General features: G+C 49.7%; 1 protein-coding gene across 3 annotated transcripts; it reads right to left on the reverse strand.

The window, feature by feature from the left end:
• Positions 1 to 18,806: 18,806 nt before the first annotated feature.
• Positions 18,807 to 111,090, reverse strand: Actn1 (actinin alpha 1). 3 transcript variants are annotated; one of them, XM_005322824.5, is made up of 22 exons: positions 110,686 to 111,090; positions 62,122 to 62,236; positions 57,183 to 57,302; positions 50,103 to 50,189; positions 48,294 to 48,381; positions 47,512 to 47,590; positions 44,287 to 44,368; positions 41,506 to 41,591; positions 34,584 to 34,676; positions 33,416 to 33,646; positions 32,185 to 32,332; positions 29,168 to 29,318; positions 28,503 to 28,611; positions 27,948 to 28,088; positions 26,765 to 26,947; positions 26,461 to 26,595; positions 25,166 to 25,345; positions 23,974 to 24,120; positions 22,967 to 23,047; positions 22,437 to 22,502; positions 21,057 to 21,215; positions 18,807 to 19,713 (listed from the first exon to the last, which is right to left on the reverse strand). In XM_005322824.5, the coding sequence occupies exons 1-22, from the start codon at positions 110,788 to 110,790 to the stop codon at positions 19,555 to 19,557; spliced, it is 2,745 nt and encodes a 914-aa protein (XP_005322881.1). In that variant the 5' UTR covers positions 110,791 to 111,090; the 3' UTR covers positions 18,807 to 19,554. The 3 variants fall into 3 exon arrangements, with proteins under 3 accessions (XP_005322881.1, XP_005322883.1, XP_005322882.1); XM_005322826.5 differs by lacking the exon at positions 22,967 to 23,047; XM_005322825.5 differs by lacking the exon at positions 22,437 to 22,502 and having other exon boundaries at positions 110,686 to 111,089.
• Between the last annotated feature and the right edge of the window lie 8,382 nt (positions 111,091 to 119,472).

The raw sequence follows: 119,472 nt of genomic DNA on the forward strand, positions 1-119,472 counted from the left end.
GTTCACATTTGAAAGGTATTTTAATAGAATAAGTGAGAATTCCCCAAACTGGGGCCCAAGACGTTTTCTTAGAAATCTCCTTTAATCTGTCTTTTGTCGTAGGCCTCTTAGCCACAAACCTAAGATAGACATCACTTTTTCTTCCCTTAAAGCCTGTTTGCCGGAGGATCATCCAATTTGTGGTTTTCTCCAAATGAAAAGGGTTTTTAAATATATGACCATAAAACTAAACTTGCTTCATGCAAAAAAAAAAAAAATAGGCAGATACAAAATACTATAAAGAAGAAATGTGAGGGAACTTGCAAACAAAGGAACATGCTTGAGGAGTGGAGGAGAGAAAGGCCTTGGGTCCTGGGGGATGTTCTAGTCCTGAGGGGGAGAGGAGTGAGGCATGGAGGCAAGCAGAGGCTCGCCCTCTGGCAAGTCCTCAGTGCTGCTGGGATGGATGCAGTGCTGCTGGCAGGAGCAGTTGAAGTAGCCACTGACCCCCCCCCACCAGCCCCTGCCCTCCAGGGCCAGATGGCCCCAGAATCCATCCCAGTTTCCCAGGGCTGAGGCTCCAAGTGAAGCCTACATGACCTGGCAACTGCCAGAGACCACCCACCCCATGTAACGCAGAAGTTTAAAGTCCCCACCACCACCACCGGCCAGCAGTGGGTGTCCCTGCCCAGCCTGCTGTCCCTCTCACACCCACCTCACAGAAACCCTGCCAGACAGCTTCTCAGCTCCTGAGGCACATCCAGAAGCCAAACTCTTCTCCGAACAGCTGAGAGGGCTCAGTCCCTACTCCACAGCAGGCGGGAGTGGTCACCTGTACCTGTTTACCTCTCAAATCCCTTAAGGTCCTGGCAGAGGCCCTAAAGGCCTCCCAAGGTCTTGAGCCTAGGAAGCAACTAGGCCTATGGCCACTGCCCTGGGGGTTTGCCATCTTCTTTTGGTGCCCACACTCAGCTGGAAGGCGGGCCAGGAGCTCACCCATGCATGCAGAGGCTGGAGGGCACACATGGGAAACGGCTGGCCTCCTCCCTGCCAGCCTTCCCCAGGGTCTTCACACAGCTATGGTTCCTAGGGCTCTGGGAGAACCCTAGACTTACCTTCACAGGGTCTTGTCCTGAATTGACAGCACTCTGTGGGCTGTCCTGGAAAACAGCTTCAGGGCGACAGGCCTCAGCCCTTCATCTCCCCTGCAGGACCTTTCTCCAGGAATTAGCTGCTCTAAATACCAGGATTGATGCTACCCTCGAGACACCTGAGCAGCTACTCCCTAGGTCTACCAATCCTCCTCACTCAAGCCTGTTGACAACAGGTGGCCGTTTCAGCTCAACCAACACCGTTGTGCTCCTCTGTGACCCTTACCAGAAAGCACAAAGTTCCCCAGTGACACTTAATCCCCATGAGCGAAACCCACTGCTGACACATAATGGAATGATGAATAGAAGCAGGTAGAGGACCCTGAGTTAGAAGAAATGAGAGATTAGTTCCCTAAGAGATATCAGATCCTGGTGTCCACATCAACAAATTGGGAATACCCACCTCAAAGAGCCACCAAGGAGTGCTGGGGATGTAATGCAATGGTAGAGAGCTTGCCTAGCATGCATCAGGTCTTAGGTTCAATCTTCAGTACGGTAAAGGAAAAAAAAAAGTCACCAAGGAAGAATGTGTATGTAAAAATACCTATCAAAATGCTTACATATAGCATAGGTTAAATCAGAATATATACTCCTCAAAAGTTCTTGCTAACATCCAAAATTTCTCTTTTAGTAATGGTGAGATTTTAATCTAATGCTTTTCAAAATATGGCCTATAAACCTCTTTAGGTGGCTACTGCATTCCAACCAGAATGTCTAAGGGACAAATTCCCATTTGTCCTTTCCCCCTCTTACACTCACTCAAAAATCTCTAAAAATAGAGCCCTGGATTCTCCATCTTTTAACAAACTCCCCAAGTAATTCTTGGGCACAGCAAGGTTTGAGTATTGGTGATAAAGTGGATTAGTATTGCTTCTGTAAATTAGAAAGACTGGGTTCACATTCCAGTTCTGGAGATCTCATTAACTTGAGATTTCAAAGCCTTGGCTTTCTGTCTTTTAAAAATTGAGATAATAATAGTATGTGTAATGACTAAATACAGGTAAATTGCTTAAGACTTAGGCCAACACAAAGTAAGGGCTCAACAAACACTAGCATTTTTAGCTAGGGACAGGTGTATGCTTGTAATCCCAGTAACTCAAAGAGAGGGTAAGGCAGGAGAATCACAAATTCAAGCCCAGACTCAGCAACTTAATGAGACACTGTCTCAAAAAATAACAAGGGGCTGAGGATGTAGCTCAGTGGTAAAGTACCCTAAATTCAATTTCCAGCACGGAGGGGGAAACAAAGTTAGACACTGTTTTTCTGCAGCGAAATGTGCCTATTTGCTTTCTACTTACTATCCCTCTGTTGCACAGATCCTGGGAATAGCCAGCCCAGCCAGGCCCGTCCAAAAGCAGGTCAAGGAAGCAAGGTTTGGTATGAAATACTGTAATGTCATAATTGGCCACTGGAGGGCAGCATCCACCTCTCTTCCTCTTTCATACTGGGGATTGAACCCAGGGGTGCTTCACCACTGAGCTACATCCCTCAGTCCTTTTTATTTTGAGAAAGCGTCTTGCTGCTTTGCTGAGGGTCTCTCTGAGTCGCTGAGACTGACCTCGAACTTACGATCATCCTGCCTCAGGCTCCTGAGTCCCTGGGATTACAGACACGTGCCTGGGTCTCATTTTCGAGAATAATTTTCCATAAAGAAGCACTTAGGACCTCTTGTTGTGGGAACGGGGAAGAAGCCTTCCTGGGGGCTTGTTAGACACCGAGTTAGTTGCTTTACCCCAGTCCTTCATTTACTTGCAACCTGCATGGCAGCCACTTATGAAAAGATGTATCCTGAACTATAACATATAATATTATAGGTTATTTTTAAAAATACAGCCTATAGCTGGACATTGTGGTGTACACCTACTATCCCAGAGACTACAGAGGCTGAGGCAGGAGGATCGCAAATTCAAAGCCAGCCTCAGAAATTTAGAGAAATCCTAAGCAACTTAGGGAGACCCTGTCTCAAAATAAAAAATAGCGCCCGGCACAGTGACAGACACCTTTAATCCCAGAGGCTTGAGAGGCTGAGACAGGAGAATCATGAGTTCAAAGCCAGCCTCAGCAAAAGCGACGTGCTTTATTATTTTATTTAGACCCTGTGTCTAAATAAAATACAAAATAGGGCTGGGGATATGGCTCAGTGGTCGAGTGCCCTTGAGTTCAATCTCCAGTACAATACATACATAGACACACATACATAAAAGATCTGGGGATGTGGATCAGTGGTTAAGCCCCCCTAGGTTCAAAAAAAGCCCCCCAGTATCAAAAATTAAAAAAATAAAAAATACAGCCTATAAAACGTAATCTACATAGAAAGATTTTGCTTGGGAATCCAGTTTCCTCATTGCCTTGAATCATAAAATTAAAAAATTTGTTCCCAAATGTGGGGTTTCTCACAGGTGCTCAATGACAGTTTTCCAACCCCTCTAGTGCCACATTCCTGCATACCAGGACCCCTCCTCCTCCATATTTTCCCACCCCCCAACCACGGGGCTGCACACGGACATAGATGCCGCGGCATCTCCTCCTTCATGCACAGCAGCGATGTGATCCAGTACTAGGGGATTGCAAATAGGGCTCCCATCTCAAGGTCAGACAGAGGCTGCCGGGGGGGGGGTCATTCCTCCCAAGCAGGTGCTGAGAGTGATCATTTGAGGTCTTTCTTTGGGTTACCCCCAAAACATCCCCTACATGAGGTCTGTGTGGGAGAGGGAGAGGATGGATATGGAAAGAGCTATTAAGAGGGACAGACAGCCAATCAGGGAGCACTGGGAGCTCAGCCATCACAGAGAGCAGCTGCACCGAATCCCCAACACGTGCCTCGGCCACTCATACACCCACCCTGAGGTAGCCTGCCCCAGCTCAGAGGGCAGAGTGGCCTCCTGTCATTCTGGGAAAGGCCCCAGGCACAGAGATGCAGGTACTGGCAGGTGGAAGTTTGCTGGAGCAAACTGAAGGGGGACAGGGTATGGGGTGGGGTGGTGACAGAGGCTGCCTTCACCTCCGACTCAGGGACTGACTGCCCATCCTAGGACTCTGATTTCCCTTTCCTTCAGCAACAGCCCCGGGCCTGGTATTTTAAGCTTTTTGCTGCTGTGACTAAAAAAAAAAAAAAACAAAAAAACCTGACAAGAACAATTTAAGAAGAGGAAAAATTTGTTAAGGGGCTCACATTTTCAGAGGTCTCAGTTCATAGACGGCAGGCTCCATTCCTCAGGGCTTGAGGTGAGGCAGAACATCATGGCAGAAAAGTGTGGCAGAGGGAAGCAGCTCACATGATGATCAGGTAGCACAGAGAGACTCCACTCACCAGGTACAAAATGTATACCCCAAAGTCATGACCCCAATGACCCACCTCCTCCAGCCACTCCCTACCCACCTTCAGTTACCACTCAGCTAATCCCATCAGGGGATTAGTTCGCTGATTGGCTAAGGCTTTCACAACCCAATCATTTCTCCTCTAAACCTTGTTGCACTGTCTCACACATGAGAGTTTGGGGGACACCTCACATCCAACCATCACACCTGAGGTGGGAATCCATTTCGTCCCACTTCTTGTCTGTAGTGCTTATTGACTAGCATCAGCATCTGGAGAAGCAGCCCAGTCCTGTGAATTTGGAGAAAACAGGGTCCATTTCTGTTGCTGGTTGAGCCCTGATACATCACACTGATTCCAGGTGCCCTGGGGCTGAGGGAGCTGCATCCTCTACTCTAGGAGGAACACAAGACCCAAGCCAGGCCTAGTTGACAGCAAATTCCCTTTTCCTATCTGGGGCCACCATATTGCATCCCACCAGCAGATGCCACTCTTTTTCAAGTGTCTTAGCTAGATTTGGAATGGCAGGGTGGGAAAACTGAGGCTGCTGGAAGCTCCTTTGCCAGCTCAGGGGGAGAGATGTTTGGGAATACAGTCAAGCCAGAGAAGCCAGTTCCTGCGGGCATCACTTGAGCCCCTGCCTCAGCCCATCTGGGAAGCCAGTAAATGATCCTGCTGGCTTTACCAGCTTGGGTTGTGTTTTGTGTCTCTTGCACCTAGAAGGGTCCTAACCAATACCCAGACTAATAGTTACTGAGCATTGCCCACCAATGACACTTGGTTGGGTACATTCATGAGTTGTTATTTAATCAAGTTAATTTTATAGGAAGCCAAAATATCTCTAATCCACCCCCGGCCCCCGCACCTCCTGCCACCCACCTTGAATTCAGACTCTGCCATTCTGTAGACCACTGAGCTATCAGTTGGAAGACCTGGGTTCCGCCCTGCCTCAGTCTGCCCCTATGAACTAGGGCAAATAGCTAGCACTCTCAGGCCTTGGTTCTCTCCCTACCGAATGGAAAGGTTGGACTCAGTGCCTTCAGAGGTCTTGCAACACTAACCTTCCATGGACAGTCTTCTCCTTCACGGCCTATAAATATGGGCCTGTTAGTGAAATCTCCAACCTTTCCTTCTCCCACCTTTCCCACTGCCATTACCTTTGCAACAGCAGGGGTCCCTCCCTTTCTTCTTTAAATGCTGTTTCATTGTGGGGTCCAATTTAAGACTAAAATCTTGCCCTGAATAGAGCTGGGTGGTACTCCTTCTCCCCTCCTCTACCTCACCCCCACAAAAAAAGATACTGGAAGTTACAAGGGGAGACCTCAACGAATTCTAATCCTCAGAGTAAGTCTCAAATGATACTCAATCCCTGATTCCACCAAATAAATTGGGGTCATTGATCGTCTGCTCACACCCATCTCCTAAAGTAGGATGCATCCTCTTCTATTGGTTATTGGTTAGGACTTTGGGTTAGTGTTCCAAATCTAACTTGAATTAGGGAAGGGAAATGTCCCCACGGGCTTGGGCTGATATACAGGGTGCAAAGCATGTAGGCACTGAGAGCTTCTGCATTTCTAAGCTACTGGCCCAGCCCAATTAACCCACTTCACTGCTTCCAAATTGTTACTCATTCAGATTAGACTCTTCTTGGTCCCTTTTCCATGTGATCTCCCTCATCTTCCCAAGTTGGAGTTGGGATTGGGAAGGGGAGGGTTGTTTTTGTTTGGGGACTAGCTTTGGAGTAGAGGCAATGCAAACACTGGGCACTGTGGGATGGGCCTCTGCCACGGCGAGTCAGGAGCTCAGAGCTGCAGGAAGGGCTGAGATATGCAGGAGAGAAAGCAGGATCCCCCTTTTCAAGAGCTTTCCAGGTCCTGTGGCTCATCCCTAGAAGCCGGCTGTCTCCTAGCTCCTGAGCTCAGACACCCTGAAGCCTGTCGTCATTTCCCCTGTGTCTTTGAACTGGCTCGTTGACCATGTTACTGACAAAAGGTCCACTGTGTTTGCTCAGGTCTTTGCTTTTCCGACAGTGTCCCTCGCCGCCTCCAGGCTTTGGAGAGCCTCAGTGATCAGAAGCCACCTTCTCGGCGGCGGTTCAGGCGATGTTCTCAGTGGTCTGCAAACCTTGGGTCCTGCTGCTGCCCAGTTACTCTCTGTTCTGTCCCCATTCATGGAGCCAAGGGAGGGACAGCCTGTGACTCTGGAGGAGACCTCCATGGGAGGTCACCTCCTCCATTCAAAGATTAAGCCCTCAGCCTTTAGCCCCTCAGCCCAATGCCACCAACCAGTTTAGCCAACTCACCTACAACTGACACACCTCTGCTGGGCCCGGCCACTCTGGCCCTTCCAGGACTTCAGAGCTTTGTAGCCTGTCTCCCTCCTCTGGGGGTAGGGCCTGTGGCCCAGCTGCTAAGGCAACAAGGGCCAACATCCCACACTTAGGCTTTTGAAGCTCCAGCAGTTCCTCTCCCAAGTCCCACACCTAGAATATGGTCGTTCTTGCTAAGGGGTGGTCAGGATTCCCAGAGGATGAACCACAGAGCACTTCAGTTCCCCGTGGTGGTGTTGTAGGGACAAACGAGACAAGGCACTGAAGATAGCAGGAAACAGATTTATTTGGCTGCAGCCAGCTTCAGAGGGTATAGCCTTTGCTGTAATCAATCAATCCCCTGAACCCCGAGTTCAGGGACTTTCAGAGTTTTATACCCAGTGTGTAAGGGGAGGGGCTCAGAAGTTCACAGTCTGCAGAAGTTCACATAAAAGCAGCTTTTTCCTCTCACTGTTCTGGGCAAGTTAACTCTTCAAGAACAACACCTGAGAAGGGGAAAGCTTCTTCTCCCCTTTCTTTCCTCCCTCTGCCAGCTGTTACTATGGGCCCATTTGTAACTTATCGTAAAAATGTAGACATCCCTGTGAAGCCCCGCTCAAGGCCAGAGGCCTTGTTTGCACATTTCTTCAAAGTACTGTACTGGATATGTTTGTGAAAAACTAGTAAGGGGGTGTCCAGCACCTGGAGTGCTGGTACCTTCTCTGCCAGTGGCCAAGTAAACAGGGTGACATGAAAATAGGAAGTTTATCTACAATGGACTCTTTTGCTGACAGTCCTAAAATAAGCCATTGTGAAGAGGGCTTTTCTGTGGAGAAAGGGGGTACCACTTCAGTGGATGCAGCGAATTGCCACAAATGTAGTGGCTTAAAACAACATGAATTTATCATCTTCTAGTCCCGGAGATTAGAAACCCAATGCGGATCTGCAGGGCTATGTTCTTTCTGGGGGCAAATCCCCTGCCTTGGCTTCCTAGCTTGTAATGGCTGCCTGAATTTTATAGCTTATGGCTTCTCATCATCCCAACCTCTGCTTCCACTGTCCCGTCTCCTCTGACCCTGATGCTCCTGCACCCTCTCATAAGGCCACATCCAAATAACGTAGAATAAGCTCCCCTTCTCAAGATACTTATTCACATCTGCAAAGTCCCCTCTGACAACAACACAAGTTCCAGGGATTAGGACATAGATACTGAGTGGGAGCACATAGAATTGAAGGAGGGAGATTCTTAACAGTATTTCTCTATAATCAGGTTTTTTCCTTTAAGAATATCTAAAATAGCCAGGTGCAGTTCTGCCACACGACCAGCACTCGAGCTTCATAAAAGAGGTTCAAAGCATAGAAATTAGCTAGTGAGTTTTAAAATTAAAATTACCTTTAATGCCCAGCTCCAGAGATGGCTTCTCCTAGCTCCCGCCTCCAGCCACCTAATGCGGTGATGAGGTTTACACAAGAGGCCAGCAAGAGAGGGAGAGCACGCCAGGGAGTGGGCTTTTATTGGGAAACAAAAAATTCAAGGGAAAATCTCATCCAATGAAAGTGGAGGGGGGCAGCATTCCAAGGTCGGGGTCAGTGACTGGTCTTCGGGTCAGTGGCCAGGCACCCCTCCACACAGACAAGCCCTCGCACCTGGGACAGGGTGGGGAAGCCTCTGACAGTTGTCTAAGCGCCTCTCACCCAGCCAGGGAGGTAACTCAGATCACGTGCGAGAATGGCTTCCCACATGCAGTGGCACGCGCCTGTAATCCCAGCCACTTAGGAGGCTGAGGCAGGAGGATTGCAAGTTTAAAGCCAGCCTCAGCAACTTAGTGAGGGCTAAGCAACTTGGTGAAGCTCCTCAGCAACTCGGCAAGACCTTATCTCTAAATAAAACAGGGCTGGAGATGTGGCTCAGTGGGAAGGCACCCCTGGATTCAATCCCTGGAACCAAAAAATAACAAATAAGAATATCTACAATAGCATAGCTAATTAAAAAAAAAAACTGTAGTAACAGTACTCACTGCTACTTATTGGAAGCCTGCTATGCACCAGGACCAGAAATAAAGAAGCATTATCAGTCCTAGTTGAGAAAGTCATTTGCCTAAGGTGACCCAGCTGGTAAGTGGCAGAGAGACTTGAGCCCATTTGTTTCGCTTGCCAGGCAGTGGTATTACAAGAAGTTGCATTTCTTCCCTCAGGGACACAGGGCAGAGCCTAGTCTAGGCTGCGTGGGAGAGCTTTGGAGCCTTAGATTCAGAGATACCCTCACCACTCACATTACCTGTGGACACACCAAAGAGCCTGGCACAGGCGAAGAACTGGCCAAGTCCCCCGTCTTTCCTCACCACCTCAGGAAGTCTAATCTGTGCTCAGTCTTAGTATTTGTGATGCTTTGGATATGAAATGTCCCCAAAAGCCCATGTGTTGCCAGCTTGGTTGCCAGCCTGTGGTACTGCTGGGAGGTGGTGGAGCCTTCAGGGAGTAGGACTTGGTGGAAGGAAGTTAGGTCACTGGGGGCGTGCTCTTGAAGGGGGTATTGGCATGGGGCCCTTACCTTCCTCTGCCTCCTGGTGGCCATAAGGTAAACAGACCTTCACCATGCACCCTCTACCTTATATGCTGCCCCCTACAGACCTAAAGGCAATATACCATGTAACTACTTACTGAAACCTCTGAAATCATGAGCCAAAGTGGATCTTTCCTCCTTACAAATTATCCCAGGTATTCCATCACACTATGGAAAGCTGACTAATACCTGTAATCATGTGCCCAAGGCCAGAACAGCTCTGAGCTGATTAGCAACTGAGGGCATGAGACGGGCTGGGGACTCACTACATTCAGATCTAGCTAAGGGGCTGGCAGTCCAGAGAGGAACTGTTTTTCATAGATTGCCCTTCATGAGGCTGTCAACAAAGTCCTAGAAAGGTATAGTGAGAGGCAAATTAAAATACAAAATAAAGGAATGGTCCACACAGACAGGGAGAGAGGCAGGGAATCCATCTCACCGACATAGGAACAATTAATTTTCATCTTGGCCAGAGTAGCAAATTCCATCTGCCCGATCATTTAAAGTGAGCTGGAACAGGGACCTTAAAAAAATGTGCACATGTGATATACAAAAGATGTCCAGGGGCAAGTAATATAGGTCACACAAAAGGCATGGGCTCAGGGACCCGTTTCAGAGAAGAGAGTCAATTGGGTGGAATCACCTGGAAGTGTACACACCTCAACGGTAAAATGTTGCAGGGGACAGATGAGAAAAGACACCAAATAGGAGAAAGAAGCAGGTTTATTTGGCTATAGCCAGGTTCAGAGGACAAAGCTTTCCCTATAATCAATCAATCCCCCTGAACCCTGAATTCAGGCAATTTCAGAACTTAATACCCAGCACTTAAGGGGAGGGGCTCAGAAGTTCACAGTCTGCAGAAGTTCACATAAAAGCAGCTTTTTCTTTCACTGTTCTGGGCAAGTTAACTCTTCAAGGACAACCCCTTTCTTTCCTCCCCCTGCCCGCTGTTATCATGAAGCCCAATTAGTAACCTCTTCTCTTTGAAATGTAAACATCTCTGTGAAGCTCCAGAGGCCAAGTTAAAAGTATCTGTTTTTCTTATCATACTCTGTATTTTCAAGCACACTTCTACAAACTATTATATGTGTTGTTATTTTAGGTAGTTCATAAATGTTTGTGAAAAACTAATAAAGGGGTGTTCAGCACCTGGAGTGCTGATCTCTTCCAGGCCAAGTAAGACAGAACAACAGGATATAAGAAGTTTAACTACATTGAATTCTTTTCTAGAGATTCTTGTGCTGATAGTCCTAAGATCAATTGTGGTAAAGATTTCTGGAGAGGCTTAATTAAGACTTTCTGTGGAGTAGGGGAGTGCCACTATGCTACCATCTCCACATGATGAGACCACCATTCTGAATCTTTGATCCCCAAAGCCAGCCAACTAGTAAGGGATTTTAAATCTATTAAAAAATAAATAAGTGGATAAAAATAAATCAAATTCTTAGCACTACTATTTCAGCCATGTTCAGCAGTTCTGGGCCTATCATGACAACCTATGGATTAATCTAGGATGCTTCAACACTCAACAGAATCTGGTGTATATTAACTTTGTGGTTTTATTAGTCTGCAGTGTGTAACTGAAAGAAGACATGTGATTTTAATTTTGGAGGTGTAAGGGAATTGATAGTCAGTAAACACCATTAGCTTGCTCAAAGGGACTTGATTTATGACATTGATAACATTTTCAATTTCATTGTGCTGAGCAAGACTTCACTGCTTGGATTTGAAAATGCCTAAGTGGAGAGTGTGACATCCTGGAGAGAGAATTATTAAAACATGTAAATATGGCTTAAAATGTTTAAGGAATTTAATGAAGTTTGCTAATGGGGTTGTTTGGGGGAATTTTTTTTTTGTATCAGGGATTGAACCCAGGGGTGCTTAACCACCCAGCCATCACCCCCAGACCTTTTTTATTTTTTGAGACAGGGTATTATGGTTTGAATGTGAAGTGTCCCCCAAAAGCTTACATGAGACATTGCAAGAAGGTTCAGAGAATAATTGAGTTATAAGCCTTAACCCAATTGTTGTGGTGTAAACTAATCAATAAAATCAGTAAGAATCTAAGTTACAGGTTATAGATTAGTGAAAAATATAGATTATAGATATAAGATTTTGATAAGTGAGATAAGACAATTATAAAGCAAGAAGCGGCATAGACTAGTCTTCTATAAAAAAAAAAAAAAACAAAACTGTTGCATGACCCATTTCTGAGAAACAGAAATGAAAGCTGTCTTCTTTTAAAAAATTGTTTTTCTGTACTTTGTACCCTGCAGAATGTACCCAACTCAGGAGATGGTGGTGGTCATGGTGAGCTACATTCTGGGTTTGAGTACAGTCATGGGTCTACATGACTTTAAAATAGATTATTGTCCCTGCTCAGCTGAAACTCAGGATAAGGTTGTCTAACACTTGTTTGGACCTGAGATGCAAAAAAAAAAAAAAAAACCTGCTTTTTTTTTTAGCTTCTGTAACTTGCTTGCTTGCCTGACACTGAGAAAAGCCCTGGAGTTGTGATTTTTGGTCCTTAAATTCCCAAGACACAGGCCAGGAAATTGCTGTTCTCCCACAGAGCATCAGTCTCTACAGGTGGGGAGACATCCCTGGCCAGGTAAATAAAGCTCTCTTGTTTGAATTCAGACTTACAGTATTTTCTGAGGCGGCTCCCCATAACATCTTGGAGGCCCCAGCAAGATGAAAGAGATATTTTTCTTCTCATAGGTAGGAGAATGCTCAGAAACACCCAGGAGACCTGGTGGGCCGGAGACAACCTGGGGAAAGCCCCAGGTCCTCTCCTCATTGGCTCCTGCCAAACCTGCAAACTGCCTATTTGAGAGCACTTGCAATTTGCACCTGTGACTTAGTTCTCCCGGGAAAGAAGGAAAACTTAAAACTCGGTTTGTGTGAAGCCACAGTCTGGGGACATCAGTGAAGGCTGGACGCAGCACCTACCTCCCAGTCCAGGGAAGCATTAGGTGTCACTCAGTGGCCCATCTGGGGCTAAAGACCCCGGGGGTTGGAAACCCCATCTAAATCTCTGGTCAGTTAGGTTTGTTCATGGCGCCTTGTCTGTTGTGTGTCTCATTGTTGGTCTCAGTCTCACTATGAGCAAAATCAGTCCACTTCATGTTCATTTTGTACACCCCTTAAATGTCTTAAAGAGTTTTCAGAGAAAACAACTAATTATAAAGCATCATGTAATGTTTTCTCTCTCAGAAAACTTTGTGAATTAGCCTGGCCAGCCTTTAAGTCAGATGGCCCACTATCGAATTCAGTCATCTCCGGGCGGCCTGGCCATCCAGATCAGTTGCCTTATACACAGGTTTGAATTGAAATCCTCCTAAAAGAGCCAAGATGGTTAAGATTTTGCCTTACAGGAACAGCTAAGAAAAACAAAACTGAAACTGTATGGCTAACAAAACCTTCCTCCCTGAAGAAACAGGTCCTGCAAGAGAGCTCTGAGGACCAGGATCTTCCTCCTCTGGATCCCTCTGTCCCTCAGGCACGGAGTTCCACCTCGATGCCTAAGCCTTCCCATCCTATACCCAGTTCTTTCTCTCTTACTCTGGTCCCCACACTTCCCCTCCATCAGGCTCCCCCTACCACATCGGGAGAAAACAGAAAGCCCTTTCATAATACATGTTCCTTTTTCTACTAGTGATTTCTCTGTTAAAATCAGAAGAAAAGTCCCAAAACTTCTCTCTGTGTTGATGGCCAACCCTCTGATGATCCAACTCATGTGGAACTCATTTGCCCTTCAGTCCATCCCAGTTGGACAGGTAAGGAGGTGACTGACCAGTGCCACCAGGATCCACTGAGAGAGGTCAAAGCAGCCGCTAGAAAACCCACCAAACTGGCAGAGGTAAGCGAGACAATTCAAGGCCCAGATGAGCCCCTGGCGGCTTTCCTGGAGCGCCTTCCCTAGCCTCATCCTGTGTACGCACCGATGGACCCAGAGGCTCCAGAAAACAGAAGGGCTCTTAATATTACTTTTGTGACTCAATAGGCCCCAGATATTAGGAGAAAGTTAGAGACAGAAGGATCTGAGGGAAAGATGCTGTCAAAATTGGAAAAATAGCCCAAAGGGTCTACAATAGTAGAGGACCCCCCCAAAGTAAAACAAGTTAAAAGGTTGACAAGAGTCATGGTGACAGCTGTGTCAGAGTCTCGAGGTGCCTCAGGCCTCAAGCTCTTGGACAACAACCCCCAAGAGCTCCACTCCCTAAACAACAGCAGCCCCCAGGAATGGAAACGGATGGGCCAATTTCTAATGAGAACTGACTTAAGGGACAATAACTCACTAGTTCCTTGTAATGCCAAAATGCCCCTATCCCCTATTGGGCAGAAACTTGCTACAAAAATTGCAAGCTACCATTTCTTTCCAGGAAGGCAAAGCCAACCTGTCATTTAAAGGGCCAGAAGCTATTATACACTTATCATTTGGGGAAAAATACCTGCTCTTAACAAGACACCCATACCTCACCTTTCATTTTCCTCACAAGATTAAAAAAAAAAAAAATCCCGGGGGTTTGGGCAGAAACCAATTCTCCTGGATTAGCAGTGCACCAGCCACCCATTACAGTGCAGATCACAAGCACTGCCACCCCTGTGCAGATCCAACAGTATCCTATCAGACTAGAAGCTAAAAAGGCTCCTGATTCCCTGTCAAGAAGCCTGGAACACTCCATTGCTGCTTGTCCAGAAACCTGAGACAAAGGACTACCGACAGGTATAAGACTTAAGAAAAATCAACAAGAGAGTGGAAATTATTCATTCCACGGTACCAAATTCCTACACTCTTCATTGCCTCCTTCTCACCAAGTCTACACTGTCCTGGACCTCAGAGATGCCTTCTTCAGCTTGCCACTGGCCAAGGTAAGCCAACAAATTTTTATTTCTAAATGGTCAGACCCAGAAAGGAGATTTTTCAGGACAATTGACTAAGACACAGTTGCCACAGGGATTTTAAAACTCTCCAACTCTATTTGATGAGGCCCTAAGCAGGGACCTCACAGCTTACAGGCAGCAACACCCTGAGACTGTACTTATACAATGTGTAAATGATCTCCCGATAGCAACCAAAACTAGGACTAAATGTGAACAGCCAAGCAGAGATTTGTTAAAAACCTTAAAAATCTTGGGGTACCAGGTGTCAGCTAAAAAGACCCAAATGTGCACCTCATCAGCCACTTACTTGGGCTATAACCTTAAAGAAGGAAAAAGGACTCTGTCACAGGACAAAATTAAAGCAATCATGCAGATTCCTCACCCCAAGACTAAGCATCAGATGCATAAATTCCTAAGGGCCATTGTATTGCTGCCTTTGGATCCTTGGTTTTTTTGAACTAGCCCAAACCCTGTATGTTAGTATAGGAGGAAAAGGACTCTTTGACTTAGACTGAGAAAGAACAAAAGACATTTAGTCTCTGCATCTGCATTGGCCCTCCCAGATGTTCTAAAGTCATCCCAACTGTTTGTACATGAAGTCAGGGGAATAGCAAAAGGGATGCTTACTCAGACTTTGAGGCCATGAAAAACGATGAGTGGCATATCTATCCAATTAGACTTCGGGAGAATGGCCAAACTGCCTCCAAGCCAGCAATCCTGGTTAAGGAAGCAGAAAAGCTTATACTGGGATAAGATTTACAGGTGATAGCCCCACATGCTGTGGTAACCTTGCTTTGGAGCCCTCCAGAGCGCTGGCTCTCCAAACTCACATCACCTAATACAGGCCCTTTTTCTAAACCAGCCCAGAATAAAGTTCCTAAAAACCTCAGCTTTAAACCCAGCCACCCTTTTTCCTGATGAAGATCCTTCCGAGTCACTGCACAACTGCCAGGAAATCTTGGAGTTGCTCCAAAATGTCCAGCTAGACCTGACGGACACACCTTGGCCAGAATCAGATGAGACACTCTACACTGATGGCAGCAACTACATCCAAAATGGAATCAGGTGTGCAGGGGCGGCTATAATTACTTTAAATAAAATTATCTGGGCTCAAGTTCTGGGACATGGAAATTCTGCACAAAAGGCAGAACTAATGGCATGTACCCAGGCTCTCAGACCCGACAAAGGAAAGACTGTTAATATCTGTACTGACAGTAGGTATGCCTTTGCTACTGTTCATGTACATGGAGATCTCTATAAAGAGAGAGGATTATTAACTTCAAGAGGAAAAGATATCAAACATGCTGAAGGAGATATTAGCTTTGTTAAAAAGCCCTCTGGTTACCAGAGAAAGTGGCTACCATACATTACAGAGGCCACCAAAACACAGAGACACCAGAGGCAAACGGAACTCCTTTGCTGACAAAATAGCTAAAGAGAAGGCTTTAAAACCAGTGGGGACTTACAGATCTTGCCTGCTTTGCCTAACCCATGTTGCCCACTTCCCCCATATATATAGAACAAAAGAAAGTCCTAGGAAAAACCTTAAAAATGACTGAGGACCAAAACAGATGCAAGATTCTATCAGACAAAAGAATCCTGATGCCGGAAACATTGGAAAAAACTGTTAATTAAGCAATTACATCAAGGAACCCATATGGGTAATACTAAAATGGCTAAATTGTTACAAAAAGATTTTTACATTCCTAAGATAACTCAGTTAACAAGACAAGTTTCTTCCAGGTGCCAGACTTATGCTCAAAAAAAAAAAAAAAATCCCAATCCAAAGGTAAGCCAATTTACAGGAACCAGACTGCAGGTGGTTGGTGTGGGGGGGGATAGACTTCACTGAAATAAAACCTGGACAATATGGTTATAAGTATTTACTGGCACTCCTGGGACACATATTCCAGATAAACTGAGATATTTCCTACCGAGACAGAGACAGCAACTATTACAGTTATGAAACTTATTCAGGAGATAGTTCTCTGATTTGGCCTCCCAATAGCCATGGGGTCCAATAACAGCCCAGCTTTCATAGCTCAGATAACTCAAAATTGATCCAAGGCCGTTGAGATTCAATGGGACCTACATTGTCTATATAGGCCCCAGAGTTCAGGACAAGTAAAAAGGATAAATAAAACTGTAAAAGACACCCTTACTAATTGCACTGGTGTGGTCTGGATGAGCCTCCTTCTTCCCTTTGCTCTAAGACCACCCTTGCTGGTCCTATACTGATGGCAGCTGCTATATCCAAAATGGAATCAGGTATATGGGGGTGGCTGTAGTTACTTTAAATAAAATTATCTGGGCTCAAGTTCTGGGATATGGAACTTCTGCACAAAAGGCAGAACTAGTGGCACTTACCCAGGCTAAAAGATAAAAAACTAAAATAAGTAACTACACACTTCTTAAGTCCTTATAGGCTCTCCAGCAAGCCTCTCATCAGATTCAGGCTTTAACAAAAAGCCTGACAGCCAGTTGCAGGAGAGACCTTCACTCACCCACTCCAGCAGAGCCATCATCCCTTTACCTTAGAACCTTGCTGGCACAGACCCTTTCCAGTCATCCTAACACCCTACTGCTGTAAAAGTCACCAGAAAACAACACTGGATTCATCACTCCCAAATCAAGAAGACAGCTCCAACAGAAGATCCACCCGAGGACCACCGACAATGAACAGTACTCTTGATTTTTACCTTCTGTTCTGTTTCACTTTCAGACATGCACTCTGCACACAGCTCTACTCAGAAACTCTTTTGAGGCCAGAAAATGACAGGGAGCCTGCTTCTAAAAGACAGTCGCTGATCGAATGACTACCAAGCTGCTAGTCCTTAGAAAATATAATTACGACATGGTAAATTTAGATAAAACTAAACTTAAATAAACCAATGATTTGATTTAGTCTCATAAAGCCAGTGGGGAATGTTGTGGTGTAAACTGATCAATAAAATCAGTAAGGACGTTAAAGGTTAAAAATTAGTAAAAAAAAAAAATGTATATAGATTATAGACATAAAATTTTGCTAAGGCAACTATAAAGCAAGAGCCGTCATAGACAGGCCTAAGACTCCATTTTGCTGCCTTCTATTAAAAAAAAAAAACTGTTGAATGACCCATTTCTGAGAAACAAAAACAAAAGCTGTTTTCTTTTAAAAAAAACCTGTTTTTCTGTACTTTGTACCCCACAGAATGTACCCAACTCAGGAGATGGTGGTGGTCATGGTGAGCTTCATTCTGGGTTTGAGTATAGTCATGGGTCTACATGACTTTATTAAAATAGATTATCGCCCCTGCTCATCTGAAATCAGGATAAGGTTGTCTAACACTTGTTCGGACCCAAGACACGGTTAAGCTAACTGCTATTTTTAGCTTCCTTGCATGACACTGAGAAAAGCAACTGAGTTGTAGTTTTTGTCCTTAAATTCCCAAGACACAGGCCAGGAAATTGCTGTTCTCCCATAGAACATCAGTCTCTCCTGTTAGGAGACAATCCCTGGCCAGGTAAATTAAAGCTCTCTTTTGTTTGAGTTCAGACTTAAAAACATTTTCTGAGGAGGCTCCCCATAACAACCAGTGAATTAATCCCCTGATAGGGATTAATTGAATGGTAATTGAAGTGGTAGGGTATGGTTGGAGGAGTTGGGAATTGGGGTGATGGCTTTGGGGTACATATTTGTTTTAGGGAAAGTGGAGACCTCTTTCTGGTTCCTGATTATCATGTAAGCTGTTTCCCTCTGTCACACTCTTCCACCATGATATTCTGCCTCACCCCAAGCCCCAAGGATTGGAGCTGGCCTTCCATGGACTAAGACCTCTGAAACCATGAGTCCCTCAAACTTTTCCTCCCCTAAAATTGTCGGATCCTTTAGTCACAGGAGCAAAATAGCTGACTAAAATACAGCGTTTCAATAAACTGCTGAGGGCCTCACTAAATTGCTGAGGCTGGCTTTGAATTTGCAATCCTCCTGCCTTAGCCTCCCAAGTTGCTGGGATTACAGGTGTGTGCTACCACACCCAGCCAGGAGATGAGTAAGAAGAAAACAGGAAAAGCTGGAGCAAACCATCTAGGAGTCTTATTAAAAATGCAGATTTTGATCCACCATGACCAGATTTTGATCCAGTATGGCCTGAGATTTTGCATTTCCAACAAGCTCCCAGGTAGGTGATACCAGACAGCTGCTGTCCGTGGGTCTTGGTGTGCTGAGGACTTAACTCTGGGTCTCACATAAGCTAAGCAAGTACTCTAACACTGTGCTATACACCCTAGCCCTTTGTGGGACAATTTGAATAGGAAGGGGTAATTCTGAGGTGACTCAAGCTGTACCCTGTAGGAAAAAACAAAAGGGAGTCAGGGATGTCACATAGCTATATGATGCTATAGAGAACAAAGGAAGATGGGGCTTATCATCTGGGAGTGCCCCACACATTCTTGATCTTGTTTTTAACTTCTGTGAGGAAACCACCTTTTCCTTTTCCAAATGAAGAAACTGAAGTGTTTCAAAAACACATCAGAGGTGGGTACAGGTGTGTACAGGTGCCCCTCACCATCTCTAATCACCCCTATATTTCCAGAAAACAGCAAGCAAGGAGCAAAGAGACATCATGGGAGCGTTGTTTTAATATGGTCTGTGCCAAGCAATATCAAAGTTGTCCATAATCTCCAAGTTTGTCTATTTTTGATAGCAATATTAAATTCTTTTTAAAAAAGTATGCACTGATAAAGAGGCTAGCCACACCTCTGAGGAGATTTAAAAATCAGAAGCCACATAAATTATCTTCCTTAAAAAACAGCCATTTCAAAAGATTTTCTTTAATATCATAAAATATTTTCATGGACAAGTGAGCTAGCAAACACACATGCACCAATGTGTCTTTGACAAGAGTACCCCCTCCCCCCACCCCCCACCAAGAGGACATGAGATTGGAGAAATGAATACAGCAGATGAAACAGATAGAAGAAGAAAAAAAAATCAGTAAAAGAATGGAATAAAACTTTGTGCTTGGTTATTTTCCTATGTCACAACAAAACAAAAACATTTTGGTGCAAATAGTTAATTTTTCCTCTTTTCCATTTAAGTCTGGTGGAGAAAAAAAATACTTTTTCTATAATAAAATATGTAATTTTTTGGTTTTTTTTTTTAAACTTTTTAAACATAACTTTTTTTTTTCTTTTTTGCAGAAAATAATTTTGTAAACTGTCACTTCGCGGGCAGGGAGGTTCGAGGCCGTGTGGTCCCAGCTTGCTCCGTTGGAGGCTGAGAGCTGAAACCAAACTCGGGCAGGAGATGGGGGCAGCGAAGGTGCAGGGCGGGGTGCGCACGGCGTAGGGGCCGAGGGGCTGGGGCGGGTTAGAGGTCACTCTCGCCATACAGTGCCGTGGAGAAGGACATGTAGTCCAGAGCACCGGGCACGGAGTCTGGGCCGTTGTAGGGGGCCATTCTTGCGATGCAGTACTCGGCCTGGTCGGGCGGCAGCTCTCGGCGCAGTTCGTCACCTGTGATGTAGTTCTGCAGAGAGAGCGTGGTCAGGTGCCGCAAAGCCAGTTGGCCGTAAAGCAGTATGGTGCGGCACAGCACAGCAGGGCCGCAAAACCCTGTGGCTGTAAACTTTCCTGTGACCTTACGTAACCTAGACCATCCCCATTTACGCTCCCTCCTAGTTCTTTTGGATCTATACATAAAAATCCAAACATATATCCACACATACACACTGTGTATATGTATATATACCTAATATATTTTAAAAATCATTTCATATTTTCCACTTCTATATCTACTTTAGCCTCTTTCCAAACTAATTCCACATTTAATTCCACTAATAATCTTCTCATGTATCACACTACTAGTCTGCAATAATCCCATGATGGAGCAATGTCAACAGGTACTCTGCTTGAACAGAGAGATTCCTGAGGGATCCCACTCCCACTTAATTGGGCTCTCTGGAAAATCTCAACCAGAGAGTTTAATTTTAAGGAGACCTCCAGTAGATTAAGATGAGCATCCAGTTTGGGCATCCCTGCCAGACAGCATTTAAAACCTATCTGGCTGTCTTAACCATCTTCAAAAGTATGACCCTTATCCCATTCTAGCCAGCTATCAGTGTGGGTCTTTGCCTTCACCCTGCCTCTCTTGTGTGCCTGTGATAGGTCTGCTCAGAAGCTGTCTTTTCTAGAACATTAGAGGAATCTGTGGTTCTGACAGATCCCTTCAGTTCTCTGGTCTAAAGATGGCTGTGGGTCTCAGTGACATCTGGGTTCACCAATGATCATTTCAGATGGCTAAGACCTGGACTGGGCCTCTGGCCTCTGCATACAGACAGCCCCTCAGTGCCCCTCCCACTTTTCCAGTGCTAAGTGGGGCTTGACAGGGGACTCAGATTTGGAAACCTGAAGCAGGCCACTGCTCAAGAGCAGAAAAATGAGAGGCATGCTTCCTTCTTTCACCCCATCCCCTTATCTTGCTTCCCACCTATATTCCATACCTGTGCCCAGCAGGGCATAAGGATGAAATCCCAGGGATTCTCAGATGGAGTTCCATTGTTCAACCACATACCCCAACCCATTCTACTGCCTTCCACCACCTTCCACCCTCCATCATCTCATTACAATGTGGAGGAATCCCTCACTGATATGTAGTGCTCCTGGCAGGGGACCCTTTAAATTAATGCCTTGTCCTAACACCTTTGCTGAGCCCCAGGCATTGCAAAAAGGGGTAGAGGTACAAGTAACCAGAGGCATAATGGGGTCCTGGAGAAAGGGGCAATGAGGTCCTCACATCCCACCCCATTCCTCCAGATCAGATCCAAGCAGTGCCTGCCACCCAGCATGGTGCCCACACCATAGTAGACTCACCTTGTCTCCGGCCAGGATCTTGAAGGAAGCCATGACCTGGTCTGCTGTATCCGTGTCAGCCGTCTCTCGGGACATGAAGTCAATGAAGGCCTGGAATGTCACTACCCCCAGGCGGTTGGGGTCCACGATGCTCATGATGCGGGCAAATTCTGCCTCTCCCTGGAGGAAACAGCCAACCCAAGCCTGTCAGCCCATGGCCTGCTGAGAATATATCAGATGGACCTCAAACCCCTGGGGATCAGAGTAGCCTATGGCTGGAAGAGGAGGGTATGGCAGTTCCGTGACCATAACCTGGGTCACACTAAGGGTATGACAGGGTCTCAACACTCAACAGTGGAGACCCAGCTCTGGGCTTCCCACCCGCTACAGGTGTCTGGGTTCCCCCTGGAGAAAATAATGCTGGTATTCATTATAATGACAATACCATTAACAAAGGCTAATTCTACAGAGCATATACTATATGCCAGGCACTATTCTAAATGCTTTTAGATATTTTAGTTCATTTAAGCCTCTCTAGAACCATATAGAATCTTATTAAGTCCATTGTACAGATGAGAAATCTGAGGTCCAGACAGACTAAGTGGCTTTCCCAAGGTCACGTAGCCAGTGAGTAGGGAGCTAGTATTTGAACTCAGACAGGCGCTGTCTCTCTACCACTCTGTATTTTCTAAGTGCCAGCCTTATGTTAGGTTCCCTCATTTCATCTTTACAACAGACCTATGGGGTTCCCTTTACTTCATCTGAGGCCACAAGCTAGTAATGGAGGAGCAGGAATTTACTTCCAAGTTCATGGTTTCTACCCCAGCCCTCACCATTGCTGGGAAGTCCACGGGCTCTGCACTTTGCGCCATGGCCAGAAGTTACCTGATTGCCCAGTGAAACACCCTGCCCTGCTTAGAAACCTAGACAAGGGAGGACATGCTAAGAAGGTTACAGAGAGACCTGGGACTATGGCAGAGCGGTGGCAGGCCTCAATGGAGCCATCATCAGGGCAGGGGAAGAAATCGAAAGCTCCAGGCCCTCATGTGAGATGATCCAGGGCCAACCCAAACCCTGAATGTCCAAACCACAATCTTTCCTGCCTGCCTTGGGGTCAGCCCAGTTCTCCATAGGAGTGAAAAAGCTGGTCTCCGCAGTAAGTACCAGAGACAAGCCAGTCTAGAGACAGCAGTGAGAAGGCCCGGGCCTCCCAGCCCATACAGCTTCCATGGCTGGGCCCTGCTTTCAAGGACTGGGGATTTGAGGTTCCTCTGAGAAGGGCAGCCTTAGGCTCAGGCCTTAGGCCTGCATTGCTAGGACTTGGCTTCTCCAGCCAGCTAGCTGCCTCCTCCTGCCAGGGAAGGCCCAGGCCTGGCAGACAGAGGGTGGGGTTTACGTTACCATGTTGTAACCCATGGAGATAAGGCAGGCGCGGAAATCATCCGTGTCCATCATGCCTGTCTTCTTCTGTGGGGCAGTGGCACCAAGATACAGGAGGCAGAGACAGGTGGAAGAAGGAAGGGCCAGCCAAGGGCCAGGAAGACAGGGTACAGACAGCCAGAAAAGAGGGTGAGGTTTATGGTTTGCGGGTCAGGAAGGAACAGAGAGGAGGAACATGTCCAGGAAAAATGTCCACAGAAAAGAGAAAAGCAGAGAGGGATGCAAAATCCATCCACAGAATGAAGAGCGGCAAGGAGAGATGAATGTGGGCCCCAGCAGGTTCCCACAGACGACAACCAAGGGCAGAGGGCAGAGCGGTGGAAGGAGAAGCCCGACACAGGACAGGCATGGATGGCAGGAGAGGACAAGGCCCATGGCCCACAGGAAGGGGTCAGGGAGAACCAGACAGAGAGAGAAGAGAAAAAGGAGAAACGCGTTATTTCTCGCCCCGGAGGCCACCCCTGAGCGTGCTCCATGCAGGAGGCGAGTACCTGGGGGTCGTTGCCAATGTCATAGCCCAAGCTGATGAGGCAGGCTTTGAACTCCTCAGGACCCAGCGTGCCGGAGTGATCCTAGGGCCGTGGTGCGCCAGGCAGCCAGCCATGCGGTGCCAGGGAGGTGAAGGCCGTGAGGGTGGGGGTGGGCCATGCCCCAGTGGAGGGTGGTGTGTGGGGAGACACAGGGACAAAGGCATGCGATGGAGAGGGTGGAGGTGGAGAGGCAGGGGAGAGGGAAGATAAAAGTGCACATAGTTAGACACACGGATGACGTTCCAGAGGGGCCCAGTCTTTGGCACACACAGCCCTGCTCTGTGAAGCAGGGCAGGAGGGGCACAGGAGTGAGAAGCTCCCCGAGGAGTGTCCCAAGCCACCCAGGTCTCCCCCAGGCTCCTCCCACCCAGGTGCCTGGAGGGCAGGAAGCAGGCAGGGTGGTGGACAGCAACTGACCCCATGCTTCCCCCACCATTGTGGCTGCCCCAAGCCCTAGGGCACTGGGAAGGGGCAGCCCATTGAACACTTGGCCTGTCCTGGGGCTGAGATGAAAACCCAGGACAGAGGACTCCAATATCCCCAGTAAAGGGTCCCAAAGGCAGCAGGTTGGGGTAGGAAGGAGTCTCTTCTCTGTCCCCTAGGCAGAGGTGAGGGTCGGTTCCCACAGCCAGGGGCAGCAGGCCTTCATTTGAGACTCTGGTAACCTCGCTGTGAGGGTTGATTCCTCATGGTAGGAGAGCGAGGGCCAGGGGTCAAGGATCTTCTCCCCACCTTCAACAAGGGCACTCTCTCCAGGAAAGCAGGGAGGCTTAGGGGACGTCACAACAGACTTGCTAAGGCAGGCTCCGTGAGGCAGGGCCAGGCTGGCGGAGCTTCCTCCTCTCCCTGCTCCTCACCCGCCCGGGAACCAGGCCCTGCATAGTGCCCCACACCCTGGGCAGCGCCCTCCAGGGCCCTAGGTCAGGGGCTGGGGGCAGCTCTAAATGAGTGAGGAGTGGGACTCTCACCCGGTCAAAGTGGTTGAAAGAGGCCCGGAACTCATTCATCTGCTCCTGGCTGATGCCCTTGGCATCCCGTGTCAGGATCTGGTTTTCCACCTCGTTGATGGTCCTGGCGATGGTGGTGAGCAGCTGCTCCCAGCCCACGCGGATGTGCTGCAGTGGGCAAGAGGCTTGTCAGCAAAAGGGGCCCCAGGGCCTCCTGCATCTCAGTGGAGATCCCCCAGGCCTGGGCTGCCCCTCCCTATTCCTCCTCTCCACTCTTGAAAACAGTCAAAGCAATCAAACTGGGCCTTCTGTCTGTAGTCACAGTATCACCAGAGGGAGAAGAACTGAGACAAGGACAACCTATCAGGACACAAGACTCTAGAGAATGAAGGGGGCATGGTGCTGGCCTCTGTCTGGGACAGCAAGAAGACCAGGCTTGGCAGTGGGGGTCGGTTGGGGAAGGAGAACAGACTTGTCATGGGAAAGATTAAACTGGGTGATTCCCTGAACCCAACCCCACCACATACACAAACCCCGTGCACATGCTCCTACACACTTCACAGTCAACACAAGTGCCGTTATGTGCCACAGAAGGACCTTCTGGTCAGCAACAGGCCAAATACACAAAGGCGGTCCCAGTGGTCACCTAGTGATGGTGTGGTCGTCTTAGTTTGTGTAAGCATCCTCTATGATGTGCACATAGGAGGAAATTGCCCTAACAACATGCTTCTCAGAATGTCAGTCATTTGAAGCTGGTGCCCAGGCCAGTGCCTGGAGCCCACCGGTATCAGATTCGCTGGGTGTGCTTATTAAAAATTTAGATGCCCTTGGGGCTGGGGCTCAGTGGTAAAAGGCCTTGCTTAACATGCCTGAGGCACTGGGTTCGATTCCTGGAACCACATAAAAATAAACAAAGGTATTGTGTCCATCTACAACTAAAAACAAACAAAAAAAAAATAGATGCATGCCCAAGCTCCATCCCAGAATGAGAAAGCAAATTCTGGAGATAAAGCCAAGAAATACACACTCCCCAAAAGTTCCCTGGATATCCAGAAGGCACTGCAGATTGAAGATGGGGAGCTTCAAGGGCAAAGAGACGTGAGCACTTATCCTGCTAGTATGACCAGACTCCTTGGGAGGGGGTTAACTCCTCCTCAGCCCACCCCAGCCCAGGTGGAGGACAGAAGGGGACCTGCAGCTCTGCCCCACTCACCTCCATGGTGTAGTTGGTGTGCTTATTGTCAAAGATGAGAGCCTCCTGGATCAGCTGGTGGTCACCTTCCAGCTGGTCAATCTTTGGCTTGTAGTTGACAATGCTCTTCTCATATTGTCGCAGGTGGCTGAGCTGGTCCTCCAGGGTCCCATGCATTTCAATGGAGATCCTCCCAATCTCCTGCTCATCCAGAAGGAGGTACCTTGTCAGCCTGCCCCATCCTTCACTCATGGGTTGGGGACTGATCTCTAAAGGTCATATAGGTTAACTACCAGGAAGATTTTCAGTTCCCATCTCAGGCCTAGGGAGGCCAGCACTGGTAACCACTACAATTTAGTGTGATGTTCCTTGGTATGGAAAGAGCATCGTAAAGTTGTGAAATAAGCATTATCATCGGATGAAATCTCAGGTACCTGTCAGCCTCAGGACAGGGCTGCACAGTCAGTTGCTGACCTAAACATTCACTCCTTTGCTTTCTTTTCAAATCCTCTTCCCAAGCCTCATTATTAACCACTGACCATCTCAGGGATCCTCTCAGTGTCCCCTGAGCCAGGTCCTCCCCAGTGGCCACCGCTCCTGTTTTGCCTCCTAGGCTGCCTGCCCAGCCCTCCTGAGCCCCCATCACCACCTCAAAGGATGAGACCTAATGTTCACATCTACATTTGCCTGTCTTCACTCACATCAGCCAACCTCGCTGTGAAAGCACTCTCGGACCATTCAGTTCAGTCTTGCCAATATCCCCTGAGCATTTACTAAGCACCATGTGCTGGAGGAGGGGAAGATGCACACACAAACATGAACTTCAAATGTTCTCTGCCCTCAAGGAGCTCAGAGACCACGCTCTAGCCAAGTGGTGCACTTTCCCCACTAACGAGCCCACATAATTCCCCTCCTCCCCCGCCGCCAAATCTACACTTGATTAGGGACAGCTCAGCTTGCTTTCTGGGCAGATCACCCTCTTTGACTGAGCCCGTTGCCAGGGGAGCAGCAATGGAGGAAGGGGTGGCCCAGCCAAGAGGAAAGCCATAGGGCTGAAGCTGACCCAGCTGTTCAGGAGCTGGTGGTCCTTTGGGACTGCCATACGCAGCTCTGTAGTGTGCGCTTACTCCCAGATCAGACACTGGGATCGAGCCCATCCACCTTTCCTGCACAGGACTCCACACTCCCCTGCAGGGCAGCAGAACAACTGTGGACTCAGTCTTCAGTTCTCCGTGGGTCCTGCCCAAGAGGAAGCAGGCCGCCTGCCTGGCAGGGATGGTGCGGGGAAGCCCCCAGCTTCTTACAACAGGACCCACCTCCATCTTGGTCTGGATCCAGGGCCCGATGACATTTGCCTGGGCCCCAAACTGCTTGCGTAGCCTCTCGTTGTGCTGCTGGCGGGCATGTTCCTCAGTCAGAGCTTGGTCCCTCCGCGGCACAAGCTGCCGCACCTGGGGTGGAGACAACCGCAGAATGTCAGGGGTGGGTCAGAACAAGGACAGCAGTCAAGGTGTGACCTGTTCCAGAAATTCACTCACTATGCGGACAAATAATGAATGTTCACTATGAAACAATAAAAATGAATCAAGGAAAAATCAGTCACTAGGCCCTTCAACTCACGTGGTCCCATTTGCCATTGATCTCCTGAGGCGTGATGGTTGTGTAGGGGTTGGTGCCTGCCATGTTGACATGGTAGGTCTGGACGATCTTAGACACCTCGTTGTGGATGCCCAGGATGGCCAGACGCTCCTTATCAGCATCAGGGAGGGTGGCCTTGAACTGCTCGTGGGCTGTAGTCAGTCCCTAGACAGACACGAGGACACAGGATCGGTACGGACATTCAGAGGGGCTGTGTGTCCCTTGGACTAGATGAGTGAAGGGAGCTCTAGAAGTCCCAGGACAGAGGCAGGTAGAAGGGCCATGGGAGACCTGGAGGCATCTCAGCCACTTTGGTGGCTGAGAACCAGGAAGGCAGGATGGCCATAGGAAGGGGAAGGCAGAGCTTCCATCAAAGCCATGGCTGCACCTAAGGGACTGGTGAGGCTGTCCAACCTCTCTGGGGCATTCAACACCCTTCAAATCAAGAACAATGGGGACCCCTGAGCTCTGCGCTCCAGGTGACTTCCCCCAACAATTGCTCCCTCAGCTCTCTGCAAACCCTTTTGAATCTAATACTTTGCAGTTATATAGCAGATAGAGGAAGATGTTAATTATGCAATGAGCTCCAAGATAAATATTATAGTACAAATCAAGGCTCCAGATAAATAATATATAACAGAAGCTTTTTTTTTTTTGGGTGGTACCAGGGATTTATCCCAGGTATCTCCAAGCTCCATCCCCAGCCCTGTTTTTTATTTCATTTTGAGACAGGATCTCACTAAATTACCAAGGCTGGCCTTAAACTTACAATCCTCCTGCTTTAGCCTCACAAGTTGCTACAATTACAGGCATCTACCAGAAGATACTTTTTGTGTACAAAAATGAAGGGTAGGGGGTGTTGAGAAAAATATGTAAATAAATATACTTGTTTGTGTATGCAGAGATATTTTGCTTACCTCTGGGGAGGGGAAATGGGGGGTTAGGGGACAGGAGCAGATGGGAGACCTTATCATACACCCTTTTACTTTGGGATGTTATAGCATATACACATATTATCTGGTCAAAATAAATGAAATGCAAAGTTTCAGATCTATGGAATCCTGGGATGCTCTTCCTCATCAACCCTACAGGGGGGAGTGGGACCTACAGAGCATGGGCCAGGAGCAGCTGGGGGAGAGGTCTCTGGAGAGGGGATGTGGCCTACCTGGATCTCCTCAATGGTGTGCACGATGAAGGTGTCCTGCAGGTCCTCCATGGCGCCCTCCATCCAGTTGTTGAAGGGAGCGGCCCGCTTGGCGTACTCCAGGTACAGCTGGTCAATGGTCTCCAGTAGCTTCTCCGTCCGCTGGGAGTGCCGAATGGGGTGGGGCGGGGTGTTTAGCAGAGGGATGCCCAGAGAGCCCCCACCCCCACTGAGAGAGCCCTAAGGGGTCCCAGTCTAGAAGCAAGGGACTGAGCCAGGCAAAAGGAACAGGCTGTCCCTAGGTGGATGGGCCACCTCTTGCTGGAATCACCTGGCCTGGCCCCCAGAGAATCCGACCCGCAAAACAGGAAAGTTCTCAAATGGCTGAGGTTGGGTCGTTCAGTGAACTCAACTGGGAGGATGAGACAGAGTTGGGGTCAGAGAGGAAGCATTTCCACAGTCAGCCCAGGGTGGAGAAGTCTGGGGAAACCAGAGCCGTTTAAAGCAAAGGGAACCAAGGAGGAGGAAGGGGCACACCCAGAGCCGCAGGCCACGCTCTACCTCTAGGGTCCTCACCTCTAGAGCTTCCCTTCGCTTCTGAGTTAGAGCTCCCAGATTGTCCCACTGGTCACAGATCTTTTGGCAGCGAGCATTGACACTGGGTGAGTCGTAATAGTCGAGCTCACTGGGGAGAAGAGACGAGGAAGTCAGGTGAGGTGGGTTAATTTGGGGGCCTACTCTTCCTCCTCCTGCAGGTGGGAGTACCAGTGGTGCTGGAGAGCCAGGGGTGCCCCCTTCTGCAGACTTTCCAGTACCCCTCTCACTTCCTTGGCCTCAGAAGACTACAGGCAGGAGATCAAAGGCCAGTCCCCCTCTCCAGTGGCCCCGCCCCAACCAAAGCAAGAGGTGATAACTTCCTTGACCTCAGTGCCCGATGGCAGGGAGCCACCAAGGACCAAGAAGACAGCTCAGCACTCAGAACCAAGGTTGGGTCACCCTCTGGTCCCATATTAGTGACAGATGAGGACCAAAGGCCTATCACAGGAAGGGAATAGTCCAGGGATCCTTCCCCACCTGGAGGCATTCCTTGCCTTCTGTTTGGACTCCCTCCACACCTGGGCACCATCTGTACTCCTCCCTCACATCCCCCATCCACCTGGCACTCCCACAGCAGCTGAGAAAGCTGAGCCTCAACCCTGTTTCTGGGCACCAAAGGATGGGGGTAACTGGGGCAGCCCTACTTGAGCTCCTGTGCGATGGCCGCTATCTGCTCCACGCGGTCCTGGTGGGCAGCCAGATCGCTCTCGAAGGCCTCGTGCTTTTTGAGCAGGGCCTTGATCTCAGACAGGGTGGCCGTCTCATAATCCTTCTGCCGCAGCATGGCCTCTTTGCCTGAGTTGAGAGAAAGGGGTGCCCGGTTGAGCAAGACATGGTGAGCAGGGTAGGGGGCATCTTCTTGGTCCCAGGCATTCCTCCCTCAGGCCCAAGCAACTCCACTGGAGGTGTGCACCACACAGCGATCCGCGGTGTGAGAAAGCAGAGGTGCCGCCAGAACCACCACGGGAAACAGCTAGGAACATCAACCCTCCGCAGTCTCTTAGAAGTCTGCTTACAACAGCACCCGTGGGACCTTATGAGCAGTAAGGGGTGGAATACTGTCAGGGGTGGAAAGAAAGTGGATCAGCCAGGCCACTGAAATTTCACCATTCCCAATGCTTTTTTTTTTTTTTTTTTTTTTTGGCACTGGAGAGTAGACCCAGGGGCCCCTTTTTTTTGTATTTTATTTAGAAACAGAGTCTCACCGAGTTGCTTAGGGCCTCGCTAAGTTGCTAAGGCTGACTTTGAACTCACAATCCTCCTGCCTCAGCCTCCTGAGCCGCTGGGATTATAGGTATGTGCCACCATACCCAGCCCAATGTTCCTTCCATGAATGCAAGCTTGTTTGATTTCGAAGCTCTCTGGATGCCTATATATCAGAATGATTTAGGAGCCTACTTATTTACTCCTATCCAGTTTTTCCTTATATGGACATTATTTTAAGACACTGGGCGTAAATTGTTTTCTGCTTTTCAAATATTTAGCAGCACATGATCAGAATTTCTCCTGTGGCTCCACAATCTTCCCATGTCCTGTCCCTCAGTGTCCAGGTGGGATTGGTTCCAGGATCCCTTGCAAACACCAAAACTGGTAGATGCTCAAGTTCTTTATATAAGATGGTGTAGTATTTGCATATAACCTACGCACATCATCCTGTACACTTTAATTTTTAAATATTTATTTTTGTTGGGTTTGGGTGGTATTGAGGATTGAGCCCAGGGCCTGGTGCTTGCTCTAGACAAGGCTCTATCACAGAACTACACCCCCAGCCCTTTTTATTTTATTTCAAGACAGGGTTTCCCTAAATTGCCCAGGCTGGCCTCCAGCTTGTGATCCTCCTGCCTCAGCCTCCCAAGGAGCTGGGATTGCAGATGCACAGCTTCTCCTGTATATTTAAAATGATCTCTAGATTGCTTGTAATAACTAGTACAATGCAAATGCTTTGCAAATGGTCATTATGCTGTATCATTTAGGGTGCAGTACAGATGAAATTCATTTTTGTTTTCAACACCCCACCCACCCAGTTGATTAACCATTCATGGCCCTGCTGTGGGCATGAGGGCGAGATGCACTGTGGTAGATGTCTCACCACAAAAGCCTCCAGGCCTGATTTCCTGAGGTTCAGGGTTGATTCCTTAGTCTCAAGAAATGCAACTCCCAGGTTAGACTGCAATTAATTAAGTCATTGGGTGTGAATGCAGATAGCTAAACTGCTTTCCCTAGAGGTTATGCTGGCTCGCCAATGGGGCCACCCTTGCCTGTGTCATGCTGTGAGCTGTTTCTTGACCCAGGAGAGGACACTAGCAGCAAGTGGGTAAATCAGTGCCTTCTCCACCATCCCCTTCTACTCAGAACTTGCCCACGCGCTTCCCACAGGGTGGTACACCCACACCCCTTAGCTGAGTCTAGCTCACTCCTAGCCCCTGTATCAAGCCAGGCTACTCCCAAATGGCCACAGGGAGTGGCTCTCCTTATTCATTTTTAGTCTGAGAAGCACAAAAAAGGGCTGAAAGGGGGAGTCTTAGGGCTTTGAGCTCTGCCAGTCCACAGGTCTGCCTCAGGGGTATCAGCTGATAAGACCTGCAGGGCAGGAGAGGCAGCCATCCCTCCCTCCAGCCCTGGCAGGAGTTCTAAGGAAAGACCCCCCCAAGTATGACTGCCACTCATGAGTAGACTCCAGACGTGGTTCCAAGTACCTCAAGGTCAAAGAAAGGGGGTCACACATGTTCTAAGGCAAAGGCCAGGAAAGAGAAAGAGGGGAGGACACAGAAGAAAAAAATGTCAAGAGCTGCTCTTTACTGAATGCACTCTACCCGTTGGGCCCGGAACCAGGTGGAAAATGTAAGCCTCACGAACACCCTAGGAAGAGATTTCACCAGGTTGACTAGTGTCACCCTCCCCACTCATGTCACTCCAGAATCCTAGAATTTGGAAATAGGGATTGTGCAGATATAAGCAAGATAACATGAGGTTAAACTGATTTAAGGTCTTTACTAGGAAAAGGAGCAATTCAGTCTCAGAGACACAGAGAAGCCCCGTGAGGATGCAAGCAGGGACCAGAGGACACAGAGATAAGACAAGGGATGCCAGGGACGGCTGGCCTCCACCAGAAGCTGGGAAGCAGCACAGAACATTCTCTCCCTTTGGAGCCTCCACAAGGAACCAACCCTGCTGACACTTCAGCTTAGGACTCCTGGCCTCCTGAACTGTGAGGATGAATTTCTGTTGCTTTAAGCCACCGAGCGTGTGGTGATGTAATGAAGGAAGCCAACACAGGAGGGCACACCATCCCCTATATTTTATAGATTTGGGAACAGACTCAAGGTTAAGGCACCAATTCTAACTTATGCTGCTTCCAAGGGGCAGAGTCAGGGTTCAAACCCACTCAGTGACTCAGGGGAGGAAAAACAATGACAGTGACAAGAACAATTAAAACTAGCAGTTAGATAGCACTGTACTATGTCAGGAACCCCTCTCAGTACTGTCTATGCCCCAATCAGGTTGGAACTGTTATTTTACAGATGAGGAAACCAAGGCAACCAAAAGGCTAATGAACTCGCCCAGTGCCAGAGCACCAGTACAAGACAGGACTAGCAAGAGAAGGAAGGGCTGGTGGCTGGGTGAGAAAGTTGCAAAGCCAGAACATCTGGGGAGCCCTCACCATCCGTCCAAGCCTCGTGGATGGAGGCCTTCTGCCGGAACTTCTCCGCCAGGTGGTCCAGCCGCTCCAGCCTCCGGATCTCATTCAGCAGCCACTCCTCATAGCCCTTCTCTGCCTGCTCCAGGCAGCCCCAGGCATTGTTGATGTCCTGCAGGGATGGGAGGCACAGGGTCAGGACCTGGCCTGGGACCCAGCCCTCTGGGACTCCTATAGCTGTTCCATGTCTTCCAGGAGGAACCTCTTCCCAATCTCTGCCCCACACCCACCCAGCCAGCCATCCAGACCACGTCCACATAAGCCACCCAGCCACAGGGCTTCTGAGCATGAAGTCCTGTAGGATGAGAGCTCAAGGCCCTCCCTGCCCAGGTCTGGCTTCCCACAGGGCTATGGTCAATCTCAGAGGTATTCAAGGCCAGTCAGGGAACCAGAACAACGATGAATGGGGCAAGTAGGCACTGGGGCCACCCCACCGCCACCACCACATTCCTGGACTCAGGCCTCTGGGGCTCTGAGCAGTAGCCTGGGTGACCCAGCCCAAGGTTCTGAGAGGGACAGCTGCTGCGCACAAGCACACACACCCCTTCAGACAGGGCCACCTCTACTGTCAGTGCAAGGACACCCAGGTGAGCGCACTTGGGGCTGAACCTGGCCTATGCCCCATCCTCTCTACCATGCCCAACCAGGGCCAGGTTGCATCTGTCCCACCCAGGGCAATTTTTCGACTTTGCAAGAGCACCTAAGTTAAGGCCAACAGCTGCTCTGGCCACCTAAAAGCTACTGAATCAGACTTGGAACCCAAAAGAAGGCTATAGTTCTCCATATTGCACATAATACCAAAAAGTTGTGGTGTTTTGTTTTATATTAAGGATTGAATCCAGGGGTACTTCACCACTGAGTTATATCCCCAGTCCTTTTTATTTTTTATTTTAAAACAGGATCTCATTAAGTTGCTGAGGCAGGTCTTGAATTTTCAATCCCCTTGCCTCAGCCTCCCAAGCTGTTGGGATCATAGGCGTGTACCTCTATGCTCTCGGCTCCTTTATTTTATATTATATATATATATATATTGCTTTAAGATTTACCTAAAAATCATATTTATATATAAAGACTAAACAATTGTTTCTAATTTTTTAAAAAACATTTATAATGGATAATGGTAGAAAACAACCCACCCCACCCACGGTGTTGTACTGGTCCTAACAGAAGTGGCTGGGGGCTCCCGGCTGCTCACCGAGACCATCCTGCCCTCGGAGGGCATGAAAGCAGGCCGGTTGCTGAGGCGCAGCTTGGTCTGCAGCGTGTTGAAGTTGATCTCCAGCTGGCACTTCTCCTGCACCTTGGGCGGCTTGTGCAGGCGCCGGTAGTCGCGGAAGTCCTCCAGCTTCTGCTGCATGGCATGCATGGTGTTCTCGGGCACCCGGTTCTCCAGCCAGGGGATGGTGCGGCGGATCCACTCCAGCAGCTGGAAGGAGAGCGTGGAGGCCCTGGGACTGAGGATGCTGGGAGGGGCTGAGGATGCTGGGAGCAGGAGTGCTTCCTCCCTTCACAGGGCAAAGGGTCTCTCTCACAGCACAGTCCTTCCCTACTACCATCCTTGGGCATTCCCAGGCAAAGAGGCCGGGGTCCAGGGTGTTCCCTTTAAGAACCAGAGACTGCATGAAGCCTGCCTACTGGGACCTGTCAATTTGTGGCCAGCTTCATTCACCCTACCCGCCCTGCAGGGGAAGAACCATGAAACCATAGGCTGCTGGCCGAGAGTCAGAGTCCTGAGTTCTAGTTCTAGGTCCTACTAACTGAGTGGGCCTCAGTTTCTTTGTCTATGCCACAGACAGAGGATCTAAAGGCTGCTCCCTGAGGTCCTTGCCACCAGATTTTCTGGGATTTAGAATGTGGGTCTCTGACCCCAAAGAGCTTCTAGGGTAGAGAGCTGCCCAGGGAACAATCTGCTTGCTTTTCTTGACTCAAGGTAATGGTGATGGAGAAGTCGAAGGAGAGTAGAAATGATGGCAAGAACATGCAACACCTGCAGGGTGCCAGGCACATCCCACGAATTAACTCATCTGAATAATCACAGGAATTTTATGTTTTAAGTATGTGACCTCCTCTTGACATGGAGGAGGCAACCAATGCCTAGTGTGGGACTGGCCACGGCAACCTGGCTGGAACAGTGGGTCAGAGATTTACGCCCTGGCTCCTCTCTACTTTCTGAGGGAGCCAGAGCAGAGCCCAAGCTGTCCCTTGCTAACTGCGTCAGGATCATGGATGACACCCAGCCTAGGACTATGTCTCCATGATAGATTTGGAGGTATAGGTTCTGGGGGCTCCTTTTCCTTCAGGATGATGAGGTGCAGGAAGGACCCTGCTGGGGCCAAGTCAGGAGAAACCCAGAGGGTACCCACATCGCTGGCCAGCTTCTCGTAGTCTTCCATTAGCTGCTCGTTCTCCTGGTTGACGGCCAGTACCTTGCAGATGCGATTGGCAGCTGTCTCCGCCTGGCAACAAGACAGAGAGTCATGAGCAGCCAGCCCCAGCAGCAGGGGCACCTGGACACACCTGTGCTGACCATGCTCCTCCTCCTGAAGCTCCCTGTGGATGTAAGGGGGCCTCCAAGGACCTGAAGTCCTATCCCTCCTCCCTCTTCCTCACCACCCTCTTTGCCAGCCCCCATGGCCAGGTCTCGTGGGTCATGGGAGCCTGGATAATGGTCTCAGTGGCTGACCCAGGCTCCTGGAGAAGGACCTGAGTCTGGGACCCAACATGCATGTTGGGAAGAAACCAATCCAACGACAGTTACACTCAAAAAGCACTCAGGTCAGGTGGAGAGGTGAAGAAATGCACATCCATCCTGGAATTGCAAGTGGAGGCCTTGGATGCAAAGGTTCAGGGCCTCAGTCTGGATGTGCAAGGATCTTAGAGATGTGGGAATTCAAATCTGGGAGTCTGGGGAGAAGATGCCAGCTGAAAAATAGGAAGAGCTCTAAGAATCCCTGCTAAGGATCCCTGCAGAACCTCCCAAGAACCTAGGCCCATCAGGAAACCAAGGGGCATAATCAGGGCAGGACAAGGGATCAACCCAGCACGGTCACTGCTGGGAAAGCTAAGTGCTGGGCACACAAACACCAGACAGGCCTCAACCCTGAGAGGAAAGAAAGGGGACAGAATGGTAACCAGACATAGGCCTGGAGTCCCCTCAGAGACCCATCTTCCGCAGCCTAACTCCAGCAAGGTCCCCACGTTCCTCGATCCACTTCACTTAGGTGGTTTGGGGATAGAGTTGTGTCCTTGTACACTCTGCCTCTACACCGAAGGACAGTGAACTCCATGCCCTCTGGGGGCCACAGGGCAGAAGACAGCCAGAGTCGGAGAAGATAATGCCTGGGGGGAGAAAGATGCATCCTGAGAATATAGAGAAAGGTGACCTGCAGCCAATAAAGGATGCCTGATTTACAGGGAAGGAAGACAAAACCTCACAGCCGGTTGATGAATGCAACAAAAAGGGTTTCAACTGCAGCAAGACCACCTGAGGCCAGGCAGAGGGAAGAACCTGAGAATGAGGACTCTTAGAACTGGCAGGAATGATGGAGAAGACGCAGAAGCTTTTTCTGTGAAGAACTTTTCAAATAGGATGCAGGCCCCGCAACTCACGGGCCTTGTGAGTGACTGTGCTGGGATATACATTGGGGTGGGACAGAATGAGATCATCACCTCAAGGTGCAAAATCGAGAGACTGTATGCTACAGGGCGAGGTGTGATAGTGGGCTGGGACTTCACCAAGAAAATGTGGGGATGGCTTGAGGGTGACCTAGGAGTCCTTTGGACAGAGACTTCAAGGTCTTCAGAAACTGGGGCAAGGGGTCATCCTGAGGCCCTCATCTCCTGTCCCCCATCCTGGAGCTTCCATGGCCATCTCTCAGTGGAACTCCAGATTGGCGTCATTCCTCTTGAGAACCACTGAGTAATAACGGGGAATCCCAAAAGGCCCTGAGGAGGGAAATTCCCCCCCTGGAGCCTGTGCATAAGATGCGGTAGCAGAAAGACAGCAGGGTCATGGAAACCAAGCCCATGAGGCTGGCTGGGGCGGGCACACTACCCGAGGTCACTGAGGGCACCTCCACTGAGGGCAAGGACCAGGAAGAGCAGAGGCGTTTGACTTCAGGCTGAAATTTACGTAAGGAGGTGGGGTGGCCGCAGACCCTGCCACTAATGCCCTCATGAGCAGAAAAGGATCGGGTAGCCACCCATCACAGCTGAGCAGCGGCTGCAGCTGTGATTTCTGACAGGAGAAGCCCACCTGCACCTCGCTACCCTCCTGGTGGATGCTGAATCCTGGGCTCTGTCGCCCTAAACTGTGACGTGGCCCTATACTGTGACGTCATCAAACTGATGCAATGGGTGGGGTCTGAGTTGGTGGGATTTTAGTTGTGTCCATGGGCCTCAAGAGCCTCACCATCCCCCAGGGTCACTTGGGGCTTCTTTGGATGAAGTCTGGGGGAGATTCCCTTGTGGGCTTCTAGGGGACTTTTCACAAAGATCCAACTTCTTTCCCAAGCCTGTGTCCTGGCCTGTCTCTCCCAGGGGGGCCTCAGCAGAAGAGGATGACTGAGAACAGGACCAACACAATCACAGTCCTGCCTTTGGGGATCACAGGGACATTGCACATGAAACCAAAGGTCACTTTCTTTTTTTTTTTTTTGTGGTTCTTGGGATTGAACCCAGGGCCTTTTGCATGCAAGCAAACATTCTACCAACTGAGCTATATCTCCAGCCCCAAAGGACACTTTCTTTACAGAGGGTCTATGGGCAAACATCTCTGGGTTGCCTCAGAGGTCAGCACTGTTACCTCCCGGAAGCAGGAACCTGAAACTTGATTTTGTTTTTAAATATTTTTAGTTGTAGATGGATATCAAAACTTTTATTTATTTGTTTATCCCTATCTATCTATCTATCTATCTATCTATCTATCTATCTATCTATCTATCTCTCTCTCTATCTATCTATTGTGTGTGGTGCTGAGCATTGAACCTGATGCTTCACCCATGTGAGGCAAGCGCTCTACCACTGAGCCACAACCCCAGTCCCACACTTGATGTTTAGAGAAATACAAGAAACCTTGCTGCTTCCCTCACCCTCACTGCCGACTTCCTGACTTCCTCAGGGCCCAAAGGGGCGTGCCGGGGGCATGTGCTAAACTTGCTGTCAAGTGGCTCCCTTAGGAGGACAAGCTCAGTTACCACCAAGCCCCTCCCAGGAGGTAAGAAGAGGTCAGCCAGGAAGCACCCGCTCAGCGACATCCAGACCATAGGGATCTCAGAGAGACTGCCCAAGGGAGAGGTGGTCCCAGGAAGGAAAGACACTCCCTGGGGGAATTGCAGAAACGGAAGCAGCTTCAAAAGAAGTCCAGGCAAGTCCCCACTTCAGGTTGGTTCCTGCCAAAGGAGAGGGGATGCTCTGGAACCCCAAAGCAAAGAACCAGAATGCCCGGGCCTTTCTGATGAGGACAGATTGGTATGAGATCACATGACGTAAGCACAGACAACCAGGGGGCAGAGAAGACACAAAAATAGGCAAGGTGTTTTCCAGGTGTCAGGGAAAAGACACCAGAAGTTGTGTTTCCTGTTCCGCAGTTTGTACGTTCATGTCTTTCAGCGACCTACTTTCCATCTCTACTATCATCCAGCTTAACACACAGCAGGACACTCCATTTGGTATCCGAGGTAAGTTTTAAAAGGACTGTGGGCTGTTAGCACTGGAGAACTTCATAACCCAAGCCAGTGGTTCCCTTCATAGTCAGCACCAAATTATCTGGTGCAGGTAGAGGCCAGAGAGGAAATGTCCTCAACGTGACATAAAATATCCAAAGAGGAACTGGCCCGAGGGTGGCGGAGCCCCTCTCTCCAGCTGCACCTTGGCTCCCCCAGGGGTCCCCGCTCTATAGCAGCCAGACAAGGCAAACTCACTCTCCTTTCTAGGGCTTCTGTCCCTGCACAAGTTGCAGCCACCTTTCTCCACCCGTGTTTGCCCCTTCCCAGTGGGAACCCCAATTCCACCCTGGGAGCCCCAAGGTCAAGTGCTGCTGCTCAGGAAAAGCCCACAGTCAACCTCCCCTGCTCGGATCTGCAGCAGAACGAGAGCACTGCTCAGGCCTGATGGTTCCCATGTCCAGGGCTTTCCCAGACAGACCATGAACTCCAAGGGCAGGAATGGGGTTCCTCCCTGAGAAAGTCCACAGCAGTGGAGCATGTGCCTGATGGACCCATGGATCCCTCCATCCCGAAAAGCATCCAGAAACACCTGCATCAGCCTAAGCTCCTGCCGACTAGGGCTGATTCTCAGAAACAAGTTCCCAAAAGACCATGAACTTCAGAGGAAAAACTATATAAACCAAACCTTGAGATGCTCTCCAGCCATTCTAAATCCCCAGAGTGGAGGAGAGCAAGAGAGAGTTAGCACCAACACAAGCCTGCCTGACAGAAGTTGGTCTCCATTTAACGAGGAAAGTCAATCAACACACTTACATGTATGGGCACATGTGCTGGGTACGTGTGTGTGCAAACGCACACGTGCATTCCCCTGCTGCCTTTCTAGTTCCACTATCCACAGTTTGTCCAGAGAAAGGCAGGAGAGGAAGGAGGGCCCTGGGTGGGCATGGGTTTTGGAAGAGTTCTGGTCAGTGCCAGCCCCCAAGACAGTCAGTCAAGGCCAAGGCCACGTGAGGCAGAGCCTCCTCCTCCTCCTCCTCCATTATCCCCTTCCCACAGGAGAGGTGAGAACCCCTGCCCGCTGCCTGCTTAGCTCTAAGTAGGTGCTTCAGAAGTGGCTGGGGACACCCAAGACACCAGAGGAGCACCACCCCTAGTTTGTGACCTTGTCCTCAGATGGAAACAAAAGCAGCATGAAATGATTGCAACAGAGGTGGGTAAATGGGACGAGGGCACAGGGGAGGTATAGAGGATTGCAGAGGGAAAGCAGGCCGCCACCCTCCCCTATGCCACACACTCCTATATCACACCCCGTGGCTCCCGCCCCACGGCACACACATGCACACTCCCTCCCCCACACACAACCACATGCCCCTTCCGAGCAGCAGCAGCCAGGACACAGACTTCAGAGACAGGTAAGGCCAGTGTCAACAGGCATGAAGCCCAGGACAGAACCCTCAAAGAAGGGGAGGAGGTGGAGGAGGAGACAGAAGGAGAGAAAGGCCCTGCAGAGTCAGCCCGGGGGGTACGGGCCAGGCATTCTCTCTGTGGTCACCAGGTTGGGAGCCTGGCCTCAGCAAGCAGAGATGCTGCTCAGATCCTGGCTAGGAGGTGGGGTGGGGGGCGCAGGGTCAGTGGAGGTCAAGGAGACAGAGGTGTGCAGGACAGAAAGAAAGCAAGTAGGATCAGGCCAGAGGGGGCTGAACAGGCAGTCCTGCCTTCAGTAGATGGTGAGGTTAGCCTTGGGCGCCCAGCTAGGTAAGGAACGGGCTGCTGGTGGTCCATCTGGTTACTTTGTGGAATTTTTTAAAGGTGCCTCCTCCCCAAAGCACTATTATTTGAAAAAGGTCACACTGATTTTTTAGAAGATGTTTTTACTGCCATCTGCAGGATAATTTTTAGTCACGAATATTCAAATCGGGCTGGGATTGTGGCTCAGTGGCAGCACCACATGAAAATAAATACACAAAATAAAGATACTGAGCCCATCTACAACTAAAAAAAAAAATATTCAAACCCCCCTTGTCTGTGGCACAGGCCGGCTACTCTTCTGTAGTACGCAACCTCCACAACCATCCAGGGCAGGCCTGGTTAGGAGGTATCAGGCAGGGCTCTGGCCTATTCACCAGGGAGAAGGCAGGAAGACTTCTCCCTGCCCTGGCTGCTGGCTGAATTTGAGAAGATGACCTTGCTTAAGCAAGAAGGAGGGAGGGAGAGACAGAGGTAAAGGGGTCTTGGGTATTTAGGGGACTAGCTGGAAACCATAGCTAAGCGCTTCCACTGCGTGGGACGTGGACTGTGCTGGGTCTGGTCAAGGAGCTAGGGTGATAGTCCTTCCCGTCTGGGGGATCCACTGCCTCGGTGCACGGGGCGATGTGGGGGCCGTGCAGAGGCAGGGTTCCTCTGACATTGTCAAGTGTCCTGGCCGGGGTTCAGGGAGCACCCGTCCTCCTGCAGGGAGGAGGAGCTTCTCTCGCCTCCTTTGCCCCAGGCCTGCTGCCGGAGTGTCCAGAGAGGACGGAGGGAGGGTGGGCGAGGCCGAGGGGGAGCTCACCTTCTGCGCACCTGGGAAGGTGTGGCAGTGACATGAGACACTAGGTCACATGGCCTTCCCATCCAGCCTTAGCGTGCCTACACATCTGCACAGAGAAGGAGAAGAGATTGAGAGGAGAAAGCAGCAGCAGCAGCACAAACCCAAACAGCCATGTCGGACAGAGAGAGCACGAGACAGGAGCCAAGAGGCGGAGAGAGAGACGGGAGGTGGGAGGGAGAGGGGCAGGAGGTGGATGAGCAGGTGGAGATCAGCGAGGGGTCGGGCAGAGGGCGGGAAAGGGCCTCCTGTCCTGCATTTCACGACAAGCCACTCAGGGGCCACGCAGAGCACCTGGCAGGCCCACAGACCCAAGCCAGAAGGGTTCTGTGGTCAGGGCAACTCCGCTTCTTCTGGGGTCCGGCCTTCAGGGGAGGCCTGGGGGAGGGACATCTGTTATCCAACCTCAGCAATGGAACATTCCTCGCATCCTGATGCCCCGCCTAGTGCGGAACCTGTACAACTGAGCTGTCACCTGAGGCCTCCTGGAGCAAACCTGGCCCAGGACATTTGAAGGGGCTCACGGCCACCCACCTCCTCTCTCCCTTCCTTCTCCCAAGGGTCGCAATCCTGTCTGGGAACACAGAGTGCAAAGTGGAGGTACTGGGGACAAAACTGCGTCCTCAAGGGGAGTCCTGGCACTGACAAGAACACAGCTGGACCTGGAGGGCGGCAGCCCACTCCACCCCCACTCCCCACACTCAGGACCACTCGGGAGGCTGACATCACACATGCAGCCTCTCCTGCCTCCACCAGGTGGCTGGTCCCAGAAGGCCCAGAAGCTCTTGAGTTTCTCAGTAACAGGAGAAGAAGAGAGAGGGAGAGGGGAAGGGAGAGGGCAAGAGGTGCAGGGTGGGAGAGGAGCCAAGCCAAAGAGAACACGCCATCTAAGAGCCAGGACTAACTCTACCCACGAGACGAGGCCATCCATCCAGGCATGGACGGGGCAGGCAGGTGGGAGAGGCAGGAGGGCAGGGCTCAGGGTCCGGCATGAGGTGTGCTGGGCATGGAAGGAGCAGGGGCCCCAGGTACCTTCTGGGCTCCAGAGAAGGCATGGTAGAAGCTGGACACGTAAGTCATGATGGCTTTCTCATCAGGCCGAGCAGTTCCAACGATGTCTGTCAAGAAAAATTGGGAGTTAAAGCCAGCAGGTGACAGTTATCCCATTCCTTGGCAAATACCCAAAGGACTTAAAATCAGAATACTATAGTGATGTAGCCACATCAAATGTTTATAGCAGCTCAGTTCACAAGCTAAACTATGGAATCAACTTAGGTGCTCTTCAACAGATGAATGGATAAAGAATGTGGTATATATGCACAATGAAATATCACTCAGCCATAAAGAAGAATGAAATCATGGCATTTGCTGGTAAATGGATGGAACTGGAGAATATCATGCTAAGCGAGATAAGGCAATCCCAAAGAACCAAAGGCCAAATGTTCTATCTAATATGTGGATGCTGACTCACAATAAGGGTGGGGTAGGGGAAATAGAAATTCACCAGATTAGACAAAGGGGAATGAAGGGAAGAGAGGGGAGATGGGAGTAGGAAAGAGAGTAGAATGAATCAGACATAACTTTCCTGTGTTCATGTATGAATACACAACCAGGGTAACTCCACATCACGCACAACCACAAGAATGGGAAGGAGTCATCCCGGCTCCAAAGACTAACTTCTCCATCCCCCAAGAAGAGTTGCCCAATAGTGAGCCCTGCTGGCTCACATGATCCTTATCCACCAATCAGACTAGGCCTGCTGGCTCACATGATCCTTATCCACCAATCAGACTAGGCCTGCTGGCTCACACGATCCTTATCCACCAATCAGACTAGCCCTGCTGGCTCACATGATCCTTACCCACCAATCAGAAAGCACCCCATGCCAACTGTCAAACCCTTCAACCATTAAACTGTCATAACTGTCAAACCACCCCTGGCTCTATAAATATGCAGAGCTGATCCTCAATAAACAGGCATTTTCTCAGATGGTAAGCCTTGTTCGTTCTTTCAGGGAAGTTATACTCCATGTGTGTAATATGTCAAAATACATTCTACAGCCATATATAACTAAAAAGAACAAGCAAATAAATGAATAAATGAATGAATGAATGAATAAATAAAATAAAAAAGCCAGTGGATGAGCACACAGCACCCCTCCCAATAAGACGCAGAAAGAATCCTGTAGGATTCTCACCAAAATGCCCAGCCAGAACCTAGCCGGCCTCCCGCTGATGGGAATGGAAGAGGCAGGGAAAAAAGAAAAGCCGTAACCCCAGGAAGCAATAGACAAACTGGGAAAACAGAACATTCCATAGGACAGCAGGCCCCCACCTCCAGAAGTTCAATGGGAGGAATGACAGAGTGAGCAGAGAAGAGACACCCCAAGTGCAAAGCCAAATGCCACCCCTGACCCTTGTGTGCCTCCCAATTAGAACAAAACAACTCTTGGCTCTTGGTTTCCAGTACAGGGATTGACCCAAGGTTCTGTGGGTGCTAGGCAAGGGCTCCACCACTGAGCTACATCCTTAACCCTTCAAAGACATCTTTTAAACAACTAGGGAAATTTGATTATGAACTAGATAATAGATATGTCAAGAAATTATTGTCAATTTGCTAAATACAAATATTATTTTATGGTTACCTTAGAAAATGTTAATATTTTCCAGGTATGTATTCTGAGGTAGTGGTGAAGTTATGCAATAGCTGAGATCTGACTCAATATATGTCAATAAAGAAAACAGAAATAAAAAGAGAAAAATAAAGTGACAAAATCTTAATAATCTATATCTGGATGATGGATATACAGAAGTTCATTATACTATTCTCTTTGTTTTTGTAGACATTTGAGATTTTTCCTAATGACATTTTTTAAAAATGTCTTTAGTTGTTGATGGACCTTTATTTTATTCATTTATTTATATGTGGTGCTGAGAATCAAACCTAGTGCCTCACACATGCTAGGCAAGTGCTCTACCACTGAGTCACAACTCCAGTCCCCTTAATCAAATTTTTTACTTTTTTTCTTTGGTACTGGGGATTGAACTCAGGGGCACTTGACCACTGAGCCACATCCCCAGCCCTATTTTATATTTTATTTAGAGACAGAGTCTCACTGAATTGCTTAGCACCTCACTTTTGCTGAGGCTGGCTTTGAACTCATGATCCTCTTATCTCAGCCTCCTGAGCTGCTGGGATTACAGGTGTGAGCCATTGTGCCCGGCACCATTTTTTTAATTTAAAATGTCACTGGTGGTTGGGGGCAGGGAACAGAGGGAAAGGGGACAACTTTCACATCCCTTTTCCAACCTCTTGACATGAAGAGGCGTCTGAGCATATGGGCCCAGGGAAGGCCCAGAGGAAAGTGGCCATTGTGTCCAGGGCAGAAACAAAGACAAGAAGACTTAGATGGATCCCAGCCATGAGCCTCCCGGGCCCCCATGATTCCCCTCACCTGACAACTTCTGTCCCCCCACCACCCATCAGAGCTGCTGGGCATGGTATGAGGCACAAAGCTGGGTGCAGTGGCCAGGGAGCACCGAGTTTCCAGCCTCAGGACCACATTAGTGATCAGGATGTTCAGGTGTTAAACCCTGGACCTGTCTCCACCCAGGTGGCCGGCCTAGCACTTCTCCCTCTGGGCCTCAGGAAGCCATGGAAACCCTTATACGTGGGCAACTCCTGGGATCCTCAAACGAGGTCCCAGATGGCCAGGCCTTCTCCCTTCCTGCTGCAGGCTGCTGGGGCCCCTCTTAGCCCCTGGGGAGCAGCTGGAAAGGACCAGAGGTCCCAAAGGGGAAAGAACACTGTTACCTTCAGCATCAAGCATCTTGGGGATGTCCAGATACTTCTCTGCCACATCGAAGGCCGTGTTCAGGTTTGTGAGTGGATCATCCTAGAGGGAGAAGAGGAGGAAACAGTGATAAGGGAAGCCATGACAAGTCACAGGCCACCCCTAGGAGGCCACCAAAACTAGGGGGCAGAGGGGCCTTCCCACAGCCCCTCCCAGGCTCCAACCTCAGGGCACAGCCGTGGGTGGACAAGGCTGGCCTCATCACCAGGGTCACTAGCTGGAGGTTCAAAATAGTCTCTTTCCTCCTTAAGCTTCATTTTCTTTTCCAGGGAAGTGAGAATACCTGCCTGTAGCCTGAGTCAGGATAGGAAAGAATTGCTAAGAAGTACATGCTGGGAGCAGGGTATCGGCTGTCCTGGCTTCTGGTTTCAGCCACCAGCCAGAGGGACTCATGGGTAAGTGACAAGGACTCAGTTTTTCCATCTGTCACTCAAGAGTTGGGCTAGGAGATCTTAACTGTGGCTAGTTAGGGGGACAACAGGGGCCCTTTCCTGTTTTTATTTCATGAAATCTTGGGGTTTCTTCAGATAGCCACAGTTTCTAAACTACTCCTACCTCTGCTAACTTTTCCAGGAAACTGAGCAGGATGAGGAGAAACTGGGATCCTTGTGCATTGGAATGTAACGTCATCATGGTGGGAATAGAATGAGATGTAGCCACTTTGTGGCGAGACCATATGATCCAGCAATTCCAACTTCTGTGTGTACAACCCCAAAGAATTGAAAGCAGGGTCCCGGTGAGATATGCGCACACTCACATTCTCAGAAGCATTATTCACAAGAACCCAAAGGTGGAAGCCAAGTATCCATCAACAGAGGAATGGGTAAGTGGACCATGGTTCATACACACATGGAATATTACTCAGCCTTAAAAGGGCGCGCAGTTGGGGGGGGGGGATTCTGATACGTGTTCCAACACAATGAACCTTGAGGACATTATGCTAAGAAAAACACTATAGGATGCTACTTTTTTGAAGTACCTAGAGGGTTGAATTCATGGAGACCAGGGGCTGGCGAGAGTGAGGGGGCACAGTATTTCAGTTTTGCAACATAACAAGTTTTAGATGTGCAATGTTTGCACAACAATGTGAGTGTATACAAGGGCACTGAACTGCACACTTAAAAATATATTTTTTTTAATGTTATGTATTTATTTTACCACAACTTTGTTTTATTTTGGAGGGCTCTTTCTTTCTTTCTTTCTTTCTTTTTTTTGGTCCTGGTGATTGAACTCAGGGGCATTCAAGCACTGAGCCATATCCCCTGGTCTATTTTTATTTTTTATTGAGAGACAGGGTCTCACTTAGCTGCTTAGGGCTTCACTAAATTGCTGAGGCTGGCTTTGAACTCAGGATCCTCCTGCCTCAGCCTCCTGAGCTGCTGGGATCACAGCGTGTGCCACCACACCTGGCTAGTTGTTTCTTTGTTTTTTGTTTTTTTTTTTTTTGTGTGTGTGTGTGTGTTTTAAAGAACTTTAATGTATGTGGTGAAAAAAACCAAACCTTTCATGAGGAGAGTCCCCACTCCCCTGCTATTCCCTGAGACTGATCTAAGAGGGCCGGTTCTGCCAGCCTAGGGCTGTTTCCCTGTTTTACTCAGATGAGAATCACAAGCAACAAAGAGATGAAGACATTGCTCAAAATAGAGCAAGTAGAGTCCTTCTAGGAAAGTCTCTGACAGCAGCCAGGATGATAAAAACACAGCCAAACGGCGAAGGTCATTTCCACCTGGGCCTGGCACATCGGCTGCCAGCACACAGGCTTAGGTGCGCCCCAGCTGCCCCATGTGGGACCGCCAAAGGGCCTTCCCACAGCCAGGGCCAGAAAAAAAGAGCTTCCCAGCTGGAGCCCCTGGACTCTGTCCCCAGTGCCCAAGGGCCAGGGGGTTCTGGCCATTTGTGTGTTCCAAAAGGCCTTCACTGTTCCCTGGGCCTGGCTCTGTGCTGGGACTTGGGCTGGACTTCAGTGATGAGCTAAAGAGAAGGGGAGGCCAAAAAGGGCAGAATGTGCCAGGGCAAGTCAACAGACCCAGAGAGGGACAGAGGGTGGGAAGAGCACCATCGGGTACCAGTTGATGACCCCTGGACTCTCGACTCCCAACGAGCCAAGACGGATGGGACCTCTGGGACAGGGATGGGACTTCAGAGGCACGGACAGCACAGACCCCTCTCTATACGACAGCAGGCAACGGCTGTGTGTTCACTTGACTGCTGACACCCACACCCCCCACAGGGACACAGGCACACACACGCCCATCACCAAAGTGCAGCAGTGCAACAGGAAGCAGGCGTGTATGACACCTTCAAAAGAAAATGTCGCTGACTGTAGGGTTTCCCACCTTGGACCTGTTTGATTTGGGCACAGAGTTTCCAGGCAGGCCAGGGGGTTCTCAAATGGACTTTCTTTCCCTTTCAAAGCAGCTGATCTAGTGAGCTAGGATCCACCTTCTCCCCAAAAGGTTAGCTGGGGAAAGGCTGTTGTACAGCCGTGCACAAGGCCACCTACAGGGCCAGGCCAATGGCCTTCTGCAGAGAGGCCTTTCCTAGGGCTGAGGCCCTGCAGACAAATGGAAAATAGGAATCTCCTCCTTTCCTCCCTCACAGAAGCCCTCTAGTGGCTTGCTCACCTACACCCCCAGAACAGGGGACCTGCCACCACCACCAGTTGCCAGGGCAACATCAAGCCCTGCTTGGCCACTGGTTAGCCACAGTCCTTTCCTGGGGCTCAGGCAAGGTGGGGTCTTTATTGAACACCGTGCCTTCTAGGTATCAAGATGAATGTGAGAAACATAAGGCTATCATTCCTAAGCCCCCTCACCAAGAGATTCCAGCACAGGTGACATTCCAATTCCAATTCCATTCTAGACCACCAACCAGAAGCTTAAGGAGAGCTCCCGAGGTAGCCTTTCCTGAGGTAGCCTTTCCCAAGATGCTCATGACAGGTCTCACCAAGGTCACAACCAGTACCCTTTAACCACTATGCTGGTTCTTGGGCAGCAAGATTCAGGGAGGGTGGTTTGCTGCTCGCCTCTAGATGGGGCTCTGTCTGGCTAGCCTTCAGGGCCAACATCCCTCAGCCGGCACTCTCAGAGTGGAGTCCCTGTCTTGCCCTCCCTAAGCCTTGTCCCCAGCTGCTGGAGGCCTGGGGATCAGGGGTTGGTGGCACGAAGTCAGGCGAGTGTATATACCTTCCGCAGCTTCCCGTAGTCAATCAGCTCAGGCCGGTGTCGGTGGATCAAGGCACAAAAGCCAAGGCCATCCTTCCAGCTGCCGGGAGAGAAAAGGGGGACAAGCTGGTGAGAAGGTGTCTGCAGAGCGTGGCCAAACGGGCCACCAAGCCCTACCCCGGGACAGAGCACCAAGAGGAGGAGCCTCCTGTATTCAAGAAGAATATGTAACTCTTCAAAGCAAAACAAAGCAGGCCAGAGAGACCCCTTCGTGCCATAATCCCAGGCAACTTGAGGTCAGGCCTTGGTGGGGGGTTGGCAAGTTGAGATAAACCAGTCACACACATCCCTCCCCCCAGTGGAGGTCCATGGCCCTAGTCTGCTGACCTGAAGCCCCAGATTGGGAATTCCTGGACATTTTTCTTGGGAATATTCCTAGTAACACATATCAACCAAAGGCCTTGTCCAAGGCCCTGCAGGGAGGGGGAAGGGATTCAAGGGGACAGCAAAAGAAAAGCTACTTCCTCCTCAAGGGCCTCAGCTGTTCTAGAGCTGAGACTGAGTGATCAAGGGGGCCTATAAGGTCTTTCTTTTCTTTTTATTTTTTTTTAAATATTTTTTGTAATTGTAGATGGACATCATGCCTGTATTTTATTTATTCATTTTTATGTGATGCTGTGGAGTGAACCTAGGGCCTCACATGTGCTAGGCAAGCTCTCTGCCACTGTGCAACAGCCCCAGCCCTATGAGGTCTTGATGGAAGCAGCCCAATTTCTGCAGGAGCCCCTGCCCCTGGCACCCACCTGATGTGGAAATTTTGGATGTTGACATTTTTGTAAGGGGCCGTCTTCCTCTGACACCACAGGAGCAGCCCTTCCTTGGCTGAGGTCTCTGTAGGGAAAGGGACGAGCAGAGGAATCAATGGGCTGATCTAGGGGAAGGAGGGGCGCTGGCTTCCAGGAGGCCCCACTGCAACCTCTAGATTCTAACCCTGCTGCTACCAAGGAGGAAAGACTCCTGGCCATCATTTCTCTCTCCTTGACAAATCTGAGAAGTTATTTGAGAAATAGAAGAGCGATGTAGGAAGCAAGCTAGCCACGAGACATTCAGAGGCATTTCCCCCACTCCCATTATTCAAAGTGGTAGGGATACAAGAAAAGTCAGCAGCCTGTCAGGCAATCACTTTGGAAGCCACTGGATTAGTCCGGGAAATCTAAAGGACCAGGAACCTCCAGACACAATCATGTAGCCTGAAGAGCCAGAAGAAAGCCTGAGGATTCTTACTCAGGTTTCTTTTTTCTATCTAAAAAAAAAAAAACAAGGTTTCTTTGTATTTACTGCATGGATTGCAGTGTTGCCCTCTGCTGTTGTGTGCATAAAAAAGTCACCTAGCTGTAAGTTAAGGCAGGCATCTGAGGAGACGTGGGGACCTCCCAACACCTGAGAGGCTGCACACTGCCCTCTTGTGTTCACACCTGTGAATTGCAGGTTATGTTATCCAATGAAATGGGTCATAGTTGACCTCATTTACTTCAGACTCACAAAATGGACTTCAAAATGATGGTAAAGCATACCTAGAAAAACTATAATTCAGGCAAAAACAAGAACAAAATTTTGGCAAGGTGAATGTTTTTTGGTTCAAGCTTTTTTGTTGACTATATAACAAGATTAAAATAATGATTCAATGGGAAATAATAAAAAGTCCACTCAAAAGAATAAAAAGCATGAAGAAGGCTATCGGTAAAATGGATTTACAGCCACTACCATTAACAAGTGATTCAATTCACCGACTCTAGCCCTTAACATTGTATACAAACAGAACTTAGACCCTCATACTGCTAGTGTGGAACCGAGATTCGCATAACAATGCAACTCAATCCACATCATTTTCATTAAGAAATTCCTTTGAATAAAAATGTTTTTTTTAAGATTTCTATGCCATTAATATGAACTAAAAATATTTTAGAAATATTATCTCCATATCACTTTTAAAAATTTGTTATCATGTGCATGGCAATGCATAAATGTTGCAAAATAAACACATGCGTATCAGACATAAAGTTCAAAAAGTGCTGGAATGTGGAGTCAAAAGTTTAGATAGAGATCTCTGCCCCAGACCAGGACAGGCCCTGAATTTCTGAAAAGTGGCCACCAGAGGGTGCTGTGGGAGCAAAGTGGAGAACCAAGTTCTCATCTTTTCCCACCCAAGGGCCAGGCAGGGCTTCCAATACACTATCCTATAGCAGACTTGGGATCTTCACAGTGGGGCGTTTCCATGGGGCCAACAGGCCTATAGCTTGCTTATTCCTTTGATGTACTTGCTTCCTGCTATAAACTTTCCTCGTAGACAGCTTTTGCTGTATCCCATAAGTTTTGGCCCAACATGCCTATAGGAATCAGCATCTCAAATAGTTCATACTTTTCATCATAGACTAAGAGAGAGAACAGATATGGGTAAGCAGAAATGGGTAAGAAGCTGTAATCCAGTGTCACTGCAGTCGTGGTGTTGGTGGGTAGGGGTGGGGTGAGGGAGTTCTCCTGGCTGATCCCAGGGAGGAAGACACACACAGGCCGGGGAGAGACACAAGTTTGGCAACGAGGCAGAAACCCACCTTCCACAGAGATGTCCTGGATGGCAAAGCGGAGGATGATGGTCCAGATCATGCCCAGGGTCATTTTCACATTCCCATCCACGATTTCTAGAGAAAGAGCAACAGGACACGTTAGGATAGGTTGCAGCAGGAAAAAATTAACATTCCCTGAGCTCCTGGGTCACTCCATGTGATACTAAGAACCAAAGCCACAGAGCCCTACTTCTCGAGGAAAAAGAAGACGACACTTTTATTTATTGATTCAGTGCTGAGGATGGAACCCAGAGTCTCTCACATGCTAAACACATGCTGTACTTCTGAGCTACACCCCAGTCCCTAATAGGAGGTTTGGTTTGGTTTGGGTGCATTATAATTATATATAATAGTGGGATTCACTGCGACATATTTGTACATGCACATAACGTAATTTGGTCAATTTCACTCCCCTTCTCCCACCCCTTAGTTCCCCTGCCTCTACTCTTCTAGTCTTAATGGGAGGTTTTGTTTTGTTTTTCTTTAAAGTTAGCACAATCAACCACAACAGGTGCCAGGAGAGAAGTCTATTTGAGGCACAAGGAAGGTGCAGGTGATTCTACTTGGAGACAGTGGATGCAGCATCAGAAAAGGCCACAGGGAAGCGGGGGTGCCCTTAGCCCTTGCACTGTGCCTCTGGCCCGATAAAGAGGGTTTGAGTTTCTATGCTGTCACAGATGTCCCAGCAGCCCTGTGAGCTGGGGGTCTCTGGGCAATCACAGCTCTTAAAATACCATCCGCACACGGAAAGCCACTAAGAGCAACAGAAAGTCACAGATTTGACATGGTTTTGCCAATCACCATCTGAATGATCTAATGACTCAAAAATCAAATTTATAATGCCATTAGTTAGATTATTACATTTTTATTTATAAATCCCGCAACAGCTTTAAGATCTCAACTCAGAGAGATAAGCCACTGTATTTACTCTAAGTAACGATTTTTAGATTCTTAAATGCCATAAATTCTATTAATGTTCTTTCTTTCCCCCCCTCTTCATGCCCAAAGGCAGGGCATTCAAGCATAAAGAAGCCCTGTCTTCAGGAGCCTAATGTGGAGCTCATTATGGTCTTGGTAGCTGAACAGGTGCAATAACCTGGCCCATGTTGAGGTACACTTAGTTAAATTTTAGGAAAGACAACAGGCCCACAAAAGGAGCCATTTTCAGGGAGTCCAGATTCCCTCTGCCCATGTCCACTAGGGTTTGTATTCCATAAACTCCTTACTTACAGTGTGGATTCCCACCAAGAAAGCTCCACTAAGAACTCCGCCCTTCCTCAAAGGCAAGGTCAACGCCACACACTGGTCCATGACCACCAAGACACAGAGCTCAGAGCAGTGGCTGGCCACAGTGGATTCCAAGGGGTGGGCAACCCTGAGGGTCTTCCTCGGGGTGCTGGGCCCACCTGAGACAGGGGATGGGATGTGACTCTTCCTGCTATTAGAGTCCCAGATGCCAGGTTCAAAGCCTTGGGTTAGAGAGAGCAGCAAAAATATGACACCGTTCACGAACAAGTAGCACAGACAGTGAGTGTTTGACAGGACACACTAAGGGGAGTCCAAGTCACCCAGCTTTGATGTTTTAAAACATGGACTTTCTGCTGGGCATGGTGTGCAAGCCTGTAATTCTAATTACTTGGGAGGCCGAGGCAGGAGGATTGCAAGCTAGACCCCAGCCGGGCAACTTAGCAAGGTCCTGTCTCAAATTTAGAAATAAAAAGGACTGGGCAGTTCAGTGGTAGAGCACCCCTGGGTTCAATTCCTAGTCCTAGAGAAAAAAAAAAAAAATCACACTTTCCAATGGTTTAACATCTCTAACATTTAAAGAGTTTAAACTGATTTTTTTAAAAAGCCTCAACTCTCAATCGATAAAACAGGTAAAAGACATTAAACAGACACATCACAAAACATAAACTACAAATAACCAATTCATAAGACTTTCGAATCTCACTTGGACTCAAACAAATAAAACACATATTCCCGGCTATTAAATTAACAAAGTTAAAAAACAAACTTCAAAAACAGGCACAGGCCTTGGTACAAACAAGGTTATCACATTACAGCTACATGGGTAAATTGGCTTAAAAAAAAAAAAAAAGACTTGCTGGGAAATAATTTGGCCACAAGAAGCAAGCATCTTAGAATTGTTCAGCTTTTGGGCAGTGAAATTCTATCTCCAGGAATCTATCCCTGGCCCATGACCTGCAAGGCAGAGTGAGGCTTCGGTCTAAATAGCTTGTTGTTTGGTTACTTATCACAGCCCCAAAGGGGAAACCGTGTGAATGCGCAGAGTACAATAGTAAATCCCCAGAGCCCAGCGCTCTGCTCCAAGGCGCCCCTCACTGGGCAGAGGCGCCCCTCCCTTCGGGTCTGGCGGCTGAGCCTTTTGCCCTCCCCTCCCCCTCCCTGGATGTCCGGTGGTTTGTCCTCAGGTCAGCTCACTGACACCTTCCTGGACCACCCACTTTACTCCCTGCTTCATTTTTCCCCACCTGACAGTCACATGTCTGAATGTTCTCTCCCCTTCTAGAATGCGAGTTCCACAGGGTCAGGAGTCTTTCCTGGTTTTGTATCCATCACTACCTGGAGCCCAGTACAGCGCCAGGCACTGAGAAAGCCCTCCATCTGTTGATGATTGGATAGATGGATGGACACCAAGCGGGCACCAACCACAGTGGGCAGGTGGGCCGAGGTGATACATTCTTGTCATCGGCCCCCTGAGAACAAAACACTTAGTCTCTTCCAGGGCAGGGCCCAGGTGTGGGAAGACGCCAGGCTGTGCTCAAACAGATGGTTAAAGCAGCCATTTAAACATCACATTCATGAGTTTTTAATGACTTGGAAAAAATCTTTATAATAAAACTTTCGGACACCAATTCATCAAATATGAGGGGCTTTTGTTTGTTTGTTAAGCTTAGAAAAAGTGGTAACCCTGCAGCTGGGCCTTTCCAGGGGTGGAGGCTGCAGTGCTGGCTCCCCGCCCCTACTCTCCACCCCTTTGTCCTGCCGCCCCTTTGTCCCCCTGCCCCTTTGTCCCCCTGCTAGAAGGCCAAATACCTTGGCCTCCCGCTGGCCTTGAGCTCAGGGCCTGCAGCTTTGTCTTCCCCACAGCACTCCCAGCACCCAGGGGGCCAGTGGCTTCTTTTGGGGTCCTAATTACTCCTCTCCTCTTCTTCAGAGCCCCCCCAACGGACCTTGGTTTACTGAATTTTCTTTCATACCAAAGAAGTTGTTTCACCAGAAAACAGAGGTTCAAGGGATAAACAGAGTGAGGTAAGTTGAATTAAAGAGCCCTCTCCAGCCCAGTTCCACCGGCTCCTGTCCCATGTCCCAGCAGAGCAGAACTTTCCGGAAAGCTCCCCTTCCCACCCCTCAGCAAGGGAGATCCTTTTCCCAGGCCTCTGTGCATGGGCAGCAGAGGTGACCCATCTCACAGGCACTTTATGTCAGGAAGCTGCACCCAGAGAGTTCCGAAGCCACACCTGGGCACTGTAGGAAAGCCACATGAGAGATTCCCCGAGCCCTGTGGGAGAAGCAGCGGCCAGCCCCGTGTGAGTGTCGCTCCTGGTCTAGGGTACGTTCCCAAGCTGCTCATAGGCTCCATTTCTCTGTCTCCCCACAAAAGGGAGGCAATCGCCTATCCACCTTCAGAAAGCAGAGTGAATCATGCTGCAGAAATCCCATGTTACAGAGTCTAGAACCCCAGGGCCACCACTTTTCAGACCAAGACCTTTGTTATTTGCACCCACAGCCCCCTCCATTCTGACAGATGCTAAATCATCAAGACTATCTCCAGACTCTTCAGCACCCAAACCATCATCAAGTTTTCTCTGCCCAAAGATCTTAAAATATCCTTCTCTGGTTCCTTTCCCTGGTTAAATTCCAACCATTCACCTAGGCCACGACTCAAACTCATGAAGTCCAAACACTCTAGAATCAAGAATGGTGGAAGAAGCCAGGCGTGGTGGGGCCCATGCCTGTAATCCCAGCGGCTCAGGAGGCTGAGGCAGGAGGATTGAAAGTTCAAAGCCAGCCTCAGCAAAAAGCCAGGCACTAAGCAACTCAGTGAGACCCTGTCTCTAAATAAAATACAAACTAGGACTGGGGATGTGGCTCAGTGGTTGAGTGCCCCTGAATTCAATCACTGGTCACCCCTCTCAAAAAAAAAAAAAAAAAAAGAATGGTAGAAGAATTCTTAACCATCTATTCTAACTTCTGTCTGACATACGGAAGTGTTCTGCCTCTGGCCTCCATTTGGACACCTTCAGGCACAGGGACCCAATGAGGAGCACTCATTCCATTCCCCAAGGCTAAGCACATTGTCCAGAGTCTACCTGTCCATAGGGTCTCCCTTCAGGGCCTGGTTCTGCCCTGTAGAGTGGACCAGAGGGTCTAGCTCTTACACCAAATGACTGGGCCTGCTCCTAGCTCTGGATGCTCCTCCATTAGGAGGAGTGACAGCATCCCCCGCGCTAGCCCCAGGAGAGCTCATTCCCGGCCACTCCATCCACTTCATACTCTCTACAGCAGCAAACCTCATTTCATTAAAAAACAAACCCACTGGGCGGCTAAGCTAGCTTCCTGCCTTGGCAGAGCAGCCTTCCCACAGGGTCCTTGGGCTCAGCTTGAAATGAGGAGATGATTCAAACCAGGAGGCCTCAGCTGGACACACTGGCTCCCCAGGGCAGTGAGGAGATAAAGAGCATCTCACGTTAGGCCTGTGCCAAGGGAATTGGAACACCAGGGCCAGCCAGGGGAGGGACTTTACAGGACAGGTGGCGAGATCAGAGTCCACACCAGGGCACATCTCAGCTCCTGGTCACTCTGCTGGGACCTGACCTGCCCCTTCATTACTGAGGTAGACCAGAAGTTCAGGTTGGGTCCTGGAGCCCACCCACCTGGTTGAGCACTTTGGGTCTGAGCCTGGGCCCCGTTGACTATACTCTTCCTCTCTGGCAATTTTTCTGAGCCTCAGTTTCCTCATCTGTAAAATGTGGCTGGTCCTTCCCATCCTACAAACTGGCCTGATGGGAGAAGGAAATGGCCCATGGAAGGCGTCTGCCCAGCCAGGGGTATTAGAAAGTACGTATCTCTTCCACTGCCCCCTTCCATCCTCTCCTCTCGGAGTCTTTTATTTTAAAAAAAAAAAGAAGAAAAAATATTTTTTCTTATTCTAGTGGATTGCCAATTTTTCCTCTCTAAAAATCAGTATTTTTGGCTTCTTTTGAAAAGCTAGAGGAGCCTGACGCGCTAGACCTGGATTCCCAACCCCGCGATGACTGGTTAGATCTATGTGGCGTCTGCCCTGCTCTCTCAAGTTCACCACAGTCCCCACCTACCCCTTCCACTCACCCCGGCTCACCTCACAGTCCCCCGCCTCCCTTCTTTGGGGGGCAGCACTGGCACCAGGCCACCGAGTGCGGCTGCAGGGCTTTCTGTGCATGGTTAGCTAAACCAGTTTCTGCCAAGTTTTTTATTCCCCCAACAAATTCCTTTGTTCTTATTAAATGGCCAAGAATATTTTCCCGATCACAAAAGAGAGCACTCGGCTATATGCAGGTGCTTTGAATATTTCCTGAGCCCTCCACCACCATCTGAGGGGATGCTCAGGGTCCACTAGACACGGCCCTAGCTGAGTTCTGACTAGGTCAGAGGTTGGCAAACATTTTCTGCAAAGAGCTTGATAGGAAATAGTTTTTGCTTTGCTGGCCATATGGTCTTGGTAGCAAACTACCCATTGTGGCCTGAGAGCAGCCACAGATGACACGCATACAGTGGGTGTGGCTCTGTTCCAATATTTACAAAAACCCGTGTCAGCCAGACTCAGCCCCATGCACTAGAGTTTGCTGATCCATCTTGAAGTTTCTCAATTTGGGATTTCAGCATAAAAGCCCTCATTCCAAAAGAAAGGGTACTCTGAGCATCATCCAGAAGAGATCTGCTCCTGTGGGCTTACCAGGAGCAAGACCCCCACTCTGTCCAAGGACTGGTCCCTCTGGGGCCCTTCTCTGGTGTCAGGCAGACCTGGATTTGCACTCTGGCTTAGCAACCTACATAATGCAATGTAACCTCTGCGTGCACACTTTCTCACTGTCAAAAGAGAATAATAACTAGAGCTACCTCAGAGGGTCACCGTGAGGACTAAGTGGGATCACTGGTTAAAGACCTCAGCCCAGCACTTTCCACCCTGTGAATGCTTGATTCTCAGCTACAGCTGTATCATGAATGGATGAATGAATGAGGCGGTGCTGTATGCATCTTTAGATCTCTGCCTCACACAGCAGGCGCCCAATAAATACTTGCTGAGTCCAAGGGGCACATTAATGAAGGGCCCTGGTTAGCATATTCTAACTGCCTCAACCTACCCCAATCCTGCAGAGCCACTGCAAGGCACCCCAGGACTCATGCTACCTCCTTTTAATTGTTAATAACATGCTCAGAGTTGTTTAAAAAGCTTGGGGGATTCAGATTTTTTAAAGTGATGGCAAAAGAGCCAAGAAGCTACACTGCAAGAAAATGCTATTAAAAATGTGTTTTTGGGGGGCTGAGGCTGTAGCTCAGTGGTTAAAGTGCTTGCCTCATATGTGTGAGGCACTAGGTTCAATCTCAGCACCCCATAAAAATAAATAAAAATACTGTGTGTTCATCTACAACTAAATAAACATTTTTAAAAAATGTGTTTTGGGGGATCAGGCCGTCTCCCCAAGGGCTATGGAGCCTCGTGGCTCCCACCAGCCACATATAGCAGGCAGCAAAGTGTGGTGAGGCCAAAGTAGAGGGAGGCAGCTTTCCACCTTGCCAGACTCCACAGTGCAAGGACTTGGCAGAGGGGCCGCAGGAACAGTTGCAAAGAAAAGGGGGTGTGAATCCTTGGTGTGGGGCAGGGCTGAGCCTGAAAGAAAAGTGCTGCCCTTACATGAAGAATTCCAGGCTGGCCAGATGGAGGGGCTAGAGGACCTGCTTCCAAAGGCCAAGTGATTCTTGGGAGTCAGGGCGGAAAACACCAATGAAACTGGGGTGCACAGGACATCAGGCTCCCCCGAAGAGCTGACGCCAGGCCTTACTCACCCTCGGCACCAATGGACACCAGTTTGACCCCTTTGCTTGCTATGAAATCGAGGGCCTTGTTGACATTGGAGATCTTGTGGACCCGCATCTTGCCTCTCTCCGGCTTGGCCAAGCGTTCGCCTGATTGAATCAAGAGGAAAGAAAAGGGAGGTGAGATGAAATTATCCAGGACCGGGGGCTACCCTCGTAACCCCTCACCTGAAGTGCGTGTGTGTGAGGTGGCGTCCCTGTGCGGGCATGCCTCTGAGCAGCTGGGAAGGCCACCTGGCAGGCGGGGAGAGGGAGAGGCCACCTGCCTCTGCTCTCCTCCGCTACTCAGATGGAAACCACTTGCATTCACTCAACATCTATTTATTAAGCCTCCAATATAATCAGGCAGCTGGATGCAGTGCTGGGGATATGGGGAGGGGGCAAGCCAAACAGTTTCTGGCCTTTATAAAATTATAGTCCAGAAGGACTCTCAGGCCTTAAAGAAAGAGACACACAGAGACACACTATGGACAAATACCAAGAAGGGTGGGTGCTCTTCCCAAGAGGAGGAATTGAGGAATGGTCAGGGGAGGCCTGAGTCTCTGTGGCCAGGCCAACGCTGCAGGGAATGGTGTTAAAGGGAAAAGGAACAGCACGAGCAGAGGCCCTGAACTCTGAGGCTATGGCTAGGTCACTCTAGAGCATTTAGAAGTCCCTGGTGGCGAAATGGAGCTATCTACAGCATAGCATCCCCTCCCCATTTGAGAACACTGCTTCCCTGTGAGCACTCAGGGCTCAGCTGCCAATCAAACCTCCACCCTACTTCCCCTCCTCTGCTCCAGCTTCCTCCAGCCTCCACTCAGAGGAGTTTCTTCCGCTCAGGATTCCAGGTCAGAGGGTACAGCAGAGTGAGTAAAAAACCCATTCTGCAGACATCCCGTTAAGAACACTTCAATCCCAGGACAGACAGCAACCAGGAACCTCCCGAAAGGATCTGGAAAATGTGTAAGCACATGGCCCTACCTAGGAGCCAAAGACCCCAAGGGGCTTAGATCACTATCCTAGAGCCTGGCCCCCAGCACAGCATGGCAGCCCTGGCTGAGGGCACAGGGACTACAGCTGGGACACTGGGCCAGGCCCACCCTGTCGGTGGTCACCTGCCAGCTTCTAGAAGAGACAGACTTCCTGCTGAGATGTGACTGGGCTGTCCGCTCCTAGGAAAGCACAGCTGTGGACCCCTCCTGAGGCCCTGGCCACTGCCCAGCAGGGTGTCTTGGCACTGCCTGCCCTTGGGAGGCTCCCTCCCTGGACGGCTGCTCCTGCTAATGCCCAGCCCTGGGGTCCTGCCACGCCTGAGCTCCCAGCCACTCCCCAGCTGTGCACACTTGCTGCACCCAGACCTCCACGAGGACAGAGGACGAGGCCAGGGTTAAACACTGGAGGGTGGGAAGAGCTTCCTGGGCTCACATCAGCAGTTCTCAAACTTCAGTCAGCACAAAATCCCCCAGAGAAGTTGCTATGTAGATCTCCAGTGCCCCCAACCCCACCACCTCCAAGTGGCTGGTTTAGGAGGCCTGGGTTGGGATCCGGGCATGTGGATTTTAACAAGCAGCCCTCATGACTCTGGCGTGCACAGTCCAGGGACCGCACCTTGAGAGGCTCTGCAGGCAGACGCCCCGGCCTTCTCCTCATCCCAGCAGTCAGCCCACCTCCAAAGACACAGGAGGAGAGCACCATGTCACTGGTCAGGCCTCCCCCAGCCCTAAGAGACAGGTCCACAAGCTTCGCAGAAGGGCCTGGCTCCCTGTGGGCACAGCCTGACCTGTTTGGCAGGACAATCGAGGTCATGCACACGAGCCTGTCTCTGGGCATCCATCCGGTCATCCTAATATTTCCAGATGTCACCTGCCTGCCACAGTTCTAAGCACCTGGGACACAGAAATGAAATAGTGCTTACCCCCAAGGAGACAGCGTGGAGTGGGAAAGAAAACAAGTGAGCCCCAACAGAGGAAAAGGTGGGATGTTACTGGCACTGGAAAGGGGTGGGGGAGTCTGCCTCTGTGGGTAGCATGTCTGGGAAGCCCCCTGGTGGACATCCCCAAGCCAAGCCAATCGGTGAGGAATGAAGATGAGTAATGGCTGGTTGACGAGTTAGTTTTCAGCTGGGGAATGTTGGAGAGATAGGAAAGGACATTCTAAAAAGCAGAACAAAATGGTATAGTGTTTCCTCAAAAATTAAACAGAATCACCACATGATCCAGCCATTCGACTTCTCGGTGTACAACCAAGAGTTAAATGTAGGGGCTTGGAAAAAAAAATGTATTTGCATACTCATGTTCACAGCAGCATTATTCACAACAGCCAGAAGGTGGAAACGACCCAGGGATCTATGGGCAGATAGCTGGATAAGCAAAATGCACTAATATACCCAATGGAATATTATTCAGACGTCAACAGGACAGGACTTCTGACTCGTCCTACATGAATAAACCTTAAAGATATTATGCTCAGTGAAACCAGCCAGTCACAAAAGGACAAATACTGTGTGATTCCACTTGTACAAGATACCTAGAGTAGTGAAGTTCATAGGGACAGAGAGTAAAAGGCATTGCCACAGGCTAGGGGGAGGGGAGCTTGGGGAGCTTGGGGACAGAGTTTCAGTTCAGGTAATGAAAAGGCTGGAGATGGACAGTGATGCCATGCCGGGCAGTGTGACTACACGTCAGGTCACCAAACAGTACACTTAAAAATAGCGAAGTGGATGCCGGGCTCAGTGGTGCACCCCTGTAATCCCAGCGGCTCGGGAGGCTGAGACAGGAGGATCGTGAGATCAAAGCCAGCCTCAGCAACAGCGAGACGCTAAGCAAATCCGTGAGACCCTGTCTCTAAAATACAAAATAAGGCTGGGGATGTGGCTCAGTGGCCAAGTGCCCCTGGGTTGAATCCTGGGTACCCCAAAAAACAAATCGGCCAAGTAGTGAATCTTATGTATAATTTAACACATACACGCAAACCCAAAAGCACCACATAAAGGTTTTTACCTGAAAAGAAAGTATACAAAAGAACTTAAAATAAAAGAAGAAAGAAAGAAAGGGTCATCAGAGCCTGTGCAAAGGCTCAGCAGCAGGGGGTGCATGTGTCTGGGAGACAGTCGTCTCCCACTGCAGCAGCGGCCTGAGGCCTGCTACCTTTTTGGGAATGGTTGGTTGAAAAGAAAATAGGTGCCAGCTCACCAGGAGCCCTGCGAGCTGCCCCAAGGAATGTGGACTTGGGCTCAAAGCTCTGGGGAGGCACCAGGGCTTTGAACAGGGAACAGCATGACCGTATTTGGCCTGTCAGAGGATCCCTGAGCTGCGGCTGTGGCTTAAGGGATGGAGAGTGGGGAGGTGGGCAGGGTCTGAGCCCGTCAGTGACCATCTGGGTGGGAGCGGAGTCGGGCCCCACAGACAGAGTCAGGTTAAAAGTAGAATTCTGAAGAAGGAAACAGATGACCAGAACGTGAATGTAAGTCGGAAGGAAAAGCGGAGCAGAGCTGTCTATGATTCCCAGATCAGGCTAAGGAAGACAAGATGGAGACCACAGGAGGGAAGGAGGTTTGCTAGCACCAAGAGTGTTCAGGACAGTCTGGGCATGCCAAGGACACTATAATTTGGATACGTTTTGTCCCCCAAGGGCTCAATTGTTGGGTGCTTGGTCCCCAGCGTGGTCACATTAAGAAGTGGTGAGACCAGCCGGGTGCAGTGGTATCCGCCTGTAATCCCAGCAGGTCAGGAGGCTGAGGCAGGAGGATCATGAGTTCAAAGCCAGCCTCGGCAACATAGAGGCACTAAGCAACTCAGTGAGACCTGTCTCCAAATAAAATTCAAGATAGGACTGGGGAAGTGGCTCAGTGGTCGAGTGCCCAAGTTCAATCCCCGGTACCCTCTCACCACCCCCCCAAACACACACACACAAAAAAAGAACTTTCAGAGGTGGGTTCTAGTGGGAGATCATTGGGGTTGTGCCTTCTGGAGGAATTAGGGTAGTTCTTGTGGGGCTCTAATTAGTTTTCACAAGAAAGTGGTTAGAAGATAGAAGCTTAGTCCCACCACACTTTCTGGTATCTGTCTTGCCAAGTGATTTCTCCCTCCATGATGCTGTCTCCCATGATGGGATGTAGCCGCAGAAGCCCTCACCAGAGGCTGAATTGATAAGGTCACCTGACCTTGGATTTTCAGCCTTCAAAACTATGGGCTAAACAAATATCTTTTCTTTATAAAGTACCCCGACTCAGGCATTTTGCTATAGCAATGGAAAATGAACTAATATACTCAAATAGGTTGAATATTTAAGACAGGGCTCAAAGAGAAAGGAGAATTCATGGGTAAGACTAGATCTAGGACTCATTAGCATGAAGGATGGGATGGCTGAAGAAAGCAGTTAAGATTGCTCAGTGTATAAACCAAGGCCAGATGCTCAGGGACCACTGACTTCAAAGATGGTGGAGGATAAGCATTTGCAGAAAAGCTGATGTACCCTCAAGTAGAGCAGCGCTTTCCGGACAATGTGGGAATTGCATAATCGCCTGTATTATCTGGGGTAGTTAGGTAATACAGGAGCCAAGGTTTGGGGATGATCTCCAATGGTTATATTCTTAGCCATTGAATTCTGGCAATTTGGGGAAGGAATCTCAGAGACCAGCCTTCAAAACACTTACTTTTAAAGCACGCCCAGGTTCAGAGCCCTGCCTCAAAAACAAACAAAAACCTACTTTTGTAATTGAGGATACTGAAACAGACTGGGTGTTCAAGATACCCAGATGGTCAGCAGCAAAACCCAAACAAGACCTAGTTTCCTCACCGGATTTCATACACTCATCCCCATCGTGGTTCAAGAGACCTGAAGCCTGCTATGGCCATGGACAGAGCAGAAGCAGGGGACAGGACAGAACCCAGGGGACGCCCCTCATCCCGGGCTGGGGCCACCTCACCTGAGATAACCTCTAGCAGCAGCATGAGCTTCAGGCCGTCTCGGAAGTCCTCCTCGATGTTCTCGATCTGCGTGCCCGCCTTCCGCAGGTGGGAGTTGCACCATGCTGTGAATGTCTGGGCAAGAGAGAAAGAGCAAGGGGTCAGCCTCCTCCACAAGCCACATGGTCCAAGAGGTGGCTCTGGGAAGGGCTTTGACAGCTCCCCAGGACCGGCTGCCTCGGGCTCTCCCTCCAGCTGTTCTGTGTAAGAGGAGGCTGATGTAGCCGCCCTCAGTGGACAAGCCACCTAACAGGGTCAGGAGGGTGGACGGCTGGCAGGAGAGGCCACAGACCCTCTCCGCACGGTTGTCTCAGGTCTCCCTTCAGCCAAGGAGTGAGCTCCTCCAGGACAGCAGCTGGGGTGCCCTCCTTGGAGCCCAGCGCCCTGTGGGGCACCCGTGGGGCAGATACAGCGGCATCCTCCTACAATGCTCTGCCACCCACCTCTCTTCCAGACCCACTGTCCCCACCCACACTGAGAAGCACCACAGTTCCATATCTGCAATTTCCCTCTTGGGTAAATTAGTTTCAATCTTCACATTTTGAAGGCAGAGTAACTCAGAGGTCAGACCACACCCCGTTGCTGCCTTCCGTCCATCAGGTTGTTAAGTCCTTTCCCACTGGGGAGCGAAGGGCAAGGATTCCTACGTTTTGCTGGGGACAGAGCTCAGCAGCATGGTGACAGAGTTTGGGTGGAGTTACCTTGAGCTACAAAAGTGCAAAGGATTCCAGAAATGGAAACTAAGGAGGTCAAGTACAAAACCCATCACTTTGTGGCTCCTTCTCTATTGAGCAGATCACAGAGAGGACGCCCACCAAGCTGTCCTGGGCTGACAGCACCCCTCGGGGGCTCGCACAAGGAGCAGGGTGACTCAAAAAGGAGCAGCGGATGTGTGCACTTGATGTCACACGTCCATATAAAACCTGGGCCAGTCTCTCTCTGCAGCTGGCACCGTCTGTGGAAATCAGAGAAGAGCTCCCGTGCTCTTTTTGTTTTTTCAACCCTAGATGTCCCCTGCACCCAACGTCATGGTCTCAAGAGCTGATGTCCGCTCCTCCCCTGGCAGCTCTCAGCCCACCTGGCCTGCAGCGTCCCAAGGGCGAGCAGTATATTATCTATTGTAAAAGTTTCAGCCATGCTAGAGCCACCCCTGCTCTAGGGAAGGTCATCAGACATATGTCCTTCTGCCCTGAGAAACTACAAAGTGAAATGGCAGCAGGCGCAGCACCACGCGCAGCAGCACACCATTACTTAGAGGGGAAAGAGCCAGCTGCCTAGCTTTACCAGCAGAGCCTCTGTGCAGGGAGAAGAGGGGCAGAGACGGGAGAGGTGGGGAGGGACTACATTATGACGTCACCCAGCTCTGGGTCTCATTTTTAAATCCTGACTCATGAGCAACTTACCGAAACGGTATACCTTCCTCTCCCTACAAACACACCTGCACTCGTAGACCCCGGCACTCCCGTGACAGAACGGGGCGCATATCCCCCCACACTTTGGTTAGACAGGCAGTGATGGGGAGGGAGGCAGGGCACAGAGTGACTCCGCGGTGTGGAACGTCCTCTGTGTCTTGCTTGGCTAACTCACATTCATCTTTCCAAAACAGGGTGGAGACATCACTTTCTCCAGGAGGCCCACCTGGAGGGGGGGCACAGCTGGCAACACCAAGCACTGCCAGATGGGGTCAGCCCCATGCCCCAGACTGGAAACTGCTGCGAGTCAGGACTCAATGTTCACCTCCATAGCGGGGAGTCCCCAGGCCAGAGTCAGGGTTAGAGCAGTGAACGGCACAGCAAAAGGCCCTGCTCTCGTGCAATGGGTTAGCCTGGACATGGAGGACAGCTCAGAGGACAGGGGCTGCCTCGGGGTAGCAAGGACAGGGTACCCTTCCTCTAGTTTGGGCTTGACAAATTGGCAAGGCCTTAGCTTTTTTTTTTTTTTTTTTTAATTGGGAATTGAACTCAGGGGCACTCAATCACTGAGCCACCTCCCCAGCCCTTTTTGTATTTTATTTAGAAACAGGGTCTCCCTGAGTTGCTGAGGCTGGCTTTGAACTCGAGATCCTCCTGACTCAGCCTCCTGAGCTGCTAGGATTACAGGTGTGCGCCACCGTGCCTGGCAGACCTTTTTTGATGATATAAAACAGGGAAGATGGGGCTGGGGATATGGCTTAGTGGTAAAGTGCTCGCCTAGCATGGGCGAGGCCCTGGGTTCAATCCTCAGCACCACATAAAAATTAATTAATTAATTAATTAAAGATATTGAATCCAACTACAGCTAAAAAAAATTTAAAAAAAAAACAGGAAAGAATTTTTTACATCTTTAGAATAAATATGATTTATTTTGGTTTTGCCAATCTTCTCCCTGCCATCATCTGTCATATGTCACTGTTCCACAGGAATGTCACCTTATAGGATCACATTAGGTGGGATCTTATGGGGGGACTCTTTTCACTGGTCTTGTATTTCCCAGCACCTTGCTTTCATCAGCCTCAGCTAAAGGCCAGCTGCCACCTTGAAGGAGACCCCAGCAGCTTTGTTGAAGGGCAGGGCTGGTTTGAGGTCCAGGGCAGCTGGCTGGGGTCCTGGTGGGAGCTGCCCTGTGCGCCCAGCTGGGGGCTGTGTTTTCTAACAGGTCTTGAGGAGGCTTATGGGGGGCGGGGAGGGACGGGGAGGCCCTGCTGTCTTTTGTAAGAAGTCTCGGCTGGTGAAAGAGGAAAAGTCCTGTTGAAAGCTGGGGCTCCATTTCCTGGGGAGGCGGAAGCTGCAGGAGACCAAACACACCTGTGTTTGCTCTGGTCTCTGGAGAAAGTCCTGGTGCTGAGACTCAGGAACTAAGCTTCATTAAAACCCCCAGGCGGTGCCCTAAGCCCCTGGCCCCACAGCTCACAGCCTGGAAACATCCTCCGCAGGCCCCTCCCAAACTTTAAAGTGCCCCCACAAGCAGCACATCACCAAGTTCTGGAGCAGGGAGGAAACGGGGGCAGTAATTCTGTAGTTAAGAGCATGCGCTTTGGGCGGTACCAAAAGGTTCAAGTCTCTCAGGGCCACTACTTACTAGTTGGGACCTTCAGATTAACCTCCCTAAAAACCAGCTCCCCCAGCAGTAAAATGGAGAGAGTCACAGCACTTCATAAAAATCAAGAGGTTTAACTGAAAACTAATTACTAAGTACCTGCCACTTAGTAAGTGCCCAATAAACAGTAAGAAAGGAAAGACAAGCTCCTCAGAACCACGCCTGTGGCTGGGCTGAGGAGCGCTCACTCCAAAGGGCCTGCTGGGCATAGTGGCTCGCCCGTGGCCCACGCCTGTCATCCCAGCAACTTGGGAGACTCAAGCTGGATCAAGACCTCAAGGAGGATCACCCCAAACACTAACACCATGCCTCTGTACTCTGTCACCCTTAGCTACCTGGTGGAGCCCCTGTGCTCTGAGTTCCCGGATGCCCTGAGATCTCAGGAAAAGTGCTTGGAGCCCAGGACGAGGCTGGGACATGCTCACAGAGCCACAGCAAGGACTAGCTCCTTCTGGGCAGCCCCCCCTCTGCACTCAGCCCCGCATCTCCCCATTTCTGCTCAGCCTCTGAGGCCCAGCAGAGGGCTGGTGGGGCAGAACCAGACCCTGCTCCACCTCTCACTGACAGGAAGCACCCACCTGTGCCTAAAGACACAAAGGTGGCTGGAGGAAGGGGTAAGTACACTTGTCCAGCACTGCAGTTCAGGGCTCCAGCCCAGGCCCCGGTCAGCCATGGGCAGAGGAAGCACCTTTGTCCACCTTCTCCACAGGCCTCAGTCCTGCTTTTATAGACCCCCACATCATTCCAACCACCATGTCAACATATTGTTAATGCACCCGCTCCACCTCCGGCCTGCGAGCACCAGGATGTGCCACTGTTAGCCACTCAGGCCTCTGAGAGCCTCTGTCCTCATATCTGTAAAATGGGAAATCAAGAACAGGTGTGCAGTGTGTTACCTGTCACTACCAAGAGGGCTTGGGGACAGTGCTGGGGAAGGACTCAAGCAGCCCCAGGGGCTGAGCTGAGGAAGGTCCCTTGTAATTGTGATCTGACAGGAGCCCAGGCAGCCCTCGAAAATGTTATTTGGAGATTTACCTGAAGAGTTCACTCAGACACCTCTGCATCTAAACCTCGGTGCTTTTGGAATCTGGGTTAAGAAAATTCCTTGTTGTGGAGAAGGACTGTCTTCTGCATCACAGGAATCCTGGCAACGTCCCTGCACCCCACTTACTAGACGCCAGTAACACCCCATCCAAACCTATGATATCCAAAAATCACACACACACCTGATGACAACCTGGTCTAGGGCCGTGGATCATCGTAATTAAAACAGCAGCTGTGGGGACTGGGGACTTTCTGTGGTCCAGGGCCTCTGTACTTTACGCCCTTTAATTCATTGAATCTTCACTTAGACACAGTGAGGCAATAATTCCTGTTCTCCCCATTGTACAGATGAGGAAAATAAGGAACAAAGGGATATCGTAAATGAGCAAAAGAAGCCACGTGGAAGAACAGTAGAATGAGTGAGTCCTCGCCTCCATGTACTCTCAGGCATTTTTCTTAAAACTCTGGTGCTCTCCGGCTATCCTTCAGGGTGCTGTTTGTTTTGTTCTGTTTTGTTTTACCCACAGGACAACATGGCCGCGGAGGAGTACTTGCAAATGTACAAGAGTATGTTTGAGCTGCTAAACGGCAACTGGAACAAAGCCTCAGTGCCAGAGCAGGAGGTAGTAGGGATCGGGAACAGCCCCTCCTTGCCGCCACATGTGGAGGACACCTCCAGGGAAGAGGAGCTAGGTATCAGGACTTTTAAATTTTTCCCTGCTGCTACAATTTGAAAGATTAAACATTCCACAGACCACCAAAAATAAATAATTCAGAATTAGCCTGCTGACATAAGACTCATTGGACCACTTGGTAGTGCATGCCTGTAATCCCAGTGACTCCGGAGGCCAAAGCAGGAGGACAGCAAGTTCAAGGCCAGCCTCAGCAATTTAGCCAGGCCCTGTCTCGAAATAAAAAATAAAAAGGGCTGGGGATGTGGCTCAGTGGTTAAGCACCTCTGGATTCAATCCCTGATACCAAAAACAAAAAGACTGATTGGATCTCTGGTTCCACTGTGGGAAAACATGGAGTCTTCCTTAGTTTCCTAACAAGTAAATTACACACACAATAACACATGATGTGCTAAAACAAGCACCTAGTGGACACATCTGTGCCTACCACAGATGACTCTCCTAAAAGACCACTGGCAACATTAGCCATCTGGGAACATGCTAGCAAGAGCTGAGGGACTTCCTGTGAGGAGTAGAGAGCACTCCTTTCACTTGGGTTTGACCAATAACCAATCACTTTCACAATCAGATGTGTCTCACGCATACCACCATGCCTCGTGCACTGAAACAAGAGTATATGTCATCTATTATTTTTGCAAACTAAGTTTCTGCTAATACCCATTGTTAAGGTGAGTATGACGGCAATGTCCAAAATATGTCACTGTGAGCAGCCTGATTTGGTGCAATCCAGAAGAAAGCCATTTGCCAAAGCAAACTAAAATGGTAAAAGCCTTGACCCACATTCTGGGACTCCATCCTGGGTAAATAATGCTAAATAAAGAAAAGGTTATAAGCATGAAAACATTTTTGTTGGGCTTATTTGAGAGGCAAAAAAATTAGAAATAGCTCCAAATGATATTAAGGTATTAGTTAAGTAAATTATGGTTTGTTCACTTGATGGAACAGACATGGCCAAATGATGGGTCTGAAGCTCCATCATCAAGGGGAAGGATTGCTTATATATAATTAGCGAAATAAACCAGGATACCAAGGGGCACATGCTGCAGGTTTAAAACTCTGAGCGATCTCACAAACATGACAAAAATGACTAAAAACCAAACACAAACAGTGCTGTGCTCCAGTCCCTGAACTGGCCAGGATCCTTTGCCTCTTTCCTTGCCTGGTCGCCTGCAAATGTGCCTGGTCTGCCTGGCCTTTGTCCCTGGCTTCTTGTTGCTAGAGCTCTCTTGTATGTTTACCTTCCCACAATCCAGACTGTGTGCTCCTGGCGGATCTCCCCAGAGAGGCCAGAGAGCTGACAAAGGTGTGGAGTCAACAGGATAATCCACCTGCAGCCAAATGAGACTGGCTCAGCTGTGATAGGACAGCAGGGTCACCTCACTGGCCTGGTGGCCACAGTGTCACGTGCTGACCACACCTATCCTGGGCCATCCCCCCTCTCCTGGAATCAAAGATACCAGCCCTGGTTCACTCCAGGGGAGTTATTGTTCAAAGAACAGGGGTCAGGAAACCCAGGCCCTGCCCTGGCTCAGCTGGACATGTGACTGTAGATAAATTCACCCTGTCCAGCTCCAAAACCCTAATGAGTCCTTATACTTTCACAGAGCTCAGCGACTTTTCCCATCATTATACACCTAAGAGATACATCCACGACAATCTTTTTTTTTTTGGTACTGGGAATCGAACCCAGGGCACTTAATTAACCCCTGAACCACATCCCTGGCCCCTTTTTATATTTTATTTAGAAACGGGGTCTTGCTGAGGCTGAATTACTGGTGTGTGCCATCATATTTTGCAAAAATAATAACGACGTATACTCTTGTTCAGGGGCTGGAATTACTGATGTGTGCCACCACGCCCAACCAGGACAATCTTTTATGCCTGTGCAGGGCTTATACCAATCAATAGGTGCTACTCCATGTCAAAGGATGCCAATAACTTCCACAGGGACAGTTTCATCTCCATGAACTCAACACGGGCAGCATCTCAGCCTCCAGATTGCAGCTCCCAACCTCCCAATCCAGCAGACGCCTCTGATGAGTTTACTAAACGTCCTTGAAAACTTGATGCCAGTATATCCCTGAAGGACACACAAGGACCTGGAAACTGTGGCTGCCTCCGTGGAGGGAGGCCAGGAGGCTCCCAACAGGGGAGAGAAGGACATTTGTTTTTCACAGAACACGCTTTTGTTTCTTTTGAATTTTGTCCCATGTACTATCAATATCTATTTTTTAAAAAATAACTATGCAAAAGAGGGCTGGGGATGTGACTCAGTGGTTAAGTGCCCCTGGGTTCAATCCCCAGTACAAAAAATACTAATAACTACAATGCAAATATAAGCAAAGTAGGTCTGGAAGTTTGTACATTTCACTCCGGGCTGAGACGGAAGGGACTCACCATACCTCTAAGATTATTTAAGGAAGGAAGGTGTTGGGGCTCATGAATTACAGAAGGAAGAAAGGGATGTTTCTAAAATAAAGAACAGGGGGGGAAAGGAAAACAAAATCACCCAATCTGTGGGCAGGTGTGTGTGGTATTGGGGACTGAACCCAGGGTGCTCCACCACTGAGCGACACCCCCAGCACTGTTCATTTTGAGACAGGGTCTGGCTAAGTTGCCCATACTGGCCTGGAACTTTCGATCCTCCTGCCTCAGCCTCTGGAGTGGCTGGGATTACAGGTGTACACCACCGTGGCACCTGGCTACCCCATCTATCAAAATAATAAGAGAACCAATAAGAGAGGAGAGAAGGGGCTCTTAAGGACTTGGAAATGCCCTCATCAACATGAAATATTATAAAGAAAGCCCCATTATGGACACCGTGAAGGAGGTGAGTCTAAGCCAGAAATCAACATATGCATCCCCATCCCCAACACAGCAGAGGTGGCAATTTTTAACTGGGAGAGACACAGGCAGTGCACTGGCTTTGGTAGCCCCAGAAAACTCCCCAAACATGCCTCTAAATCTCCTGAAGGTGGTGCAGAACTTCCTGGAGAAGCTGCCTCTCCTTCAGGGGTCTTCCTCTTCCTGGCACAGAGCAGTAACAATTCTGATTCAGGCTCAGAGTCAAAAATCAACTCAGTGGCTCCCACAGCCCTCCACCTCCCAGGGAGCACCCTGCCGCCTGAGACTCCCAAAGCTGCTGCAAGTGGCGTGTGGGCATCAGGCCAAGAGGTGTGCCCAAGGTCAAGTTCCCTTCTTGGCTGATGCTGGGAAGGTAACCGCAGAACAACCATAGGACCCTGCTGTGTCCCCTGGGCCACCCTGGAGTCCTTCGGAGCTCTGCGCACGTGTGGCCGTTCTCGTCAGGGTGTGGGCCCTGGGTGATTTGTCTAAGCAAAGACCAGCCCAGAAGTGATCTCAGATGCCCAGTGTTCTGGGTTCTGGTAACATAAACAAGAGTATCTGGTTAACTGATCAAGGGCCAACTGCCAGCCTTTCAAAGCAAGCAGGCAGCTGGTTCTCGCAGATGAAAAGCAGAGTTCTCAGGAACATCTCCACCCAGATCTATTGACTTTCCACCCACCTGGGGCGGCTGCTGAAGAAGACGGCAACCACCAGGCAGCCTCCTTGGAGCTCACAGCGTGCACCGCCCCCATGTGCATGCGGAGGTCCTGAAAACTCAGTGTGGCGGGTGCCCGAGGGGCCTGGACTATGAACCCAACGGCCCCAGGCTGCACGTCTCATTGAACAGCATTCTAAACTCGGCCTCAGGATGCCCTTCTGTACCACGGGGATAATAAGACTTAAACAAAGCACAGAATGGGACCCGTGGACTTAAAACACTTGGTCCAATGCTGTGTCCACAGCAGACACTTTAAAATGTTGATCCAGCTGACCCTTGCCACCCACTGGCTGAGGAACCTGTCCAGGACTCAAGCGCCTCATCTGACAAATGTGGAAAAACAACATCACTTATCTGCAGGGCTATTGTCAAGATGAGGACAATGGATGAAAAGGGGCCAGGAAGATGCCCTGGTTACAGCAGAAACCCAATAAACCTCTGCTGTCACTTCCCATCCTCTGTTTAATCAGAGTTAATCATTCACAGAGCTCCCCGCATTGGCAAGAAAGAGTTCTTATTTTTTCCTACTGGTGAGACTGGGAGGGACAGCGGACCTGCATTTCCTGGCTAATGCCCATGTACAGCCCCTTTCAGGAGCCACAGTGCCAGACACCCAGAGGGTCAGCAGGGCCAAGGAGCAGAGTACCCCAAGCTCATCCTGGGAGCTATTTGATCTCACAAGCCCACCTTGTTCCGAGAGGCTTCCAGGCCCAACGTGAAGTCCAGGTTCAGCCTTCCTGCCTCTTGCAGGAGTTAACCTGTGGACCCCTGGAGGATGCAGAGCGACTGGAAAAGTCAGATGGAGACATAATCTCAGTGAAGAAACAAAGTCTGTGCTCTTAGCTCCTGGCCCAAGAATCAACTGTCCCCTCCCTCCACTCTGCCACCATCCACGGCCTCCCCTCTCCCAGAAACCAGAGAGCTCCCAGCAATTGAGCAACTGCCCAGATGCCACAAGCCATCAGTTATGGACTCTTGAACTCCAGACTTGTTGCCTGGCTGTGAAGTTGTAGGATTATATTTCCATAAAGTTTCTATTAAAAACATGCAAAACTAAGACAAAAATGACTGGGCACGGTGGCACACACCTGTAATCCCAGCAGCTCGGGAGGCTCAGGCAGGAGGATTGAGAGTTCAAAGCCAGCCTCAGAAAAAGTGAGGGGCTAAGCAACTCGGCAAGACCCTGTCTCTAAATAAAATACAAAATAGGGCTGGGGATGTGGCTCAGTGGTTGAGTGCCCCTGAGTTCAATCCCTGGTACAAAAAAAAAAAAAAAAAAAAAAACTTAAAAAATTAAGATGAAAATATAAAAAACTTAGAGGGCTTCTACAACATTAAGATTTGTCTTTTTTTTTAAATCCGCTTGGCCCATTAGCAAGAACAGGGTCTCTAAGGCACACCCTGGGCCCTCACGCCCTAGGGAGGGAGGAAAGGACTGAGCCAGTTCTGCCCTTGGTAGCAGGTAAGCAGGCTGGCATGAAGATTCCAAGGCAAGAGGAGCTGGTCTTCTTGAAGCAAAGTGGCCCCCAGCTCCAGAAGGTCAGTGTGGGGACAGCCTGCTCTCTGCTGCTGTCCCTGAGACTGGCCTCCCACGTCTGGAGTCTGGTTCTGGCCCTTGCAGATCTGACAGCACACAGACCTCTGAAGGCTATGGCTCACAGGAATGGCCTGCGCATTCCTTCCCCAAAGAAGGAAAAGCCACCCAAAAATGAGGTCATCTGGTTTTTCTGGCACAGTTGCCAAGAGCTACAGGTCACCCAATTCCACAGAGAACTTCCCAAGATGACAAAGATCCAGTCCAGGCTGGTCATCATCCAACATGGGGATGGGAGTCTGACTGACTCTTGACCCTAACATGACTACTTCATGTAGCTGAGGTGTGACACTGAGCTTAATTTAATGGTCTCACCTGTGAAATGGGAATGATCACATCCAGCTCTTCTGCAGGTGTAAAGAGAATTAAATAACATGCTCTTTGACTTACAATGGGACACCCCCCCCCAAAAGAAAATAAAGTAAAACACAGTTTTAATCTGCTGAATGTGCTTTTCTAACCAGGAATGAAGAGCCTACCTAGATTCTGAGCCTCCTTTGTGAAAACTCTCTCCAGGAGTCAAACCACTGATTACAAATTTGCAAGAAAAAAAAAAAAAAAAAAAAAAAACACTGCATGAACAACGACAACAACAAAAAATTGCCCAAGTCTCTTCTCTGTGCCCCTAAAATTACCTGGAGACCAGAGCTTCTGTTCTGGCCTGTCCCACAGTTCACTCTTGGTCATCCAGGCAGCTCCTAAGAACTCTGGCCTCCAGGGCACAGGCTACAGGATCAGCTCAACTAACACCTTTTGGTTACCTCGGAGGGGCTTCTGGAGGCCCCAGATCCAATGGGGAGAGACCACCACACCTCTCTGTCATGGGCATGAAGCACCAAAGAGCAGCAAGGGCCCCAAAGCCTGGGCTCACACTGACCAGCCCAGTGATAGATGAGAAGCAGAGAAGGAAAAAAGAAGAGCAGAATCAGCGCAGTGAGTCTCCCCTTGAACCCGCCTCAGAACCACAGGAAGGCTGGTTACTGGGTCCCACCAGCAGAGTTTCTGACTTGAAGTTCTGGACAGATGGAGAAATGACATTTTTAACAAATATCTAGGTAATGCTCCTGATCTGGGGATCACACTCTGTGGACTTCAGGCTAAGAAAACAGGTTTGAGCACATGGGAGCTGGTTCATTCAAAGACTTGCACAAGTTCTTGAACTTTCTGAGCCTCCGTTTTCTTATCTATAAAATGGGAATAACCATTCTCACTGGGTTGTGAATGGTTTTCAGTAAATTAATCTACGCAAAAGGCCCAGCACATTGTTAAGTAGTAAAAAGAGTCAAGAGTTCATTACTAAAGTACAAGAAAGAAGCCAGGCACCGTGGCATACACCTATAACCTCAGCTACTCAGTAGGCTGAGGCAGGAGGATCACAAGGTTGGGGCCAACCTCAGCAACTTGGTGAGACCTTATCTCAAATTAAAAAAAAAAAAAATTAATAAAAAGACTGGGCATGTAGCTCAGTGGTAAAGCAGCCCTGGTGCAATCCCCAGTACTACATACAAACTAAAGTAAAAAAAAAAAAAAGAAAGAAAGAAAAAGGTTGCTCATGGAACACAGACTACTCTGGGGCCCATGGAATTGTCCTCACATACTAAATGGTCCCCAGCACCTTGGAAGAAGGGTCATGGGGATGCCCTGGTGCCCAGTGAGTTTCTGCATCTGAGCCAGCAGCCTCCAGCACTGTGCCCCAGCCTCCCTGAGCCAGGCAAGGAGACCTATCAATAGGATTTCAGCTCATGTCCAGCCCAGATTCTAAGCCAAATGCCACAGGGCCACCCACTTCCTTTCAGGGAACCACCACCCAGCAGCTACATGACCTCCAGAGGGAAAGCTCAAAGCTCCAGGGAACCCAGAGCCCTCAGGATGCCAGAAATGCCTCAACCAGAAAGCAGGGGCGAGTCCCTAGTTCAGCATCCCAGGCCACCATAAACTGCACCCGTGATTTGTGCCCCAGGGGGTAGGATTGGGGGAGACACCCCTAAGCAGACCAAGGCATTAAAAATTTTATCTATAATTGCCTATCCCCGGGGAGCACGGGTTTTCTACAGAGGATCACCATGATTCTCGACTATGACAGCCACTATCCCATGTCTAAGAGGAAGTTTCTAGGCTCCAGGAGAGAAGGGAACAAAGATGCTTGGCACTTTAAGACTTCCTCCTAGGCTGCATATTAAAACAATAATTTATCCCTACACCAAACAGCCTGGTAAACAATTAGAAAGGTGATTGCGTCAAGTGATGACAGGGTACGGGGATTCAGGAGCCCTGTACCTGCCTGGCTGGTGGCCAGTGGACTGCAATGCCCTTCTAGAGAATGATCTTACCCTACAACCCCGCACCCACAGTCTGGGACATTCTCAACTGGCTGAATACTGAGATGCAGAATGCTAGTCACTGAGTTATTCTTGACAGCTGGGGATGATCTGCATGTCCACCCAGGGAAAAATGTGAGGGATGCCCAGGGGCCTTGCATGGATCCAAGACAACAGCGGGTCGTGATATTAGGGGCCTAATTACTTCAGTATTCTTCGCTTGACGTCCAGGAAAACAATGCTATTCGCTCAAAAGCACACCCAACACAGACTGGCACGTTAAAAAATAGCTTAGAAGGGCTGGGGTTGTGGCTCAGAGGTAGAGCGCTCGCCTCGTACGTCCAAGGCCCTGGGTTCAATCCTGAGTTCTGGGGAGGAGGGGGTGGAGATGGATGCTGAAGGCAATGTGGACCCCCAGGAACCCCAAGAAGGGTAGACAGGGAATCGGACCCTGCAGCCACTCAAAGATCCTGGAGCGCTCGCTCACTAGTGAGCCTGGAGTCGCCTCAGCTAATCTGTCCAACAATCTAAAACCAGGGTCAGGGGCAGCAGCAACCTCCGCAGCTCCAAGGCTACTACCAAGAGGCATAACTGAGGCTTGAACCAGGGTGTGCAAGATGTCAAAGCCTGAGCCTTTCCACTGTCCAAAGTCTGAGGCTCCTACAGGCAAACCATCAGCCTCATGAAAGTCAGCCAGACTACCCTGGACCACCCAGCTCCGCCCGTTACCCTGCACCCTGCCAGTGCCCCATGAGGACCTATTCAGCTGTCCCCAGGCCATTCTGGGCCACAACTGAGAAGGGTGCTAAAGGGCAGCCCGGGACACTGAGCCCCGAACCACCTCCAACACTCCCATCCAGCCAGGAGAGAAGGCCTGGACCCTCGGGCTCCCTGGGGATGCAGAATGGGTGAGGCAGGTTTTTCTCCTGTGTCTGTTTTGGGGGGGGGTCAGAAAAAGGGTTTGAATTCTTGCCTCTTTTGGCTTCTGAACACAAAGCCCATTGAGAAAGAAGTGAATAACTAAAGGGACAGCCAGGCGGGTGGTGCAGATGCCAGGGAGTGCGCAACCAGCTTGTTTGGTCCCAGGTCAGCAGCCTCCCTCACCGCAGGTCACGGCAGCTCCCCCTGACTCCCCCAAGCTCCAGGCAGGGGGCAGACTGATTGATTCATTCATTCAGTTAATTCTTACTGAGCATTGATTCTTTGTCAGGCACTGAGGCTACATCATGGGCAAATGGAGGTACAGTCCCCTAAGTCACAGAGCTTGTGGTCTCAGGAGATACAAACAGTAACCCAAGACTCTGTCCGTGAGCTCAGGTGCATACAGGAAAAGTCCTGAAAGCCGGATGTGTCTGTAATTCCAGTGCCTCAGGAGGCTAAGGCAGGAGGATCACAAGTTTTGAGGCCACTTTCAGCCAATAAAAAAAATAAAAAGGTCTTAGGACGTAGCTCAGTGGTTAAATCCCTGGTCAATCCCCAATACCAAAAAAGAAAAGAAAGAGTAGGGCTGGGGATATAGCTTAGTTGGTAGAGTGCTTGCTTCGTATGCACAAGGCCGCATGCACAAGGCCATGGGTACAATCCCCAGCAGAAAGAAAGAAAGAAAGAGAGAGAGAGAGTCCTAAAGTCAAGGTTCAAACAGGGCCCTGAGGGTGCTGACCCTGGTTCTGGGGGTGGTAGGAGTGGGGGTCTAACCCCTTCTCAGAGGAAGTGTGAATCCCTAAGCCTGAGGAGTGCTAGTTACATGAAAAGTTTACCAATGTGAACAGGTGCCATGTAATCTCTTATCCAAGCAGGGACACTTGAAAGTAAAAGCTATTAACAATTACATCAGGACACCAGGGACAAACGGAGCTGCAAGGTAACCCTTTGTTACCTGTGCATGTGTGGGAGACAGGGATGGTCAGGAGGGTGGTACTGCCCGAGCAGAGGAAACACAGTGGCTCAAAAAACTGAAAAATGGTCCCTGGGGCTGGTGCATGAAGAGGAGAGTGTGCCAGATGCCAGGGTCAGCAAACCACTGGGGAACGCGGGCGCCTGCAGGATGCTGTGATTACTTCCCCTGGGAACAATGAGGGCCACTGAAGATGCTTTTTATCTGATTTCACCTGAGACAAATGAATGAGGGGGTGGTGAGGCGAGCCTGGGAGTCAGGAGTAGGTCAGCACACACCTGCATCTTGGAATAAGACCTGGGAAGAGCAGAGAGGGAAGGACACAGGCAGCAAAGTGGCCAGGTGGGGACAGGTAGCTCAGACCAGCATAGCAGTGGCCACAGAGGGACCCAGGAGGCAGGACAGGAGGGGTCAGAGGCCACACCCAGACTTCAAACCTGGGTATGAAGGGGGAAGTGCCGTAACTGACAGGCAGCTGCCCACCCACACTCCTCGCCCTGTCCACAGACCCCAGACGGACAGTCCGGTTGGAAAAATCAGAGCAGGACTTTAGAGACCAGGGTTCCATCCCCAGTCCCCCAAGCCAAGTGCTCCACCAGCATTAATTTCATCCTCCCAGCCACTCTCTGAGGGAGGTACTGTCACCAATTCATGTTACAGATAAGAAAACTCAGTCACTCAAGGTCACAGTGAATAGTAGGTGGAGGAGCCAGAGTCCCACCCAGGGCACCGCGGCTGGGTCAGCCCAGGCCTCCCTGCCCCTTCCCACCCCGTGCCCCTTCCCGAGGACCTGGCAGCAGGTCAGTGCACCAAGCACGCCACACACCTGGCTGCTCCTCCACCCTCACTGCCACCAGCCCACCTCACCATCCCCGCCCTGCCCCACCGCCTGTCAAACAGCATGGCGGGTGGGGAGTGGAGGCAGGGGAGACATCATCCTCCAGAGCAGGAAAAGAGGACCCTGTAGGTGTGTTCTCAGAGCACCAGACCACACCAGCGGGCAAGCAGAGAGAGCCAGCCTGCTCATGCTACTAGAAGGCTTCCAGATCAACCAAAAATGGACACGGGGAGAAATGGACGCCACCCACACACTGGACTCCACCAACAGCCCTGGGGAGGTGGGCTGCCCCGTCCACCTGCTTCCCCCCTTGCTCCCCTTGATTTCGGTTGATTCCCAGTGGCTCCGAGACTCGGCATGCTCACCCAAGCCCTGGTTTTCTTTCATTTAGAGAGGTGCCCAGTGGGGTCAGGGCCCCACCTCCCCAACTGTCCCTCAGGCTCGTCTCCAAAGGCCCCTAAGGCCACCACTGCAGCCTGCGTTCCTCACCTCCTTCCTGTTGCTCAAACTCAGTCCATACTCCACCTTTGCCATGCTTTAGTGGAATGTTTGCAGGGACAATGGAAAGATCTCGGGAAGATCTGAGTTCTAATTCCACCACCAGGGAGCTGGGGGCTCAGGTCCATGCTGTCCAGCTTCCCCACCCACCAAGCTGCCCACGCTCTGTGAGGCCATGTCTGCCTCCTTTCTGGGCTGCTGTGAAGACCAAGTGATACAGCCACCAGGGGAGCACTCAGAGGGAAGCAGCGTTTCTCCCACTTGCCTGTTTACATCAACTGCCAAGCAGAGATCCCACCCTGATAAGCGCCATTCTGGTTCAGGAGTTCTGGGGTGGGGCCCGCCAACGGGTCCTGTAACAGCTACTCCAGGTGGATCCTGTCATCAGGCAAGCTTGGGCAGCTCAGGGCTGCAGAGAGGCCCAGGAAGTCTGAAGCACCTCACCTCGTGTGCAGAGAAGGTAAAGGAGAGTTTGCTGAAAGCACACCTTGGTTCATCCAAAACAGACAGCTGTCCACACCCAGGGAGCCCACCCCGTGCAGGACCCAACCTGGGTGGTTTACTTACATCACCTTGTGTAGTCCCAGCAATGACCCTGCCTGACAAGCTGCCTGCCTTTTACAAATGGAAAGAAACCTAAAAACTGGGCTCAGTGGTGCATGGCTATAATCCCAGCAGCTCAGGAGGCCGAGGCAGAAGGATCCCGAGTTCAAAGCCAGCCTCAGCAAAAGCAAGGTGCTAAGCAACTCAGTGAGGCTCTGTCTAATAAAAAAAGAAACCCAGGCTCAGAAGAAGGTCCTGCTCAAATACACAGCAAGATGGCAGCACTGCTGACTCCAAAGCCAGGCTCTCCCCAACACCCTGCCGCCTCTGCAAGATCTACTCTCTGGCAGGGCAGGCAGCGACGGGACTTGCTCTCTGATTCACTGCCCTGAACCTGGACAAGGATCACAAGGATCACCCTGCAGGACAAAGGGGAATCCTACTGCATGGAGATGGAGGTCACCGTTTTCTCTCCCCAAATATGACGAAGAGGGATCACCACAGACTGGGAAGCAGGACCTACCTATGACACAGTCAAGTAGAAATCCAGGGCAGCCGGGAATTCTGAGCCAAAATGTCTGGTGTTGAAATGAAAGGCTCCAAGAGGGTCTGACAATCAGAGGACACAGTGCCCCTGTAATGAAGTCCCAGGGACCCTAGACTCCTCACCCTCGCACATAATCCCTCAGAGCAAGTAACTCTCATCTCCCTGATAAGGAAGCAATGGCCTCCTGCAGGGGAAGCCACTGCCACCCGGCCTCCCAAGTCTCCCGGCCTCCAGCCTCTTCTTCCTCTCATGCAGCTTCTCCAGGGAACCTGGCCTGGAACAGACAAAGGAGAAGTAGAGGCAAAGTGTGCAGGGTTCCCAAACTCCCTCCTACAGGGAGTCCTCCCCAGGCCTCTCCTGCACAGGGAAGAGTATATCAATGACAATAGCTGACACTTCCTGGAGGCCCTTTCTACTGAGGGGTCACACTTACTCTTCAGAGCAAGCTTACTAAGAGGTAGGTTTCTTTCATTCCCATTTTAAAAAAGAAAAAACTGAGGCTCAGGTGAGTTAAGTAACCCAGCTAGCAAAGAGCTGGCCTCAAACCAACGCCAGGTGTTCCCTCAAGTTCTTTCCACCATTTTCTCCTTCTCTCTCTCACTGGGTATCCACTCAGTATAAATCTGACCTACAGGGACAACCTTAGGATTTTTCTTCTTTCACATATATATTTTTAGTTGTAGGTGGACACAATACCTTTATTTTTATGAGGTGCTGAGGGTCGAACTCAGTGCCTCACATGTGCTAGGCAAGTGCTCTACCACTGAGCCACAAGCCCAGCCCAAAGGATTTTTCAACTTTACAGTGGTGCAAAAAAAAAAAAAAAAGCAATGCCCATTCAGTAGAAACCACTTTACTCTCTCCCTGGGCTGGTGACGTGCCGCAGCAGGCTCACTCCGTGATGCTGGGTAGTGGCAGCATGCTCCAGGTCCGTCAGCCATGAGATCCTGAGGGGGAACAACCAGTGCTCTACGTGGACCGTGTTGCTAAGCCAAGATGTTCTTAAGTTAGGTGTGTTGAGTGTGTTTTTTGCTTAGGATAGTTTCAACTTACAATGGGGTTTATCAGGATATAACCCCAAGTCGAGGAGACAGCTGCTACCAGTCTCTTTAAAAAAAAGTAGTCAAGGAACTATGTCAAGCTGACAGACACACACTGTCACTGAGAACAACACAGAACACCCAAGGAGACCAGGTGCAGATTCCTGCCAGAGCCAGGAACACAGACTGGTGGCTGCCTGCACAGGGTCCAGGTGGGTGGGGGGGTCTGGGTGGGACTATATTTGAGGGCTGACATGACATAGGAGCAATTGCCAGGTACAGCAAGCTCAGTGAGAGGAGGACAGGATCCTGCCATTATCAAGGAATGGATAGAACTTTTCCCCAAAGAAAACTAGAAAGTTTTGCATTAGTCACTGTAACTCACCAGCCAAAAATGTGTCACATACTAACCCCCTGGGAAAGTTCTTGAGAAAGAAACAGCCTGGGGCAGGAAGAAGAAAGGTGTCTGCAAGCTCTGGGGTCCCCACTCCTCCCCAGGGTGCCCAGAAGGCTACAGCCCCCTTGCCTTGGGTCCGAAGCCAGGGGAGGTCAGGAGGAAGGGAAGGCAGAGGGACCTGGCCCCAAGAGGCTCTTCTCCACCAGAACATGCCGGAACTTCCCGTTAGCTCCATGGTCCCAGACTTCCCCACAGCTGCACCACACTCATATGTCTTGAGGACTGAGCTGGCTAGCCTGCTGGCCTCTGCAGACTCCTGCTAGCCAGGAGAGGAGGAGAGAAGGGAGGTCTGCAAGATCTTCTGTTGACCTGTCAACCCACCTTGGGGCCTCCAGGTGTATTTACAATCAGTACATACATAAAACCTAGCAATTCTACTTCTGGCATACATACCTACACACACACACACACACACACACACACACACACACACACTCACACACTCACAGTCAAATGCAAGGACTCAAACAGCTGCACACTTTAATTCATAGCAGGATTATTCACAATAGCCAAAATGTGGAAGCCACCCAAGTGTCCATCAACAGATGAACAGATAAACATAATGTGGTAATTCAACAGAATATTGTTCAGCCTTAAACAGGAAGGAAATTCTGACATTGCTACACCATGGACGAACTTGAAAGACACTAGGCTAAGTGAAATAAGCCAATCACAGAAGGACAAACACTGTGTGATTCCTCTTCCATGGGTACCTAGACTAGCTAAACTCACAGCAAGAAGTCTCTCTTCTACCTGGGGCTGAGGACAAGGGGAATGCAAAATTGTTTAACAGGTACAGAGTTTCAGTCTTGCAAGATAAAGAAAGTTCTAGAAATGGATGGTGGCGACAGCTGCACAGCAGTGTGAATGTAACCCCAATGCCGCTGAGCTGTGAAAATAAAACTAGTTAAAATGTAAATGTCACTATACATGTTACCATAATAATGTGTATGTTTAATTTTACATGTATATGATCAAGCGTATAAAATTTGATATGTGGCAAAGAAAAATAACAGTGTTATCTGTGGGGAGTTGTTTTTTATTTTGCCAAAAGCAGGCCAAACTCTTATTTAAAAAAAAAAAAAAAAAGACACTAAAGGTTTGTAAACCAAAAACATTTCCAAGAGGGTACTTAAGAAGTCCTGGTTAGGAAGCCAGGTGTGGTGTCACGTGCCTGTAACTCCAGCAACTCAGGAGGCTGAGGCAGGAGGATTGCAAGTTCAAAGCCAGCCCCAGCAACTTGGCAAGACCCTGTCTCAAAATAAATAAAAAGGGGCTGGGGATGTAGCTCAGTGGTAGAGCACTTGCCCGGCATGTGCAAGGCCTTGGGTTGAATCTTTGGGACCAGGACAACAAAGTGCAATGAAAGTAGACTTGAGGTGGGGCCCAGGTGGACTGCTTAGGCCCTTTCCTGACCTTCCACCCTTATAGAACAGCAGGAGGGAAGCATGAGGCAAGGGTTAACTGGTGGCCCCTCCCTGGTCCCTGCCTGCAAGGTGACTCAAGCTGATGTTTCCCCGGAAGGAAATGAACCAGTCTGCCTTTTTCCCTTTCTAGGAAGGCACAAGGGAATGATGTGGCCCAATCCCAGAGGCCCAGACTTTTTATTCAGTCTACTCTGGTGACACACACACCCCACCACCCCCACCAGCCGCCTCCAGGACAGGACAGGACAGGGCAAGTGCAGACTGCTCACCCACTGAGGAAGACGCAGGATGGGGATGTCGCAATGGTCAGGACAGGACCTTCCGTCCCTCTGCCCTCTGCTCCTAACATAAATAGACCAGACCAGGAGGGTGTAGAGAGGATCTGGAACCCAGCAGAGCCGGCTCTGTTCCTGTTGGCCCCACGGCCTGTGTGGCTTTGCCTCAGTTTCCTCGAGTTGAAGGGGGTGGGAGAGTTAATATCTCAGGCCCCTTGAGGCTCTGAAGCTCTAGGCTTCTGTTAGAGCTGGGTGACGTGCTGGGACCGAAATGACTGGGGAGACTTCCTTCAAGCAGAGACCAAGGCCTGCTTTCCCTGCCAGCAGCCGCGGTTCTGACTGGAACACCAGGCCACCCCCCCAGGCCCAACAACCCTGTCACTCACTCATTTAATATTTTCTAAGCTCCTACCATGCAAGGTCCCCTGCTTGTGCTGGGAGCCCAGTCTTTGGGGTAGTCACAGCCCTGGTGAACTTTCCAGAGTTTCAAGAATGAGGCATGGAAGGGAAAAAGGGAAGCCACACAGAGCCATGAAGAGCACCACACCAAACAGAGCCGGGAAAGCAGGGTTTGATCCCCAGTCTGTTGGACATGGTGCCTGGTCTTGGAGGAGCTTCTTCAGCCCTGGGGGCCTCTGTTTCTTCCTCTGGCAGAGGATGCTGGCTCTGGTCTCCACAGGGGCCTCCAGCCCTGAGAGTCCACACAGGTAAGGTAGGAGCTGTCTCGACCCCTTGATCCTGGGGTCCTGGGAGGGAGGCTTGTTGGAGCCCAGCCCCATGCAGCAGCTTCCTGCAGCCCCCACTCAGACCCAGCAGCCACTGACCCATCCGGGACCCTGCAGACTGCAGACAAGCGAGCTGACAGTCGGCCAACTCCAGGGAGTTCTGAGGCACGAGGGACGCAGCTTCGGTCTGGCAAAGTCCAGCTGCTGGAGGCAGTTTGAAGGCAAACATCCTGCTTTCCATTCAGGGATGAAATGGATGTCGCAGTGTTCTCAAAGTTGGAGCCATTTGGCTTAGGACAGGGTCAGAGGGCAAGACGGCAGCTACTTGCATTGTCCCTGTGTCACATGGCCTACTGGGGGAAACTGGCATCCCTCCCGGTCCCCATCTCTGCCGGATTTTAACCATAAACACAGCCCTTTTCTGAAGGGAAGGGTTTAACACAAACCAGATGCGGTGGGGACTCTCCCCCACCCCCCTCCTTGGCCCTAAAATTAAATGCTCAGTATCTCCTCTGCCAAAATTCACTGCAAGGTCCGGCCTTAAAGAGCCAGAGCCTCCGGTTCTCTCTCTCGCACGCCCTCAATCACATCCCCACTTACACAAAATGTCAAAGTTCCCCAAATGGCGAGTGTGACTGGCAGGCCCCCTGGGAGTACGTGGCACCCATGCAGGATCTGAAATGAGAGGTCGCTAGAGAGTTGAAACTGATTCTCCACCACCAGAGTCGCCACCAGATCAAAGGGGACAGAAAAGGTGACTTCAGGGAATCAGGGAGAACTTAGGGATTTGCCCCTGGGGAAGTGCAGATGGGGCTTGTGGCTGGAGCACAGCCCAGTGAGCCAGTCTGCATACTGCCCCTGTCCCCTAGGTCTCTGGAGATTCCTGGAAAGATTCATTCCCTGGATTTCAGCTTCCAGTGTCTAGCAAATGGGTGAATAACAGACATCTTACTTAACTGAGCTCATACAAAACTGTGATGATCTAAACAGAATCTATCTTAGGACAACTGGACTCTGGGGAACGTTCTAGGCTTCCCCAGTCATGGACTGGTTGCTTCTCTATCTTGAAAGCTCTCCTGGTCCTGTGGATTCTTCCAGCCCCAGCTGAGGGCCAGACCATTTTCATAGAGAGAGAGAGAATTTTAATATTTATTTTTTTAGTTCTCGGCGGACACAACATCTTTAATTGTATGTGGTGCTGAGGATCGAACCCGGGCCGCACGCATGCCAGGCGAGCATGCTGCCTCTTGAGCCACATCCCCAGCCCCTCCTCAGCCCTCTATTTTTATTTTTTATTTTGTGGCAGGGTCTTGCCAAGTTTCTTAGAGCCTCGCTAAGTTGCTGAGACGAACTTGAAATTGCAATCCTCTTGCCCCAGCCTCCTGAGCCACTGGGATTACAGGCAAGCACCACTGCAACAGACCTGAGTTATTATTTTTAAAGACTGAAAAAATATTCCACCACTATGATGTATGAAAATGGTTTGTTAAAACCCTCGGCTTAGGGTAGTTAAACATGAAAGCACTTTTTCCTGTTTTGCTCTTATTGATACCACACAGAATATTTCCAAGCATGTCTTTATTTCTGTTGGTCAATTCTATCAGCCTCAATCCTGGGGATGGAACTATTAGACTAAAAGGTATGTAAATTTCATAGCTTGGTTGTACCAAGAACCATAGTGTTATCCAAAGGCTGTCCCAAACTGCAACTTTTTAGAAATAAGCACATTCCTATATCTATAATGCATGAAGGAAGTAGGGAAGAGAAAGAGAGAGAGAGAGAGAGAGAGAGAGAGAGTGAGAGAGAGGGGGGGTCTGGGGTTGTAATTCAGTGGTAGAGCACTTGCCTTACACATGTGAAGCACTGAGTTTGATTCTTAGCACCACATAAAAATCAATCAATAAAATAAAGGTATTGTGTCCATCTACAACTAAAAAAAATTTTTTTTAAAGAAAGAAAGCTCGACCACCCATTCTATCAGAATCTTATCCTTCTTAAATTGTTTCTCAGATACATTGTTTTGATTGGAAGATGTCACCTTCTCTGGGCCTCCAAGTTAAGCATTCTAGAGATCCTTTTTCTTACATCTTAAATCAAAGTCCTACCTCCCCTCCAAACCTCCCCATACCCCTAGTACACCCTGACGCCAGCAGCTGGTCAGGGCTGCCCTATGTGCCCCATATATTCAATTCCCTGCTCCACTCCTCAACCGCCGCCCTCCGTTTCCCAGCCCCCTGAATCCCGTTCTGCTCAGTGGTCCCACAACTCCCCCGTGAAGCTTCTACTCGGCACAGAAGCAGCCAGAGGGTTTCTTGGCCTATGAGCCTCCAAAGAGACCCCTAGCAGTGTGACATCTAGGGGATCTCCTGTTAACCTGAGTCTGCCAGGACTTCCAGGATTCCCACTGCCTGGGCTTGTCTAAGGAGGCAGATGGAGTCTGTGCCAACAAAACACAGCTGCAGGCAGACCCCCAGAGGAAAGCCACTCAGCCTCATGACAATGGGGAGGTGCTCACAGAGCCCAGGACCAACCCAAACCCCCACTGTCACACTGCCTGGATGGGAGCTGGAACTCAGACAACAGGCACGGTCAGAATCTGGCCCAATGAAACTAAAGGATCAGAGGTCACTAAGGTGGGCCTGGGAGGGGCACCAGAGCAAGGAAGGATGCAGAAAGTTGAAAAGACCCCTCTCCACAGGAAACAGAGCCGGCAGGTCAGTGGAGGACACAGAAGTTTGTGTTCAGTGGCAGGAGAGGGCCCAAAGCGCAGCACAAGCTGCGGGGTACTAGTGGGCAAGGTGGGCTGTCTTTGCCAGGCAGAATCCCAGGATGAATGAAACTTATCAGGACAGTCCTGCTATCGCTGCAGATTACTTTAAAGCAGCCTTGCAGATGCCAACAGGCCCATCTGCTCCAAAGCCAAAGGCAAGTGCCAATCAGGAAAGCAGTAATAGACTTCCTTCCCTTTCTTTACTTACCTTCCTAATAATAGAGATTTGAGGCCCAGAAAAAGTACCTGATTCCAATTCGAGGGTAGCTAGCAAATTTCTGGCCTATGTCTCAAGGAAACAAAGCTTCATCTGAATATCCTGGGGGAGAGTGAAGAGGAGTAAGGGAGTTTGTTTAGCTGAACTATTCCCTTTCAGACTCAAGCAATGATATGCCTCCATAGACTCTCTAGATTTATCTAAAAATTAACTGAAGTGCTTGCTAGAAATGCAGATTCCTGGGCTCTGATTGGAGCATTCGTAGGTCTAGATGAGGCCCAGATGGCCCAAAAACCACCCTTTAAGGAATACAGCCCAGGAGCAAAACTTGGGTAACAGAGGGTAGACACATGCATGGGAACCAGCACATCTACAGGGAAGTTGTGGTCACCTGAAAGAAGGGACCATTTAATACAGGCTGAGGTGGGAGGCCCTTTCATTGTGTAACCCGCCTCCAGTCCTTGCACAGTTCCTTCACCAGCCACAGCTTGAAGTCACTGTGCCCCAGAGGCTGCCTCTTGCCTCCTGATCACCGTGAATCTTCACTGGACCTGCCAATGTGGCTCACTGTGGTTTTCTGGGTAAGGAAGGGCGAAGAGGGTACAGTATCGGACAGACCAGACAGAACAAATCAATCCCAGCCCGTCCACATGGCCACAAGCTGGAGGCACGAGGGGCCCCAGTGGGAGCTCTTGACTCCAACAACATGAACAGCAGCTGAGACATTCCAGTGGCTTTCCCTTCGCCACCCCCCCCCCCCCCCGAGGAAACATCCCCAAACCAAGATTCTCTCTGGTAAATCCCCTGGTTCCAGAGTTCCGATCATCCTCAGCCCTTGGAAATCGGAAAACAGTTCCAGACTGTGGGTCAGATAGGCTGGCCACGGGATACAGGGATGGGGAGGCAGAGGCAGCCCTAGGGTTTGGATGCAGGAGTGTTCAGAGGTGATATGATCAGGTTGTGAGCTCTAAACTCATCAGTGGATCCATCCAATGGATGGGTTACTGCGTCCAGTGGTAATTGTAGGCAGGTGGGGAGCGGCTGGAGGAGGTGGGTCACTGGGGGTGTGCCACTGGGAATTTCATCTTGTCTCCCCGGCTCCTCTCCCTGCCCCACCCCACCCCCTCTCCGCTTCCTGGCTGCCACAAGGTGAACCTCTTTCTCACCTCAGGCCCAAAGCAATAGAGTTGACCAACCATGGACTGAGCCTCTGAAACTGTGCACCAAAATAAACTTTCCTTCCTCTAAGTTGCTCTTGTCAGGTATTTTGGTCACAGTGATAAAAAGCAGACTGAGACATCAAGCACCCTCTGGGGGCATGTCCAGTTCCACACGTGGCTCAGAGGTCCAGATAAGGCTAGAATGTCATCATTTAAGCCTTCATCTTTTCTCCCCCCAAGGGACCTTCAGCTGTGGTCCCATCCAACTCCATGCAACGGCATGAGTGGCAGAACAGGGGCCTTCTGGGCATCAGCTCCTATGCAATGCACAAGACTGGGCCACGCAGGTGTGTGACTGCTGTGTGCACAGCACCAAGAGCACCCACACAGTCACCCATTTTGGCCCCAAGGCCACCTAAGAAGTCTCTGGTCAGTTTTTAAAGCACCTAAGGACTGAGGACAAGTAATTCCATGAACAGACCACCTTTTTCTTCCTGTTCTAACTTCTGGGAAATTTAGTGAGATACATAATGGCTCTGGTGACAGTGGAGCTACTCGGTAATGGAAGTGACAGGGGTAGAAGTGGGGGGTCAAGAGTTCAGCAAGGCGTCTAGCCAACATGGAAGGAGTAACCCCCTTCCCTGGAGCTTCTTTCTAAAGATCAGGGAGTACAAGAACACAGGTACCCAAACCACGGGATGGTTAACTCAGAGAAGAGAAGAGGGGAAGTGAGACCCAGGCCAGAAGCAGCGGGCTGGGGTTCTTTTCTGTGACTTCTCCCACTCCCCTCAGCTACACCGAACACTGTGGCTCTGCAGAGCCTCAGAGACAGGAACTTGGGAATGTGGTCAGGAACCAGATCTGGACAAAATGGGCCAAAATGGGCCCACACAGATTCTACTTACTGATTGCTTCTCCCTTGAAGCTCCTTAGCTGGGGGCCTCTACCTACCCCTCGCTCTAGCCACTGAAGAAGCTGCTAAGGTGACAACAGGTGACACTGACTTAACATTTTCCTCCCAAACACTTAAAATAAGCCCAGGACCAGAGAGGTCAGATGGTTTGGGATGAAGGAAAATCAGCTCCCTCCAATAGGGGAGCACCTAGGCACAGTCGCTAACAGGGGACTGTCCCAAGCTCAAGAGGCCAGAAGGGGCCACGAGTTCACAGTGGCAGCACACCAAACCTTATACCTCTGTGTGGTAGAAATCTGGTAATCATTGTTTTCTTCTTTATAATTTACCGTGGTTTCTATACTTTTCAAAATAAGTATTAAAATATTCCCTTTTAATTAGGAAAAAACAGTTACGTATTGCTGATGGTGCATGAAGCTGATCAGTCTGTTAAAAGCAACTGATTAATATGTAAAAGAACTCAGAAACGATCCTCCCTTCCATGGACTATTAACCCAGCCCCTGGGTAGTATCTGAAATGTGGGAAAATGTCCACATGAAGGGAATATTTCAAGGCATTTTCTATAACGGCTCAAAGTGGGAAAACAAAAACACACACTAAGGAGAGTATGCCACCTGCCCTGGCCTGAGGCAGTAGGTAAAGGAGATGGGCCAGCCCGACTGACCAGTGGTTTCCTTCCTCGAGAGCCTTGCCCCTGCTTTTGTGGCAAAGGGCCCAAGGCCAAGAGCACCTCGCAGCCACACAGAACAGCTCCCACCCTTCTGGTGCTTCCAGAAGGCACCTTAGCCTGACAGTCCCAGCTTGTGTCAATGGCCAGCGGGACGAGGCACCAGGAAGTACCAGGAGCATCAGCTCCAAGGACCTGTGCCTCTCTGAGGTCAGAAACAGCAGAGCTAGTTTCATGGCTTCAGTCCCCCCAGAAACACCTTCAGACAAGAGATTTACACCAGGCCTTTGGGGTTTACTGGGAGTCGTCTTAAGGACCAAGAATACAGAAAAGGTTTCTGTGTACTCCATGAAAAACGGACACCACCGTCCCCTGCACTGCTCTTCTGAAAGTGCTCACAGAAGTGTGTCCTTCCCATGAAATGGTATATACTTCCTCCTCTTAGGAATAAGCACTGCTTATTTCCAATTTCCCTTTTTGTTTTGGTGGGCAGGAAGCTCAGAAGCAGGGTCAGTTCTGACTTAGAAAAGCTAACCACTTTTAATATCAGGCTAAATGAAGGCAGACACAGAAAGATAGATACTACATGATCTCACTCATGTGAAATCTAAAATGAATTGAATGTACAGAAACAGTGGAGCCATAGTTACCAGGACTGGGGTGAAGGAAACAGGTGAGGTCAGTCAGAGGGTACAGACATTCAGTTACCAGTTGAAGAAGCTCAGGGACCTAACACAGCATGGCGACTATAGTGAATGATCCTGTTCGGTTTAGTTGGGATTTGCTAAGAGTTCTCAGTATCCTTATCTCACTCACACAATGATAACTGTGTGCGGTGAGGGATGTGTTCATTAACTTGTCTGTGGTCATCATTTCACAATGTATCCGCCTATCACATCATCACACTATACACCTTAAATATATACGATCTTCAACTGTCAATTTTACCTCAAGAAAAGCTGAGGGGAAACCAGGTGAGGTGGTGGCACACACTTAATCATCCCAGAGGCTGAGGCAGGAGAATCCCAAGTTCTAAGCCAGCCACAGCAACTTAACAAGACCCTGAAATAAAAATAACTTCAAATAAAAAATAGGGCTGGGGTTGTGGCTCAGTGGTAGAGCACTTGCCTAGTATGCTCGAGGCACTGGGTTCGATCCCCAGCACCAAATAAAAAAAATAAATTTAAATAAATTTAAAAATAAGCAAAATAAAGACATTGTGTCCATCTACAACTAAACATCTAAAAATAAATAAATAAAAATAAAAAGGGCTGGGTATCCCATTCAGTGGTAGAACACCCCTGGGTTCAATCCCCAGTACTGAAGGGGAAAAAAAAAAAAAAGGAAAAACTAAAAAGCTGAGAGGAGGAAGTTTTGTTTTTTTTAAAACTAACCTCTTTTAACAGTGTTTCCTGAGCCCTCTGACAAAGCTCTAACTGGAAGACTCAGCTGTCCGCAGCCCTATCATGTGTTCACCTCAACTTTTGGGGGGAAGAATACATATATATTTATGAAACAATCTTCCTTTCCCCAGGGAAGGAGCATAAAGGCACTGTAACTATATAAGAAAAAAAAATGTTTTTGATAAAATGCCAAGAGGGGAAATAAAAAAAGCCAAGCTCCATTTTATATGCACTATGATTACCGCTATCAAAATCCTGCAGGCATGAAGATACAAGCACAAATAGGTTTCTGCAAATATAAAGTGTTTTGTTTGGGTGAAAGGGTTAGACAGTCCTTTCCCTCTGAAGTCCTTTGTCTTCTCAGAAGGAAATGGGAGGCCATGGGGGTGAAGCCAGCAAGGGAGCTGCTGCTGGCCTTTCCTAAGTCATCTCAAGGGCTGCTCCTGGGGTGGAGGAGGGGACCCCATTTGGATCCTTAGAGGACGGCTCCCAGTGGCATTTCTGAGGGCCCTGAGGAAGGTACCTGGTGCCCTGAATCACACGCATTGTTCAAGACTCCTGCAGTCAGTCCCCTGTCCTGACTTGTTCTGCTGAGCACTCAACTGGGCAGGCACACAGGGGATGGGGTGCTGAGAGAGGCCATGGGCCACGACTCCAACCTCCAGGTGCCTAGGACTCTGTCACCCAATTGGTTGCTCCTCAGCCTTCCTGGGTCAGGTCAAATGCTGAAAGCTCTCCTCTTCCACCTCCAGGGACCATCCCCATCTGCCCAACAGACTCTCCTACGGCCAGCGCTTCTCCTTCCCAGCCCTCGGCACCCCTGAAATCACACCCTCAGCAGCTAGCTGCCCAGCCCCAGACTCTGTGCCCAGGTCCAGCACAGCTGCGGGTGGTGCCTGTCCCCACTGGCTGAGGGTCTAGAACAGTGGATGGCTCCCAGAATGGCCAGGAGCCATCTTTACTGGCTGGTGAAAACAGCCTACATCCAGGCCAGGGCAATGCTGGGGGATCCGAGGAGCGGGTACAGGCAGGGTCTGCCGCTCAGATTCCCCCCTAGCCTTGGAGGGCTAGCAGAACAGGCAGGGCTGGCAAACCACCTTGCAGGTGGGATGAGCTCACTCCCTTCCAGGGCATCCTTGGAAATGGAAACCCACAGTAGAGATGGTTCCCATGGCAACAGGCCAGCACCTCCTCCACAGCCTTCCTTGGAGCACCATTTGCAGATGCCCACGGTCACTTAACCCACCCTCTTTGGCCTGAATCCTCAGAACACAGGAGAGGCCTTCACAACAGGCAGCAGAGGCCACCCTCCCGGACTCCAGTACCCTGAGTCTACTCAGGCACCTTCACATGCCACTCCCGCTCTCCCGGATCATTCCTCCTTTGGAGAGTTCACTATGAGAAATTCTATTCTGAGCTAGACTCCTCCACACGGCTTCCAACAAGTCCTACTTCTCCCACTTGGGCCCACCCAATGCAGCCCCTCTTCCAAATGACATCCTAGGTCCTTCTCTAAGCAGCCCAGCTTCCAACAAGTAGCCCTCTGCACAGTTCCCACCCTTCCCCACCCCTCACACAGGCTTCTGCACACGGATGACACTAGTCTGCAATCCTCTCCACATATGGGTGCAGGTCAGACGGCCATGTGCTGAGCAGCTCTCAGGACAAGCCCATGCTATTGCCCTGAAGATGGCCAGAGCTTGTCCCTCCACTGACTCAGCCACTCAGCAGGCACCATCACCCACCCCCAGGCATCTTTCGCTCCAGCTTCGTCCGCCCACTCCCTCACACTCATCTCCCGCCCTTCCTTCCCCAGAACTTGCTGCTGCCTTTCTCCTGCCTATGGTCATACTCTTTGCCAGGCCCATCTCCCTGCACCCTTCACCACCACCCCCTTCGCCTGACTCACTCTTACGTTTTCTGATTTTTTTTACTTTGCTGTGCTGGGGATCCAACCCAGGGCCTCATGCATGCTAGCAAGCACCCTGCCACTGAGCACACCCAGCACTCCAGATCTGACTTTTCACTCACAGTTATCACCTCCTCCAGAAGTCATAGCTGCCTCTTCCAGGCTAGATTGGGGTCTACCTCTCTGTGCTCCCTTTTATACTGGCTGTGACCTCTTTGTATAAGATAGGAAAAGTGACAATCCTGGGTCCCTCACCCACTGGCCTGCTCAGAAGCACAGATAAAGCACTGGCTGTTACCTGGAAGGAACTGGTCTATAATGGGCTGCAAAAGCCTCAATGATCCATAAGATTATAATGGAGTTCAAAAATTCCTATCGCCTCGTGACTCATAAGCACTTAGCTTGTGTAAGCATACTTTCTGAGGCTCACACAACCATGCAATCACATGACAATGCAGTTTTTAGACCAAGCCCCCATCGTTAAGTGATACGTGACTATCTGTTACATCTGGGTGGCAAGCACACGGGTGTCCGTTTTACTCTTCTCTGTACTTTTGCACATCTCATGTGGAGGATCTATGGCTGGCTGTGTGGTGCTTCTGATCCCAATGTGTCGTTTGAGAATCTCATGTGTTCTGCTGAACTCGCCCCTCAGACACTCTCCGGCCACCCCGGGGCCAGAGCTCAATACTATAGCTGAGCACCTGCACGCGCCTGGCAGAGCACGAGGGTAGGCTTTATTCACACCATAACATCACTCCATCTCCCCTTATGCTTTTTCACTTGAGAAACTCCCAGCAGGGCGTCCTAGCACACTGATCTCAGCGTCCATAAAACAACCCAGATGGTTCAACACTACAGGCAGGTCCTGTTGCTAACTGTTGAAGCTGGGTTAACAGGCACACAACACTAGTCTCTCTGTGCCTGTGGGTGAATTTTCCATAATAAATTTTTAAAATTCTTCCTGCCATGCACCGTGGATAAGGAAAGAAATAAGAGTCAAACACTCCATGAAATGATACCTTTATTAAACTCTAAAGTACTTGCTGGCTGGGTGTGGTGATATACGCCTGTGATCCCAGCAACTCGAGAGGCTGAAGCAGAAGGACCACAGACTAGCCTCAACAAATAAGCAAGGCCCTGTCTCAGAATAAAAAAAAAATAAAAAGGGTGAGGGATGTGGCTCAGTGGTAAAGCACCTCTGGGTTCAATCCTCAGTACCCCCCCCACACACAAAAAAATACTCGGTGACGAGACTTTTTCAGTTCCACTGTAACCTGATGGGACCACCATCATCTAAGCAGCACACCACTGTACCATGATCCACCAGGGTCCCGCAGTTCCTGTAAAACAGGTCCAGATGATAACAGACACTGAAACTTGACTTGAAAAGAAGGAATCCCAAAGGCAAGGCCAGATTCAAGAGACAGACTCAGTCTGGCTCCTGGCAATCTCAGCACACAGGAGAGGCCTTCAAGACACAGGAGAGGTCTTCACTCCTGAGCAATGGCCCAGCCCCCATGTAATGGGTCAGAGGGGCCCACAGCCTGGGAAATGCTTTCCACCTGGCCTCTTCCCAGTAGAGACTGGTATTGAGCAGGGAGACTGGTAACACGTGTTCCTTGCATTCTTCAGGGACACGCTCCTGCTCTCCCAGCCCAGGATGCTGCAGCCATCCTGGGAAGTACACTGTTGCTGTCTTGGGTTTTGCTGTGCATTACTTCTCAAGGTTTTGATTCCCAGTTAACTGGGCAATGCCCGCTCCCTTGTTGTGGGGAGGAAGCAAGATAACTGTGGGCAACAGCCAGCCGGCACAGGAACTTGACTTGAGAGAGGGGCAACTCAACCAGCTGTTTCAGAGGGTGCAGGCCTGGATCACCTCGACACAGCCAGGATATTGCCCAAGAACAGCAGCCATCGAAGGCTGGGCCAGCACTGAGCTCTCAGGAGGACAAAAGGCTGCCCCTGCCCAGAGCAAGGTGTAGCACAGTCTCACTCTCAAGACCACCCTTGGATGTGGCTGATGCTGGGGTGACACTTGGGGGTGAGGGAGAACAGGACAGACATGAGAAGAAAGGAATTGGGCAAAGAGAAGCCTGAAGAGGTGGCTAAAAGCCCCCATCTGGCCCTGAGCCACCGCCCCGCCACTGCTTAACACAGCACCAGGAATTCAGTCTCCATGACCAGAGAGGGCCACTTCCTGCTTCCTCAGGAATGTGCTGGAACGTGCAAGTCAGAAGAGAAGTATTTGGAGCTCAGCGAGTGGGGAGACTCAGTTCCTCCATCTCTAATGAGGGGCTTCTCTGCTCACCACCAGCAAGGATGACCTGGCGGAAAGGAAGGAGCCAGGGCAGTGGACAGCAATATGGGCTCTGGCCATTCAGTCCTGGGGCCCACGTCTAGTTCCCACCAAGAGCTGTGCAAACGGGCAAATTATTTAATCTCTCCAAGCCTCAAGTGTTTAGTGTTTTGTTTTGTTGGGTTTTGGGTGGTTTTTTGTTTGTTTGTTTGTTTGTTTGTTTTTATGGGGGACTGCTAGGGATTGAACCCAGGGGTGCTCAACCACTAAGTCACATCCCAGTCCTTTTTTTTTTTTTTTTTTTTTAATATTTATTTATTTTTTTAGTTATTGGTGGACACTTTGTTTGTATGTGGTGCTGAGGATCGAACCCGGGCCGCACGCACGCCAGGCGAGCGCGCTACCGCCTGAGCCACATCCCCAGCCCCCCCAGTCCTTTTTTATATTTTATTTAGAGACAGGGTCTCACTGAGTTGCTGAGGCTGACTAACTCTCATTCCTCCTGCCTCAGCCTCCCAAGTCACATGCACCACCACAGGTGGTGTCTCAGGTGCTTTTGCAGAGCAGAAATAAAAATACCAAAGGTTTTTTTTTTTTTTTTTAGAAGATGGCTATGATGATTTACTGACAGAATGTAGAGCTGGACTCTGCACACAGGAATAAATGTGGGCTGTAATTACCAGGACCATAGCCACCACTGCAGCCTGACCCTAGGAGTCAGTGCAGGAGGGCTGGTGAATAAAGGCCCACCCACCTGTCCATCACTACCTCCAACAGGTAAAATTCACCTGAAATGGAGGAACCTGCAAGGGTGACTTCAAAAGGTGGTTTGTGTATACTCAAAATAAAGAATCCTTAGAAATCCAGCCCCACAAGGAAAGAACTCAGAGTGTCCTTGGACAAATCTTATCCGACTGCCATTGTGGACCTCAGTCTCCCCATCCTGTAAACACGGGGAGGGTTCGATGACGGTGTAGGCTTGACTATTTTATGATATAATTTCTTCAAGCTGCTGCAGGGGAGAGAAGAGACAGAGCTGGCTCCTGAAACTGAAGGACGGGCAGCCTATTGCCATCAGTCCCTTGGGCAAATTCCACGCTGAAAGTCCTCCTCCAGACCCACCGAGCCCACAGGGCAGACAGCCACCCTTACACCAGGCCTGTGCGTCAGGCAAACGACACAAAAGATAAATTATGAATTATCAGTCCACCTCACAAGGAGGTAGAGATGTTTCTCCCACTCCTCCCTGAGCCACCTACCCTGGAAGAGACCTGGACACCAGGCTGGTGGCGGGCCCAAAGCACCCTCCCCAGCCCCTCCTCCCCTCTCCAGGCACCTGGCTTCCCACTCAGAGCCACACCCTAAGCAGGCATTTTTAGAGTCAGAGCAAAGCAGGGCCCTGGACCCAGAGCACAGGCTTCTAGGTCTGCCCAGAAGGGAAGCTCAGTCACCTGCCCTGCCACACCCTCCCCAGAGGGTGGGGACAAATTCCTGAAAGCTGAGGACACAGAAGGCTCCTAAAACTGAGAGACTGTTTGCCAAATAGCTAGCCCTGATGGCCAACTCAGAAGCTGGAGGTCAACCTCAAGGACACCTGAAGAAATAGGACACCTGAAGAAATAACTGTTTCTGCTGAGTGTCCACCCAAGAGGTCAGAAACACAGAACCCTGGCACTGCCCTGAGCCCAGGGATGGTTTCCAACGGCCCTCCTCCAATCTAGCCCCCTCGCTTTACAGGTGGAGCCCAGCCTCACAGGGCCACAGTCGGCACTAATGCAACCCCCAGGCCCTGGTCCAAACCACTAGCATCCTCTTGTTCCTAGGAGACTGGACGGGATTCTACCAAACAGTTCTCTGGCTTAATAGTTCAAAAAGGACCTTTCCACACCTACCCCCTCTCCCAAATGCCACCTCCAAAGTCCCAACAGAAAGAGAGGAGGCCAGTGAACCAAGGTGCTGTAAGACCCCACCTCCTGTGAGCAGGAGGCACCACGATGCTGTGCAGATCCACACCCTGGGATGCGGTTGCTAAAGACAGCTGCTATCCCCTACTCAGAAGGGAATCCTGGTCCCCAGCCAAGAGACTGGAAGGAGAAGGAAAACTGAAGGTCTTACTTCCTTGAGGTCCCCAAACCCATAAAGAGGATCAGAAACTCCCTAAGATTTTCTGAATCAGAGGCCCTGGCAGCAGGCAATGACCCCACCCTCCATGTAGAGGGACATGCCAGCATGTCTAGCACCTCAGGAGAGGAATGTGAACTGGGCAGCTGACCAAGAGGAAAACCACAGCTGGTCTTTCTATAACAGGGGTGGGAGGCCAGTGCCCCCACCCCACAATTAGACACCAGAGGAGGGGCACTGAGCAGCATCCAAGGCGCTGATCCCATCCCCACCATGAGGCCAGCTTCCCTGGCCTGTGGCCTCCTCCTGACTCCAGGGCACACTTGAGTCTGAGGGGCCAACCAGGCCCCTGCCCTGGGCCCAGGAATCAACCCCACTACCAGAGCAGTCCTTGATGACTGAGATCATCGCCAACAGCATCTGCCAAACATATCCTGCTGGACTGTAGCTGCCCACACTCCCAGCCAGAAGCACCTACTATGTGCAAGCTCTTGCCTGCTTGCTCTTCAGAGAGCTGGTCAGGGAGGCTCTTGAGAAGTCACACTTTCCAAGGGCCCCCAGGAGACCCTGCAGGCCCACCTTCCATCATCCAAGAAGCCTTGGGTCAGTGAGGATCAGCAGCATCAGCTTCAAATGTCCTTAGGCCAAGAGTCGTGCAGCAATGCCCCAAGAGAGTGCACCGAGGGCCACCAGCAGGCTGCCAGCACACTGACCTCTCCAGCTTTCCAGTCCCTCCTGTAGCCCAGAGGCTAACTGAGCAAGACAGGAAGAAGTGGCCTAGAGTCAGGGAAGGGGAAAAGGAGGCGAGAGCCAGGAGACCAGGCAGGGACAAGGACGACACAGCTGTGACACCACTGGCTATCCCTGGAGCCTGGAAAAAAGGGGGTCACCATGGCTACCCACCTCTGCCCTCTTCCAGGCTTCATATCCAGAGCACAAATGCTTGTCTTGCAGACTAAACTGGCTTCCAAACACTGCAAGATGCCACTGAGAGACACGAACTGTAAATTCATTTAGAAGCACTCCCAAGTTCACAGTCACTGCTTATCTGCTTCACCGAGAGGTAATGAAAGAATAACTGCTACCCTGGGAAGAGGGAAAAATGGCAAGGTGGTGCCTGTCTCTAAGAACCTGTCAAAGCCCCAGAAACAGTCACAGACAAAGGAGCAGGTACCCACAGGGCAAAGGAGCCAGATGCCAAAAACACACCTGGCAGGAAAGAAAACAAGAAATGGAGACTGACTTCTGCCCTCCCTCATCAAACACCAGCAAGTCTTTGAACTCTGACAGAAGCTCTGGCGGCAGGAAGCCACAAGGGCAGAGAGCCAGGTTCCAGTTCCACCTGCCACCTGCAAGAAGCTGAGTGACCTAGACAAGCCCTCCAGGCCTTAGCAGTCTCAGCCATGAAACAGGGACGCGCCACTCCGGCCAGGGACATCTCAACAGTTCAAGCAAAAAGCACAACACACAGAGCCATGATCAGGTGTGACACTGCTGACGTGACGCCTTCTTTTTCCTTTTGTGGTACCGGGGATTGAACCCAGGGGGCTTCACCTTTGAGCTGCATCCTCAGACCTTTGCGTTTTTTTTTTATTTTGAGACAGGGTCTCACTATGTTGTTTAGGGTCTCACTAAATTGCTGAGGCTGGGCTTTGAACTTGCGATTCTCCTGCCTCAGCCTCCAGAATTGCTGGGATTACAGGCATGTAGGCCACACTGAGCCTGGCCTAAAGTTTTAAAACAGGCACAAACATATAGCCAGCCATGTAAAAATGTAGGCTTAAGAACAAAACATGGACATGGGACAGTGGAGGGCTCCAGCAAAAGACAGGAAGGGAATTCAGGAAGAGAACGCTGGGGCCTCAACTCTGTAATGTACTCTTTCCTTAAAAATTCTGAAGGCAACACGATCTTTGTGAACTAGTTTCAAGATCAGAAAGATACAGAAATACCTGCAGTAATCACCTGAACCTTTCAGTTCTTCAGAAACACCTGCACTGCCCACCAGCCTTCTCATTCAGGCCTCATGGATGACTATCTGCAAGACACACCACAGCACCAGGGTGTTTCAAGTCAGGGGCAGAGGTGGGACAGGGGAGGATCGGAAGCTCAGTGCCCTATTTCCAGACAGTCCCCTGGGCCAGCAAGGTAGGCCTCAACTGGACCTTCTTCTGAACCTGTGGCTTCTGAAAAGGGGATCAGGGCAGGTTCCTCATCTGAGCACCCTGGGGAACTAGTGTGGCCTCACTGTGTGTGCCAAGCAGCCTCACTCAGGGAGTGCTAGATGGATCCATCAAACTAAGACCCCAATGAGGCATTACTCAATTTAAAGCAAAAAAATAAAACTATATATGGTCAACCTCTGAATTTACTGTTGCTTAACCTTAATAAAGAAGAAGCTGGGCATGGTGGTGCACAACTCTAATACCAGCTACTCAGAAGGCTAAGGCAGGAAGATTACAAGTTTGAGGCCAGCCTCAGCAACCCAGGGAGGACCTATATTCCCAGCACTTCCCCCCCCCCCAAAAAAAAAAAGAAAAAGAAAGAAAGAAAAGAAAAGAAAAAATAAGAAAAGAAGAAGAAAATGTGTGGGAATATAGCTCAGTGGTAGAGTGCTTGCCCAGCATGCACAAGTCTCTGGGTTCAACCCCTAGCACTGTAAAACAAATGAAAACAACAGAAAAATAGAAACACATCCTTCAGGGCTTCATACATGCAGAGACACTTTCAAACAGTCCTGGCCACCAGTAACCTCGACCAAGGGCAGGAAACCAGGGGTCTGGCCCCATTTCCCTGCCTCCAGGAAAACAGGATTCATGAGCCGCCGCCTCCTCCACTTCCCAGCCCCCAGGGCGAAGTCTGGAAAAGCACTTTTGGGTTCCTGGAAAGAAAGGCCCTTCCGAAATATCGGGAACTGGACTGGAAAGTGCCATTATGTACTATCTGGAGGATGTCTGCTAGGTTTGAAGGGAGCCACTCCTCTGCCAAAGTCGAGGCTGTGGCCAAACACAACAGAGGGGGCTTCTGGGAGCCAGTCACGTGGGCGAGCTGGCACTCACACGGACAGGGGAAGGAGGAATCCTGCTTTCTGTTGCTGGGACTTGACTGACAAGGATTAAAAGCTCTACTTTTCTCTCCATCTCCAAACCACAAGATGTGAAACGTGGCCATCTCCACGTGGGACATAAGGAGAATAGATAAAGTCTGGTCTCCATGGCCCCCTCCTGCCCACATGCAAGCTTGGTGCCTTTCTTCCAACAAGGAAAGCCAAGTTCCACCAGGGGACCTGCCTGAAGGAGGCCACCCACCTCGAAGTTCCCTCCTCTGGTGTCATTTCACCTACAGAGGACTTGAAAATAGAGCTCAGCACCCGTCCATCCTACTCCCATCAGTTATAATCAGCTTTGCAGATGGCTTTTAAAAAATAAATCTTCAGGCCCATAAAAATGTTCCTTTACAAGCCCCAGCCTGGCCTCCGATCAGTCCCCACAAACTCTAACCACCAAGAAACAGAAACAGCAGGTAAGGAAGAGGAGGCTCCCTCCCCGCTTCTCTGCACAGAGCAGAACCATTTAGGGATTTTGACTTAGACCCTCAGCCGCCCCATAAGGCTCAAAGGTGGGGGTCAGGAAATGGCCCTGTCCTCTTGGTGCTCTGACCCAGCCCAGCTCCACCAAAGCCAACCTGAGTTCCCACACTTGCCCTCACCACTTTCTTAACAGTCTCAGGGTTTAAACAGAGCCTCACACTGTGTGGGTTTCACGTGCACAAGATTCTAAAATCAAAATAAACCCGAGCCCCAGCTACCTGGTTCAAAGCCTGTTTGGTTCCTGTGGTGACCACAAAGGAAGACTCTCCAAACAAAGGAGGCAGGGAAGGAGAAACAGAAAGGGGGCAAGAAGAGGCAGCAGAGGGAGGCAGGGGGCTACGAAATCTTCAAGCAGAAGAAGCCAGTTCCCAAAAGCTGGAGTCAGCACCAGAGAAACCACCAGGGACCCAGGGGGCCCTCCAGCTCAGACCCGAGTCTACCCCTGACAGTTAGTCTTTCTACTGAAAAATGCAGAAAAACATAATTAGCATCCTCCACTATCTTTTCAGTCAACAAAAGTTAACTTCAGGGCTTGGGGACACTGAGTGGCAGGGTGCTTTCCTAGCTTGCCCGAGGCCCTGGGTTCCATCCCCAGCACCACAGTGGAAGGAACTTCAGAAAGGACTATGCCTGTCCCCTCTAGTCTCAGGACTCTCTAGTCAAAGGCTTGGACTCAAAATCAACTCTAGCCCCTTGAAGTTGGAGCCCCCGGTCAAGTCACTTAACCTTTATGAGCCTTACTTTCCCTGGCTATAAAATAGAAATAAGACCTCAAAAGTGGTCTCATCGTGATTTATGAAAGAAATCACATCATATTTAATGTGAAAGCCTAAATGTTAAAAATCATGAATCATCTCATGAGTACTTAATTACATGCCATCTCCAATTTTATTTCACTTATATTTAAGGTTTGTCTCTCAATTAAAACAAACTCCTTAAGAGCAAACGGGGTGTGTTTGTGTGTGTGAGTACTTTGAGTTTGACCTCAGCATTCTGAGGTCACACGGCCTGACTTCATCACCTGGCTTAGCACTGGTCACTCTTGGATAAGTTACCTCCTCTGGGCCTCAATATCCCTGTGGGTAACAAGAAAACCAACAGTCCCTTCCTCAAAACGTTGCTGGGCAGACTGAGGTAATCCAAACCATTTAACCTTGAATCAGTATCAACTAATATCTTTATTTAGTTGGCAAACAGAGACACTGTTAATAAATACTGATTGGCTGGTTGATATAAAACAGGCAACTCTTTCTGGCCTTTCTTTTCCCATCTTCTCTTCCCTTCCCAGGAGGTAGATGGTGTTTATTAACACTGACCTCAGCATCTAGGGCTTATGAAATGCCCAGTTCCCTTTAAGGGCCAAAGGTACCAGCACTGTCACTTCCAACCCATTCTCTGTGCAATTGTGAGCATGTGACTCTGTGGCTCTGGCTCGGGATCTTCGTCTATAAAGAGTGAGTATTCTACATACTTGACCAAGCGGCCGGGAATGTGAACCAGGGCCACCGACAGAACGTGGGTGACACACAGTCCACATGCAGGAAGGGTTTCTCTACCCTAACCCCCACCCTGTGGGTGATGGGCCTGGAGAGGTCCCCACTTCCTCTTAGTGGAGAATCTCCCAGCCCCAGAAGTGGCCCACGGTCGCCAAGGACCAAGCAGGCAGTTTCCAGGGGAACAGCATCCTCCGTATCTACGCCCAGTTCCCATCCTCGGCTGACTTTTATTCTCCTCCCACCTCTGTAGTGGGCTAAGTCACCTTCCCCGCGATTGCTAGGCAACCTCCCGGAGAGGTGCCCTGCCTCCCCATCCTGCCTCTCACCCTGCGCCTGGGACCCTGAGGAAAGCTGCCCAAGCCTGTTAACCCCGGCCATGGCAGGAGAGAAGCCATCTAGGCCCACCAGGGCAGCGGGGTGGGACTTTCCCCAAGGGCTGGGAAATGAGGAGTGCCTCCCCCGCCCTCCCGGGCCCTCCCCAGCCTTCTGTTTGCCTGTGCTTATCTGTCATCTATTCTTAGGCAGTTTCCAAGAAAGGGGCCACATCAGACACCAGGCTTTTTATGAAATCTGTCCTTCCTGATGATTTTCCTCTCCTCTCTCCCCCATTAGCCCAGATCCTTGGCCCCAGAGTCAAGATGAACAAATAAGGACAAGCGATGAGGATGGCAGATACCATCAGAACTTCTATGAAAGGGGCTGGGGATGAAATTGGTGGTCGAGCCCTTGGCTAGCATATGCAAGGCCCTGGGTTCCAACCCCAGCACTCAAAAAATAATCAAAATTTAAAAAAAAGAAAGGAATTCCTGCGACAGCATTCACCTCTGGGAGGTGAATGACAGGCAACTGTCATTTTCTTCTTTATATTCCATATTACTTTGTCTCTTGTTAGGTTTTTTCCAAGTTGAGATCTAATTCCTATACCCTCAGCATTCACCATTTTGAGGAGCAGAATTCAGCGGTTTTAAATATTTCACGAGGTTGTGCAACCATCACCGCTATCTAATTCCAGAACATCTCCTCACTGGGGTTTTCTTTGTATACATTTGTCTTTGGTTAAATGTTCCTACACACACATGCATGTGTTTCATAAGCATCAGAGCAAAGTCGTGAGGAGTGGAAACACCAGGCCAGGGCCGCTCTGCTTCAGATCCCAGTGCCACTGCTGGCTGGCTGGACGATCCTGGAAATGCCCTGTGTTACTGAGCCAGTTCCCCCATCTGCAAAATGGGGAAGCAGTTGTATCCACCTAACAGGGTAAGAGCACATTTTAGAAAGGGTGAGCCATTATAGGAAGAATTTTCTTGACTCTTTTAAACTGTGGAGGGCAGGAGCCAGCACTTTGTGGTGGCAAAGGCAAAGTTGCCTGTTTGAGCAGCATCTCAGGGTGCACAGGATATAAGAAGGCTCTGTTGGGAAGCCACATTCCCTTTTAAACTCATTCCCACCCATGTCAGATCAGTGGAGATGACCCAGCTCTGGCTGCTGGGGACAACCAGTTTCTACTCATTGGTCCAGGAGGGGCTAGATCTGGACCAACTCCTAGCTCCATGCTCACACCACCTGGGCTGAATCACCGAGGGGCAGGTCGGGTTCAAGGACACTGCCATACTTGGCTTTGAGGCCTACATATCACTAGGCTGGCCTCACAATGCCCCACTCACCCAAATCCTACCAGATAACCTCCAGGAAGGATATAACCCCATGGGAGTAGGGGAGGCAGGGCCTGACTAACCCTCTCTGGTGGCTCACCCCACTTGCTGGGGAGGAAGGACTCAGGGAGGCTCTGGCTTGATGCCCAGCTGGGGAACAGGTAGGAACTCTTGGTTGTGCATGGAGAGCAAGGAAGGTGGGCTGGCTCTCAGGGTGACTCTGCACTCTGGTTTGCTGAGTCCCCTGCAAACTCTCTGCTGCCAAGACTCTTGGCCTCAGTTAGGACCAGTTTGCATGAGCAGTACTTAGTAGGATGCTGGCACCTTCCCAGATAGGGACAGAACCCTGTGCTGAAGAATGAGTAAGGCTAGGGCTGACCTGTCTGAATGGAACCAGGGAATTAGGCTAAAGGGGTTTCCTCTGCCTGTACCCTTTTGGCCATGACCTCTCCAAGGACCTGCAAACAGGAACCATCCACTCCACCTCTAGCCAGAGGTCTGCAGGCCATGCATCAGTGTCCTTGAGGAGAAACTCAGCCTAGTTTGTGTGACCCTTCCTGCAGAGAGGTGGCCCACTGACTGCTGTCAAGGGGGAATACAGACAGGGTGGGCAGGGAAGGTGCCCCTCAGCTCCACACCAGACCATTAAACACACTAAGGGCAGCTCAGTGGGGGCTAGCTGGCTGGGATGACGCCGATACCTGCACAGAGGTATGGGCCTTGACAGCCAGATCTGTGACCTGCTCAGACAGCTTGGCCTCAGCAAAGTGAGAGGTCAGCCCTGGGAGGGACCAAAAGAATGAGAAAAAAGCCCAGTGAAGGAGAACAATGGAGGGGGGTGTCCCCCAGCGAATGACTCACTGTGGCTCTTCTCTGCCCTTCCAGGCTTCATCCCTCTCCCCTTCTCTGTTCTATTCTCCCTCATGCACATGTGCACACCCAGGGAATGTGGCTTCCCAACAGAACCTTTTTATATATATCCCATGCACCCTGAGACACCACTCAACAGGCACCTTTGCTTTCGCCACCACCCCAGGACAAAGTGCTAGTGCCTGCCCTCCATGGCCAATGTGTCTGTCTTGGCCACTCCTCTGGGTCTTCCTGGTCCCCTCTCCACCTGGTCCCCTCTCCACCTAAATAGTGATTTCCTGACCCCACACACAGAAAGCAGAGCATCTGATGTGTTCAATTAACACCCGCTGACCATCTCTGCAGGAGGAATGGCCAGCATTCTTATGCTACGAAGGAGCTGGATGGGCTCTTTCCTCTAGCCACACAGAAGCATGGCCATGAGACCAGGTCACATCTCAGGCTGCCCCACCCTGGCTCTAGACCCACGGGAGGGACCATGTCTCGTGTGACAAGTCCTCAAGCCATATTTATGGTTTGTGGTTACTGGCCAGGTGCCCAGCCCCAGGCCTTCCCTCAGAAGATGGAAAGAGAGGGGGCCTTGCAGCACCTCCCCAAGAAGTGAGAGTCAAGCCAACAAGTTTCTTCCTTTTCTTCTTCAGAAGGCCACATAGTGACCACGCAGCCTGCAGGAGCCTGCCAGCCTCCCTCCCACATACCCAACTCCAGTGATCAGCAACACTGGGGCCGCTGGAGAGCCCCTGGAGGGCTGCCATTCCTCAAAACTGGAATATCTGGTGCACGGTGATCTTCTACCTGCCTGACCTAGGGCCAACTGGCTCCAGAAGCCTGATGGTCCAGCCCCTGACCCTCCCAATAACTTCGTCAACCAGCGGGGCACCTGTTCTCAGCACAACCACATGGAACAGGGTTTGGAGAACAGGCTTGTTGCATCAAGTCCTGGGTAAAGTGGGGCTGGACAAGCTGCTGGAAAGTGTGGGCAAGACCCAAAGAATGCCCTCAGCTACACACTCCTGGGCTAACTGGCACACAGAGGTCATTTATACCAATAAATGTATCCTAATAAGCAGATGAATTGGGGGGGGGGGGGGCGAGGCGTGTACCAGGGGCCTCACTAAATTACTGAGGCTGTCTTTGAAATCATGATCCTCCTGTCTCAGCCTCCCAAGCCACTGGATTATAGGTGTTCACCATAGACACAATTTTTAAGCACTTGTAACATCCATCCCTTCATTCCGTATACCAAGTAGGAAAGGGCAAGCAAGGGAGCCTACCTCATTCCCCAGGTGAAGAGATTGTGCAATCAGAGGGGTTTAGTGACTTGAAATGAACTCAGGGTTAGAGACAAAGGACAACACAAGTCCCATAGGCTTCAAGCCAACTCTGGCTTGTCAAAGATAGGTTTATAGTCTATGTCTTGCCTTTTGGGTAAAGGCCATAGGAACTTTGGTTGCTCCAAAGAGTTAACAATGATTGAGCACTCACTATATGCTAGGTGCTATGCTAACTCTACTACAAACATAGCTTCCCTTAAACCTCCACCAAAACTGTACCAGGCAGGAATTATATTATTTCCATTTCTCCAAAGGTATCATCAGGCACAGAGAGGTAAGTGACTTGCCCAACAGAGCACAGCCGGTCAATGGAGAAGCCAAGATTTGGATTCCCCAGGCACACTGAGCACATTTATCTGAGGAGGCTGTAATCAGGATACAGCCCCAGGATAGGGTAGTTTATCTGGAACATAAAGCATTTCACTTCCACTCCCAATCTCCAGCCTGGGACTGAGAGCCAGGAATAATGCCATTTATTCAGTTTTTCAGTGATACTTCTTAACCAGGCCACCTACAACAGTGCTGCCCCTGTGATGGGCACTAGGAATTCGGGAGAGAACAGGACAGGCTGGGTCTCTTGGTGCCAAGGACACTGGCATGGGGTGAAGCCATCAGGAGTGGAGAACAGTAAAGAGTCTCAAGATGGAAAACCCAGTTTTTTCTCTTTCAGGTTTCATTTCCACCAGGCATTACCCTGGTGTGGGATGTTCTGTGCTTCCCCAGGTAAACCCATCCACGGTAGGCCTTCCTCTCTGCAGCCCTCCACCTTGACTTGTGTCTTTGGTTTGTGTCCTGCAATGGTCTCCTGTCCAGAAGTGAGCCTAAGCCAGGAGGCCTCACCCCAGACTCTCCTGATCAGCCTATCTCCCAGCTGCACCCTACTGAGTAGTTTCTAGCAATTCCATATGGAATAGAGAACTGCTGTTATGAGCTCCACCTGAATTGCTGACCCATAGAACAGAGATACAATTAAAAGGTTGTTATGGGCTGGGGTTGTGGTCCAGTGGTAGAACGCTTGCCTAACACATGTAGAGGCACTGGGATTGAGTCTCAGCACCACATGAAAATAAATAAAACAAAGGCATTGTGTCCATCTACAAAAAAAAAAAAGGTTGTTGTTTTAACCCACTGAGTTTTAAAATTTATTGCACAACCAAAGATAACCAGAATATAAGTGTAACAAAAGTAATTATAAATATTGGAGCTTATAAATGAAGTTATACATGGATGTTTTCTCTTAAAAAAAAAAAAAAAAAAGAACGAAGCCTGTCTCCCTATGACCTGGGTTGGCACGGATACAGAATTAGGGTCTGGGCTTAATCCACAGCCATCTTCATTCACCTGCCAAGGCCGCCTCTTTGTTTCAACATCCATTCACTCTACAAATATTGATTAAGCTTCTCCATATAAAGAAGCCCTGAGGCTGGCACCTGTGGGAACACACGTTCAACCAGAATCTCCAGGACTTCAGAGGCAAAAGGGAGAATGCAATTTTACAGCACAGCTGCCATTTTACACATCTTCTCCAATCAACGTACATCAGCTCATTTTTATACATAAGGACTTGATGGTTCCAAGAAGAACCTGCCCGAGGTCACAAGTACAGAGCCAGGCTCCTGCTCCTAGTCTGCGTTCCCTCTGCCTGCCTGACACCTGCATGTACATACACACACATACAGGCACACTCAAGATCCATGAGAGAATGAGCCGGGATCCTGAAAAGAACAGTTGCTCCTAGGAATGATGGTTTAGAACTCAGCCTGGAAGATGGGGAAGACTCTGGAAGCCAGTCAAGCATAGGAAGCTCCTCTACTTCACATACTCTGTTCCCAGAGCACTGCAATCTGGGTCTGGAGCTATGGAGACCAGCCTGAACAACTCTGTACTAAAACATTCTTGGAAGAGACAAGTCACAGCCAACCCCAGGCAGCTCCTTGAGTTGTGCCTCCTGCCTGCTCAGACTCCCACCTGTATCTGCACCAGGCCTCAACTCCATCAGTGAAGTATATCCTACTGTACTGTTTAATCAAAACTCCACAAGAGCACTGGAAGGTTGACAGGGCAGGAATAAAGCCGTTTACAGACAAGGAAAAAATAATGGAAGCACCCCAAAACAGGGACCTGGTCTGTCTTGCTCCATGCCCTGCGCCCAGCACCTAGAACCATGCATGGCTCAGAGTCAGCGTTCACAAAGCCATCTGTGGAACAATCTAATGAAAGTTCAGAGAAGTAAGAGGCTGCCCAAAGTCTCAGAAATAGCCATGGTTGCCCCAAGGGTAAAAACAGAGTCTTCAGTCTCCTACCTGGTAACCCTGGGTTCCAAGGTACAGTGCCCTACCTCCCATACCTCCTCTGCCTCCCTCTCCAATGGCTGGTCTCTGTCCTCTTGTGGACCCTGGAGAGTGCTAAAAGCTACAAGTAGCTTTAAGTCTTATGTAATATCAACTCCTTATATCCCTATCACGATGCTGAGATACGTGCAGGAAAGAAGTTCTGCCAAAAAGGAAACTGAGGCCCACAAAAGGTGACAGACAATTAAATGGCAGGAGAAAATTTAAAAAAAAAAAAAAAAAAAAAACTAGGCTAAACCAGGAACAGTGGCAAACACCTGTAATCACAGCAACTTGGGAGGCTAAGGCAAGAGAATCTTAAAATCAAGGCCAGCCTCAGCAACTTAGTGAGAATCTCAGCAACTTAGCAAAATCCTGTCTCAAAAAAATAAATAAATAAATAAATTTTTTTTAAAGGGGGCTGGGGATGTGACTCAGTGGTGAAGCACACCCGAGTTCAACTCCTAGTACCAAAAAAAAAAAAAAAACTTGGACCTGATTTTCCAAGTCAGAACCAGAGACACTTCTGCCAGTCCCTGGCCAGGAACCCTAACAAAGCAGGTGAGAGCCCCTGGTCCAGAGATCCTCTGTCTCTGGATACCAGGCCCTGCTGTGCTGCCTCCTTCCTCCCAAAGGAGGGGCAAGTGAGGAGAAGCTGGGCTCAGGACTGGCTACTTCCCCTCTCTGGCTCATTTCCTCATCCTCATGTGTGCCTGGCTCACAGAGCTGATGGGAACAACTAATCTAGGTGACATGATTAAATCAGTGCCTGACACGCATCAGCCCTTGCAGCCCCTGACACTGCTGCCTTTGCCTCCTAGATGACCAAATTTCCCAGATGACCTGCTCCTACCAGCTCAGAATCCTGGGAATTAATCCTGTGGTTAGGTGAATGTGAGAACAGGAGTGTGACCCTGGTGAGAGTTGGTGGTTGCTTTTGCATTGCTTCATTCACTCAGTAAAACTGAATGTAATGTGTAGGACAAGGGGCCTCTCTGTCCCCCAGGAACTGGGTCTCACAGCCCTTACAGGGACTAGGTTCCTAGAAAGCTCTATCACTCCTACCCATCCCAGGCATAAGTTAATGCTTCAAGCAGAGACTTCTCTACTACTCCCCATGGAGGATCCCAAGATGTCCATCATCCTAATCCCTCTTCTGTCCAATTTAAATTAAAATCCATTTAGATTTAAATTTTTCTTTAAAAAGAAAGGTCACCCTTGGACACAATACCTTTATTTATTTATTTTTATGTGGTGCTGAAGATCAAACCCAAGGCCTCCCGCATGCTAGAAGAGTGCTCTACTGCTGAGCCACAACCCCAGCCCCATTTAGATTTAAATTTAAAATTATTTTCAAGGGGCTGGTGTTGTGGCTCAGTGACAGAGCACTTGCCTCACACATGTGAGGCACTGGGTTCAATATTCAGCACCACATACAAATAAACAAAATAGATAGTGTCCATGTATAACTAAAAAAAAATTTTTTAAAGTTATTTTCAAGGAGGCTTTACCTTGAAATTAAAAATTTAAAAAAAAGAGAGAGAGAGAAAGAAAGAAAGGCATCCTACCCCAGCCTTATCCCTCATGGACACCTCCAAATTGCTCACTCAACCTTCAGTTCCATCAACAGCTCAATGGTCCCAGGAAATAAGCTAAATGGGGGGAGGGGGCTGGCAACAGCCCCTCAGCCCCCAGGTCTCCCGTAGGAAGCCAACAGGAAGATGGGTAGGGTGTGTTTAAGCAACTGCTAAATTACAAAGAAGTCAGTTCAAAGCCAGGGGAATCTTCCCAGGTTGATGTCCTCTAGTGCCAGGCCCAGCAGAAGCCCAGGCACATGGACCTCGGGTCACCAGTGTGAGGAAGCCCATTGTGGTGTGTTTCAAATTACCTCTGCGTGTCTGATGAAGTGAGTAAAAGGGAACGGTTTCAGGGCTTAGGATTCCTGAGTGAGCTAATACAGGATGCCTTTGGCTAAAAAAAAAAAAAAAAAAACTTCAGTCGGCTCTCTAAACTCCCCCCCTTTTAAGTTTAAAAATGGGAATGAATGTTACCATTTTTGGACATGAGCATTCTCCCTTAAGCCCAGCCCTAACCGCACTATCCAGAGGGACGCGCCATCCTGTCCCCCCCCCATTCCCAGATCAGCGGGGGAGGGGGGTATGAAACCGGGAGGGACCGGATGGGAGCGGGCAGCTGGGGGGGTGGGGTTCAGGGTACGTGGCTGCCTGGGGCAAGGGCTCACAGAGCAGGCAGGAAGCAGCAGCGGGGTTGGTGCGCCCTCCTCCAACAAGAGTGGTTTCTGACCTCTTCCTACCACTAGCCACTATGCCCGGGTCCCATCGCCAGCTTCCCAGCCCCAAGCCCCAGTGGCGCAGCGCGTACCATGCACACGGCGCCAGGGACGCAGCTCCGTGGTTAAGCAGGGATCCCCACTGACCCCAGATAGCTCCGGAGACTGTTCCTCATCCTAGAGACCCTCAACTGAATCAAGGTGCCCAAATTAGCTTTCCTCCCAGGAAAAGAGCAGGTATGGGAGTAACAGGACGCAGACGCAAAGCTTGCAGCTACCGACCCACAGAGTTAAGCAATAAAACGGTTCTGGGTCCTGACCCCGCCCCCACAAGGCCGGCTAGAAAGCCAGCGGACGCCCCCCAGGTTTTCTCGGCCCCAGCCGCACTCCAGCAGGTCCACCTCCAGGCAGATCCGAAGACTGCCGCCAAGCCCCCTAGCGCTAGCTCTCCGACCGCCTTCGAGCTGGAGCTAGGGAGCCTAGAGACGGGGGCAGCTGGCCCCTCAGGTTCTGAGCCCTGGGCGGCCCAGGAAGCGCGCTGCCACAGCACGCCATATGGAGGCGACCAGGGGGCGGGGAAGGGAAGGGAAGGGAAAACCGATACCAATAGGCAGCCACCGAGCTGGGGTCTCAGCCCCAACCTCAGGAGCACCGCCTCCGCTCCCTGCCTACGCGGGGATGGTGGCAGCAGTAGTCGGGTGGCCTGAATCACCCGCCTCAAGGAGACCTGCCCGCCGGCGGCGCCACCTCCCCGTGCCGGAGCTCGCCGTTCGCGGGCTCTGGGGCAGGGGCGCTCCCAGCTTCCGCCCCGAGCCTGTAACCCAACACCCCACCTCGCGGTGGCCGCGCAGTCCCCGCCCCCGCCCGTGCGCGCCCGGAACCCGTTCCGAGCCCGGAGCCCGAAGCGCGGCAGGCAGAGCAGGTCCCAGCTGGGGGCTGGGGGCTGCGGCGGGAGGGCGAGGGCGGCTAACCTTTCTCTGCTGCTTCTCCCAGGCCGGGTCCAGAAGCAGGTCCCGGTCCCAGTCCTCTTCGGGCTGCATGTAGTCATTGGTTTGCTGTGAATCATAATGGTCCATGATGGTGTGCGCGTGCTAGGGGCTGAATTTCTTCCTCCACCTTCTCTACGGGCGACGGCGGCGGCTGCCCCGGCGTGGGGAGGGAGTCGGCCGGGCTGGGCGGGCTGGCGGGGCCGGGCTAGCTCCCCTGCGCCGGGTTCCGCCGCGGCGCTGCTCGAGGAGGCTGCGAGTGCTGGCAGAGACAGCGGCGGCTGGAGCTCGCGGACTGCCTGCCTCGGGGCGGGCGCTCGGACCTAATCTCCACGCACACTGAGCGAGGCGGACACACTCGCGCTGCGGGAGCCGAGGCGGGCGGGGGCGGGGGAAAGGGGCAGAGCCCTCCCGAGGTTCTCCATTGGCCAGACCGAGTTGCCCAAACTTCCCCCCATCGCCTCTCATTGGGAATTCCTGGCATCCGTCAGGCGGGCTGCGGTGCATATAGGTGGACTAGGCGGCCCCCTCCCAGCGCGCACGCCCCCGCCCACTCTCAGGGTTCCCACTCCCCCGCGGCTCATGTGACACCAGCTTAAGCTGAGCAGGACCGAAGCCGGGGGACGCCTCCAGAGCTTGGGGACCAAGCGACAGCGCGCTTGGGAACCCCGGGAGCCACCGGGAATTGGACCCATTCCCCGCCCGAGAGAAGGCCCCGAAGTTGGGCGCACAGGCGTTGTTGCGCTCCCACGCGTGCTTCAAACCCCCGGCCCGGCGGGGGCTGGAGAAGCGCGGAGAAACCGAGGGAGCATTTTATTTTTTCCTTCTCAGGGAACCTGGTCTGGACAAGTCGGCACCCTAGGAAAGGGGGCGGGGAGGGGCCCCTTAGGGGAAAGGAATTTCCTGGGAATTTCCTGACTCTACCACCATCCCCGCCCCTCCCGGGGCGACCCGGCTGATCCCTGCCCTGTGGGAGCCAGGTTTCTCGCCAATAAACTTCCTTCTGAGGCCACTGAGCTTTCCTGCGTCCATACAGGGTCCTCTAGGGGCCGGCGCTTAGACTCAGGGGACTGCTCCGCCGCGGGCTTTCTGGGTGGAGGCTGCGTTGCCTGGCTCCCCGGTATTCCCGCGGGCAAGCTTTGTGGCTGGAGCTATCTTTGATTGGCCTTCCCCTTCACACAGACCCTCAGCACCACCCTAAAAACTGGGAAGAAGGGCCCTACAGCATAGCCCCTTGCCATATACACACACCTGACATATGAGGAAACTAAGATCCGAAGAGCTGAGCTGGACAAGAGTTTTAGCAGGCTCAGGACTCCGAAGGCCAGTACTGTAACCTTATGCCCAATAAACAAAGCCTTACTGTTACTGGATGAGGAAGGAGAACAAGATTGACTATACTGCTGCTTGGAACCTGGATGGCCTTTCTCAGACCTAAGAAGAATGAAACCTGTTAGTCCAGCCATGATAGCTCCTAGGGAGAGGAGAGGCAGGGCTCACATCCAGATGGGCTCTCCTGTGGAATGGTGAGTCTAGAAATCAGTAGTCATTTCTTCAATAGATGGTTCCCATGTGGACAGTGGAAGTGTCAGTGTCACCACTATACCTAGCATGGTAGGGCTTAATTTATATAGTCATCCTTCCTATTCAGGAGGATTGATTCCAAGACCCCTGCAGATACCAAAATCTACAGATGCTCAAGTCTGTTACATAAAATGGCATAATATTATGTAAAACCTACATACATCCTCCTGTACACTTTGAGTCACCTCTAGGTTACTTATGATACTGATACAATGTAAATGCTACGTAAATAGCTGTTACACTGTATTGTGTAGGGAATAATGACAAGAAAAAGAAGTGTATACATTCATCAATCTTCCCCCAGGATATTTTCAATCTGGTTGGTTGCATAGCAGATTCAGAAGCAGGAAATGGAAGGACAACTGTATTTGTAGAATGAATGGCTAGATCAACTGCAAAACACAAACACACATGAGTTCACAAGCAAATATGTCAATCCAGAGGTGAGTGAAGGAGTTAGAAGAAAACATTCACTGATAGGAAATTCCCTGAACTAAAATACTTGAGAGGCCATGTATGGAAAAGGCAAAGAAAGTGCTTCTGATTCTTGGAGAAGCCAGCTGATGCTGTTGTAAGCAGATATTGGCAGTGTTGGTCCACGCATCATTAGTCACCCACACACGTTTATGCAAGTGTCACCATCAGCACGGTGTCTTCCACAAGCTGCTGGCCAAGGAAGCACTGCTTCTGAGCCACAGAGACAGTGGATTTATGGACTATTTTATAACCACTTCTAAACTATGGCTCTAAACCTAACATAGAGGGTAATGATGGTGCTATATCTATTTATTCACTCAATAAATATTTCTGAGCACTGTCTGTTAGGAAATGTGCTAGACATTGTGTACATAGAGATGAAAAAGACACAATCCCTGCCCCCACACAGCCCAGCAAGGGCAGATGCAGAAACAAAACTGTGATGCAGAGAGTGGATGCAGGAAGAAATCTGAGGGGGTTCTATAGGCACACAGAGGAGGAGCACAAAGCTGCATGGGAAAGGAGGCCTGTGTTTACCTTTTTGAAGGAGATGAAACTTTAGTGAGACTTAAGGAATGAGAGACAGAGTGTAGGATCTCATTCCAGGCAGAAGGAACAGCATAAGCTAACAGGGACAGGAACCAGCAGGGTATACAGAGGAATGCCTCGCATGGGCTGGAATGGGCTGGAACAAGGCCAGGTGGGGCAGGGGTGGGAAGTGTTTAGTGTTGCAGAGGTGGGCTCATATGCTGTGTCCAGTGTTGTCTAAGGGGAACAAGGCTGGCTGGACCAGTTGCAGAGGTGTTATCATAATCCAGATAGGAATAGAGAACAGTAGATAGACAAAATACTCAAGAGCTAAAACTGAGACACCTAAGAATTTTATTTGACATATGGAAGAGACAGGAGTTTTCATTGAGATCTAATATGGGAAGAAAATGTACTTTACCTACAGTGGGTTATCCTATTTAAGCTCCTTCTAAGAGGAAAAAAATGAACCAAGGTTCAGGTAGCTAGTCCAAATTTGCACAGTGACTCCTAGACCCATGCCTTTATCCAGTGATTCTCAACCACAGAATATTCACACACCTGCCCCCCATGGGATATTTATCAATGTGCAATCATTTTTGTTTTGAGGGGAGACTTTGCTACCGGGGATTGAACCTAAAGTATTTAACCACCAAGCCACATCCCCAGCCCTTTTTTATATTTTATTTAGAGACAGGGTCTCACTGAGTTCCTCAGGGCCTTGCTAAGTTGCTGAGGCTGACTAAACTTGAGATCCTCCTGTTTCAGCCTCCAGAGCCACTGGGATTACAGGTGTGCACCACCATGCCTGGCTCAACGTGTAATCATTTTCGATTGTCACAGCAGATAAGTTATTATTGACATCAGGTGGAGGGAGGTCAGGGTTGCTGCTAAACATCCTACAAATGGATGGAACCACCTTCCCACAACAGGGAATTTTCTGGCCCCAAATCCCAGTAGTGCTGAGGTTGAGAAATTCTGCTTTAATCAGGAGTTTATAGTTTGGGTGATCTGAAGAATGGCAGAAGTACAACCAACTGAGACAGAACAGAAGACAAGGTTTGGGAGCAGAATCTCTTTGTGTGTGTGTGTGTGTGTGTGTGTGTGTGTGTGTGTGTGTGTGTCTGTGTGTGTGTGTGTGTGTGGTTTTTGCTGGGGATTGAACCCAGAGCCTTGTGCATGTTAGGCAAACACTCCACCAACTAAGCTATATCCCCAGCCCTGAGAGCAGAATCTTGAATTGAGTGTAAACACACTGAATTTGAAATGCCCTTAGAATTCCAGGTTTAGCTACCCAGCAAGCAGCACATGGGTGGTATTGATACCATGAGAAGATCATGAAGGATGCCCATGTGGAGATGAGAAGAGAACCAAGGCAGAACTCTGACCTGCAATACTTAGAGAACCAGATCCCTGAAAGAGACAGAGAGGAAATGATCACCCAGAAACAAGGAGAGTCTAGAACTTGCTGTGTTGAGCTGGTCAAGGGAATTAGATTTCAAAGTAAGAGGAACCAGCAATATCAGCTATATCAGAAAAGCCTGGAAAGTAAGGCCCCAAAGTATTCTTTGGAGGGGCTGAAGTTGTGGTTCAGTGGTAGAGGGCTCGCCTAGCATGCACGAGGCACTGGGTTCGATCCTCAGCACCACATCAATGTAAAATAAAAATATGGTGTCCACCTAAAACTTAAAAATAAATATCTTTTTTTAAAAAGTATTCTTTGGATATGACAGTGAAAAATTCACTGATGGCCTTGGCCTGTGGATTTTAGGAGTGGCTGAAGCTGTGAATTTAAGAAGCAGTAGGAGAGAGGGGCATGGTGGGACATGCCTATAATCTGGTGACTCAGGAGGCTGAATCAGGAGGATTGCAAGTCCAAAGCCAGCCTCAGCAATTTAAGCAAGGCCCTGTCTCAAAAAGGGCTGGAGATGTGGCTTAGTGATTAAGCACCCCTGGCTTCAATCTTGGTACCAAAAAGAAGAAGAAAAGAAAGGAGAAGAAGAAGAAAAAAATTAGGAGGTGAAATAATGAAAACAGTTAATATAGAAGGGGGAAAATCAGAGACTGGGGTTGTGGTTCAGTAGTAGAGTGCTCGCCTAGCACATGTGAGACACTGGGTTCGATCCTCAGCACCACATAAAATTAAATAAATAAAAGTAGTATGTCCATCTACAACTAAACAAATTGAAAAAAAAAAGGCAGGGGTGGGTGGCTGGGGCTGGGGCTCAGCGGTAGCACACTTGTCTGGCATGTGTGAGGTTCAATTCTCATCACCGTGTATAATAAATAAAATAAAGATCTATCAACAACTAAAAAAAAAATTTTAAAGGGAGGGGAACAATAATAGGTAGTAACTAGAGGGAGACTGTGGTCAAAGGAGGATTTCTTCTAGAATTGGAGAAACTGGATTTGCTTATAGTCTGAGAAGAAGGATACAGTTGAGAGGAAAGGGTTGACAATATAAGCAAAAGAAAGTTAGGGATGGGGTTGGGGTTGTGGCTCAGTGATAGAGCGCTCGCCTAGCACATGGGTGGCACTGGGTTCAAACCTCAGCAGCGGGTAAAAAATGAAATAAAGATATCATGTCCAATATCCACCTACAACTAAAAAATAGATATTAAAAAAAAACGTGCTCCATTTAAAAAAGAAAGAAAGAAAGTTAGAGATAGCATGAAGTCATTGAGGCAGGACTCTGTTGGGTTCAAGGACACCCATTAAAGAATAGACCATGAGGGCTGGGGATGTGGCTCAAGCGGTAGTGCACTCGCCTGGCATGACCACTAAAAATGTTCAATTTTTTTATAGGGATTTTAAGGTATGTTTATAGCATCCATTTTTTTAAGTTAGGGCATAACATACAATAAAGTGCATTAATCACATGTACTAATCTTAAGCACATAACTCCATAAAATTGTACACGTGTCTACATCTATATTACCTCCACCTAGGTCAAGATACGAAGCATTTCCAGCACCTCAGGTTCTCATGCCCCTTCCAATCCACTCTCAATCCACACAAATACCGACCATTCTGACTTTGTATCATAAATAATTATTTTTATTTTGTTTTTGAACTTCATATAAATATGTAAACTTTGGTTTCTGGATTGTTTAGCTCAATTAAATGTCTATGAGATTCATTCACATTGTGGTTTATGTCAGTAGTTTTTTTGTTGTGGGTTTTTTGTTTGTTTGTTTGTTTGGGCTTGTTTGTTTTGTTACATGAATATACCCCAAGTTGATAGGCAGGTGCATTGCTTACAGTTTGGAGCTGCTATGAATAAAGCTACTATGAACATTTTTGTGTATTTTTATGAACATATGCATTCATTTCTCTTGAGCATATACCTAAGAATGGAGTTGCCAGGGTCACTGGGTAGGCATATGTTTTACTTTAGTAAATATTGCCAGTTTTTCAAATTGGCTGTAACAACGTACTCTCCTAGTAGCAGGGTATGAGGATTTCCATTAATCTAGATTATTGAGATTCCATTACTCTAGAGTATTCCGTTACTCTAGATCCTCCTTCTACCTAGTATTGTCAATTAAAAAAATTAAACAACAAACAAACAAATGAGCCATTATAGTGGGTAAATAGTGGTCTCTTTTTATAGGTTAAATCTTTTTATATGCTTTTTGGCCATCTGGATAAATAACACCCATCCCTGCTGCCATTGATTCATGGCTTTGTCCTCTGCTTGAGAGAGGGGACAACAACATGCATATTTTATTACTTCCCAAAATTCATTCATTTTATTCATTCAAAAAATATTAGGCCACTTCTCTGTGCTGACACTGTGATTGAAGTAAAGATAAGATGGGAGAGCTGGGGCCTAGCCAGTCACAGTGGCACTTCCTGTAATCCCAGCAGCCCTGAAGGCCGAGGCAGGAGGATCACAAGTTCAAAGCCAGCCTCAGCAAAAGAGAGGTGCCAAGCAACTCAGTGAGACACTGTCTCTAAATAAAATATAAAAAATAGGGCTAGGGATGTGGCTCAGTGGTCAAGTACCCTGAGTTCAATCACTAGGACAAAAAAAAAAGAAAAAGAGCAGGGGCCTAGGGATGTAGCCCAGCAGTAGAATGCTTGCCTAGCATGGGCAAGGCCCTGGGTTCAATCCCCAGTACCACCAAAATAAAAATAAATAAATAAGATACAAGATCAAGGGCTGGAGTTGTGGCTCAGTGGCAGAGCACTGCCTAGCACACATGAAGCACTAGATTTGATCCTCAGCACCACATAAAAAAAGGTTACTGTGTCCACCTACAACTGAAACAAATATATATTTTTTAAAGATACAAGACCAAATAACACAGATGAGGTCCTGTCTCTCTAAGAATAAATAGCATATGCTTAATAACTATTCCATGGATGATTGTTGGGATAGGCTGTTTGGTCCTGATAGGAACTGTTTTGGTTTGGTTTGCTTTGGTGGGAAGCTGGAGCAAATATATTTTAGATGACTTTTGTTTGTTTGTTGGTAGCAGGATTAAACCCAGGGGTGCTTAACCACTGAACCACATCTTCAGTCCTTTTTTTTTTTTTTTTGTATTTAATTTAGAGACAGGGTCTCACTGAGTTGCTTAGGGCCTCACTAAGTTTCTGAGGCTGGCTTTGAACTTGAGATCCTCCTGCCTCAGCCTCCCTGCCATCCACCCGAGCTGCTGGGATTACAGTCATGTGCCACTGCACTCAGCTTTTAGATGACTTTTCAATAAAAAGTTTAAGAAAAACAGCTCTTTAAAAATAATCCTGGCTGGGTGTGGTGGGCTGCCTCCCAGCTACTCAGGAGGTTGAGGCAGGACAATCACTTGAGTTTATGAATTCAGACCAGCCTGGGCAACAGAACAAGAATCCATCTCAAAAGAAAAAAAGAAAGAAAGAAAGAAAGAAAAATATATATTGTTTGAGCTAGGGCTATAGTCAGTGGTAAGCACTTGCCCAGCATGCAGGGTTCAATCACTAGTAATGCAAGAAAAAAAAATACCTGGGTGTACATGTATAGCCAAAGTAGAGTGAGGTAAGATGGAAAATGGACATAGTAGGAACACTTAACTAGGAAACAATGCTGACTGCTTCTTTCCAGAGGCCCAGGCTTTGGTGTCCTTTTAGCATCCATTCTTTGGATTTCTCTGGGTGCAGTCACAAAGGAACCTTAGGGCGGTGGTGAGGAGGAGGACACTGGAATGGCTTCCTCCACCAGCTGGGGGCTTTCTGTGGAGCTGCTCAAGGAAGAGAAAAACATCTACCCCCCACTCCCAGCTTCTGCACGGCAGCTCAGACGCCTGCCTCATCCATCACCCACACTCTGGGCAGCTGCTTCAGTGAGTCAGTCAGAGCCACAGGTGTTTTGTTGTCTAAAGAATCTCGCTCTGGGGTAGATGACCCAACTCCCTGGGAAAGAAGGAAGCATTCGGATCATACTCCCTGTGAGTTCTGGGACTGCTTCCCCACGCTCATCCTGTTCCAGGCAGGATGCGGGCTCCCAAAATCCCTGGTCCTCTCAAAGCCAATGTCCCCAGATCAGGGGCTTCTTCCCCTAGAATTCAAACATCTAACAGCCACCAACAGGTTCAGTCTGAGAGGGCACAAATGAACTGGACAGACAGGCAAGGTGACAGGAAGAAGGTAGAGTGCCAGCCCAGGGCCTGCACGCAGCAGACATTTCAATTCTACTAGTTCCTTCGGCTTGACCTACTGTGTGACATTGATCCCACAAGGCCCTGCGGGAAAACAAAGGCAAGGAGGATCTGCAAGATTCTGGAAACTAAAAGCACTGTGAGCTCCCTAGCTGCAGATCTGGGGATTTTCTTCCTTGTTTCCTGAGTTTTCTCACCTCACTGAGTGATGCCAACAGGCTCTTTATGGCTAGTGATGCTAACAGGCTCTTTCTTCCTAAGAGTGCAAGAACACACTAGTCAAGAGTGTGAGATAAGTGTTCCTAATGTGAAAATCCAAAATTTCAAATGCTCCAAAATCCAAAACTTTTCTTTTTTTATTTTTTCTTTCTTTCTTTTCTTTCTTTCTTTCTCTTTCTTTCTTTCTTTCTTTTTTCAATTTAGAGTCAAGGTCTCCCTTAGTTGCTTAGCAACTCACTGTTGCTGAAGCTGGATTTGAACTCCAGATCCTCCTGTCTCAGCCTCCTGAGCCTTGGGGATTATAGGTATATGCCACTGTGCCCAGCTC

Source organism: Ictidomys tridecemlineatus, chromosome 5 (genome assembly GCF_052094955.1).
Source record: "Ictidomys tridecemlineatus isolate mIctTri1 chromosome 5, mIctTri1.hap1, whole genome shotgun sequence".
In the NCBI taxonomy this organism is placed as follows: domain Eukaryota; kingdom Metazoa; phylum Chordata; class Mammalia; order Rodentia; family Sciuridae; genus Ictidomys; species Ictidomys tridecemlineatus.

Coding starts and splice junctions, on each gene's coding strand:
- Actn1 (XM_005322824.5), bottom strand. CDS start 110,790: ATGGACCATTATGATTCACAGCAAACCAATGACTACATGCAGCCCGAA. Junction 47,591..48,293: donor ATCCAAAATTTCCACATCAG/GTGGGTGCCAGG, acceptor CTCTCCCGGCAG/CTGGAAGGATGGCCTTGGCT. Junction 41,592..44,286: donor CAAGATGCTTGATGCTGAAG/GTAACAGTGTTC, acceptor TTTTCTTGACAG/ACATCGTTGGAACTGCTCGG.